The sequence below is a fragment of the Neoarius graeffei genome, chromosome 2, assembly GCF_027579695.1.
Source record: "Neoarius graeffei isolate fNeoGra1 chromosome 2, fNeoGra1.pri, whole genome shotgun sequence".
Lineage (NCBI taxonomy): Eukaryota > Metazoa > Chordata > Actinopteri > Siluriformes > Ariidae > Neoarius > Neoarius graeffei.
In genome coordinates, this window is record NC_083570.1 from 17,625,858 (window position 1) to 17,747,753 (window position 121,896).

At 42.2% G+C, this 121,896-nt stretch overlaps 1 protein-coding gene across 2 annotated transcripts; it reads left to right on the plus strand.

Moving 5' to 3' along the window:
• The first annotated feature begins 40,148 nt into the window (after positions 1–40,148).
• On the plus strand, positions 40,149–111,473 carry kcnk2b (potassium channel, subfamily K, member 2b). Of its 2 annotated transcripts, XM_060906895.1 has the most exons (7): positions 40,149–40,342; positions 47,290–47,600; positions 62,244–62,361; positions 85,257–85,417; positions 94,421–94,622; positions 103,252–103,391; positions 110,928–111,473. In XM_060906895.1, coding segments are annotated over exons 1-7 (1,266 nt in total). In that variant the 5' UTR covers positions 40,149–40,341; the 3' UTR covers positions 111,261–111,473. The 2 variants fall into 2 exon arrangements, with proteins under 2 accessions (XP_060762878.1, XP_060762884.1); XM_060906901.1 differs by lacking the exon at positions 40,149–40,342 and having other exon boundaries at positions 47,379–47,600; positions 94,421–94,643.
• Positions 111,474–121,896: the final 10,423 nt, after the last annotated feature.

Consider the following 121,896-nt stretch of genomic DNA (forward strand, 5'->3'; position numbering starts at 1 on the left):
CTTAATTGACTGCGTGTCGGGAACCACTTGCTCCATCCTCACTTGGCGTTCTAAAAACGCCATATCACTTTCAAAATGGGTGCTGAGTATGTCAACTGCACAATTTGTTGTAGAGACATGAAAGTGTTTGCCTCTGGAATTTACGAAGTGAGGGAACACATGAAATCTCAAATGCATGTGAAGAATGCAAACCAGAAAAAGAGACAGCCGTCAATTAATTTCTTCACGCAAAAGCCAACAAAGGTTGTATCTGACACTATCTTAAAATCAGAAGTGGCATTTTGCAATTTCATTGCTCAACACAATGTCTCCCACACAGCAATGCTGATTGTGAGAGGGTGTTCTCCCAGGTGAGGAAGATCCACACTGACTGCAGAAAGAACATGAATGCAGATACTCTAACTGCACGCCTGCAGACCAAGATGAACAGTGACTTATGCTGCAAATTAGAGATAACCCATGAACATGTAAAGTTGGGTAGAAGTGCAATATGTTCATACAATCAGGAACATTGCTGAACAATATGCCAAGTGAACCCCAAATTATTGGATTATGTGAGAAAAGACACTAAATTTTGTTGAACTGATATAGACTGTTGTTTAATTGAGTGTTAACAGTACATATGGATGTACAGAAATAAACCAGTGCATATATTAGGTAAGATCTGATACATTTTTATTATGCATGAAATATTACTATGGATTTGGTATGGAAATTGAATTTCTTTACTAGGGAGTACAGGTGAGAGCCGTGAGGGATTGATATGTATGGTAAGTTATGAAGGAGTGAGAAAAATCAAGTCCATTCATCTTCAGTAATCTCTTTATCCAGGTCACAGATCCAGAACCTATCCGGGGAACGCTGGATTCCAGGCGAGAATTTACCCCAGACGAACCACGACACATAGTGCACACAAGCACACACATTCATCACATGCTCTGAAAGGCACACGATCTTACTTTTTTCTTTGCCGAGGATTTCCAAGAATCTCGTTTCAGCCTGAAAGGTTGATCAGGATGTTTGCCTTATCAGATTGTGTTATAGACCTGTGCAGTGTTCTGGTGTGTGTTTGGTTGTTCTGGCTCCTTTCAGGCTCGTGCCTGCAAGTTATTGGAGCTTGTCCTGCAGCAGCTGGCAGATAATAAGAACCAGGGCTGTGAGGTGAGTGTCTGTTCATCACAGAAGCCTGCGTCGTTCCAAGAAATTTGCTCTCATTTATACTGCCAAAAGGATGAGGTGTGTATCCAGGCATTCATCTCGAGTACTCATCAAGGACAGGGTCACTGAATTGGCACTGTCAGAGTCACATGGTACATCATTTAATGTTCATTCATTTTTTTTTAAATACAATTGTCATATTTGTATTGGGGTCATTCTGCGGAAAGACTTCGTTTACAGACCAAAAAAATCGCTAATTATTATTACATATTATTGTACTTAACCACTTATATATTCTTTTTTTTAAGAGCCACTGCCTGATGTGTAGGTCAGTCCACATCTCTTTCTTTTTTCATGATGAGATGACAAATAAATCAGACATGATCATGTTTACAGTCTCATATTTGGTGTATATACTAAATGAATGTTTGTTAGATTATGAAAACCTTAAAAGTGCAACATCCATACATGCATTACCACTTATCTTGTGATTACACACACACACACACACACACACACACACTTGTGGTCAGAAATTTACATACAGAGACCTGAATGTCATCTTGGATATGAATCTCATGGCAATATTTGGGCTTTCAGTAATTTCTTTGAACTGTTCTTTTTCTGTGGCAGAATGATTGTACAGCATACATCTTTAATTAAAAAAACCCCACTAGAATTTGGTGTACAAGTTTTAATTTTCTTTGGGTTTTCTGAAATCAACACAGGGTCAAAATTTACATACGCTCACTTAGATTATTAATTCAGAGGTGCTGAAACTTCCAAAATGTCTCTTATCTTGCCAAGGCCAAGGTCGCTTAAATTCCTGTTAGTGATCATGATTGACTACAGCTGGTAGCTTCTCTGTGCCTTCATAAAAAGGGTTTGTTTACAGCACTCATTGGATTGACCAACACACAATATAATGGGAAAGTCCAAGGAGCTCAGTGCAGATCTGAGAAAGAGGATCGCAGATATACACAACTCCGGAATGTCTCTTCGAGCCATTTCTAAACAACTGCAAATTCCAAGATCAGTTCAAACAATTGTATCCAAGTCATTGTGAGGTGTAGTCACTTTGCCAAGCCACTTTGCTTCAAGAAAACCCAAACTGTCACCCTCAGCTGAAAGGAAATTAGTTTGGATGGTCAGGAACAACCTGCGAACCACCATAGCACAGCCATGCCATGAACTGGAAGCTGATGGATCACTGTCTACAGTTCAGATCACCATGGACTAAGAGGTTGCTATCCAAGAAATAACCCCCTGCTCCAAAATTGACACCTTCAAGCTTAACTAAAGTTTGAAGCTGACCACATGGACAAAGAAAAAGCCTTCTGGAGGATAGCTGTGTGGTCAGATGAGACAAAGATTGAGTTGTTTGGCCACAATGACCACCATGTACAGAGGGACAACCAGCTGGTGGTGGTGGTAGGATCATCATGCTCTGGGGCTGTTTTGCTGCCAGTGGAACTGGTTCATTGCACAAGGTGGATGGAATAATGAAGAAGGAGGACTACCTCAGAATTCTTCAGCATAAACCATCAGAAACTTGAACACGACTTGGGACTTGGGAATTACAACAGGACAATGAACCCAAACACACATCAGAGCTGGTTGTGGAGGATAAAGCAGGCTAACATTAAGCTTAAAACAAGTCCTGACTTCAACCCTGTTGAAAATATCTGGACCATGCTTATAAGTCGAGTCCATGTCAAGAAAAAAAATTAACTGAACTCTACCAGTTCTACCATGAAGAGTCGTGAAATATCCAACCAGAATTCTGCCAGAAGCTTGTTCATGGTAAACAAAAATGTTTGGTCAAGGTGAATCTTATGAAGAGACATTTTACCCAAATATTAGGTGTGCTGTATGTATATTTTTGACTCCGTGTTGATTTCAGAAAACCCAAAGAAAATTAAAACTTGTACAACAAATTCTAGTGGTTTTTTTTAATTAAAGATGTATGCTGTACAATCATTCTGCCACAGAAAAAGGACAGTTCAAAGAAATTACTGAAAGCCCAAATATTGCCATGACATTCATATCCAGGATGACATTCATGTTACTGTATGTAAAGTTCTGAACACAACTGTACATACACAGTGAAAGAAACTCTTTGCAAATTAACAGACGATGCAGTCCTCTTTTCAAATCGCAATTGATTCGTTTTCCTGTAAACAGAACATCGTCAATGCGTCTGGTTGTGATGATCAGATCTGCTTGAAAGGTGGTTGAGTTCAGACAACATCATGCTGTGCAGCATAACGATGCATATTACATCATCTGCTCAGAAATGAGCATCAAAATTTTTTATCTATAATTAGCCTGGGTTTTGTTAACTAGACCCAGACCTTGACCCAAACCCAGAGTCCACCTGATTCCACACAAAATTCCGACAAATCCTCATGAGGTAGGATTAGAATTTGTTTGATTTCATTCGAAAGACTGTTCTTATCCACACACTTCTCTGCATCAAAAGATGGCTACAATCATGGATTGTCAGAAGGTCAGAGGTTATGGAACAGCTATCTGAGAACCCACATGTTTAAAAAACATTGGTTTTACCTCCTGGTAGATCATGCCATCCTGGAAAATAATACAGGAAAAAGAACATACTAATCTTCTATAGTATATTGAAAACATTCCTCTCCCCACACGCACACTCTCTTGGTAAAAGTACTGTAAATATACAGGCAATTTGTTCATTGTTCATTCCATGTTTATTTGTTTATTTTTTCCTTTCCTTGATGTCCTCTTCTGCTTTCATTTCAGGATGAAAACCCAAGTTCACGTCACTCTCAGCTTCTTCTAATTTGGTCATGGTCATTTCACTGACTTGCTAGTTCTTCCTGATTGCATGACAGCTAACATGGTGCTAACACAAAACTGCCCTCTTCTCTTCTTAGGTAATCTTATAAGATGAGTGTGAGAGAGAGAGAGAGAGAGAGAGAGAGAGAGAAATGTTGGGCATGGGTGACACATGACATGGGGTATTGCTAGGATTTGAACTTCAAAATGCAATAAACAAAATAAAAAATTAATTCATTAATTCATTAAAAATAAATATGCAACTAGAAGGGCAATTTAGAGAGTGCATATCTCTGCCAAGCCACATATTATCAACATTAAAATCAAATCACTTGAACCGAGGACAATACTAAAGGTGTCCACCAAATTTCACCCAAACCTGTTCATTACTTTTTGAGTTACTTTGGGGAAAAGACAAAAAAAATCCTGGATCCGTGTACATATCTGGATCCTGGATCTACATATATATCTGGAATTGGATCAAAATGTAATCAATTGTTCCCTGGCCTATGGCTCACTTTTTCTCCAAATTTCATCCAAATACGTTCACTAATTTTTAAGTTACATTGGCAAAAGTAAAAAAAAAAATCCTGGATCCACATACATATCTGAATCCTGGATCTACATAAATATCTGGAATTGGATCAAAATCTTATACATTTTTCCTTGGCCCATGGCTCACCTTTCCACCAAATTTCATCCAAACCTGTTCACTACATTTTGAGTTACATTGGGGGGAAAAAAAAGACTCCTGGATCCGCATACATAATTGGATCCTGGATCTACATATATATCTGGATTTTGGTCAAAATCTAACCACTTATTCCTTGGCCCATGGCTCACCTTTCCACCAATTTTCATCCAAATCCATTCAACTAGTTTTTGAGTTACGTTGGGAAAAGACAAAAAAAAAAATCCTGGATTTGCATATAAATATGGATCCTGGATCTACATACATATCTGGACTTGGATCAAAATCTAAGCAATTGTTCCTTGGCCCATGGCTCACCTTTCCACCAAATTTCATCCAAATCTGTTCACTAGTTTTTGAGTTACATTGGGAACCAGCAAACAAACAAACAAACAAGCACAAAAAAAAGGAGGCAAAAACATCTCCTCCAACAAAGTTAGTAGAGGTAAAATGTTTTTTTTTACAAAACCAAATAATGAAGTGTCTAAATAAATAAGTAAATAAAATGGTAGATAAGAATGTAAACAAACAAACATACAAACAAATAAATGAATAAAAATGTGAAAATGGTAGACAGGAAGGAAAATGGTAACTGTTGATGTACCTCACTAAACAAGCAAGCCAAAACAGTAGATAGGAAAGTAATAAACAACTTAAATAAATAAATAAATAAATAAATAGAATAAAGAACGGTTAATGACAAACACCAAGAACAAAATAAGGAAAAAGATTGATTGATAGATAAAAATCTATATTTTATAAAAATGCTTACAAACAAATAATCAGTAAATAAATAACGCTCCATGGCTAAGCTTGTCAACCCCCCGCCGCCGCTTTTTACAGTGTATGAGGATGCTGAACCTCTAGCACAAGCCGCTGCTTCTGCAGTCAATACTCACCAGTTACATAACCATGAATCTGATTTCTCATGAGCTGGGCAGAAGACTCCACATTACTTTGAACTGTAATGCCATTAAGAGATGTTTGCTGATTATTTCCAATCATTCCTGATCATAATTAGTTAAATTAGATTCTTAATCTAGTCTAATATTAGAAACCTCATGTTTTTGTTCATTAGCAATGACCAGGCAGTCAAAGAGTAACCTATGAATAGAAATGAAATGTTTTTGACCAGTAACAGGCCAAAATAAAATCATTATTATCTTCACCAGTGCCAGAGCTGTTGGCTCAAACAATGATGAAATTGAACTCCCCCTGAAAATTGCTTATAGATGCAAATCCTGTTATATTTTCCTCTATAAACATTATTTTCATGGAAGACAATGTTGGTCTGTTTATGGCCTTGAAACTTGATGGGCTTACTGATAAACTCAGAGCAAATGAAATCTTGAAAATGAAGAAATTGTTATTGCATTAGTCCCGATTCTCAAGCTTCTTGATGGTCAGTTCTTGATGGTCCAAAAAGCACCAAGCAACCCTTAATGCCTCAGATTAAGTAATGTCAGGGTTTTTCCATTTTTCATATATATTATTTCATAATGACACATTTATTTCATAATGATAGACACATCCATTTTACAATGAGACCTTTGTTTTATCATGACATTTATATCACTATGACACATCTATTTCACAATCACACAATTTTATAAGGGGCGGCACGGTGGTGTAGTGGTTAGCACTGTCGCCTCACAGCAAGAAGGTCCAGGTTCGAGCCCTGTGGCCGGCGAGGGCCTGTCTGTGCAGAGTTTGCATGTTCTCCCTGTGTCCATGTGGGTTTCCTCCGGGTGTTCCGGTTTCCCCCACAGTCCAAAGACATGCAGGTTAGGTTAACTGGTGACTCTAATGTGAATGGTTGTCTGTGTCCAGGGGCGCAGATAGGATTTTTGAACTGGGGGGGACTGAGCTGTCAGCAAATGATTCCATTTTGTGTAAATGCATTTTATATATATATATATATATATATATATAAAATGTGTGTGTGTACTGAAGCTTCAATATACATTCGAATTGTGAGTTTTCTAACTGAATGAACATTGGTAGACAAAGGCCTACCTGGTCAACATTGCTCGGTTTTTGAAAAAACGCTGTAATTGTTTTTTGTTTTTTCATTGTTGACCCCACCAGGGATTGCCTGCAGGCCAGGAGGACAATGTTAACATCTTAAATCTCATAATTTCAGTTAACAGTTGCTGCTTACTAAAATAACATACATAAAAATAACAACATTAAAAGATATTCACCTTCAGCCTAGAATGCTGTTATTTTACATTTAGCCTACTTCAGGTAAGTCCAAATTCCTTCTTATTATTATCAGACTAGCTACTCCACATTACAAAACAAGTATTTGTCACATCTGGGAAAGGCAACAGGCATAGGATATTTACATCTTTTGGTTCTTGAAACAAATGCTATGATTTTTTTTCCCCTCTTCTCTGGCTTAATGTGGCAGAAAGATCACCAGCTCAGTCATTAGACAGTTGTTTATGATCACTATGGTTACCGCAACAGGCAAAGTCCCCAGCTCCCCTTAGGACCCCGGGGTCGAGATGGCGCGTTACATTTACATTGGAAGTCAGAACTTGGAGCTCCGAGCAACATAACCTCAGAACTGAGCGCTTCCCAGTTTAAAAACTGGGACATCATGGAACATGGAATTTGAAAAAAATGGCCAGTTAATGAAATGAAACCCCCAACGTTTATGCTGGGAGATGCTGGATTTCAATGCTTTTCCGACTTCAAACTTCCAACTTACGAGTACAACTGAACGCACCATTAGTCGTAGCAGAAACACCGCTGCTATCAAATGGATGAGCTGTGCAGTGTTATTAACCGAGAATTACGTGGAAAATGAACACCTTGCTTTCCCAACTCTGCAAGGATCTGCTCCAGCCTTTCCCCTTCTTGAATCGGTGTAATGTGGATTGATCACTGACAAGGCTACTGCTGCTGCCATTTCAACTTTGTGCTGCAGTGTAAGTTAGCCTAACTAATGGAACATTAATCCTCACTTTTTCTACCTATGTGTGGCGCCTTATGTAGGGACGGTGGGTGGGGGGACAGATGGGGATCACTATAAATCTGGGGGGGACATGTCCCCCCCATCCCCTGTGCTATCTGTGCCCTTGTCTGTGTCTATGCGTCAGCCCTGTGATGACCTGGCGACTTGTCCAGGGTGTACCCCGCCTTTTGCCCGTAGTCAGCTGGGATAGGCTCCAGCTTGCCTGCGACCCTGTAGAAGGATAAAGCGGCTAGAGATAATGAGATGAGACACAATTTTATAATGACATCTATTTTATCATGACACATTAATTTCATAATGACATCTTTTTTCATCATGACAGTAATTTCATTATGACATTTTTTATAATGACACATTAATTTCCTAATGACATCTATTTTGTAATGACACATCAATTTCATAATCGCACATTAATTTCATAATGACATCTATTTTGTAATGACACATCAATTTCATAATTGGAAATTGGGAAGAGCTTTTCCCAACTCCAAGAAATTAATATGTCATGATGAATATTAATATGTCATCATGACATATTAATTTCTTGGAGTTACTTGGAGTCCCTGGGAGAGGTACTGAGGGGTGCTTAGACTGGGGACTCCATTGTGCTACTGGGGGACTTCAATGCTCACGTGGGCGATAACAGTGACACCTGGAGGGGCGTGGTTGGGAGGAACGGCCTCCTCGATCTGAACCCGAGTGGTGTTTTGTTATTGGACTTCTGTGCTAGTCACAGTTTGTCCATAACGAACACCATGTTCGAGCATAGGGGTGTCCATAAGTGCACGTGGCACCAGGACACCTTTGGTCGGAGGTCGATGATAGACTTTGTTGTCGTTTCATCTGATCTCCGGCCCTATGTCTTGGACACTCGGGTGAAGAGAGGGGCTGAGCTGTCAACTGATCACCACCTTGTGGTGAGTTGGATCTGCTGGCGGAGGAGGAAGCCAGACAGACCTGGCAGGCCCAAACGTATGGTGAGGGTCTGCTGGGAACGTCTGGCCGAGCACTCTGTCAGGGGGGCCTTTAACTCCCACCTCCGGGAGAGCTTTTCCCAGCTTCTGAGGGAGGCGGGGGACATTGAGTCTGAGTGGACCATGTTCTCTACCTCCATTGTAGACGCAGCTGTTCGGAGCTGTGGCCGCAAGGTCTCCGGTGCCTGTCGTGGCGGCAATCCCCGAACCCGGTGGTGGACACCGGAAGTAAGGGATGCCGTGAAGCTGAAGAAGGAGTCCTATCGGGTCATGTTGACCTCCGGGACTCCTGAGGCAGCTGACGGGTATCGGCAGGCCAGGCGTGCCACAGCTCGGGCAGTTGCGGAGGCAAAAACTCGGAACTGGGAGGAGTTCGGGGAGGCCATGGAGAAGGACTATCAGTCGGCCTCGAAGAAATTCTGGCAAACCGTCCAGCGCCTCAGGAGAGGGAAGCAGTACTCTGCCAACACTGCTTGCAGTGCGGGCGGGGAGCTGTTGACCTCGACTGGGGACATTGTCGGGCGGTGGAAGGAATACTTTGAGGATCTCCTCAATCCACGGGCGATTGCTCTAAGACAACGAGGGAGGCTCAGCCTCTTCTAAAAATGACGAACATCGTGTAGGATGAATTGCGCTAGGCTTATGTTATAGCTGACCTTATAACATTGCTATTTCAGATCCAGAATCATAGAAATATATGTGCTCAACCCAACTACAGTGCGAAATCATTCCGTTATAACTTTCCCCAGTTCACCTAATGTGTGCGTGAGTTTTTCCCCCTCGTGACAACGCGATGCAGCCCAGCCTCAGTGGACTTCAATGGCATTTGGGAGCTATGCGCTTTTCAATATCAAAATGCAAGATGATTATTGGAAAAATACTGCGAAAACGCCCGCCCATGGAGTCCCACGGACTCCCAGACTCAATGGACTTCAATGGCATTTGGGAGCTATGCGCTTTTCAATATCAAAATGCAAGACGGTTATTGGACAAATACTGCGAAAACGCCCGCCCCAAGGACTCCCAGCCTCACAGTGGGAGGGACATGGCGAAGCTTTCCGCGAGGAGACTGGTAATCGGTGAAAGCGGCCAGATATTTTCTTTGATTGACAGCTCGTTTCAAATATAGACAGGCAGCTGTGAATTTCAGTTCAGTCCCATGCGGATTCGCAAGTGCTGTGGTGTATTGTAAGAGATCAGCTTACATTTCGATTTCATTCATTACATACGGTTTCTACCAGCTTTTTTAATTTGTACATATTTTAATTGTAAATAAAGTGTAAATATAGTGTTGTCAAGTTTGCTATCTTAAGCTAGCCACACACTATGCTGATTTTCAGCGTACCGAGCCAACTGAAGTCGCGAGTCAGGCGTAAAGACTAGTTTTTGATGTTACCGACTCATCTCACAGCCGATTCGAAAAACTAATTGGGAGCCAGACTGATCGGCGAGAGTCGCTAGCAATAGCCAATCATATCTTTCGCATATAACACGTGATATTTCGTGATCATGTGACTTCTATCTTTTCGAAAAATGAACGGACTGACAATAATGTCAAACTGAACCGTTGATCAAGGGAGATCCGCGCCCCGACATGCGGTGTGCGCGCGCACTCGGCGCATGCTCAGTTGCGTGAATGTGTCATGCACTGAAAATAAGAGATTTACAAGCCAGGAACGCCTCATGATGCAATACGCAAGAAAAGAAAGAAGATTTACTTCCATTTTACTTTGTATTTGAGTAAAGTGAATAAATAAATGGTCTGTGGAAAATACACTTAACCCTGGGAACTGCGTGCACAGGAGTTTATTTTGTGTTTACTCCCCCCGGCTGGCTACTTATTTGTCATGGTTGGCTAGTATGAGCCTTATGGAAAGCCCTGGGAATGCGGAAATGTCAAGTTCAATTTTAGATTTACGAACCCGAAAAAAATGTCGAAAAACCGGCATTAAAAAAATTTCACCCGCACAAACGGCACTCACCCGGCCGGTGGACCGGAAACAGAACATTTTTTAATAATGGCCCAAGATATTAACCTCTGCTTTCTTTCAGTCATGAGTTAGTCGGGGATATGTGCGTGCCCTGTCGGGAGTCGGCTCTGAAATGGGTCGGTTCGGTACTGCGTGGATCGGCGTAGTGTGCGGCTAGCTTTAGTTCCAGAAATTTCGTTTATTTGAGTGACTGAACTTGAACTTGAGGGGGCTAGTCAGCTAGCAAGAAAGCTGCGCATGGATGCCGAGCATTGTTGATTTAATTTTGGTGAAGCCATTTGCCAGTCTTCCTTTCGAGGAAAAAATTAAAATTAAAGAGCAGGGTAGACCAACGCCTCAAATTGACTTGGTGAAAAAGGTAGGGAATAATACTCGTTCCTTTCAGCTCTCCTGGTACGAGAAAGTGAATTGGCTAACAGCAAGTGACCCACATCAACAACAGTAAATAGGCTACTTTAGTAATATGTCATGGATGGACCAAAAATATAGAATCTATTTAAAATGTTTATGCTGAGTATATTATATTGGAATATATATTTTTCTGGATATTAATTAAACACCGCTACAATTTGGAAAACATTTTTAAACAAAAACACAGCCGAGAACATTTCACACTACAGACCTGGATTAAAAGTGAAGGGTTATCAAAATTGTCAATAAAACATTTCTCAGTCAAAATAAGTAAAATATAGGGAAAGTGTCATTGAATGAAATGTGTGGCACCCAGCTCTATGTTTGGCTCCCCAAGGTCAGTGCTTGTGCCTATTCCAGAACACTCTGCTGTTACTGCTGAGGTTCCTGACAAAGAGCTGCTTTCAATAATGATCAATTTTTAAACAACATGCCACAATTTTAAAATATAAAATGTTAAAATATACCCCCCAACACCACCATCATGTATATTGGACAGTAAGCTAATGGGCCAAAAGAACCTGTTATTTCACAGTTTGTGACCCTGCCAACAATCAGCCAGATCAGAGGCAAGAGTATGGGCAAAATTGATGTGTTTTTTCTTTTTTCTTTTAAAATCTGGAAATATCGTAACCGACCAGCCTCCCCTGTTTGAAAGACTACCAGCCGCCACTGCCTCAATCCCACCATCACGTCTTCCATTGAGGAAGTGGAGGCTGATGACTCAGAGGTGGACTCGTCCATTACCCAAGCCGAAGTCACTGAGGTGGTTTGCAAGCTCCTCGGTGGCAAGGCACCGGGGGTGGATGAGATCCGCCCTGAGTATCTCAAGTCTCTGGATGTTGTGGGGCTGTCTTGGTTGACACGCCTCTGCAACATCGCGTGGTGGTCGGGGACAGTGCCTCTGGAGTGGCAGACTGAGGTGGTGGTCCCTCTTTTTAAGAAAGAGGACCGGAGAGTGTGCTCCAATTATAGGGGAATCACACTTCTCAGCCTCCCAGGGAAGGTTTACTCCAGGGTACTGGAGAGGAAAATTCGACCAATAGTCGAACCTCGGATCCAGGAGGAACAATGCGGTTTTCGTTCTGGTCGCAGAACACTGGACCAGCTCTATACCTTTCATAGGGTGCTCGAGGGTTCATGGGAGTTTGCCCAACCAGTCCACGTGTGCTTTGTGGATCTGGAGAAGGCATTTGACCGTGTCCCTCGTGGTATTCTGTGGGGGGTGCTTCGGGAGTATGGGGTTCGGGGCTCTTTGCTAAGGGCTGTCCGGTCCCTGTACGAACGGAGCAGGAGTCTGGTTTGCATTGCCGACAGTAAGTCAGACCTGTTCCCAATGCATGTTGGACTCCGGCAGGGCTGCCCTTTGTCACTGGTTCTGTTCATAATTTTTATGGACAGAATTTCTAGGCACAGCCAGGGGCCTGAAGGAATCCTGTTTGGGAACCACAGGATTTTATCTCTGCTTTTTGCGGATGATGTTGTCCTGTTGGCTTTTTCAAACCAGGACCTTCAGCATGCACTGGGGTGGTTTGCAGTCAAGTGTGAAGCGGCTGGGATGAGAATCAGCACCTCCATGTCCGAGGCCATGGTTCTCGACTGGAAAAGGGTGGCTTGCCCTCACCAGGTTGGTGGAGAAGTCCTGCCTCAAGTGGAGGAGTTTAAGTATCTCGGGATCTTGTTCACAAGTGAGGGAAGGATGGAGCGTGAGATCGACAGGCGGATCGGTGCAGCCTCCACAGTGATGCAGTCACTTTACCGTTCCATCATGGTGAAGAAGGAGCTGAGCCAAAAGGCGAAGCTCTCAATTTACCGGTCGATCTATGTTCCAACTCTCACCTATGGTCATGAGCTTTGGGTAATGGCCGAAAGAACAAGATCGCGGATACAAGCGGCCAAAATGAGTTTCTTTCGCAGGGTGGCTGGGCACTCCCTTAGAGATAGGATGAAAAGCACAGTCACTCGGGAGGAGCTCGGCGTAGAGCCTTTGCTCCTCCACATCGAGAGGAATCAGCTGAGGTGGCTCGGGCATCTTTTTCAGATGCCTCCTGGATGCCTCCCTAGGGAGGTGTTCCAGGCATGCCCCCCGGGGAGGAGGCCCCGGGCAAGACCCAGGACACACTGGAGGGATTATGTCTCTCGGCTGGCCTGGGAACGCCTCGGTGTTCTTCCCGAGGAGCTGGGCGAGGTGTCTGGGGAAAGGGAAGTTTGGGTTTCCATGTTCAGACTGCTGCCTCCGCGACCCGGCCCTGGATAAAGCGGAAAAAGACGAGACGAGGTATTAATTTCATAATATCTTTTTTCATAATGACACATTCATTTTATAATGACATCTATTTTGTAATGACACATCTATTTCAAAATGACATCTATTTTCTAATGACACATCTATTTCATCATGACACATTAATTTCATAATAACATCTATTTTGTAATGACACATCTATTTCATAATGACATCTGTTTCACAATTAGGCTTTTATCATGACATCTATTTCATAATGACATGTATTTCATAGGAGTTTGCATGTTCTCCCCATGTCCGCGTGGGTTTCCTCCGGGTGCTCCGGTTTCCCCCACAGTCCAAAGACATGCAGGTTAGGTTAACTGGTGACTCTAAATTGACCGTAGGTGTGAATGTGAGTGTGAATGGTTGTCTGTGTCTATGTGTCAGCCCTGTGATGACCTGGCGACTTGTCCAGGGTGTACCCCGCCTTTCTCCCATAGTCAGCTGGGATAGGCTCCAGCTTGCCTGCGACCCTGTAGAAGGATAAAGCGGCTAGAGATAATGAGATGAGATGAGATGTATTTCATAATGACATCTATTCCACAATGACACATCTGCTTCACAATGAGACTTGTTTTATGATGACATATATTTGACAATGACACATTTCTTTCATACTTATCATTTTAATAAATGTCACTATCTTACATCTTAGTCTACAATTGAAGTTCTATATTGAAAATTATTTCAAAATGCCATTTATTTCATGATGCCATTTATTTTATAATGAATGTGTTTCATTATAAAATACACATCCCCTTGACAATCAGCCTTTTGTTTTACAATGACATCTCATCTCATTATCTCTAGCCGCTTTATCCTTCTACAGGGTCGCAGGCAAGCTGGAGCCTATCCCAGCTGACTACGGGCGAAAGGCGGGGTACACCCTGGACAAATCGCCAGGTCATCACAGGGCTGACACATAGACAACCATTCACACTCACTTTAGAGTCACCAGTTAACCTAACCTGCATGTCTTTGGACTGTGGGGGAAACCAGAGCACACCCACACGGGGAGAACATGCAAACTCCACACAGAAAGGCCCTCGCCGGCCCCGGGGCTCGAACCCAGGACCTTCTTGCTGTGAGGCAACAGTGCTAACCACTACACCACCGTGCCGCCCACAATGACATCTATTTCATAATTATATTTATTTCAGAATGACACATTTATTTCATAATGACACATCTACTTCACAATGAGACTTTTGTTTTATGATGACATTTATTTCACAAATAACAGATCTATTTCATAATGACATCTATGTTGTAATGACATTTCATCATGACATCTATTTTGTAATTACACAGCTATTTCATAATGACACACCTACTTCACATTGGGACTTGTTTTATTATGACATTTATTTCAAAATTACATCTATTCCACAATGACACATCTGCTTCACAAGATGATGACAATCTATTTCATCATGACACATCTACTTCACAATGACACATTAATTTCATACTAATCATTTTAATAAATATCACTATCTTACTTCTTAGTCTACAGTCAAGGTTTTATATATATATATATATATATATATATATATATATATATATATATATATATATATATATATATATATATATAAAATTTCAAATGACATTATTTCAGAATGAATGTATTTCATTATAAAATACACATCTACTTCACAATGACACATTAATTTCATACTAATCATTTTAATAAATATCACTATCTTACTTCTTAGTCTACAGTCAAGGTTATTTATATATATATATATATATATATATATATATATATATATATATATATATATATATATATATATATATAAAATTTCAAAATGACATTTATTTCAGAATGAATGTATTTCATTATAAAATACACATCTACTTCACAATCAGACTTTTGTTTAGTGATGACATCTATTTCGTAATGACATCTATTTCATCACGGCATCTATTTCACAGCTAGGCTTTTATTTTATACTGATGTTTATTTCACAATGACATCTATTTCATAATGTTCATAATCACATATCTATTTCACAATGACACATTTATTTCATACTTACCATTTTAATAAATGTCATTATCTCACATCTTAGTCTACAATCAAAGTTCTGTCTCATTTCACCTGAACACAGGACAATGTTTTCTAACTTTTTGCTTCCCCTTTATGTTGTGTTCCAAATCCCAATTTCAGAATGACTTTGGTTTCTAATGGATTTCATGCATTAAAAAAGGGTTCCACAGGTTGGTGGTTCTCAAAGTTGTGTCCAGGAACCCACAAGGGTCATGGGATTTTGTGGGGTGGGGGGTGGGGGGACTATTTATAACTTAAAAAAATAATTACTGTTACAGTAAATTGGTCCTTGGTTATAAAAAGATTGAGAAACACTGCTCTAAGACTTTAGGGAAAACGACAGTGAAAAAGATACACTATGGTGTTCACTTTTACCCACATCTTTGCGCTAATGAGCATTCATGAATTATTGAATAAGAAAATACTTATATAGCAGTGTATAAATCATACGTCCAAGGTTCTCCTGCTCCTACATTGGTGTCAATGCAGTTCTTTTAATGCAATTCAGAATTATGCCGGTCAAGGGGGAATGTCCTTGCTTTGATCTTCGGCACTCCTACCTAATGCTGATTAACTTTGCTGTGCAGAGTGTATTGGATTGTTATTGAAATGAATGTGTTGTCAGCGAGGACTGTGGTTCAGGCTAGAACGAGCTCTCAACGGTATGCAAAACCATGAAAACATGTCTCTACCTCCTTCATGGACAAATTGAGAGAGCTTTTCACCTCAGAAACAATCAATCCTTCCATTCAATTAATTGCATAGCATCACTATACACTAACCAACCAAGCATCCAAGCAGCTCCAGTCATGGAGATACAAGTCAAGAGCTTCAGTTCACATTTACGTTCACATCAGACATCAGACGCAAGAAATCTCAGTGATCTCAGTGACTTTAATCATGGCATGGCTATTGGTGTCTGATTTGAGCTGAAGAAAATTCAAATGAATGAATGAACCCTTTATTATCACTGTTTCCAGTGAAATTGACCATCAACCTGTCCTTTCAGAGGGGGAACAGGACAGGAAGACAGGGATAAAAGAAAAAGAAACACAGTAGTAACATGAGGAAATATGAGGAAAAAAAGAACACCCCCCACTATGCTCCTATCAGGAGTACAGTGTGGGAGCATTTAAAAACCTCCGCACAAGCACACAATAACACAAGTACACTTTAAAACATGGGACTTGAGGGGGGGAAAGGAGGGGGCAATCAGGGGTGGGGGGAGGGGGTAAGAGGGTAAGAGGGGAGGGGAGGAGGTAGAGGTAACCCAGCGCAAGCAAGCAGCCATCCGCTCCTGCCGCCATGAGGGCGCTGGTCACGCACCCGCTTGTCACACTGGGGGTGAAAAACGGCGACCGTGGAAAATTGGGGAAGGAATGCAAAGAATGCGAGAGTGTCTCCCAGCAGTGACCTTCTGGGGAAAATGTTGCTCCAGCAACGGCCTTGATCTAGGCCGGTGCTGTTCAGGGAGCCAAATGTTGATAAGATAGAGATTGTTTGGTCTTTCGAACAGACGCAGTCTTTACACATCCACACCACTCATCCATATCTGTCCATTTCGTCCATTCTGTTCAATTCAATTCAATTTGGTCTCCGAAATACTTGTTCCTTGCAAAGCTGAAAGCGTCTCCAAGACGGCAACCATGTTGTGGTTCAAGTTCTGCCACAGTCTGAGTGTCGACAGCTTTGCCCACCACTTCAATCATATCGGGCAGCTTTGTGGGGCTTTGAACAGCTGTCACCATTGTCTGATTTCCTCGATATACCAGGGCAATGCTTAATCCAATCAGCAAAAGTCCGGTAATCATGGTTCCGAATAGGTAGATATCTTCAATGTCCTCCACAGATGTTCCGGCAGGACAGGTGGGTTCCCCCGAACCCAGGCTTCTCGTCGAGAAAACTGTGTCAATTTCGTTAGGAGACCAGTTTATCAAATCCATGCTTTTTTAGTTTAGAAACTAAATGCGGAGAGAGTCTCTCAAAAAAAAGTATAGGCAGACGAGACGAAACAAAGAGCACAAGCAGGAAAAAAGGAGAGGAGAGCAGTGAAATGCGACCGCCTTCCGTGAGAGCACGGAAATCACCACTCTTTACACCCATGATGAGCAGAAAAGCATTTCAGAATGCACATGCTGAATCTTGTAGCATTTTCAGTTATTGTCAAAACATAAACGTAGCTTTATGTCCCCTCTGACTGTGACAGTGCTGACACTGGAGACTCCTTTCCTAAATGCTATACAAGCATCTCTTTAAAGAAAACTTCACCATATAAACAATTACATACAGTATATATTAAAAAAATCTGTCAAATGGGGCGCATCCATCATACAAGTCCCTGTATAAATTGTTACTATATAAATGATATTATAATATATAAAAAGGAGCACATTAATATAAATATACAGCTTTGATTTGCAGCTGCACTACTGTCAGAGCTGCAGTTCATTATTTAAAGAAAATTCTGACCAATCAGGATTGAGTGATTGCTGCTGTATAAGGGTTTGTATTTACTGGGACATACGGGAAATGGCAACTTGTAGTGGTTTAGTAGTGTCAGTGGTGCTGAACTGTGGTGTGTGTGTGTGTGTGTGCACACATTATATTGTACATGGTATATGTGTACCATGCATCACATATATAATATTGCCTGGCGTTGAGTGGTCTATCAGATATATTCCATTCAGCTAGCATGATAGTGAATGATTTGAAGACGACTAGCTGAATGGAATACTGTATATCTGATATACAGTGGATATAAAAAGTGTACACACCCTGTTAAAATGATAGGTTTTTCTGATGTAAAAAAAAAATGAGACCACGTTAAATAATTTCAAAACTTTTCCCACCTTTAATGTGACCAATGACCTGTACAATTCAATTGAAAAACAAAGAAATCTGTTTTGGGGGAAAAGCATAAAAAAATAAAAAAAGTACAATAAGCTAGTTGCATAAGTGTGCACACCCTTAAACTAATACTTTGTTGAAGCACCTTTTGATTTAATTACAGCATTCAGTCTTTTTGGGTTCACACCTGCCATCAATTAAAATGACTCTAATTAACCCCAAATAAAGTTCAGACATTTTCTCAGTTGCATCCTCCAGCAAAAGCCAGGGTTCACAGAGAGCTTACAAAGCATCAAAGGGATCTCATTGTTGAAAGGTATCAGTCAGGAGAAGGGTACAAAAAATTTCAATGGCATTAGATATACCATGGAGCACAGTGAAGACCGTCATCAAGAAGTGGAGAAAATATGGGACAACAGCAACATTACTGAGAACTGGACATCCCTCCAAAATTGATGAAAAGACAAGACGAAAACTGGTCAGGGAGGCTGCCAAGAGGCCTACAGCAACACTGAAGGAGCTGCAGGAATTTCTGGCAAGTACTGGTTGTGTATTTCATGTGACAACAATCTCCCGTATTCTCCATATGTTTGGACTATTGGGTAGGGTCAAAGAAAAACATTCAGGCCCGGCTAAATTTTGCAAAAATATACATCAACTCTCCCAAAAGCATGTGGGAAAATATGCTCTGGTCTGATGAAACCAAGGTTGAACTTTTTGGCCACAATTCCAAAAGGTATGTTTGGTGCAAAAACAACACTGCACATCACCAAAAGAACCCCATACCCACGGTGAAGCATGGTGGTGGCAGCATGATGTTGTGGGTGTTAGGACTTGGACTATCTGGGCCTCTAGGGGCCGCTATTATTTCCTTTTGTTGTCATGTTTGTTTTGACTGCTAGAGGCCGCTATTGTTTCTGTGTGTTGTGTTTTGTTTTGACAGCCATGTGCCTTTTGTTTTTCCATGTGCCTTGTGCCCCTCCTAGTCCTCATTATTGTCACCTGTGTTCTATTTAGTTTTGTGTATTTATACTCCCTCAGTTTAGCCTCTAGTCACGGAGTCTTTGTGCTGTGATGGTTATCATTAGCAACCTCTGTTCCGTGTTCCTTGCCTATGTCTTTGTGGTTTTTTGGTACTTTGCTTTCTTGTGGACTTTTTGGACTTTGTTTTTACCGGTTTGGATCTTCTGAGCGTTTGGTTTTTTGCCCCTTCTTTTTGATTTTTGGCTTTTGTTTTGGCTTTGAACTTTTTGGATTTTTATTTTTTTATTGTTTGCCCGTGTATCTTCTGAGCATTTGGATTATACTTTTGTTTTTGCCTTGGATTTTGAACATTGTAAATAAACTGTTTTTTCCACACTACTTTCACCTCACTCCTCTGTACTTGAGTCATTCCCCTGGTGGCCTAGTGGGGATTTGCTGGCTTACTACACCAGTGACCTGGGTTTGATTCCCAGCAAAACCCTAACAGTGGGGTTGTTTTTCTTCAGCTGGAACAGGGGCTTTAGTCAAGGTGGAGGGAATTATGAACAGTTCTAAATACCAGTCAATTTTGGTCCAAAACCTCCAGGTGTCTGCTAGAAAGCTGAAGATGAAGAATAATTTCATCTTTCAGCACGACAATGCTTTCACCCGTAGTCAGCTGGGATAGGTTCCAGCTTGCCTACAACCCTGTAGAACAGGATAAAGCGGCTAGAGATGATGAGATGAGATGAGCACGACAATGACCCCAAAAAAGTTTTGGACTGGCCCAGACAGAGCCCAGACCTAAATCCAATTGAAAATCTGTGGGGTGACCTGAAGAGGGCTGTACACAAGAGATGCCCTCACAATCTGACAGATTAGGAGCGCTTTTGCAAGGAAGAGTGGGCAAATATTGCGAAGTCTAGATGTGGCAGACTGATAGACTCCTACCCAAAAAGGCTGAATGCTGTAATTAAATCAAAAGGTGCTTCAACAAAGTATTAGTTTAAGGGTGTGCACATTTATGCAACCAGCTTATTGTATGCTTTTTTTAAAATGTTTTCCCACCTAACAGATTTGTTTGTTTTTCAATTGAATTGTACAGGTTATAGGTCACATTAAAGGTGGGAAAAGTTTTGAAATTATTTATCGTGGTCTCATTTTTTTACATCAGAAAAACCGATCATTTTAATGGGGTGTGTACACTTTTTATATCCACTGTACCACGAAAAAAGCCAGCCAATATTATTATTATTATACATACACATTCGATGGAACAATTATAGATTTTACAAAAAGTTAAGAACAGGGGGGTAACTTACCAATATTGAATGCTGATTCTGATCGAATGTAATTCAATGTTCTGTCAATCCACTGTACAAGTACTGTACAAAGCCAAAGTTCTAACAATAAAAATGGTAGAAGTCCAAAAAGTCTGAACAACAACCCAACTTATATACAAGCTATGTCCAGGTTGACAGTTCAAGTTCAAAGTTACTTTTGGTCATAGTTAATTGTTACATTGCAGTTGCTCAAAACAAAAGGGCTTTGCTGAGTGAAGTCCATGAGTGAAATCCTCTTGTAAAAGTCTCCGTCACTTTTCCTCACCTCCAAGTAGAACTTTGACAATAGTTCCGCTTTTGCTGTCTTTTCCAGTTTTTCGATGTCCGTTGGTATGCTATTCTCTTTTAAATATGCATGAAGAATATCCAGTGAAGTTTTGGTAGACTTTCGGGTGTTTAGCGTGTCTTTCTCTTTCAAAATGTATCTTCCGTTTTAAATCTTCCGCTTTTAATAGGGGTGTTCACACGGCAACTTTTACTCCGGTGTAGCACCGGGGCTGCCCCAGTAGAGCATTCACACGGTACAAAGTTATACCAGTGTAGCCCCTGAAAGCTGCTTAAACCGGTGCAAATCTAACCCTGCTCGGGAAGTGGTTGAAGAAATTTACTCCGGAGTAAATGCTAGTTTGCGGGGCAGCACTGATATAAAATGGGACGTCTGAACGCTACAGGGGTAGACTTGCTACGCGTGAGGAGAGTTGATTACATATGGGCATTGCATAATTTGAATCCTGGTATTTTATGCTTCCAAAATGGCGAATATCAACAACAACAGAACTGCGTGTCTTCCAGTGTTGCCAGATTGGGCGGTTTTAAGTGCATTTTGGCGGATTTGAACATATTTTGGGCTGGAAAATGTCAGCAGTATCTGGCAACACTGGTGTCTTCATCCACGTTGTTTTCCTGGCACTTGGTGATGCCATGACAACCGGGAAAAGGAAGTACATTTTCACGCATGCGCATATTTCATTTCCGCATTATTACTATCGTATAGCACAGTCGCAAAAACTGCCGTGTGAACGCAAGTGGGGCTGCACCGGTGCTAACACGCTTCTCTCTAGTAAGCAGGTTTGTGACATGTGAACGCTCCACAAAATTTACACTGGTGTAAGATATATCGCAACAAAATACATCGGTGCAGCATCGATGCAAATATGTGCCGTGTGAACACCCCTAATGAAGCAAATCTCGCAGCTATGTTTGTGTACAAACTGTTACAGTCACTCGTGAGTACGGAAGTTTTACATCTCCAATGTGTCTCTTTTCCAGTTTTTCGGTGTCCGTTGGTATGTTTTTCTCTTGTAAATATGTGTAAAGAATATATCATGAAGTTTTGGTTGGCTTTCAGGTGTTCAGCGCGTCTTTAGTTTCAGTTTTTAGTTTATTTATTTAGTGCTTAAACCTAGCACTGGATTAGCCTCGTCTTCTTTCTTTCCCGGCCAGCAAAGAAATGATTGTGCACATGTGCAGCAGAAAAGTTTTGTCATTGGATCTTCACATCAGCTCCGATGTGTGATGTCGTGTTGTCTTGACAATGTGCAATATTATAACAATATTACAGGCTCATTCTCCATTGGGGAGAGTGGCGTAATACATAGAGGATAATCGATATAACAATATTGCATGCCATCAATAAACCCACTAGAAGGGAATAGAATACATGTTTTTATTCCATGGAAAAAGTGTACTGTATGTATAATAATTACATTTATGGACAAAATTCCCAGCATGACAAGATGGAATCATGAATAGAGGGGAAAAAAGGAGAAAGGCATAAAAGAGTTTTTCCAGAAACACACAGTGATGCGAGTGAACTTATCCCTAAGACATGATGAAAAGAATGAGAACTGAGTGGGTGCAGACTTATTTGTATTATTGTGAGATGAGATAAAATATCCTTGCATTTTGGCAGAGACTGTTTGCTCTGAGGCTGAATAAAATGTCCTGTTTCTCACATCACTTGCTGTGAAATAAGTGTGAGACAGAAGGAACCCAGAATAGCGTGTATGTATGTGTATGTGTGTAGTGGCTGTTTGTGTGTGGCCAGGTTGAAAGGGAAAACGCACAGCAGCTGCTGCATATGACAGTAAAAGACCTCATGTGTGTGTGTGTGCGTGTTTTGGACAGCTGGCACACCGCCTTAAATTTACCTCCCGGTTACACCCACACACAAACCACCATGTGACTACACCATAAGTCATAGGTTTATTTACACAATGGCTTCTGCTGAATTCTCGATTCTGATTGGTCAGAATGTGCTGATCAAATTTTCTTCTGACAATATAGTGGTTGCAATGTGCTCATTCAAATATGCTATCGTTTCTACTGTGAAAACAAACACTACACTGTAAAAAAAATCCGTTGTTTTTATGGAAAAATACTGGCAGCTGTGGTTGCCAGAATAATCCTGTTAAAAATACAGTGAAATGTAAACAACATTACAGAATAACTTGTACATTTCACTGGGATTCCATGTACAATTAATGATAACTAAATGGTATTCAATGTACAATACAATACAATACAATACAATACAATACAATAATGATAACAAACAGGTATTCAATGTACAATAATCAATACATAACTGTTAATTTTACAGATATTTATTGTACAATTAAAAAGCATCTAGGAATGAATTGCAAGTGTTCTCGATTATTGGTTTTTGTGGCTCCAAAATGATGGTTACAAGCAATGATCTACTAGACAGATATTTTATTTGTTTTAGAGTTTTACAAAATGTGCCGGAGAGCCTCTACTGACATTTTTTTTAATTTTTTTAATAGGGCAATGATGTAATTTTAACTATCACATTCTGTTTTAGTATTACAGTTTGTCTGTGTTTTAAACTACAACAATTTGTAAATTCTACAAAAATCAATTCAACATATTCTTACTGTTAAATTAACAGTGGTATTTGGTTAGGAGTTTTACAGTATATTGATGTAAATTACACACTGCTTCATTGTTTTTGCATTTACAGTTTTTTCATGTCATAATTTTACATAAATTCACTGTTAATTCTACGGACATTTTTTATAGTGTGGAGTCTTTCTCTTTTTTTAATTTTCTCTTCGCACAACCACTCAATTGATGTCTGTCCATTTTTCATTTCTACCGCGGTTTTTTAAAAATTGATACATTTCACCGTAGGTGGACTGACTCAACTGACAGGTTGAGGAAAGGGGGGTTAATGGTCACATAGGCTACTCTTGCTCAGAATTATGATTATTGTTGTTCTTATGAAATTAGTGTTCATAATGAATTATATATGACTATTTAACAATGTCAAGTGTATAACCATTTTAAGTGTACAAACATTCATGAAAAATATTTTTAAAGTTTCTGTCATGTGGTGCCCCCCCCACTGGCTGTGAGTGGTTAGTGCCCCTGGGCACTGTGCCGCAGGCCCATATAGTTAATCCGGCCTTGTCTATGGCTACATCCACACGGCAACGAGAATTTTTTTTTTTAAATATCCCGTCCACATGGGCAATGGATCAGTAAAATTTCAGGTACATATGACAACGCAACGCTTGCTGAAAATGATGCAATACACATGCCACACCACTACTTGCGCTGTAAGACGGTCCCATCGGAGACACCAGAAAATAGAAGAAGTAGACACATGCATAAACCCCTTCTTCTGTAGCATTAGCCACATACAGTTTTGATTATTAATCAGTAGCGCAAAACGAAAGACGCGGAAAGAGGAATGAATGGGGATAGACGGAAGCCGGTACGCCAACATTCTGATATCCTCCAGAATTCTTTAATGGTCCGGAATAAATTGAATGCTACATGTTGATGGATTACTTTGTTCTTCTACGCCCTTTTTGAGGAATGTATTGTCGGACTTAAACCAACATCTGAAGAGGTGAGATCGCTCCTTTTTTTTCCCTATGTTTACTGGCGGGATTGTTTTTGTTTTTGTAAAGTGCACGGGCGGTGCGCGGTTTGGTACTGCTTCCGCAGTGTTTGGACTAAATACTCTGCCCTAAGGGCTATTCTCTCTCTCTCCCTCTCTCTCTCTCTCTCTCTCTCTCTCTCTCTCTAACTTTGCACCATTACACAATAAATATTCACAGTGAAAATATTTTGTAAGCGTGTTTCATGAACCAAGTTATAGGATTTGTTGACAACTCGCATCGAGTTTGTTACACTTCTACCGGGCGTGAAGCACTGACAGTCATGTGGTTGTGACGTCATCATAAACAAATCTGTTCTACTCATCCAGACGACTTCGTAACGGCGCCGTTGCCAGATTTTTTCACTCTGGAACCCGTTCTCAAAAGATTTCATTTTGGGGCACCCAAATCGCCGGTGCCGTGTGGACGCCAGGCCGAAATGATAAACAATTTTATCAGATTCGCCTGAATCTGTTGCCGTGTGGACAGGGCCTGTGTGTCAGCCCTGTGATGACCTGGCGACTTGTCCAGGGTGTACCCTGCCTTTCGCCCGTAGTCAGCTGGGATAGGCTCCAGCTTGCCTGCGACCCTGTAGAACAGGATAAAGCAGCTAGAGATAATGAGATTGTTAGGACTGGGACTGTTTTGGCCTCTAGAGGCCACTGTTATTTCCATCTTGTCATGTTTGTTTTGGCCTCTAGAGGCCGCCACTGTGTTTTTGTGTTTGTCTTCATTGCCTGTTTCCTGCCCCGCCCTGTTCCTTAATTAGTGTGTGTATAAATACCCCTCTGTTTGTTCCCTTGTCACGGAGTCTTTTTCCTATGCTATGCCTGTTAGTGCTAGTTCCCTCTGTTCCATGTTCCTTGCCTGTGTCTTTGTGGTTTTTGTACTTTGCTTTTTTTTTGGACCTTTTTGAATTTTGTTTTTACCATTTTTGAGATCTTCTGAGCATTCAGCATTTTGCCTTTCCTTTTGTTTTTGGACTTTGCGCCTTTGGATATTTTTATTTTTGTTATCTTCTGAGCTTTTGGATTTTCTTTTTGTTTTTTTCCATCGGATTGTAAATATTGTACATAGTGTAAATAAACTGTTTTTTGATACTCTACTTTCGCCTCATGCCTCTGCACTTGAGTCATCCCCCTGGTGGCCTAGTGGGGGTTTGCTGGATTATCTCACCAGTGACCCGGGTTCGAATCCCAGCAAAACCCTAACAGAAAGACTCCGTCATGACCGACTCAGCAGAGGCTTCTTCATCTGTCTACCTGGCCAACCTTCAGGGAATGATGGCTGCGTTAACATGCCTCGGATCCACCATGGACACTCATGGACGGACTCTCGCAAGCCAACGTGAGACCCTTGCTTGCCACGAGGTACTGCTTCAGCAGATTGGGAAAACTCTGGCACAGCTGACTTCTCTGCCCCCATCTCCTCTGCCTGATTCTGCTCCAGTGCCTCCTGCCATGCTGCCTTCTTCACCTCGTGAACCCAGCCTTCCTGCACCACAGAGGTATGACGGCAAGCATAGTGAGTGTCGAGAGTTCCTTACCCAGTGCCAACTCACCTTTGAGCTTCAGCCTACCACCTACGCTACAGATCGCCGCAAGATTGCCTTTGTGATAACCTTGTTAGCTGGTAAGGCACGGGCCTGGGCCACTGCTATCTGGCAGAGACAGGGACCCGAGTGCTCTGATTTCCAGCTGTTTACTGAGGAGATGCTTTGTGTCTTTAATCAAGCAGACATCAGTAAAGACGCAGCCAGAAAGCTCATGTCCATCCGGCAAGGGGGAAGCGTTGCAGACTATGCCATCTCGTTCCGGACGCTCGCAGCAGTAAGTGGATGGAACGAGACTGCCCTGGTGTCAGCCTTCCACCATGGTCTGTCTGACCCCATCAAAGATGGTCTGGCTTCTATCGGATGCCGTAGTGACCTCAAAACACTGATCTCACATTTTACTCGTCTGGACAACAGGATGAGAGAACGCCGCCAAGTCCTGAGCCTCCCCGGCCTCCCTGCCTCTACCTGGAGCCCGTCTACCTCCTCCAGTGACTGTCCAGAACCCATGCAAGTGGGTCGTACTCGCCTCTCTGCATCTGAGAGGGAGCGCAGAAGGAGGGACAAGTGCTGCATCTACTGTGGCAAGCCTGGTCACTTCCGAGCATCATGTCCCGAACTCTCGGGAAAAGGACCGCCCCGTCCAGCCGAGGGAGGGTTGTGACGGGGCCTACCCTCTCTCCTGAACTTCCTGGCCAAGGAGTTTACATCCCGGTCTCCATCTCCTGGGGTGAGTCCGTCCACTCTTGTCAAGCCTTATTAGACTCCGGGGCGGCTGGAAACTTTATGGATGTTCACTTCGCCCAAAGTATCAATGTCCCGACTGCACCTCTTGAAGTCCCACTGTCTGTGTCTGCCCTGGATGGCCAAGCCTTAGGTGACGGAAGAGTCACCCAAGTAACTTCTCCAGTCTTCCTCCAGTCTCAAGGTCACAAGGAAGAAATATCCCTGCACCTGATTCCTTCACCAGAGTTCCCAGTGATTCTAGGCCTTCCTTGGCTTACCCGCCACAACCCTCGCATAGACTGGGTAACAAGCCAGGTTGTGGAATGGGGCCCTGCATGCCATGCCTCTTGTCTGCTCTCTAGCTCTCCTGTGTCTCCTGCCGAGCCCCCTGATCTCACCGAGCTATCTCAAGTTCCCACAGAGTACTGGGATTTGAAGGAGGTATTCAACAAAAGCAGGGCCGCCGTTCTTCCTCCGCACCGGGCCTACGACTGTGCCATCGACTTGCTCCCTGGGACTACCCCTCCTCGTGGCAGACTGTTTTCCCTCTCTCAGCCAGAATGCAAGGCCATGGAGGAATACCTCAAAGACGCCCTGGTCTCTGGGTTCATTCCACCCGCCACCTCACCTGCTGGTGCCGGCTTCTTCTTTGTCGGCAAGAAGGATGGGGGGCTCCGACCATGTATTGACTACAGGGGCCTGAACAAGATCACTGTGCGCAACCGATATCCCCTTCCGCTGATGTCCACAGCATTCGACCTGCTCCAAGGGGCCACCGTCTTCACCAAGTTGGACCTACGGAACGCATACCACCTCATCTGTATCTGACAGGGAGACGAGTGGAAGACTGCCTTTAACACCCCGTCTGGGCACTACGAATACCAGGTGATGCCCTTCGGACTCACCAATGCACCAGCTGTTTTTCAGGCCCTAATCAACGACGTCTTGAGGGACATGATTAACCTGTATGTTTTTGTCTACCTCGACGACATCCTTATCTTTTCCAAGACCGTGCAGGAGCACCGCCACCATGTCCGCCAGGTTCTCCAGAAGCTGCTACAGAACAATCTGTTTGCCAAGGCCCAGAAATGCGAATTTCATGTTCCCGAGGTCTCCTTTCTGGGTTTTATTGTATGGACAGGCCAACTCCAAATGGACCCAGCCAAGACCCTGGCTGTCCGGGACTGGCCCACTCCCAAGTCCGTCAAAGAGGTTCAGCGGTTCTTAGGATTTGCTAACTTCTACCGCAAGTTTATCAGGAACTTTAGTTCTGTAGCAGCACCCATGTCGGACCTCACCAAAGGGACAGGTGGATCTTATGTCTGGTCTCCTCAGGTGGAAAAGGCGTTCAAAGACCTCAAGCACCGCTTCTGCACAGCACCCATTCTGGTCCTCCCGGACACCTCCCAACCATTCATCGTGGAGGTGGACACCTCGGACAGTGGTGTCGGCGCGGTGCTCTCTCAACGTTCGGAAGGAAAGCTGCACCCCTGCGCATACTTCTCCCACCGCCTGAGTCCTGCGGAGTCCTGGTACGATGTGGTGGATCGAGAACTGCTAGCGGTCAAACTGGTCCTTGAGGAGTGGAGGCACTGGCTGGAGGGAGCGCAACATCCATTCCTGGTTTAGACGGACCACAAGAACCTGGAGTACCTCCAGCAAGCCAAGAGACTGAACCCATGACAGGCTAGGTGGGCCCTGTTTTTCAGTTGGTTTGACTTCACCCTATCGTACCGCCCCAGCTCCAAGAACACCAAACCTGATGCACTGTCCAGGCTGTTCTCTGCCACTAACAGGGAGAGTGAAGTCGGGCCTATTATCCCTGTGTCCTGGATTGTGGCCCCTGTCCGCTGGGGTATTGAGGAGGCCGTCCGACGAGCCCAACGCCAGGACCCCGGTCCTGGGACGGGGCCACCGGGCCTCTTGTACGTCCCACATCAAGCCCGGGCCAAGGTTCTCCAGTGGGGTCACTCGTCCCCTCTCACCGCCCACCCAGGAGCTTGAAGGACCCTGGACTTTTTGAGAAGGCACTTCTGGTGGCCTAGCATGGAGAAGGAAGTGAGGTCATTCGTCCTTTCCTGCGAAGTGTGCACCAGAAGCAAGAACCCACGACAGCACCCCCAGGGTCTCCTGCATCCTCTGACCATTCCCCGGCGTCCCTGGCCCCACGTGGCAGTCGACTTCATCACGGGTCTCCCTGAGTCACAAGGTAACACTGTCATATTGGTCATAGTTGACAGATTCTCCAAGGCCTGCTGCTTTTTACCACTGTGCAAGCTCCCTTCTGCTCTTGAAACTGCTAAACTATTATTCACTCATGTCTTCTGAGTCTTTGGTATCCCGCAGGACATCGTCTCAGACTGAGGGCCCCAGTTCTCCTCCCGAGTGTGGCACGGGTTCTGCAAGGTCATCGGAGCCACTGCCAGCCTCTCCTCTGGGTTTCACCCACAGTCCAATGGCCAGACGGAGAGGCTCAACCAGGACCTGGAAACCACCCTGCGAGGCCTGGCTATGGATAACCCGACATCGTGGAGCACCTGGCTGCCATGGGCAGAGTACGCCCACAACACCCTGCAGTCATCGGCCACCAAGCTGTAGCCATTCCAGTGCCAATTCAGGTTCCAGCTACCTCTGTTCCCAGACCAGGAGGAGGACGCGGGGGTGCCCTCGGTCAACCAATATGTGAGATGGTGTCACAAGACCTGGAGCAAGGTCAGGAAGACCCTCATCCAGACCTCTAGAACCAACCAGACTCAGGCCAACCGCCATAGAAGACCTGCCCACGCTTTCCGCCCTGGGCAGCAGGTTTGGCTGTCCACTAAGGACCTTCCGCTGTGGGTGGAGAACCGCAAGCTTGCTCCTCGCTACATTGGCCCCTTCAAGGTGGTGCGCAGGGTGAACCCTGTCGCCTACCGGCTCCAGTTGCCCCGGACTCTGAGGATCAACCCCACAGTCCATGTTTCCCTGTTGCAGCCCGTACTGACATCCATGTATGCCCCTGCCCCAGGAACCCCCCCCCACATCTTCCAGGGTCAGACTGTGTTCACCGTGCATTGCCTGCTTGACTCCCGCCGGGTCCGTGGCGGGCTTCAATATCTAGTAGATTGGGAGGGCTATGGCCCTGAGGAACGCTGTTGGGTCCCCGCCCAGGACATTCTAGATAAAGGACTATGCCGGGACTTCCATTCGGCCCATCCGGATCGCCCTGGGAACGTCAGGAGACGCTCCTGGGGGGGGGGGTCCTGTTAGGACTGGGACTGTTTTGGCCTCTAGAGGCCGCTGTTATTTCCATCTTGTCATGTTTGTTTTGGCCTCTAGAGGCCGCCACTGTGTTTTTGTGTTTGTCTTCATTGCCTGTTTCCTGCCTCGCCCTGTTCCTTAATTAGTGTGTGTATAAATACCCCTCTGTTTGTTCCCTTGTCACGGAGTCTTTTTCCTATGCTATGCCTGTTAGTGCTAGTTCCCTCTGTTCCATGTTCCTTGCCTGTGTCTTTGTGGTTTTTGTACTTTGCTTTTTTTTTGGACCTTTTTGAATTTTGTTTTTACCATTTTTGAGATCTTCTGAGCATTCAGCATTTTGCCTTTCCTTTTGTTTTTGGACTTTGCACCTTTGGATATTTTTATTTTTGTTATCTTCTGAGCTTTTGGATTTTCTTTTTGTTTTTTTCCATCGGATTGTAAATATTGTACATAGTGTAAATAAACTGTTTTTTGATACTTTACTTTCGCCTCACGCCTCTGCACTTGAGTCATCCCCCTGGTGGCCTAGTGGGGGTTTGCTGGATTATTACACCAGCGACCCAGGTTCGGATCCCAGCAAAACCCTAACAGAGATGAGATACAAATGTGTTGTAATGATCACAGCCATGATTGGGGATGTTCTCGAATCTTCTTTTGGCTGCTCCAGATTAGGGGTCGCCACAGCAGATCTTTCGTCTCTTCTGCATCCTTCTCTACCACTTTCATGTCCTCTCTCACCATCTCCTCTTTAGCTTTCCTCGTTTTCGTTTGCCTGGCCAGACACGCAGCTTGTGAACAGGCAAGGCAGGCAACTGCTTGGGGCCCCCTGGCCCAGAGGCCCCCCGAGAGTTGGGGCCTGAGGGGTTATTTATTTTGTTTTTTATTGTTCTTTACCATTATATTTTCACATTTGGAGTTTAAAAAACTTTGGTTTCATACATTTTTCGTTGGTGTCAGATTATTTATAACATATTGGTGATGAACACTGGTCAGAAGGGCCCCCTGGAAATGTTTGCTTGGAGCTACAACAGACTCTAGAATCATCTCTGTGCCTGGCAGCTCCATCCTCAACATTCTCCTTCCAACATCTCTTCTCAGGATGTGCCCATACCATCTCAGTCTTATCTCTCTTAGCTTAATTCTCAAGCTCTCCACATGTGCTGTCCCTCTGATGTGCTTGTTCCTTATCCTGTCCAACCTCCCATCGCAAACCTTAACATCCTCAACTCCACCACCTCCAACTTTGCCTCCTGTCTCTTCGTTAAGGGTACGGTCTCCAATTCATACATCACAGCTGGTCATTGGGGATGTTCTAGAATATTCTTCTTAAACTTTTCGTAGCCCCCTACAGGAACACACCTTCCTCTAAGGCCCTGGTCACACTGGGTTTAATTTGCGATGAAAAACTGATCGTGTGATACATGTTGAATGTTCTCTGAGCTTCATGAGTTGTTTTTTTGGTGCATCTTTGCCTTATCCCATACAGGGTCACAAGCTATCCCAGCTGACCATGAGCAAGAGGCAGGGTACACCCTGGACAAGTCGCCAGCTCATCACAGGGCTGACACACACATAGAGACACAAACAACCATTCACACTCACGGTCAATTTAGAGCCACCAATTAACCTAATTGGTGCATATCTTTGGGCTGTAGGAGGAAACCCACACAGACACAACATGCAAAATCCACAGAGAAAGGCCCTCGTTGGCCACTGGGTTCAATACCAGAACCGTCTTGTTGTGAGGTAACAGTGCTAACCACTACACCACCATGCCGCCCAAGACCAAAAGCAATGATTTGTAAACAATCTTTGACCTGTATTGCACTCAAAAAATTCAACAGCACACTATTTGATGTTTTACCTCATGAATTTTATTGTTTTTTCAAAATAAACATTTAAATTTGGATTGTTGCAGCTATTTCAAAAAAGTTGGGATGGTAAAGCATTTACCACTTGATAATGTTACCATTCCTTCTCACAATACTTAAAAGATGCTCATGGACTGAAGATACCAAGTGATGAAGTGTTTTAGGTGTTATTTTGTCCCATTCTTTCTGCAAACAGGTCTTAAGGTGTGCAACAGTATGGGGTCATCACTGTCATATTTTTCCATTTCTAAATTCTCCACATATTCTCTATTGGGGACAGAGTGGAGCAGCACCCTCTTCTTCCACAGCCATGCCTTTGTAATGTGTGCGGAATTTGGTGTTGCACTGTCTTGTTGAAATCTCCCCAGAAAAGATTTTGTCTTATAGGCAGCATATTGCAGACACAGGGAGAACATACAAACTCCACACAGAAAGACCCTCATCAGCCACTGGGTCCGAACCCAGAACCTTCTTACTGTGAGGCGATAGTGCTAACCACTATACCACCATGCCACCCTTCACCTTGTGAGTGGCCAAAAACATTGCATGTGTTGAAATTTGGTGGCGATGTTTTCAAACTAAGCAGCGAATACTCACAGATGGATTTGGGAAGACTTCCCAAGGCTCAAGAACCTTCTTCACGCTTCTTGAGATGTATGTGTCTTGAATCCATGTCTTGTGAGAGCCTCATCAACACAATGGCTCAGCATAGCCTAACCTTTGCCGAGGCTTAAAAAGTGCATTTACGTTCGGGGATCCTTTGGAGCACATTGTGCGCATGCTTGGGATGCAGTCATTACGGGAAACACCTGATGCTGATTCGAAAGCAATCAGCACACACATATAAGGATGCTGTTTTCATAGAGACTTTGCGAAGTATTCTGTCAGGTATGTGGTGGTAGATGGATGTAAATGCAGAAAAAGGGTTTATTAGCAGGTGAGATACTTACAAAAACAAAATGTGAGGCAAGGTCAGAGCAGGCTTGTAGTACTCGAGTCCAGGACTTGGACTCATGCCCTAATTTTAAGGACTCGTGACTCGACTTGGACTCGAGCACTGATGACTCGGACTTGGATTCAGACTCGTAAATTGGAGACGAGGACTCTGTTTTTTTCTTTATTTTTTGCAACATGCCATTATAATTTGGCATAAGGTTTTATATCTACATTTATTTTTTTTACTAACTTCATGCAAGAGTGTCACATCTGCACACCTTGGCGTGTACATCAGATAGACTCTTGGGTGTGTTCCGCACAGCACACGTGCCAAGCGGACTCTTGCACAGGTGCCATAAATGACTCGCACCTGCACAGGATTAAGGCGCAATCAGCGCATCTATATAAAAACTGTGAAAACACACTTACTTTGCGAAGTATTGAGTTGCATTGTTGATACATTACTGAGCCTTATTTCCTTGTTTGGTTTCCTGATTCCTAATTTCCTGTTTCTCGTCTTTGATTCTGCCGAGTCTACGATAGCCTATTTGTGCCTCGCTCAACCTATTGCCTGTTTTACGATTTTGCCTGCCGTTCTGGATTGTCTTCACTTGTATTAATAAATGCACCTTCTGCACTTACATTCGTCTCCCAACCATCTCTGATGGAATGCTTCACACTCCCTGACAAAGAGAACGCGCATTCACCTGTTCATACATCATGTTCAGGACCAAATTAATGTTAATGGTGCTAAAACAGCCACCATCAAATGGTGCGGTTGGAGTCTTGTTCTTGGACTTGATTCGGATCAATAGTGGACTCAACTCAGACTCGATTGAATTTTTTTTTAATGACTTGGACTTGACTCGGACTTGAACACTGGGGACTTGAGACTGGACTCGGACTAGAGGTTTAGTTACTCAACTTCAACACTGGGTCAGAGTAACAAAACACAAAGGAAAGCAAAGCAGAAAGCAGAGGATTTAACCAGCATCATAAACATGGCCAGAAACAAATGTGATAGCGATAACAATAATACTTTGCAAAGTCTCTGTGAAAACAGCGTCCTTATTTGCGCATACTGATTGAGCTCAAATGGGCATCGCGTGTTTCCCATAATGACTGGGTGACCAGCACGCATACAACATGCTCTGTGAGTGGGCGTGGCTGCTCGAGCTGCGCTAGATTCAAGTGCGCGAAGCCATGACAGTCAAGTATTTGCCTGCTGTGTGATCACAACTATTAGCTCACCTTTATATTACCAAGCATCGCTGCCAAAATGCTTCCTTTTCATCGATAACCCATCGCAAAGCATCACGAGCTGTAGCATAGCTTCAACAAACAAATAAACATAACCTAAATATTGCATAGCATTGCTGCTTCACAGCCCCAGAGTTCAATCCTGAGCCTGGATTTCTCTCTATTACCCCTTTTTCCACCAACAGGGAAGTTGTTTGAAGTGTTCGGAGCATTTTGACTAAAAATAAATTGCTTCGGAACCTGAAAAGTTGGCTCCAAAATACAGCTGTTTTTCAGCGTCAGTGGATGTGTCATTAATTTGTAGAGGAAGCAGAACACAGCAATAGAGAATGCAATGGAAAATCTTCAATCTTGTGACTACTGTTTACTCCTGTTGTGAATTGTGCAACGCCCTCCGTTCATGTCGCATCTTTGATTACAATGGTCCCACTCAAAACTGGTGAAAACGTGGGCTGGTTTGCTAGCTGGCACCAAGCTTTAAAGAATCCTGAATGGAACTGGTTCAAGAACCAGTTGAAAAGGGGTACGTGTGGAGTTTCGTGCATTCTCCCTGTGTCTTCCTCAGGGTTCTCAGGTTTCCTTCCACCTCGCAAAAACAGGATTTTACTTGGATTGGCTTTGCTAATTTGGTCATCGGTGTGAAAATGTATGTATGTATCGTATCCTGTGATTGATTTGATTGGCGTTCCATACAGGGTGTGTTCCCAAAATCCACCATGACCCTGAACAAGCGCTTACTGAAGATAAATGAATAATTGGCTACACATTTCAACCACAACGTGGAAGACAAGACAGCGTCGGTGATACACAATAGCCCAATGGGAATTGAATAACATTTTGAACTCTTGGAGCTACTTTGCCACTGTATCTAAGTAAAAATATATAATCAATGATCATATAATCACCCTGAAAATAATGTTTTCTAGAGAGTCGTCTTATTCCCTAGCAATCCACAACGAATTCCATTCTTCATGCTTTTTATCCACTTCATGTTGTGGAACATCCACGAAACAACTGAGTTCTTGTTCTCACTTCCACTCACCAACCACTTTAACAGGAGCTTGTTCTTGATTCTAAGATCCCTGTTCTTGGCTGCAGGAGTGGAACCCAATGTGATCTTCTGCTGTTGCATGCTGAGATGCTTTTCTGCTCATCAAGGATGTAAAGAGTGATTATATGAGTTACTATATCCTTCCTGGCAGCTCAAACTGCTCAATCTGGCCATTTTCCTCTGACCTCTGTTATCAACCAGGCGTTTGTTTCCACCCACAGAACTGTCGCTCACTCAACTCAATGTTTGTTTGTTTGTTTGTTTGTTTGTTTTTTCGCACCATTCTATGGAAATTCTAGAGACTGCTGTGTGTGAAAACCCCAAGAGATCAGCAGTTTCTGAAATACTCAAACCAGTCCATCTGGCTCAAACCAACACCCATGCCACAGTGAAAGAAAGTCACACTTTGAGATCACAATTTTTCCCATTCTGATGTTTCAGTTTCATAAAATCGGTGAAATTTAGTTCCCTCTGAAATTCAGTCGTTTTCATAGAAGAATTTCTGTAATATCTCAGAAGTTATTTCATTTGAAGAAATTAAAGCAAATAATGTGCATGAATTGCTTGCTTCACGCAGTTCAAGCAGACAGAGGAAGTCTGTGTGCATATGCGCAAGTTTAACTTCTTTTTCTTCTTCTTTTGGGTTTTATGGCAGCTGGCATCCACAGCGTTGCATTACTGCCATCTACAGGTTTACCTTTGGCCATGCACTGACAGTTACATCATTCTGTCACTAAACGAACAGCTAATCACACCGAGGTGTTCGCTGACTGTCGATATTTATTAGTTTGGTCCTGCATTTCCTTTCCTTTGCAAAATAACATCTATTCTTCTTGCTTTCCGTTACTGTAGTCAGTCTTTCACAGTTCGTTCTCACACTCACGTCCTCCATTGTTCTCTCCTGTTTCAAATTTGTATCCCACAATGCCTTGCACGAACGGAGAAAGCCCACCACGTGATACATGACGTAGTATCTTGTTTTGCATCATGGTGAAGCAGGAAAAAATAGCGGAGAATTTAGGGCCATGTGGCCCTAAATTAATTAATTATTCTATTTTTAAAAAAAAACTAATAAAATTGGAAGTCTGTGATTCGAATTCAGTAGCTTTCGGTCCACCAAACAAAAATAATTGGGTGTCAGGGAAAATTCTTTTTACGACCTACACTTGAAAAATCTGAAAGTCAGTACAGCTTTAACTGAAGCTTTTGATTTGTATCTGCATGATTTTATGCATTGTGCTGCTGTCAAAGGATTGGCTGATTAGATAAATGCATAAAACAGCAGGTGTATTGGTAAGGTCTACCTAATAAAGTGGCTTGTGAGTGTATGTTATAGCAGCTATAAACAGCAGTTCCCTTGCCAGCCTCTCTTTTTTCCCTCTTTCTTGAAGTTAATAAGATAAAAATACACACTTAAAAAAAAAAGAAATAGGACACTCCTCTGTCCTGAAGTCCTGACTGTTACAAAGTGCTAACACTGGATACTCCTTCTTTATTAACCTCCTAGGGCTTAGTGGTCACATGCGTGGACAGCACTTTTTAGAAATTCGGAACAAGAATCCACATATGTGGACATACTTTTTCTCTAAAAGTACATCTTATCAAAAGATGATGCTTAGTTTTTATTCTAATCAGGTTCTAATAAGCCCAAATAGCAAAGAGAAATAAAAAATGCATGTAAAAAACCAGCTTGGGCCTTAGGAGTTTAAATGTGAAATAAAAGCATGAATATGACAATGATTCGTAAATAATGTTTTTCAAATCATCGTCTTCACCGGGTGGCACGGTGGTGTAGTGGTTAGCACTGTCGCCTCACAACAAGAAGGTCCGGGTTTGAGCCCTGTGGCCGGCGAGGGCCTTTCTGTGCGGAGTTTGCATGTTGTCCGCGTGGGTTTCCTCCGGGTGCTCTGGTTTCCCCCACAGTCCAAAGACATGCAGGTTAGGTTAACTGGTGACTCTAAATTGACCATGAGTGTGAATGGTTGTCTATGTGTCAGCCCTGTGCTGACCTGGCGACTTGTCCAGGGTGTACCCTGCCTTTTGCCCGTAGTCAGCTGGGATAGGCTTCAGCTTGCCTGCGACCCTGTAGAACAGGATAAAGCGGCTACAGATAATGAGATGAGATGAGATCTTCTTCACCTTAGGTTATGTATAGCATCCATCACACAAGTCCTACACTGTAAAAAATGTCTGTAGAATTAACAGTGAATTTATGTAAAATCATGACATAAAAAACTGTAAATACAAAAACAATGAAGCAGTGTGTAATTTACATCAATATACTGTAAAACTCCTAACCAAATACCACTGTTAATTTAACAGTAAGAATATGTTGAATTGATCATATTTTTTTGTAGAATTTACAAATTGTTGTAGTTTAAACACAGACAAACTGTAATACTAAAACAGAATGTGATAGTTAAAATTACATCATTGCCCTGTTAAAAAAAAATTAAAAAAATGTCAGTAGAGGCTCTCTGTCAGTCAACTAAGGTGCCATACCATGAATCTGGGGACCTGGGTTCGATTACAACCCGAGGTCATTTTCTGATCCCTCTCTCCAGCTCATTTCCTGTCTCTACACTGTCCTATCTAATAAAGGTGAAAAAAGTCTAAAAAAAAAAAATCTGTCTAGTAGCTCATTGCTTGTAACCATCATTGTTTATTGTACAATGAATATCTGTAAAATGAACAGTTATGTATTGATTATTGTACATTGAATACCTGTAAAATTTACATTTAGTTATCATTAATTGTACATGGAATCCCAGTGAAATGTACAAGTTATTCTGTAATGTTGTTTACATTTCACTGTATTTTTAACAGGATTATTCTGGCAACCACAGCTGCCAGTATTTTTCCGTAAAAACAACGGATTTTTTTTTACAGTGTAAATTGACCGTAGATGTGAATGGTTGTCTGTGTCTATGGCCAGTGCCGTATTAAGCCAATGCGGTGCCCCTGGGCACTATACCTCAAGTACCCCCCCCAACCACCCTCACCCTGCGTGCACGCGTTCAGTAACCTCCTGCACACACTCACAAACCTTGCCCTTTGCTGTCAAAAATAGTAGCATATACATAAACAATAGTACACATAAACAAGGTCATTCTTCCTCATTGAAAATTTATTAAGTAGGCTACATCAGCCCATAAAATTCAGTAGAGAGGTGTTCTACTGGCGTCGGCTGCGCTGGGTTGACATCCATAACACCCTCGTCTTCCTTCTCGTCACCATGGTGTGAACTGATCTCTACCTGGCTTAAAGTGGCTTCGCACATATCCTCCTCCCCGGGGTCTCCCTTGCTCCCATCTTCCTCAAGGGGATCCTCGTCGTCGCCGACCCCTCGGCTAACACTGGCTGTGGTTGTAGCATCTCTCCGGCTAGTGCTAGCAGGGCCATCTCCCTCACTAGCATCGCTGATTTCACTAGCTTCGGCTTCAGCGCTGGTAGTGACAGCAGTTGTTGATGTTTTTATAAAAAAACGATCTAACACCGGAACATTTTTAATTGCAGCTACACCAGTTAACCTAACCTGCATGTCTTTGGGGGAAACCCACACGGACAGAACATGCAAACTCCGCACAGAAAGGCCCTCATCGGCAGACGTGCAGCTTGTGAACAGGCAAGGCAGGCAACTGCTTGGGGCCCCCTGGCCCAGGGGGCCCCCGAGAGTCGGGGCCCGAGGGCTTATCTCATCTCATCTCATTATCTCTAGCCGCTTTATCTTTCTACAGGGTCGCAGGCAAGCTGGAGCCTATCCCAGCTGACTACGGGCGAAAGGCGGGGTACACCCTGGACAAATCGCCAGGTCATCACAGGGCTGACACATAGACACAGAGAACCTACAGAGAACCTACAGAACCTACAGAGAACCTACAGTTCTCACCCATCCACCTTAAGGTTGTGCATTCTGAGATGCTTTTCTGCTTCCCATGGCTGTAAAGTGTCTTCTGAATAAGCATAAAGCTTTGTCATTACTATGGTTATTACCTGCTTTAGATGATAAAATGCCAGATTTTGCACTTTGTACAAAATCTTTAATATCAGTTAAACCTTTGGGTTCAGAATTAAATTTATTGCTCAATAACCCAGCACTGGATTCACTTTCATAAAGATCCACCTCACATTAGGACCACACTTTGGGGAAAAATCATCACCAGAACATCTCATCTCATCATCTCTAGCCGCTTTATCCTGTTCTACAGGGTCGCAGGCAAGCTGGAGCCTATCCCAGCTGACTACGGGCGAAAGGCGGGGTACACCCTGGACAAGTCACCAGGTCATCACATAGACAACCATTCACACTCACAGTCAATTTAGAGTCACCAGTTAACCTAACCTGCATGTCTTTGGACTGTGGGGGAAACCGGAGCACCCAGAGGAAACCCACGCGGACACAGGGAGAACATGCAAACTCCGCACAGAAAGGCCCTCGCCGGCCCCGGGGCTCGAACCCAGGACCTTCTTGCTGTGAGGCGACACCACCGTGCCGCCCGAGGGCTTATTTATTTTGTTTTTTTATTGTTCTTTACCATTGTATTTTCACATTTGGAATTTAAAAAACTTTGGTTTCATACATTTTTCGTTGGTGTCAGATTATTTATAACATATTGGTGATAAACACTGGTCAAAAGGGCCCCCTGGAAATTTTTGCCTGGGGCCACAACAGACTCTAGAATCGCCTCTGCTCATCGGCCACGGGGCTCGAACCCGGACCTTCTTGCTGTGAGGTGACAGCGTTAACCACTTACGCCACCCTCTCTCGATGGAATTTTCACACAAAATTAATTGTGTGCCTTTTGGGTAACATGAAGGCTAAGGGGGAACGTGGACGCGTGCGTGCGTACGTGCGTTCGCACGAGCGCCTCCTCCCTTGGCCTCGCGCGTCTGTTCCGAATCAGTTCTGCACCTTCACTACTTCAGATAGCCGAAGCGCTCGCGTGCCACAACAGCAACAAGAGCCGGTCCTTATCCGGTTGGCACGAGATGCCCGGAACACGACCTGGTGCGCGTCTTTAACAGAAGAAGAAGAAGGAGGAGGAGGAGGAGGGGATGTGTTTTCTCCTGGACACTGGGTTCTGGGTAATAACGGTTCAGAGAGAACAGAAACCAGCGCGCGCTTCAGACAGACCGGATTCAGAAGACGGCGCGTGCGACAGTCACGAGCTGAACGGAAATAGAACCGGAAAAGGGAGAAGTGGTCCTCTGAGCGTCGCAAACACCGCACTGGAAAGTCTGCTGATGAAGGAAAGCAAACGTCTGGGACTGGGAATTAAAGAAGTAAGCAGCTATAGTAGAATTTATTTGTTTGTTTTTGTTTGTTTGTTTGGTGTTAATTCTGAGGTTTGTTTGTTTTTTAAAGAGAGAGAGAGAGATTTAAAAGGAACCATTTTAGTCAGAATCACCTCACAGTTCCATCCATGATGTGGATATTATGTAATAATTTGAAAAATGTAGATATATTTAAAAAAAAAATTATTTATTTTTCCACCATGATGTAATTTTCAATTTGAATCATTATAGACTGAAAATGAGGGAGTCATTATTCCTGTACAGGACTAACAAGCTCCAGCCAAAAGTAACAGGTTACTGTAGATATAGATATAGATATAGATGTATTTATTTATTTATTTATTTATTAAATCTGTAGGCTGTGTGCAAAATAATGATTTGATGTTAATTTCATGCTGGACAGCGAGAGAGAGAGAGAGAGAGAGATTGTATACTGTATTCTTCACCAGTGTTCCTCTGTGTCTGAAACTGAAAATGAACCATTAAAGGTTCTTCTGTTCCCCATGTCTGAAAAAAAAAAAAGCCTTAAAGAAACCTGGAAAAGATCATTTTCCAATATGAGCTCAAAGTAAACCATTCAAAGAAGGTAAGAACAACCCAGATTTTTTTTTTTTTCAAAAACATTTCTGCCTAAATTTGGGATCTCAATCCTACAGGATTTACCGGTACAAACGGTGTCATGACAGCAACGCAATCTTTTCTTTTGTTTAACCGTATCAGTCGAACTATGAAAGCACATTTTTCTGTGCTGATATTATTGAGCATTCTTGATGAGAAGATGGGCGGCACGGTGGTGTAGTGGTTAGCGCTGTCGCCTCACAGCAAGAAGGTTCGGGTTCGAGCATTTTCCAGGTGCTCCGGTTTCCCCCACAGTCCAACGACATGCAGGTTAGATTAACTGGTGACTCTAAATTGACCGTGAGTGTGAATGGTTGTCTATGTCTATGTGTCAGCCCTGTGATGACCTGGCGACTTGTCCAGGGTGTACCCCGCCTTTCGCCCATAGTCAGCTGGGATAGGCTCCAGCTTGCCTGCGACCCTGTAGAACAGGATAAAGCGGCTAGAGATAATGAGATGAGATGAGAAAAACTACCACCTTGCACCACTAATATTAGCATTGCTGCATTTAATACTTCGTACAACCTCCTTTGCCATGAAACAGCACTGAGTATCTCCGAAACATTTTATAAGGTTGGAGATCTAGAGCAGGGCATCTGAGACCGTTCCTCTTTACACAATCTTTCCAGATCATCCAGGGTCCTCCGTCCTCTCTTGCGGTCTCTACTCTTCAGGTTTTCACAGGGGACTGACATGGTCAGGGCAGAAGCTTGATTCTGTGCTCAGTGAACCATTTTTGTGTTGATTTGGACATCGGATCATTGTCCTGCTGGAAGATCCAATGATGACCCAGTTTTAGTTTCCTGGCAGAAGCAGCCAGATTCTGATTTAAAATGTCCTGGGATTTCATGGAGTCCATCCATGATGCCATGGACCCGAACAAGGTTTCCAGGGTCTTTAGAGGAAAAACAGCCCCAAAACAAACATCACAGAACTTCCACCATATTTTTACACTTGGGATTGAGCTCTTTTCGTTATAGCCATCCTTCTTTTTTTTTTTTACACCAGACCGATCGCGAGTGTTTATTGCCAAAAAGCTTGGTTTTTGTTCCATCAGACCATAGAACATGGTGCTTACGTTTGTATTTAACTGACAGAAAAGGCTTTTTTTCTGGCAAACCTTGCAAATAATCTGTTGGCATGGAGGTGGCATCTGATGGTGGTTTTGGAGACTTGGAAACACCAAGATTTTACTTTTTCTTGTAATTCACCAACACTGATCCTTTTGCCTTTCTTACCCTCCTCCTGACTGTACATGGGGGCAAAATAAACTTGGCTCCTCTTCCAGGTGAGTTTATACCAGTTCCAGTTGGTGTCCACCTTTTTTTAAAATTATTATTGCCCTAACAGTAGAAATGGACATTTTCATTTGAGTAGCTTTTTTTTTTTTTATAATCGTTCCCATGTTGATGTTGAGGGAATTTAGCCTCTGTGTCAAATCATATTTGTTCCCCAGTTAATCCAGGAAGCCATGGATCAAAAGTTACAGCTTGAAAGTTCCTACACACTCAAAAAGATGTACAATTTAAACGTCCATCTTCAGTTACCGTACATTGTGTTCACTCCAATTTCCAGGGGTGCCAATAACAGTGGCACATGTGTTTTTGTTATTATACTTGGTCATTTATTTATTGAGGAAAATGATCCAATATTACATATCTGTGGGTGGCAAAAGTATGTGAACCTTTGCTTTCAGTATCTGGTGTGACCCCCTTGTGCAGCACTAACTGCAACTAAACGTTTGTGGTAACTGTTGATCAGTCCTGCACACCGGCTTGGAGGAATTTTAGTCTATTCATCTGTACAGAACAGCTTCAACTCTGGGATGTTGGTGGGTTTCCTCACATGAACTGCTCGCTTCAGGTCCTTCCACAACATTTTGATTGGATTAAGGTCAGGCTTTGACTTGGCCATTCTAAAACATTAACTTTATTCTTCTATAACCATCCTTTGGTCAAACAATTTGTGTGCTTAGGGTCGTTGTCTTGCTGCATGACCCACCTTCTCTTGATATTGAGTTCATGGACAGATGTCCTGACATTTTCCGTTAGAATTTGCTGGTATAATTCAGAATTCATTGTTCCATCAATGATGGCAAGCTGTCCTGGCCCAGATGCAGCAAAACAGGCCCAAACCATGATACTACCACCACCATGTTTCACAGATGGGATAAGGTTCTTATGCTGGAACGCAGTGTTTTCCTTTCTCCAAACATAACGCTTCTCATTTAAATCAAAAAGTTCTATTTTGGTCTCATCCGTCCACAAAACATTTTTCCAATAGCCTTCTGGCTTGTCCATGTGACCTTTAGCAAACTGCAGATGAGCAGCAATGTTCTTTTTGGAGAGCAGTGGCTTTTGCCTTGCAACCCTGCCATGCACACCATTGTTGTTCAGTGTTCTCCTGATGGTGGACTCATGAACATTAGCCAATGTGAGAGAGGCCTTCAGTTGCTTAGAAGTTACCCTGGGGTCCTTTGTGACCTCGCTGACTATTACACGCCTTGCTCTTGGAGTGATCTTTGTTGGTCGACCACTCCTGGGGAGGGTAACAATGGTCTTGAATTTCCTCCATTTGTACACAATCTGTCTGACTGTGGATTGGTGGAGTCCAAACTCTTTAGAGATGGTTTTGTAACCTTTTCCAGCCTGATGAGCATCAACAATGCTTTTTCTGAGGTCCTCAGAAATCTCCTTTGTTCGTGCCATGATACACTTCCACAAACATGTGTTGTGAAGATCAGACTTTGATAGATCCCTGTTCTTTAAATAAAACAGGGTGCCCACTCACACCTGATTGGCATCCCATTGATTGAAAACACCTGACTCTAATTTCTGAACTGCTAATCCTAGACGTTCACATACTTTTGCCACTCACAGATATGTAATATTGGATCATTTTCCTCAATAAATAAATGACCAAGTATAATATTTTTGTCTCATTTGTTTAACTGGGTTCTCTTTATCTACTTTTAGGACTTGTGTGAAAATCTGATGATGTTTCAGGTCATATTTATGCAGAAACATAGAAAATTCTAAAGGGTTCACAAACTTTCAAGCACCACTGTATGTTTAATCTGTTTTATCGGATTACAGAGATATTTTGGCAGTGCATAGTTTGTATTCTGTTTCGTTTGACAGTATTTACCATCATCATTTGAGAAATAAGTGCAGATTATTTCATTTCACAGGTGCAACAGTGTACACGAGGATAACATTGCATAAGATCACTTGGCATCACACATTAGTATCAGAGTGTTTTTTTAATCTTTATGAATACTGGTATGCATCCCGAGTGAAAACAGTGGCGTCGTGTTGTGCTGAATGTACATTTCAAATTATTTGTCGTGAAAGCACCTAATTTGAATAATAATTTGATGAATCAAAGATGTGTTTTGCGCCAGCATCCAGAGCAGAAATGCCACAAGGAAAAAAGAATCACAATATTACCAGACTTTTTTCCCCCCAACTAATATTTCAAAGAAAGCTAAAACTAATGACACTGATACTAAGGCTAACAATATGCGTGCACACAAGCAACAGAGCCTTTATCTTGCACAATAAAAATTAATGACATTATCATAATTGCATTCACTTGGCAGCCTCAACCATTTAAACATCTGTACATGAGCCTGTAAAAAAAAAAAATCTGTCCTGAAATGCTCTCACAGTCTCAGAGGAGTTCAGCACTGCAGAATTTAACTTTCTACTTCATTTAACACCACTTCAGCTCAGTGTGTCAGAATAGGTATAACACTCGTCTTTATTATAGGGCTGGATTCGGACTAAATGACCTGGTTTGTGCTGTAAACAGTGAAATTGGCTCAGCATCTTAATTCCTATCAGGGTTCATGAACGTACGGATATTTGGCTTGACATGGCGTGTCATGGAAACATTTTTGGAAAGAGTCAGCAGTTTTACACCAGTGTAGGAGTTTATACTTTGTCATTTCTCAGTAACACTGAGAAACAATAACGTAAGTATTGTTAATGCTACAGGAACTAAGTAGCTATCAATGGATAAAAAGCACAATGCCTCATTTATTCATTATTTTCCTATAACAGCATCTCCCAGAATGCTTCATTCCTTACTTAAGAGTGGAAGAAACTATTCACAGATTTATTACCTCGCCCGGGACTGAGTCAGCGGGGTGACGTATTTTAATCAGTGCCGTTTGTGTGTGTGTCTGTTAACAATCTAGTGTCTAGATGGCCACACTGATTGACTTCAAATTTTCAGGGTAGGCGGGCAATGCTCCGTAGATTACCTGATTAAATTTTGGAGGTAATCGGGTCAAGGTCACCCGAAAGGTCAACCTTTCGGTCAAAACAACACATTTTCCATTATAACTCAAAAATGGTTGCCGATAGACAGATGTTGACTATTATGAGCATATAGGAACTCCCATATGGCCTTTCATTTGGCACCATGATCTTTGACCTTGAGTGACCCTGAAAGGTCAAACTCAAGGTCATGGATTTTCAGAGGGCTGTAGCCTGAAAACGGTTGATGGTAGACAGATATTTACCATTATCAACTTATAAGAAGTGCTATATGGGCTTTCATTTGGCACCATGATCTTTGACCTTGAGTGACTGTGAAAGGTCTAGGGCTGTCACGATTACCGGTGTACACGGTTACTGCGCTAAAATATGTTGACGGTGACCATAACCTTCTGAGTGTCAAAACCGCGATAGCTTCCATTTTCGCGAGACTTTGAACTTTCGTGCGAGTTTTCCCGCCGACGCCACTCAAGTTCACTCACTCACTGTCCGAAGTTCAAGCATGGCGGAAGGAGGAGACTGTGGTGGTCATCAAGATGAAGACATCTATCCGCCTTCCAAGCGGATAAAATCGGAAGTGTGGAAATATTTTGGATATTTCAAAAATTCGGAGGGACAACTTGTTGATGACGGTGCTCCTGCATGTAGAGTGTGCAGAAAAAAGGTGTCAGCGAAAGGCAGCAATACATCAAATCTAATGACTCATCTGCGAGACCATCATCAGCATCTGTACAGCAAGTGCAAGGTAGGTTAACGTGTATGTTTTAGCTGAAATGCGCAAAGTAACTTTTGACTTTTGACGAGGGAAGATGAAACAATTATTTCCAACTGTCAATAATGTTAGACCTTGATGATAATCTTTATTGTCGAAAGACGGCCACTGCTAGCAGTTTTAAAATGCATCTAGCACTAGCTGTGGTTAGCGTTATTCTGAGGTAAACATCACCATTCTAAGCTAAGTTACACAGCTAAACTTTCATTCGCCACAAGACGGTGAAAATGGATCAGTGAAACACACAAAGTAACGTATGACTTCGGGTCGAGGGAAAATACAACAGTTGTATCCGACTGTCAATAATGTTAAACTTTGATAATGATCTTTATTGCGAAGTGCGCCCACTGCTAGCATTTTAAAATGTGACTAGCTGTGGTGTTTTGCGCTATTCTGAGGTAAACTCCATTCTAACCTAAGTTAAACAGCTAAACTGTCATTCACCACAAGACGGTAGAAATGGGTCAGTGAAACACACGAAGTAGCTTCCAGGTCAGGATCCACTTGTCCACAGTCCAAACTTGAAAACCTGAACCACGCCCACTCAACCTGAGCCACGCCCACTCAAATAACCGTGATAATACCGTACACCGCGATAATTTTGGTCACAATAACCGTCATGTTAAATTTTCATACCGTGACACCCCTAGAAAGGTCAAACTGAAGGCCATGGGTTTTAAGAGGGCTATAACTTTAAACTGGTTCATGATAGCCAGATGTTTACTGTTATCAACATATAAGAAGTCCCATATGGGCTTTCAGTTGCCACCATGATCTTTGACCTTGAATGACTTTGAAAGATTAAACTCAAGGTCATGGATTTTCAGAGGGCTGTAGCCTGAAAACGGTTGATGGTAGACAGATATTTACCATTATCAACTTGTAGGAAGTGCCATATGGGCTTTCATTTGGCACCATGATCTTTGACCTTGAAAGGTTCAAGGGGCTATAACTTTAAAATGGTTCATGATAGCCAGATGTTTACCATTATCAACATATAAGAAATCCCATATGGGCTTTCAGTTGCCACCATGACCTTTGACCTTGAATGACTTTGAAAGGTCAAACTCAAGGTCATGGATTTTCATAGGGCTATAACCTGACAGCTGACGATTGAGAAATATTACCATTATCAACATATAGGTATAAAATAAGTGCTGCCGGGCGAGGTTTGTTTTGCCTGGCAACACTTGTTTAAAGCTCTTATGGAAAGATGAATCCATCCAATCATCCATTCACTTCTGCCTTTCTTTCAAAATCAGTGGCCGCTCCTGACCTTCTGGACCCCAAAGCTGCTGCCCACAACTCCAAGCCCCGCCTGTCTTTCTCGGCCAAGCCGGTGGTGTTGAACACTCAGGATGACTTCGAGCCACGCGTCAGTGTCATGCGCTGGAAAACTGTGCTGACTGTCTTCCTGCTGGTCGTCCTCTACCTTATCATGGGCGCCACAGTGTTCAAGGCTCTGGAGCAGCCGAACGAGAACTTGCAGAAACTCGCCATCCTAAACCAGAAGCTTCAGTTTCTCATCGATCACCCCTGCGTCAACTCCACTGAGCTGGAAGACTTAGTGAAGGTGAGGAAAGCAACTCACACTTCACACAATGCAAATGTAGCCATGATTATTACTATCAGTGTGCTTTGGAGCGTCCCAGGGAATAAAATCTTCACACACACACACATTCACACACAGATGTAGTCTGCCTGTGGTGTAATCATACTGTTTTATCTATCTATATATTTTTTCTCATTAACTGAAAAATCAAGGTCAAACACTGGAGAAAGCAAAAGTGTTCGAATCTTCAGGTCGATTTCAGGACCATGGACAGCAGCCAGGCCAGTTTTTGAAGGAAACTAGTTGTCAAGTTGTGCTCGCTGTGTGTTTTCGACCTGATATTAACATTTTAATCAGGAATCAGGATTATTTTTCCCTTACAGCTTATGGTTTCCATTGTGTTGACATCTGTTCCTGTCTGTCTTCCTCTATTGGCTTCCTCCAAGTTGCTTGATTAGTTGAACAACATCGATTTATGTGGGGATGAGAATTTCCAATCTGAAAATGACTCCAATTAAAATGCAGTTTTGGCTGGAAAATAGCCATAACAAGTGTACATATACTGTAAGTGTCATATCTGTCAGGTCATTCCTCGGATTCATAGACACTCCTTCTCTTGTCATAGTTGTTTCCTGTTCACAGCCTGTATAAAGGTGAGTGTTGTCAGTGCAAAGCCTTATTTATTTCTGTATATGCCTCATTGTGTTTCTGACCTTTGCTTAGTTTGGGCTATTCTTTGGATTTTCTCTGTTGGTTTTGATGTTTTTGTTTATGTCCTTGGTTTGAATTGTTTGACTTTTGATTCTGGATTGTGAACTAATCTCCAGGACATGGACTCTCACATAATCGCCAAGTCTGGTAGGTCTGGTAGGTTAACATTTATGGAATATTGTGTTTAATTACAGTATATACACCATATCGATGGTGGATGTTATGTTGGCGCCATGGGGTGTCTTGATACGTCATCTCTTTTTTTCCACCTGGGTTTACTTCTGAGTCTCTGTTTTTCTCCAACCTCTCAAAAACATATTGGTAAGTTGATCGATTATGCTAAATTGCCGAATAAGCGTGTATGATTGGACTGATTGGTGTCCAATCCATGGTGTATTCCTGCTTTGCCCCCAGATCCACCACATTCCTGAGGATAAAACACCATCAGCTAGCCTACAACTCTACTTTCTTTGCATTTTTCCTCTTTATCTTTTCTCTTTCTCTGTCTGAAGGACATATATGCTAACTCCAACCCTTTATCTATCATGGGCAGCCAGTCCATTTCTAATTAGAGATTAATGTTGATCATTGCCTTCAGCTCTGTCAGAGGCTATTATTGACTCCTCATGTGTTCTTCAGTCCCCAGAGCATCCATCTGTCAAGGTTTGAGATTAAATCTTGGTGTCTCAATGCTGTCCACTTACATAAGAAAAACCTTGCTGTCAAACATACAATAAAAATATCAGAGTTCATTTCCAAGGTGCTTTCCAGGCATCTTCTGGAAACAAAGAACCACACACCACCATTTGTGAATACTTTCATTCAGCATTAAAAAGACATAAAGATGAAAAGAATACGCAGCAAATCTCTCATCCTCTGATTGCTTTATTTTGACTTCCTCTCGAGCCAGGCTTTTCAGCACCACACTGTGACACAAAGGGGAATAAAAAGGGCAGAGTTAGCAGGGGACAAGAATGAGCAATGACTCACTTTACATCACAGTCATATTATGTTCCTCTAAAAACACATGCGCTATATTAGAGACAAAAATTACCTCATTTAAAGTTTTCATGTGAAGCAAACACAAGCGAGGCTGCAGTGTTGGATACTCAGGTGAATGTACAGGTGTCACAAAAGGCTTGTTTGTTTGTTTTTTCAGAAGGATTAAGCTTAGACTGAAATTACTCAGGCTTTTCTTTGAAGAATCAAAGCTAATATTCACACATATGAACACATCAACATATGAGATGATATTGCTTTCAAAAAAGAAAAAAAAACCTTAACAGCTCCAGGGTTGAGGTTATACTACAACCCCGATTCCAAAAAAGTTGGGACAAAGTACAAATTGTAAATAAAAACGGAATGCAATAATTTACAAATCTCAAAAACTGATATTGTATTCACAATAGAACATAGACAGCATATCAAATGTCGAAAGTGAGACATTTTGAAATTTCATGCCAAATATTGGCTCATTTGAAATTTCATGACAGCAACACATCTCAAAAAAGTTGGGACAGGGGCAATAAGAGGCTGGAAAAGTTAAAGGTACAAAAAAGGAACAGCTGGAGGACCAAATTGCAACTCATTAGGTCAATTGGCAATAGGTCATTAACATGACTGGGTATAAAAAGAGCATCTTGGAGTGGCAGCAGCTCTCAGAAGTAAAGCTGGGAAGAGGATCACCAATCCCCCTAATTCTGTGCCGACAAATAGTGGAGCAATATCAGAAAGGAGTTCGACAGTGTAAAATTGCAAAGAGTTTAAACGTATCATCATCTACAGTGCATAATATCATCAAAAGATTCAGAGAATCTGGAAGAATCTCTGTGCGTAAGGGTCAAGGCCGGAAAACCATACTGGGTGCCCGTGATCTTCGGGCCCTTAGACGGCACTGCATCACATACAGGCATGCTTCTGTATTGGAAATCACAAAATGGGCTCAGGAATATTTCCAGAGAACATTATCTGTGAACACAATTCACCGTGCATCTGCCGTTGCCAGCTAAAACTCTATAGTTCAAAGAAGAAGCCGTATCTAAACATGATCCAGAAGCGCAAACGTCTTCTCTGGGCCAAGGCTCATTTAAAATGAACTGTGGCAAAGTGGAAAACTGTTCTGTGGTCAGACAAATCAAAATTTGAAGTTCTTTATGGAAATCAGGGACGCCGTGTCATTCAGACTAAAGAGGAGAAGGACGACCCAAGTTGTTATCAGCGCTCAGTTCAGAAGCCTGCATCTCTGATGGTATGGGGTTGCATTAGTGCGTGTGGCATGGGCAGCTTACACATCTGGAAAGACACCATCAATGCTGAAAGGTATATCCAGGTTCTAGAGCAACATATGTTCCCATCCAGACGACGTCTCTTTCAGTGAAGACCTTGCATTTTCCAACATGACAATGCCAAACCACATACTGCATCAATTACAGCATCATGGCTGCGTAGACGAAGGGTCCGGGTACTGAACTGGCCAGTCTGCAGTCCAGATCTTTCATCCATAGAAAACATTTGGCGCATCATAAAACGGAAGATACGACAAAAAAGACCTAAGACAGTTGAGCAACTAGAATCCTACATTAGACAAGAATGGGTTAACATTCCTATCCCTAAACTTGAGCAACTTGTCTCCTCAGTCCCCAGACGTTTACAGACTGTTGTAAAGAGAAAAGGGGATGTCTCACAGTGGTAAACATAGCCTTGTCCCAACTTTTTTGAGATGTGTTGTTGTCATGAAATTTAAAATCACCTAATTTTTCTCTTTAAATGATACATTTTCTCAGTTTGAACATTTGATATGTCATCTATGTTCTATTCTGAATAAAATATGGAATTTTGAAACTTCCACATCATTGCATTCCGTTTTTATTTACAATTTGTACTTTGTCCCAACTTTTTTGGAATCAGGGTTGTACAACTAAGATTCATCTATGATGAGCACAAAAGAATTCATTAATATAGACCCTGATTGATGTGCTGATGGCCATGATAATTGCATCATGGAGCATTAAATCAACTTTTTTTTTCTTTTTTTTTACGCATCATTGACAATTTTATGTTATGAAGTCCGCTCAGCCATCACAACCACAGACTGCGAAAAAGCCGACCTCTGGCTACATGTTCGGAGGAGGTTATGGAGGTTATGTACACACTCTAATTAAATTATTTCTGGAAACAGGCTTTAAGATCTACACTCACTCTTCACTTGACTAGAAGCCCCTGCTCATGTGAGATGATGCAATTGCACAGGCTCACCCAAACTGCTCAGTTGAAACTTGGAAAAATGTCTCCAGGTCTCATCCTTCACAGTTGTCCAATTTTGGTGTCCACTACAGCCTCAGATTCTTGTTCTTGGCTGAAATGAGTGGAACCCAATGTGGTCTTCTATTGTTCTCACGCATCCACCTTAAGGTTGTGCATTCTGAGATGCTTTTCTGCTTCCCATGGCTGTAAAGTGTCTTCTGAATAAGCATAAAGCTTTGTCATTACTATGGTTATTACCTGCTTTAGATGATAAAATGCCAGATTTTGCACTTTGTACAAAATCTTTAATATCAGTTAAACCTTTGGGTTCAGAATTAAATTTATTGCTCAATAACCCAGCACTGGATTCACTTTCATAAAGATCCACCTCACATTAGGACCACACTTTGGGGAAAAATCATCACCAGAACATCTCATCTCATCTCATTATCTCTAGCCGCTTTATCCTGTTCTACAGGGTCGCAGGCAAGCTGGAGCCTATCCCAGCTGACTATGGGCGAAAGGCGGGGTACACCCTGGACAAGTCGCCAGGTCATCACAGGGCCGACACATAGACACAGACAACCATTCACACTCATATTCACACCTACAGTCAATTTAGAGTCACCAGTTAACCTAACCTGCATGTCTTTGGACTGTGGGGGAAACCGGAGCACCCAGAGGAAACCCACACGGACACGGGGAGAACATGCAAACTCCCCACAAAAAGACCCTCGCCGGCCACAGGGCTCGAACCCGGACCTTCTTGCTGTGAGGCGACAACGCTAACCACTACACCACCGTGCCGCCCCTCACCAGAACATTCTGATGAATTATTAATGATATTAGAGACCTCAAATAATATCCGCCACTCACATAGTCCCACATGTCCATACAATATGTACAGTATAGTATTTGCGGGTCTTGGCATGTTCACAGACACGTTCAGAACTGGCCTGAGTAAACTTCATTTAATTTCATTCCATTCAAATTTACCTGTATAGCGCTTTTAGTAATATTGTCACAAACCACTAAGCATGGGTTCTGGGCTATAAACTGTTTTTGTTGGGGAGTGAAAATATTTAGGGTCCATAGTGAAGATGCATGATCCAAGCAGAAAGTTTTTAAATAGGTGGCTGTCATGCGGATAAAGAAAAGACGTGATATCAAGTATCATCTTGAAATCCCATGGGAATCATGCCTACAATTATCTTGTCTTTCCCATGGTAGTGCTCCTTTTCGAAGAAAAATGGCTGTGCTGTTTTTGCACGGTGGGAGTAATTAAAATTGCAGAGATGGTGAAGAAAGCGCAAGCCCTGCTGCAATGGAACAGTAATCTTCCTCCAGCACTGAGAGAGAGAGAGAGAGAGAGAGAGAGAGAGAGATATTGTATATTAATTTACTAATCTTTATTTTCTTCAGCTTGGTTAACCTAGTGCTGTAGCCTTGAGGAGAGTGAAAGAAAGACAGAGAGAATCAGAATGTTAATTTATTAATATTTGGCAGAGATCAGCATCATATCTGACTGAATGTTGCACATTTTATGAGGAATTATGTATGAAGGAATGGGGAAATGCGAGGGGGAAAAAAGTCAGCAAATTTAATCAGAATCAAATCAAACAAAACAATGAATTAAATACGAACATAGCATCCAAAGCCTCAAGCAAACTCTCAAAGTAAAATGAATAATATCCGAAGCCAGTCTTCACCTTTAAAGTAAATTCCTCAGACCAAGTTCTCTCTCCAGTTTATTTCAGGTCATATTGACACTCTAGTCTTGTCTCCTCCCTCGTCCTGTCTTTGGTCTGTTACCTAATGGGGACACCTGTTCTTGTTTAGTTTATCTCTTTGCAAAGTCTTGCCATCTGTTCTTGCTTGTTCATGTCTGCCTGTGATTTGACCAATGCTATGGAGTGTCAGACACCATGAGTTGACCTAGTGCTTAGTGTGTCCACCTCTTGACCGGGAGATTGCAAGTTCTACTCATGGTCAGGTCATATCCAAGACCATCATAAAAATGGTACCTATTGCCATCTGGCAAAGCATGCTGCCATACAGATGCAAGTAGGGAAGTCAAACTCTCACGGTTAACAGAGGACTAGCCCCCCACTGTAACCCTAGCTGTATCGGCGAGAGGCTGAAGGCTATGGAAACGGAGATCGACGCCGCACCCATATACCTCAAAGAACTGGTTAGTACTGGGACCGGAGACTGCCTGGGAAGACCAGATCCTGGCGTGGAAGGGACTTTGACTTAACTTGATGGAATGTCAAGCCAAGTTTCAAGTCAAGTTTATTTGTATAGCGCTTTTAACAATGGACATTGTCGCAAAGCAGCTTTACAGAAAATTAAAGGCTTTAAACATGAGCTAATTTTATTCCTGATTTATCCCCGATGATCAAGCCTGTGGCAATGGTGGCAAGGAAAAACTCCCTCAGGAAGAAACCTTGAGAGGAACCAGACTCAAAAGGGAACCCATCCTCATTTGGGTGATAATAGATAGCGTGATTATAAATAACTCGCTTCTATAACTGTATCCTATAGAGTCACAAAGTATAACTGTGAAACCAGGAAAATCATTATAGTTTTAACATGAAGTCTGTTTTGTTAAAGTTATAAACTGTTCATTGATGGAAACTTGAGTGCAAAACTGACAACTGCAGTCCTAAAGTTAGCAAGTCAACTGCAGTCCTCAGACATACAGTAAATGTATTACTGTAAGTGTCCAGAGCCATCTTCCAAGTGCAACTTTTGGCTGTCCATATGGGGCCATCCTCCACAGGGGCAATGTGATGAGACTCCAGCGAGCAGTAGGGCATCAGGCAGGTCCGAGGAGCAGAAGAGGTCAGCATCACTGGTGTATCAGGATCGACATGTAACTCAGAGAGGGACAGATGGAAGAGATGGGGGACCCAGGTTGTTATGTATTCCCGTTGTCACCTTATGGTTAAGAACAGTATACATTTTACACGGAGTGCAATCAGGGACCCCGGCAAGACTAAATACAACAACATAACTAAAAGGGAGAGCCAGAAGGTAACCCAGACATGAGGGAGCCCTGGGACATAAAGCAGCCAGCCACTACACTGTCAACAAACCTGAGTGAGTGAGTGACAGTGGGGGACAACAGCATCCGTACATCCCAGTTTACCAAAATACTCTATGCCTGAGGACCCTCCAGATCTATTCCTTTGTCAAATAAAAACTATTAACAAAAGGCTCAACTAAACAGATGTTTTCAGCCTAGACTTAAACACTGAGACTGTGTCTGAGTCCTGAACACTATTTGGAAGGCTGTTCCACAACTGTGAGTGTGATGATGATTCTTGGCTTCTTGCACATAATCCAAGAATAAGAAAAATCTGAACTTGCATGTTCAAGTCTTGCCCATGTCAAATGCACATTAAAATGATCTATAGGGCTATTCATTTTTGGATTAGTTCGGATTAAATCTATTCAATTCAACTGACCAATAACTATGAGACTGCAGTACTAATAATGGTAGGCTGTGATTTCCAAAACTGCAATGAAATTTGTTTCCTGCAACTTCATTATTTACCAAGTTCCACTCACTAGCTTGCTCCACCCTATCACATCACAGCTACCAACGATTGTATCAGGGATGGCGAAGACTAGCACGTTTCCTCTGAGACACATGATGCATCTTTTCGATACGCTGTTCATACTACTGTCAGCGCTGTCTATCTTCTTTCACATCCATGAGCTCAGAGATACCCATGATTGGTTAATCACTCTGATTGACAGGGGACAGAGTAATACCATCCCTCCCACTCACCCATCTTGAACTCCTGGGAATCCATGTGCACGTAAAAACATGACTTTTCCATTATTATAGTAATACTGTACATCCATAAGCTGTTGTATTATTGTAATTTATTATGATAATTTTCATTGTTTTTGTATTTTGGTTTTCATTTTTATTTTAAGCATCTTCAGACTTTCCAATGGGTATACTGTATATGTCAAATTTGTTAAGTGTTTTAAATTTCGCTGCCGAGGATCAGCACGCCTAGGCTACTGCCTTTGCCTGCCACTCGGCTCACAATGCACCTGACCCCAATGCCTGTCCTTGTGGGTGGTGAGCCCACATGGCAGTGGCTCCATGTAATTTCTTCAGGCTGCACCAGGCCGGGCTTCATGGGCCAAGGCCCGGCCACCAGACGCTTGCCGGCGAGCTCCCTTCCCAGGTCTGGCTCCAGGATATCATCTGGCCTGGGAGCACCTTGGGATCCCCAAGGAGGAACTGGAAAGCATTGCTGAGGAGAAGGACACCTGGAATACCCTGCTTAGCCTGCTGCCACTGTGACCCAACTTCGGATAAGTGGAAGAAAATGGATGGATGGATGGATGGATGGATGTTTTAAGTTTAAAGTAAAAAATTTTACTCTAATTCTGTTCTAAGAGTCTAATACACCAATCAGCCATAAAATTAAAACTCCTGACAGGTGAAGTGAATAACATTGATTATCTCATTACAGTGGCACCTGTCAAGGGGTGGGATATATTAGGCAGCAAGAAAATGGTTAGTTCTTGAAGTTGATATGTTGGAAGCAGGAAAAATGGACAAGCATAAGGACCTGAGCGACTTTGACAAGGGCCAAATTGTGATGGCTAGATGACTAGGTCTGAGCATCTCCAAAACGGCACATCTTGTGGGGTGTTCCTGGTGTGCAGTGGTCAGTGCCTACCAAAAGCGGTCCAAGGAAGGACAACTGGTGAACCGGCAACAAGGTCACAGGTGTCAAAGGCTCATCAACATGGAGTGAAGGCTAACCCGTCTGGTCCAATCTCACAGAATAGCTACTGCAGAACAAATTGCTGAAAAAAGGTCTGATGAATCACATTTTCTTTTATGTCATATGGATGGCTGGGTGTGTGCATCACTTACCTTGGGAAGAGTAAGACCTGGCACCAGGATGTACTATGGGAAGGCGGCAAGCTGGCAGAGGCAGTGTGCTGCTCTGGGCACTGTTCTGCAGGGAAACCTTGGGTCCTGGCATTCATCTGGATGTTCCTTTGACACGTACCACCTACCTACCTAAACACTGTTGCAGACCAAGTGCACCTCTTCATGGGAACAGTATTCCATAATTGCGGTGGCTTCTTCCACCAGGGTAATGCCCCTGACACACTGCGAAAATTGTTCAGGAATGGTTTGAGGAACATGCCAAAGAGTTCAAGGTGTTGACTTGACCTCCAAATTCCACAGATCTTAATCTGATCAAGCATCTGTGGGATGTGCTGGACAAACAAGTCTGATCTATGGAGGCCCCATCTCGCAACTTACAGGACTTCAAGGAGCTGTTGATAACATCTTGGTGCCAGATACCAGAGCACACCTTCAGAGGTCTTGTGGAGTCCATGCTTGATGGGTCAGAGCTGTTTTAGTGGCACAAGAGGGACTGACACAATATTAGACAGGTGGTTTTAAATATTATGGCTGATCGGTGTACATATTGTATAATAAAATTAGATACTGTAGTAATAATTTAAAAAAATGGACAGCAGAGAGAGAGAGAGAAAGAGAGAGAGATTGATTAAAAAATGAAGGGTGTGTGTAAGCAAGGGCATATTTTGAAATGCAGAGGTCATATCAATATAAGGATTTTTTTTTAAAAAAGTATGAAATCAGCCATGCAGAGAAAATCAATATTGCTCTCTTTTTTTTCTTTCTCTCCGCTCTCCTTCCATGTTTTTTCAGTCTCATTCACCATGATGTCATAGAATGCACTGGCTATAACCCTGACACTTACATGCTATTGATTGTACGTCTGTGTGTGTTATAGGTCAGTAAAAAAAAAAACCCGAGGCTATACATGGCACTCACCTTCACAGGTTATGGTGTTTTCTAAGCATGTACCAGTATGGGACTAGGGACTGGAGGTGGGGACCCTGAGCAGATCGGCAGTCTATCGCAGGGCAGTTTTATTCTTATTAGCTCATCCAGCCGACAGGCGATAAGCTTCCCATCATGTGCTGTCTGTCGTCTGTCCGTCATTGTCCACATTTTATGAAAATCACTTCTTCTGTCTCAATTCTTCACCGATTTTTATTCTTTTTGGCAGGAAGGTAGGTCTGCCTGGGGTGCATATAGCTTCTACCCAAATTTGCTTAATTGCAATTAATAAGGAAGATATGGAGCAATTAATCAATCCCTAATGAGGAGGTTCCACACAAATTGCTTCTTCTCCCTCAATTCTTCACCGATTTTGATTCTTTCTGGCATGAATGTAGGGGTACCTAGGGTGCATATAACTTCTACACAGATTTGCTTAATTGCAATTATTAATGAAGTTATGGACTTAATGAGCAGTTCAACAAAAATCGCTTCTTCCCGGCCAATTCCTTGCCGTTTTGGATTCTTTCTGGCAAATAGGTAGGTATTCCTAGGGTGTATATAGCTTGTATATAGTGTATATAGCTCGCAACATTTATTGCTCAAGGTGGCCCACTTTAGATTGTTTCTTCTGGACTAGACAGGGCCGGAGTGAGCTACGCCATCATCGATGATCTCGTTGTATTATTCCACCCTTATAGTAAATGAAATTAAATAAAAGTGCTTGGAAAAAGGATGATAATAACTCAGTGGACACTGATACTGCTGAGAAAAATGGAAACGCCTTCTGTACAGATTCTCATAATGCAGTTACTTAGCTTAATTAAATTTAACTTACTAAACCTAATTAAAGTAAATTATATTGACATATATACATCATGGAATAACAGCTCACTGGACAATGAAATATATGGCTGGCTTTTCTTCACCAAGGAAAGAATTCTGCGATCATCTACTTGAATTAACCTCCATGGTCTTCCAGGCCTTTTGGTGTTGCTGGACCAAATTGTTGATTTGGCCATTCCTAATGTTTCAGCCATGTCTCTGATTGGCCGGTTTTGTTTTTTGTGGACTGCATATTGGGTAAATCCACCTCAAATTACAAAATTTTAGAAAATGTTCCTGACTGACCACCTCTGATTTGTTTCATACTTTCACAAACTAATGTTATTATTCCTCGTAAACACTGTACAAAATTTCAGCCTTATATCTTTATTAGTTTTTGAGATATTGGGGCTTTAAAAAATGGGGCGTGACACTGATTTTACTGTAAAAATGAGTGGTATGGAAAAAGATGCTAAGTTCAACAAGTCATTACTTTTGAACTATTCATGCTAGATGCATGAAATTTTCAGGAGTTGTTCTTAGGTACTAGATGTCTTTAACTACTATAAAAGAAGATCCACGGTTGCATATTTGTCAGTTTATAGCTTGCTGAAAACTGTAAAAAAAAAATCAATTGTGCTTTGGAGCAGTTTTGGCCCTCTGTATTTCCACATTGTAGCAAATCAGATCTTTCAAATTTTGGTATTTATTTCTCATGTTGTAGTACTATTTTGCTGACTAAGTATTTTTCTAGAAGAATTAAAATTTTCTGATTTATGAGTCATTAAAAATGAAAAAAATCATGTCATGCCTATATTTCAAATGCATATTGCTCATGTATGACAAGGTCTACCATAAAAAAGAATTATACCACTGGAAAGAGCATGTCTTCTTTAATATATTCACAAAATATGAAGTTGGTATCTTGAATCAAACTATATTTATTAAGGTATCAAATACACCATGTTTCACCACAAAGAGAAATGTAAAATATAGAGCCACTGGACTTAAAATACAATCGCAAAATTGTATCAGAGAACTAATATTTGTATTTTATGTCTAAATATTCAGCTTATCTTTATTCTGCAGGTTTTACCATACCCAGTTCTACAATTTAAACAAACTACAGTGTCAGTAGAAGCAAAACTTCAAACAAATCCTGTCTACTTGAACAGTTCAAACAATGTATTGATTTGCTTTTCAACATCAGATGGAAGTTTATATTGCCTGCCAGTTGATGTAAGTGGAGCATCAATAATCTTCAAGATATGTACAAGAAGGACCCAACAGATATCCTCCCTTCTGGGCCAACTCTAAGTCTTCGAGGGACCATGAGGATGCATGAATATTACTTGCACATCTTGTTCCACCATTGTTGGTCATAAAAACACACAACATATTTACCAGGAACTGTATCTGCAAGAGAGACTGTTGATTTCACAGACATTTGATTCATTACTTGTGGACAATTCCTGCTAATAATAGCCTAATATTGAAAATCTATATGAATTTTTCAATTTCCAGGTTTTATGTATTACTTGGAGCATATATCATATGCCTTGAAATGGCGTTTCCATCTGTAGCAAAACATGGTGTATTTGATACCTTAATAAATATAGTTTGGTTCAAGATACCAACTTCTTATTTTGTGAATATTTTTAAAGAAGACATGCTCTTTCTAGTAGTATAATTCTTTTTTTATGGTAGACCTTGTCATATATGAGAAATATGCATCTGAAACATAGGCGAGAAATGATTTTTTTTTTCATTTTGAATGCCTCATAAATCAGAAAATGTAATTTCTTTTAGAAAAATACTTAGTCACCAAAATAGTACTACAACATGAGATATAAATACCAAAATTTGAAGGATCTGATATGCTTAAGTGTGGAAATACAGAGGGCCAAAACTGCTCCAAAGCACAAACAATTGTTTGTTTGTTTGTTTGTTTGTTTGTTTGTTTGTTTGTTTGTTTGTTTTTTACAGTCTTCAGCAAGCTATAAACTGACAAATATGCAACCGTGGATCTTCTTTTATAGTAGTTAAAGACATCTTGTACCTAAGAACAACTCCTGAAAATTTCATGTATCTAGCATGAACAGTTCAAAAGTAATGACTTGTTGAACTTGGCATCTTTTTCCATACCACTCATTTTTACAGTAAAATCAGTGTCACACCCCATTTTTTAAAGCCCCAATATCTCAAAAACTAATAAAGATATAAGGCTGAAATTTTGTATGGTGTTTACTGGGAATAATAACATTAGTTTGTGAAAGTATGGAACAAATCGGAGATGGTCAGTCATGAGGCCTCCTGACCTTATTGAGAGTTCCCATGAACAGTGACCAAATAGAAATTCAGCACTTGGAAGCAACTCTGGACCAAAAAGGAAATGGGCCTGCTCAAAATGGTTTCTCAAGCAGTTGGACAAATTACTTTTGAGGCTGTGAAAATGCAGGGATATATGAAAAAATGGCCAGAATTCCTTTTCTTTTAAAAGTCTTGAATAAAGGCTGAAAGTCTACACTTCAATTACATCTCGATGCCTTCATTTCAAATCCACTGAAACAAAGAAAATGGTGTGTGAGTGTGTTTACCATGCTTTTCTGCCTGGCGGCGATCAATGTGTTCCCTTACGAAAAGATCCATTTTTCTAGGACAAATTATCCAAAGCTTGCGTGTGCATGAGGTTTATGTGTGTGTAGCAAGTCCATACCCAGGCTCTGCAGTTCTAGGAAATATTCATGAAAGAACGAGAAAGTACCAGAAAACTGGAGAGAGATGATTGTTCCCTGTAATCATTTATAATAACGCAAAATATATAAATGTAGCTCATGGAGACACAAACACACTGAGTTATTAATGAACATCTGTTGTGGGAAAATGAAGCAGGCTGGACTTTCCATTCCACCTCCAAAACAAGATAAGATATGTGTGTGTTGGTGATGGTGGTGGTGGTGGTGTGTGTGTGTGTATAATATAATTGTCACGGAGTAATTTCCTGATAATGTCCATGATAGGCAGGTGAAATGATTCTTGGTTAAATATACAGTATGTTATGGGTAAGCTGTCAGGCTTGGCAAAAAAAAAAAAAAAAACGGTAAGTGAAATTGATCAATAAGGTGCAAAACTCTAACAAAAAACAACAACTTGGTAGGAGTTAGCGTTTTTTACCTTACCCGTAATGGAGTCAATGGGGCGAGGTATTATAATCAGTTTGTTTGTTTGTTTGTGTGTCTGTCTGTTAACAATCTAGCATCTACGTGGTTGTACTGATTCACTTCCGATTTTCAGGGTACGTCGGCAATAGTCCGGGGATTACCTGATTAAATTTTGGGGGTGATCGGGTAAAGGTCACCTGAAAGATCAAAATCTTTTTTTCGATAACTTTCTTCAAATTCATTATTTTGACTTCAAACCAAAATGTGCATCTTTTAATTCTGCTTCAAACCACATGCTGCATGATGGGGTAGCTTGGACAGTCTCCATAGCTGTTGGGGGTTAAAGGTCGTGGGGGGTCAAGGTCATCGGTCAAAATAACATTTTCCATTAGAACTCAAAAACAGTTGCCGATAGACAGATGTTTACTATTATGAGCGTATAGGAACTCCCATATGGCCTTTCATGGATTTTCAAATGGCTATAACTTTAAAATGGTTCATGATAGCCAGATGTTTACCATTATCCACAAATAAGAAGTCGCATATGGGCTTTCAGTTGCCACCATGACCTTTGACCTTGAATGACTTTGAAAGGTCAAACTCAAGGTCATGGATTTTCATAGGGCTATAACCTGACAGCTGACGGATTCGACAGATTTGACATCCTGAATCTTCCGTCAACTATCACACCACTCCATAATACAACATTTATACAAAAATATTCAGAAAACACCCCTTAGACCCAAGCATGTCCTGGCAGATTTATGGTGAGAGGAATTTTCTATAAAAGTGTCACTTTTCCCCAGATCATTCTGAATATACAGTATATATGAAGACCGTCTGTTGTTTGTTGTCTGTTGTTTGCAGCAAGTGATGTCAGCCATCCGCACGGGTGTGAACCCTTCTGGAAATTCGTCCAATGTGACAAGTTTATGGGATCTGAGCAGCTCCTTCTTCTTTGCCGGGACTGTTATCACCACTATAGGTATTACACACACTGCCACACTATCGATGATACATTAGCAAGTCTTCCTTTGAATACTTCCTTTTCTGAGAATATAAAGGCAGGTTCATTGAAACATTTGTACTATGGGTGTGGCCATTTTGAGTGGGTGAGCTATTAAGAACATAGAAACAAATTAACCCGGGCACATCTTTCCTAATTAACTCACGCATCACTCCATATTAAGGGCGGCACGGTGGTGTAGTGGTTAGCGCTGTCGCCTCACAGCAAGAAGGTCCTGGGTTCGAGCCCCGGGGCCGGCGAGGGCCTTTCTGTGCGGAGTTTGCATGTTCTCCCCGTGTCCGCGTGGGTTTCCTCCGGGTGCTCCGGTTTCCCCCACAGTCCAAAGACATGCAGGTTAGGTTAACTGGTGACTCTAAATTGACCGTAGGTGTGAATGTGAGTGTGAATGGTTGTCTGTGTCTATGTGTCAGCCCTGTGATGACCTGGCGACTTGTCCAGGGTGTACCCCGCCTTTCGCCCGTAGTCAGCTGGGATAGGCTCCAGCTTGCCTGCGACCCTGTAGAAGGATAAAGCGGCTAGAGATAATGAGATGAGATCACTCCATATTAAGCCTAGTTACCTCCGCCAACTTTGTTTGCACCTTCATTTGTTTGTTTGTTCCCAACATAACTCAAAAAGTAGTGAACGGATTTGGATGATATTTGGTGGACAGTTTTAGTATTATCCTCGGTTTAAGTGATTTTGATTTTGATGTTGATACCATGTGGCTTGGTGGAGATATGCACTCGACCATGCACCGTTCTAGATTTTCTCGATAAACAAATGGAGCAAGTTGTAGCCTCTCAACTTCATACTTTCCTTGCTCGTAATGATTTCTATGAACCCTTTCAGTCAGGCTTTCGCAATCTGCATAGCACTGAATCTGCTTTCTTAAGAGTTGTTAATGACCTCCTGCTCTCCACTGATGTTGGTCATCTCAATGTCCTTGTTCCCTTGGACCTCACGGCTGCCTTTGACACTGTACATCATGAGATACTCATTTCCAGACTATCTTCTTTTGGTATTACTGGCTTAGCTTTAGCCTGGTTTCAGTCATATCTAGCAAACAGGCAACAGCTCATCTCTATTGATGTTCATAAATCATCCACTGTTACTGTTGCTCAAGGTGTGCCTCAGGGTTCTGTCCTTGGTCCCCTTCTTATATATTTCTCTTATAGACCAGATTATTCGTAACCATGGCCTTAACTTTCATTGTTATGCTGATGACATTCAAATCTACATCACTAGCACCCCTTCCATAGCCTCTGTTCAGCTGCTGAGGACTTGCATCACTGACCTTAAGCAATGGTTGTATAAGGACTGCCTTAAACTTAATGCTAGCAAAACGGAGGTTCTATTAGTAGGTAACAAAAGACAGGTTCTGAACTTCTCCAGTTTCACTATTGATGTTGATGGTGTGTCTATTAATCCTTCCCAAGTTATAAAAACCTTGGAGTTCTCTTTGACTCCACCCTTACGTTTGAACCCAATTTTAAACTAGTTACTAAGAATGCGTTTATTTTTTCTCGTCTTGACTATTGCAATTCTCTCTTTTATGGTCTCCCTGCCACATTGCTCAATTGCCTGCAGTACATCCAAAACTCAGCAGCTAGAGTCCTCACACTCACCAAGCACACTGCTCACATTACTCCTGTTTTACAGCAACTGCATTGGTTGCCAGTTATTTCTTGGATTAAATACAAAATCTTGCTTTTAACCTATAAAGCTCTTCATGGTTTCGCCCCTTCCTATCTCTGTGAGCTAATTCATTTGTACTGTCCCTCCCGCTCCCTCAGATCTTCTGTCTGTGGACTTCTGACTGTCCCACATTTTAAACTGGCATCTATGGGTGGGCCCTGCGATGACCTGGCGACTTGTCCAGGGTGTACCCCGCCTTTTACCCATAGTCAGCTGGGATAGGTTCCAGCTTGCCTGCCACCCTGTAGAACAGGATAAAGCAGCTAGAGATAATGAGACGAGATGAGATCTATGGGTGGCAGATCATTCAGTGTTGCTGCTCCTAAACTTTGGAACTCGTTACCACAATCGCTTCGTGACTGTTCCACTCTCTCTTCCTTCAAAGCTAATTTGAAAACTTTTCTCTTTACCTCACACTACTCTTCCTAGTGTGGCTTTTGTTTCCATATCCATGGTACCTGGTATGCAGTTGCTTTCTGTCTCAACTGGACTATCCATTTTTTTTATCCTCCATATCCATGGTACCTGGTTGCAGTTGCTTTCTGTCTCGACTGGACTATAATATGTCTGTTTTTTTAGTATTATAAAAAAATGATTAAAAATTATTTTAAAAAATTCCATTCATCATTGGACTCTGCAGGTTTAATCTACCGCGTCCAGTGCTATTCTATTTAATCTTTACTGCAAGAAACACATGGGGCCATGCTGTTTTAGAAAAGCAATCAACAATGGGCGGTGTGACGTAGCTCAATGTGAAGCAGAGTTACAATTTCTCCTCCAAAGTTGATTATTTTCTTACAACTGCATGTCCTAAAGTGTGTTTTACTCCTTTTATACAGCCCCGTTTCCAGAAAAGTTGAGATGTTTTCCAGAATGCAATAAAAACAAGTATTGCCAGGCAAAACAAACCTCTCCTGGCAGCACTTATTTTATACCTATATGTTGATAATGGTAATATTTATCAATCATCAGCTGTCAGATTATAGTCCTGTGAAAGTCCATGACCTTGAGTTTGACCTTTCAAGGTCACTCAAGGTCAAAGATCGTGGTGCCAAATGAAAGCCCATATGGCACTTCCTATAAGTTGATAATGGTAAATATCTGTCTACCATCAACTGTTTTCAAGTTACAGCCCTCTGAAAATCTGTGACCTTGAGTTTGACCGTTCAAGGTCACTCAAGGTCAAAGATCATGGTGCCAAATGAAAGGCCATATGAGAGTTCCTATATGCTCATAATAGTAAACATCTGTCTATTGGCAACCGTTTTTGAGTTGGAATGAAAAATGTTATTTTGACCAAAAGGTTGACCTTCCCGGTGACCTTGACCTTCACCTTGAGCCAATTACCACCAAAATTTAATCAGGTAATCTACAGACGATTGCCAACCTACCCTGAAAATTTGAAGTCAATCGGTGCAACAGTCTAGACGCTAGATTGTTAACAGACAGACACACAAACAAACAGACAAACAAACCACACTGATTACAACACCTTGTCCCACTGACTCCATCGTGGGCGAGGTAACAAAAATATCTCATCTCATCTCATTATCTCTAGCCGCTTTATCCTGTTCTACAGGGTTGCAGGCAAGCTGGAGCCTATCCCAGCTGACTACGGGCGAAAGGCGGGGTACACCCTGGACAAGTCGCCAGGCCATCACAGGGCTGACACATAGACACAGACAACCATTCACACTCACATTCACACCTACGGTCAATTTAGAGTCACCAGTTAACCTAACCTGCATGTCTTTGGACTGTGGGGGAAACCGGAGCAAACCCACACAGACACGGGGAGAACATGCAAACTCCGCACAGAAAGGCCCTCGCCGGCCATGGGGCTCGAACCCGGACATTCTTGCTGTGAGGCGACAGTGCTAACCACTACACCACCGTGCCGCCGTAACAAAAATATGTGATTTATTAATTCATGTGAATCTTTATTTAACTGACCAAAGTACAAAGAAAAGATGTTCAATAGTTTGACTGGCCAACTTAATTGCATTTTGTAAATATAAACTAAGTTAAAATTTGATGCCTGCAACACACTCAAAAAAAAAAGCTGGGACAGAGGCAAAATAAGAGTGAAAAGTTCATTAGATATTCAAGTAACACCATTGTCGAAGATTCCACAACAAGCAGGTTAATTGGTAACATGATTGGGTCTAAAAGGAGCATGCACCAAAAGCTCAGTCTTTGCAAGCAAGGATGGGGTGTGGCTCACCCCTTTGAGCCAAAATTTATGACAGAATTGTTTGTCAATTCAAAAAGAAAATTTTTCAATGCAAGACATCCATCCATCCATTATCTGTAGCTGCTTATCCTGTCTTACAGAGTCGCAGGCAAGCTGAAGCCTATCCCATCTGACTAGGGGCGGGAGGCGGGGTACACCCTGGACAAGTCGCCAGGTCATCACAGGGCTAACACATAGACAACCATTCACGCTCACATTCACACCTACAGTCAATTTAGAGCCACCAATTAGCCTAACCTGCATGCCTTTGGACTGTGGGGGAAACCGGAGCACCCGGAGGAAACCCACGCAGACAGCATGCAAACTCCACACAGAAAGGCCCTCGCCAGCTGCTGGGCTCAAACCCAGGACCTTCTTGCTGTGAGGCAACAGTGCTAACCACTACACCACCGTGCCGCCCAATGCAAGATTTGAGGTCTTTCAAAATCTACAGAACATAATATTGTGAAAAGATTCAGGGAATTCGGAGACATCTCAGTGCGCAAAGGGCGAGGTCGGAAACCACTGTTGAATGTGCGTGATCTTCGAGCCCTCAGGCGGCACCACCTGATGCTAATGTGACAAATATAGCCACATGGGCTTGGGAGTACTTCGGAAAACCGTTGTCACTTAACGCAGTCCGCTGCTGCATCCAGAAATACAACCTGGAACTGTATTACACAAGGAGGAAGCCATTCATCAATTCTATGCAGAAGCACCGCCGATTTCTCTGGGCCTGAAATCATCTCAGATGGACCGAAAGACAGCGGAAATGTGTGCTGTGGTCATATAAGTCCACATTTCAGCTTGTTTTTGGGAAAACCACATGTTGAGTTCTCAGTGCCAAAGGTGACCGCGATGGTATGGGGGGCATCAGTGCCCACGGCACGGGTGAGTTGCACGTGTGAAGATACCATTGATATATTGGGGCATATACTGGGATTTTAGAGAGACATATGTTGCCATCAAGGCGATGTCTCTTCCCGGGAAGTCCATACTTATTTGAGCAGGACAATGCCAAGCCTCATTCTGCACAGGCTACAATAGTGTGGCTTTGCAGACACAGAGTGCATGTGCTTGACTGGCCTGCTGCCAGTCCAGATCTGTCTCCTATTGAGAATGTATCGTGCATCATGAAGAGGAGAATCAGAGAACGGCAACCACGGACTGTTGAGCAGCTAAAGTCTTGTATCAAGCAAGAATGGACAAAAATTTCAATTGCCAAACTGCAACAATTCATATCCTCAGATCCCAGATGATTAAAAAGTGTCATTAAAAGGAAAGGTGATGTAACACAGTGGTAATAATGCTTCTGTCCCAACTTTTTTTGAGCGTGTTGCAGGCATCAAATTCGAACTTCATTTATATTTACAAAAAAAAAACAATTAAGTTGGTCAGTAAAACTATTGGAAATCTTTTGTTTATACTTTTATCAGTTAAATAAAGGTTCACGTGAATTAACAAATCACATCGTTTTTGTTTTTATTGCGCATTGAAAAAATCCCAACTTTTCTAGAAATGCGTTTGTATCACAGCAGCTTGCAAACAATGAAATGTTTTTTTGTGAATTAAAGAACATCATTATGAGAGTTTGCTTCACAAATGTACGAGGTGTTACGTAGATTTGTCTCACGACTGCGACTTTTTATCTTAATATTGCTCAGCTGCAGCTAAACAGTCATCACGAAAGCATGCTATAAACTCACAGTTTGATCAATAAATCTGGGCACAGTCTCACACATGGCGAAAGCATGCTACACAAGTTGTCGCCTAGTTACATTACATATTGTTGAATGTTCATGAAACAAGTTCGCTCCTTACATTAGAGCAGCTATAAACAGTCATTCCGTCACAAGACCTTTCTATGCTTTCTTTCTCTTGAAGTTAACAAAACAAAAATTATTTTATTAGTAAAATGTTACGAACGTGAACGAAGGGCATGTCAGAAAACGTACTGATTGTTACAAAGTTCTGACTCGGGAGAATCGTTCCATAAATGTGAAATAAACGTTTACCATATCAAAGATTATATGTTTTTTTTTTTGTTGTTGTTAAATAGCACATATTATTATTATTATTATTATTATTATTATTATTATTATTATTATTGTTAATAGGATATAATCAACACCTTGTGACCAATCAGAATCCAGACTGGTATCAAAGAAGCGAAAACTGATCAGTGTCAGAAATATGAATAATATTCCAGTCATTTTTTGTTTGTTTGTTTTTTCACCGAGTGTCCTTAAATAGATCTGTTATCAGTCAGAATGAGGACGAGTAGGAAAATTGGGAAGCAATTATTCACTTACTGAGAGATAAGATAGGCCTGTAAATCATTGCGACAAACAACGAGACGGATCCAAACACAAGACGGATAGAATCTGTGCGAGTGTGAGTGAGAGCAAGAGAAATATTTGCATATGCCAAAGACAGCTGTTCTGTGAGCTGCAGAGTTTTATCCCACGATCCTCCATCATTCTCTCTTACATTCGGTTAATTTGGACGATGCGTACAGTGTGACTAATTTTCTTCAGACTTGTTACTTTTGCTTCAGAGAGACACGGTAATTGCAATCAGCCGATCGGTACAGAGACGAGTGAATGCTCGAGTTAAGTGGTGGAGAGGGAAGTTGAAGGCGTAGTGATTGGTGCACATGAAATGCTAATTGGAAGCAAGCTGTCTCGAAGTCAGTGAAATCTGCTCCGTTCAAGGAACTAAACAGAGCGAGACACAGATGGAGAGACATAACGGACCTCGAGATTCATTCCTTCATTAAATTGTGTTTTTTTCCTCCCATTTCTACTCTTCTCGATCCTAAGTGTGAATGATACAAACCTTATATGTTATTACAGTATGAAATATGTACACTGGAGAAAACAATACTCAGTCAATTTTCTCGTAACATTTATGACAACATTATTATATATTGACTCAACTGAACCGATATTGTACATACATACACTCACCGGAGACTTTAAAAGGAACTTGTTCTTGGTTCTAAGATTCCTGTTCTTGGCTGCAGGACTGGAACCCAGTGTGGTCCACTGTCTGCTGTTGCATGCTGAGATGCTTTTCTGCTCACCACGGTTGTAAAGAGTGATTATATGAGTTACTATATCCTTTGTAGCAGCTCAAACTGCTCAATCTGTCCATTTTCCTCTGACCTCTCTTATCAACAAGGCGTTTGTTTCCACCCACAGAACCAGTGTTGTAGTCGAGTCACTAAACTTCGAGTCCGCAGTGTTCAAGTCTGAGTCATTGAAGAAAATTTCGAGTCTAGTCTGAGTCGAGTCCACTACTGATCAGAGTTGAGGCCAATACAAGCCCCGCCCACTATCAACAGGGCAAATAACATGACAGAGGGTTAACACTAGCTAGTTCTTTGGTCATCAAGCAAGCCCCGCTATCAACAGAGCAATGAACATAGTGTGTCACTTCCTTCTCTGAGTGGAGTCTTACCAAATGACGATTGAAGTTTGAGGTCGTCCCCGTCGTCTCCTCAATAGTTCTTTTACATTATGGAACACATACTGTCAAGTCAAGTCAAGTTTATTTGTATAGCGCTTTTAACAATAAACATTGTCGCAAAGCAGCTTTGCAGAATTTGAACAACTTAAAACATGAGCTAATTTTATCCCTAATCTATCCCCAATGAGCAAGCCTGTGGCAACGGTGGCAAGGAAAAACTCCCTCAGACGACATGAGGAAGAAACCTCGAGAGGAACCAGACTCAAAAGGGAACCCATCCTCATTTGGGCAACAACAGACAGCCTGACTATAATATTAACAGTTTTAACATGAGGACAGTTTCGTTGATGTTATAACTCTTCACTGATGGAAACTTGAGTGCAAAACTGATTCATGATAACTGCAGTCCTAAAGTTAGCAAGACAACTGTAGTCCTCAGCCATAAAAGCATTACTGTAAGAGTCAAGAGCATCCTCCAGGTATAACCCTCAACTATCCTCATGGGGCTGTCCTTCACAGGAGCGATGCGATAAAACTCCGACCAGACACAGGGCACCATGATGGATCAAGCAGGTCCGAGGGGCAGAAAAGGCCAGCATCTCAATCCCAGGACCAACATGTAACTCAGAGGGACAGATTGGGGGGGGAAGAGAGAGAGAAAGAAAACACATGTTGTTAGGTATGCCCTAAAAATGACAAGTATTAAATCTGTGTGGTAGGCTCGCAGAGACGAGAGTCTTGACATCAGGCATAACACACAACAATGGCATGTTAATATGGTAAAAGATATATCATGACCTGCTCTGGCTGGATGCTTGATTGGGTGATGGGAGCACACTCCTCAGCAATGATGAGATGCAGATGGGACCCTTAGGGCTGGCCAAGACAATTCAGTTACATTTCACCGGGTCTGGGACATGCGACAGAAGTCTGACGGCCGATTCCCTGCAGGCTACGATAGCCAGTCGAGGTCTCCACCAAAAGATTTCCTGTTGACTCCATGTAACTCAGAGGGACAGATTTGGGGTGGGGGAGGGGGGAGGGAAAGAAAACCCAGGTTGTTAGGTATGCCCAATGTCACCTGAATAAGTAGGAGCAGTATACATATTGCACCGAGTACAAGCAGGGACTCCGGCAACTAACTAAGACAGCATAACTAAAAGGAGAGAGCCAGAAGGTAACACAGGCATGAGGGAGCCCCGGGACATAAAGCAGCCAGCCACTACACCGTCAACAAACTCGAGTGAGCAAGTGAGTGGGGACTGACAGCATCCATACATCCCAGTTTATCAAAACACTCTATGTCTGAGGACCCTCTAGATCTACACCTTTACCTCATAAACACCATTAACAAAAGGCTTGACTAAACAGATATGTTTTCAGCCTAGACTTAAACACTGAGACTGTGTCTGATTCCCGAACATTACTTGGAAGGCTGTTCCATAACTGTGGGGCTTTGTAAGAAAAGGCTCTGCCCCCTGATGTAGCCTTCACTATACGAGGTACCAGCAGATAGCCTGCACCTTTTGATCTAAGTAGGCGTGGCGGGTCATAGAGGAGCAGAAGTTCACCCAGGTACTGTGGTGCGAGACCATTTAGTGCTTTAAAGGTCAATAGTAGTATTTTATAATCAATACGAAATTTGATTGGGAGCCAATGCAGTGTGGATAAGACAGGCGTGATGTGGTCATATTTTCTAGTTCTAGTAAGGACTCTTGCTGCTGCATTTTGAACTAACTGGAGCTTATTTATGCACTTATTGGAACATCCAGACAGTAAGGCATTACAATAATCCAACCTGGAGGTAACGAAAGCATGGACTAGTTTTTCTGCGTCATGCAATGACATTAAATTTCTTATCTTTGCAATATTTCTGAGATGAAAGAAAGCTATCCGGGTGATGTTATCAATGTGAGTTTTGAATGAAAGACTGGGGTCAATAATCACTCCGAGGTCTTTTACTGCTGCACGTGAAGAAACAGAAAGGCCATCCAGAGGCACTGTGTAATCAGAAAACTTACTTCTAGCTGTATGTGGTCCTAGCACAAGTACTTCAGTCTTGTCAGAGTTAAGCAGAAGGAAATTAATAAGCATCCAGTGTCTAATGTCCTTAACACATTCCTCAATTCTATTAAGCTGGTGTCTCTCATCAGGTTTTGCAGAGACATACAACTGTGTGTCATCAGCATAACAGTGGAAACTAATACAATGTTTACGAATAATATCGCCCAGAGGTAACATATATAGAGAAAAAAGCAGTGGACCCAAGACAGAACCTTGTGGAACACCAAACTTTTCCTCGGTACGTCTAGAAATATCACCATTTATATCAACATACTCAGGGGTGATAGTGTTCCGGCGCGCTGCGCCGGATTTCCGGCGCGCCGTGGCTGGGGAAAAAAAAAAATCTAGTTCGCCCATTGTCCTGTGTCATTCTGAGATGCGCAGATAGACAGTAAAGGGAATTCTCCCTTTACTGTCTATCTGCGCATCTCAGAATGACACAGGACAATGGGCGAACTAGATTTTTTTTTTTTTCCCCCAGCCACGGCGCGCCGGAAATCCGGCGCGGCGCGCCGGAACGCTATCACCCCTGCATACTGATAACGATCAGTTAGATAAGACCTGAGCCAGGAGAGGGCCAGTCCCTTAACTCCCACAACATTTTCTAGTCTATCCAGAAGAATGGAATGATCAATGGTATCAAATGCAGCACTAAGGTCAAGCAACACAAGTAGCAAGACACAGCCCTGATCAGACGCCAACAGTAGGTCGTTTACTACTTTAACCACTGCTGTCTCTGTGCTATGATGAGGTCTAAATCCTGACTGATACATTTCATGGATGTTATTCCTATGTAAATATGAGCATAACTGCTGTGCCACAGCTTTTTCAAGGATCTTGGAGATAAAGGGGAGGTTTGATATTGGCCGATAATTGGACAGCTGACAGGGATCAAGGTCAGGTTTTTTAATCAGGGGTTTGATAACTGCTAGTTTAAAGGATTTGGGTACATAGCCAATCATAAGAAAATAATTTATTATTTTTAGAAGCGGTTCAGTTACTCCAGGTATTATCTGTTTGAATAGACGTGTAGGTAAGGGATCTAGTACGCAAGTTGAGGCTTTTGATGTAGAGATTAATGAAAGTAATTCAGTTTCTTTTAGGGGAGTAAAACATTCTAACTGATGACCTTAAATTAGTAGTTTGAATTTTTTGTCGGATATTCTCAATTTTGTCATTAAAAAAATTCATGAAGTCGTTGCTACTACATACTGCAGGTGTGCATGTGTCGATAGTGGACTTATTCCTGGTTAATTTTGCTACAGTATTAAATAGGAATCTAGGATTATTTTTGTTATCTTCTATTAGGGAGGAGAGATATGTTGATCTCGCAGCACTAAGAGCTTTTCTGTACTTCAGGAAGCTCTCCTTCCAAGCTAATTTGAACACTACCAATTTTGTTTGACGCCATTTACGTTCCAATTTTCGAGTGGTCTGTTTTAATGTGCGAGTGTCATCATTATACCAGGGTGCTAATTTTTTGTCTCTGACCATTTTCCTTTTTAGAGGAGCTACATTATCTAAAGTATGGCGGAATGTTGACTCTAAGCATTCAGTTGCCTGATCAAGTTCTGCAGGGGCTGACAGTGACCCAATCAAAGTTGACAGCTCTGGGAGATCATTTATAAAGCTCTGTGCAGTAGTTGACGTGAAAGTACGTTTAATACAGTAGCGTGGTGAGGTGCATATATTATTACTCAGACATAGTTTGAATGAGATGAGATAATGATCTGAGATAACTTCAGACTGTGGAAGTATGACTATATTGTCTATGTTTAATCTGAATGTTAGTATTAGATCAAGGGTGTGACCACCATTATGGGTCGGTCCTATGACATTCTGCTTAATCCCGACTGAATCTAAGATGGACACAAATGCTATTTTTAAAGGGTCTTCTGGGTTATCGAAGTGAATATTAAAATCTCTGACAACTAAAGCTTTGTCTAAGGAAATAACCAGATCTGAGATAAAATCTGCAAATTCAGAAAGAAACTCAGAATATGGCCCCGGGGGCCTGTAAATAATAAGCAATGGAATTAACTGGGTAGACTTATTTTTCAAGGCTACATACATTATATGAGTATGAAGAACTTCAAATGTATTAAATTTATAACCAGGTTTGTGTGTTACACCTAGATAATCGTTATAAATAACCGCGACGCCTCCTCCTCTGCCAGTTAGACGAGGCTGGTGTATATAACTGTATCCAGGAGGACTCGCTTCATTTAATGCTATATATTCATTTGGTTTAATCCATGTTTCAGTTAAACAAAGTACATTAAACTCCTGATCAGTAATGAGTTCATTAACCATTAGCGCTTTAGATGTAAGAGATCTAATATTTAATAGCCCCACCTTTAGATCAAAGGTGCTGGCAGCAGCTGTACAGTCAGTATGATCTAATTTTATATTGATTAGGTTACTGGAACAAACTCTCTGAAAATTTCTACCTTTTTGTTGAGCTCAGGGAACAGACACAGTCTCGATGTAGTGGACCCTGAGTGACGACTCTGTGCAGCTAGCAGACAGTCAGTTTAGCCTGTTCGTCTGCTCCCTGGCCTTGGCTCTGGATTGTCAGAAATTAACTAGGCCTGTTCTGAGACTATGACCTATGCTGCAGGAAATGAGAGCAGCACCTTCCCGAGTGGGATGGATACCGTCCTGCCCTAACAGGCCAGCAGTGCCCTCAAAATTAGCCCAATTATCTATAAAGCCCACACTGTTTTCAGAGCACCACCTGGACAGCCAGCAGTTCAGCGACCATAACCTGCTGTAAGCTACATCGCCACACCACATTGGGATGGGGCCAGAGCATGCTACAGCATCGGGCATCGCCTTTGCTAATTTAAACACCTCTACAAAGTTACTCTTAGTAACCTCAGACTGACGAAGGCGTATATCATTAGCTCCTGCATGGATAACTATCTTTGAGAACCTGTGCTTGCCTAGGACCCTAAGATTACCTGCTATGTCCGGCACCCTGGCTCCCGGTATACACCTGACTAAAGCTGCTGGTGCCCCTAAAGGCTGAGCTAATTTCACGTGCCATATGATAGAGTCCCCTATAACCAGAGCTCTTTCAGGTTTCTCAGTGGGTGCATCACTAAGGAGAGCAAACCTGTTCGGCACGTGATGCGGAGAGGAGTGGTGCTCCCGTGGGCGAGCCTCAGCGGTAGCTTTGGCTCTACGCTTATGCCGCCGAGTCGTCACCCATTCGCTCCGCTGTAAGGGCTCTAATGCCGGAGTTGGGGGATTACTAACTCCACCTAGGGCATCCAGACTTTCCCCTGCAGAAACTACACTGTTCTCACGCTAACCTGCTCTAAAGCCTGGACACGCGCTTCTAGCACTGTATTCTTCTCCGTCAGAGAGCTAACTAATCTGCACTTATCACAAATAAAGCTAATAAAGCTATTGCTAGTGACGGAGGAAGCATGACTAAACATCCTGCACTGAGCACACTGAACAGGCTGAAGGTGTGCCATGATGAAAAGATTCACGTACCTTAAACGAAGATCTGTTGATATTAAAGCAGATCTGATGTGGATGGCCTCCGCTTGTGGTCTTTACACAGGAGGAGAGAAAAAGAAAGCTTCCGGTCTCTGCGTTCTTCCGAAAAAAGAAAGAGAAAAACCGGAAAAAGGAAAGCGAAAGTGAAAAGTATAAAAATGAAGAGGATACTGGAAATTTATTTGTAGAAAAAAAAGTTAAAAAAGGATTAGTAATTAACGCCGGCACTCGCGGGAAAAAAGGACTCGGCGCGAACAACTCAGGAAGCAGGTTGTACTGTAGCAGTGCATTTTTTCCCACTGCACGAGAAGTCTGTATAAGCAAAGCGGACAATCCTAGCGGCGTTCTCTCCAGGCATTTTAGCGCCGTTAACGTTCGTTTGTTCCTGAACATGACGTATGAACAGGTGAATGTGCATTCTCTTGCACGAAATGAGTATAAAAATTAATCTAAGTATCTTATGCCAAATTATTATGGCATGTTACAAAAAATAACGAAAAAATCAGAGTCCTCGAGTCCAAATGCAGTTAATGCACGAGTCATCAGTGCTCAAGTCCAAGTCGAGTCACAAGTCCTTAAAATGAGGGCACGAGTCGGACTCAAGTACTACAAGCCTGCGCAGAACTGTCGCTCACTCTCTCGATGTTTTTTTGTTTTTAGCACCATTCTGTGTAGAGACTCTTGTGTGTGAAAGCCCCAAGGAGATCAGCAGTTTCTGAAATACTCAAACCAGTCCATCTGGCTCATGCCACAGTGAAAGAAAGTCACACTTCACTGTGAGATCACAATTTTTCCCATTCTGATGTTTGAACATTGTAAACATTAACCGAAGCTCGTGATTTGACTCATCGTGCTGCTGTCAAGGGATCGGCTGATTTTTTTCCCATTCTGATGTTTGAACACTGGCGGCTCGTTAATAGGGGCAATTTGGGCGACGCACTCCCAAACAGGGAGGGAGATTTTTTTTTTTATCTACTCCTACTACCACGGCAACAGTAATGTCATTGTCCAATCAGGCTAAGGTCGCGCCTGGTGTAGCCACGCCCTTTTGGGGCGATTTCTGTCAGGTTCAGATTTGCCCCAAAATCTCCCATTGACACTAATGGTACGTACGTTTTTTTTTCGAAAATCATGCTCCCAATGCATTTTCTATTAGGTTTTATGTGCTCGCACAAGCAGCGTGCTTACGTCATATGCCTGTTGCGCCGCGCAAGTGTTGCCAGATTGGGCGGTTTTAAGTGCTTTTTGGCGGGCTTTGAACATAATTTTGGGCTGGAAAATGCAACTTGCGCGGGAAATGTGTGAACATTCTATGAAGAAGATGGTGAGTGTTGAGTGCAACAATACGGTAGCGTCTCTGAAAGAAGTTCCCTTTAGTCGTCGTACCAATGAGGAGAAAACGGCAATCAAACAGCTAGGACCTCCTAGACCAAATTTAAACATCAAGCAAGTGTCTACGAAGGGGGAGAAGACCTACTCAAGAGGTTTTAACAAGAACTGGTACCACCGGAAAACTTGGCTAGCTGGCTGTGATGTAGTCAATGCTCTTTTTTGCTACCCTTGCATTCTCTTCCACCCTGGAAGTAGCACAGCAGACGGTACAGTGATATCTGATATTTGAATTTACTAGGCAAAAGGTTTTGTGTGTGTGTGTGTGTGTGTGTGTGTGTGTGTGTGTTACCAATGGCAGTTGTTTTACCAATGGCAGTTTAACATTGCCATGTTTTTGTTTTACCAATGGCAGTTTAACATTGCCATGCTTGGAATATTTCAGTAGCCTCAAGTTCTCTCTGACTTGGTGTAAATTAAGCATATTTTCAGTTTTTATATATTGTACAGTATATGTGTTCATTGGAGCCAGCAGCACCTTACCTTTTTTCCAACTTGTTAAGCCAAGTTGCACTGACTACAAAACCTTGTGTAACCTTGTGTGTATATAGCTAAATAACTAAAGCCTTTTGTGTTCATTGACATGCTTGTAATACTTTAAATTTCCTTTTAAGGCATGGCTTTCTGGAGGAATTCTTGGGAAAAAAAACTGCAGAATTTATTTAGAATTATTATTTGTTGTTAAAATGGTGCAATTCCATATAAAAAAACACATAATTAAGCTGCACATGTTTGTTTGATGGTTATGCTTTTCTTCATCTTTTTCAAAACTTAAATAAACACTTGTTTTGGATTTATATCCTGCCACTTTAATTGCATTCTTTAGAATGAAGAAATTAGAATATGTTTATAATTAAGAATTTGTGTCTACTTATTATAGAATACTGGAAAAATATGAGAAAATAAATGAGTAATGTAATATTAATTGATTGTGATGCCAAATGTTTTGCTTTGAAGGCTTCACAATGAATCTTCCTTAGTTTTAGCCTGGCAAGCCAGACTAAATGTGAATATTTGCCACTCGTAGGCAAAAATATTTTTGGCCGCTAGGCGGGTGGGTCTAGTTTACTAGGCTACCTTAGTTTGCCACCTTTAACTTGTTCAGTGTTGCCACCTAGTGGAGAGAAGAGATATTGTCTATATTGATATCTGAATTTACCAGGCAAAAACAAGTTCGGCCAATTGATTTGCTACCTAGGTCAATTTACTTCAGTCCTGTGGACATTTATGGTCCATGTAGACATAACGGGGGAAAATTGCCCCCCCTGAAAAAAAATTCAGGAGCTGCCACTGTGTTTGAACATTGTAAACATTAACCGAAGCTCGTGATTTGACGCATCGTGCTGCTGTCAAGGGATCGGCTGATTAGAAAACCGCATCAAACAGCAAGTGCAGGTATGGGTGTTCCTAATAAAGTGGCCAGTGTGTGTGTGTGTGAAGAATTAAAATAGCAACATGGTATAAAACTCCTTAAGAACATTGAAAAAGCTTTATCTTACTTCGTCTTTCCCATTTGCTCAGCAGGGACAGATTGTAATACGAATGTACTCCTGAAGGACTGTAGTGAAACTGTTCACATGGACTTCTCGAACAGTGTCCCTTCACTGAAAAAAATGATATCTTAGTGTAAGACTTTGAGTGGATGGGTGGAGCACAGAAGTATGGCAGGCTAGAACTGAGTTGCAAAATCTCTATATTGTGACGCTTTTCAGTCGAACACAACCTCCCAGACACGCACGCACACACATCAGTCATCTGGTTGGGGACAGAGCTCCCTTCCTCTGCTCTGTCTCTCCTTATATAGGGCGCAGTCACTGGGGAAGACACACAAACACAGGTTAACTGACATCAGGTGCAGTGATTCTGCCACTTACTTTCCCTGACTCCGCTCTCCGGTCACAGACCGACGCTTGACCATGCCCCCGCTGCCACATACCCCCACCGCCCGACTCAGACCGGGCGCCCGTCCGGCCCGCGGCCGACTCCCCCCCACCCTTGAAGGGAGAGGAAGTCCGCTACGACCATCTGTGCCCCCGGCCTGTGGATCACCTTGAAGTTAAAGGGCTGGAGTGCCAGATACCAACGGGTGATCTGCGTGTTGGCATCCTTCATGCGGTGGAGCCACTGGAGGGGCGCGTGGTCCGAACAGAGGGTGAAAGGGCGTCCCAGCAGGTAGTAGCGGAGGGCAAGGACCGCCCACTTGATGACTAGGCACTCTATCGTGCTGTAGTGCCCCTCACGCACCGACAGCTTTCTGCTGATGTACAGCACGGGGCGATCCTCCCTCTCCACCTCCTGGGACAGATCAGCCCCCAGCCCTCTGTCCGACACGTCTGTCTGCAACATAAAGGGGAGAGAAAAGTCAGGGGAGTGTAACAGTGGCCCCCCACACAGTGCAGCCTTCACCTCAGAGAAAGCCCACTGGCATTGCTCCGTCCACTGGACCAGATCTGGTGCCCCCTTTTTAGTGAGATCAGTCAGCGGGCTGGTGACATCCGAATAATTAGGTATAAACCTACGATAGTAGCCAGCCAGCCCCAGGAACTGTCTCACCCCCTTTTTGGTCTTGGGCCTCGGACAGGCCACAATCGCTGCTGTCTTATTAATTTGGGGACACACCTGCCCATTGCCCAAGTGGAAGCCCAGATACTGTACTTCCACCCGCCCAATCGCACACTTCTTCAGGTTGGCTGTGAGACCCGCTTGACTCAGCGACCCAAGGACGGCCCTCAGGTGTTGCAGATGCCACGGCCAGTCATTACTATAGATTATGAGGTCATCTAAGTATGCAGCCGCATAGGTGGCGTGGGGGCGGAGGACCCTGTCCATAAGCCGCTGGAATGTAGCGGGCACCCCAAACAGCCCAAAAGGAAGTGTGACAAATTGGTGTAAGCCAAACGGTGTGGAAAAGGCCGTTTTTTCTCGGGATAGTGGAGTCAAGGGGATCTGTCAATAACCCTTTGTCAAATCCAGTGTCGAATAAAAGCGAGCCATGCCTAGTCGATCCAGCAACTCATCAATACGAGGCATTGGGTACGCATCGAATTTAGACACCGCGTTGACTTTTCTATAGTCGACACAGAACCGGACCGACCCGTCGGCCTTGGGAACCAAGACCACCGGGCTGCTCCAGTCACTGTGGGACTCCTCGACGATGCCCATTTCGAGCATGGCCTCGAGTTCTTCCTGAACCACCTTTTTCTTGTGTTCAGGTAGCCTGTAAGGGCGGCTGCGCACTACCACCCCTGGGGGCGTCTCAATGTGGTGTTCTGTGAGGCGGGTGCAGCCAGGCAGAGGCGAGAACATGTCCAAAAATTCGGTCTGCAACTGGGCAACCTCCGTGAGTTGGGTGAGGGAGAGGTGGTCTCCACAGGTGACCGGAGAGGTAAGCGATGTCAATGTTCCCTTTTGAACCTCCGGCCCCAGCTCCGCCTTCTCCGGAACCAATGACACCAATGCCACGGGGACCTCCTCGTTCCAGAGTTTGAGCAGATTGAGGTGGTAAATCTGTAGCGCCCCACCCCTGTCCATTCGCCTCACCTCATAGTCAGCATCCCCGACTCGCCGTGTGACCTCAAAGGGTCCTTGCCACTTGGCGATCAATTTGGAGCTCGACGTGGGCAACAGTACGAGTACTTTATCTCCCAGTGCGAACTCCCTAAGGAGTGTACTCCTGTCGTACAGGCAGATTTGCCGTTCTTGGGCCTGCCGCAAATTCTCCTGGGTTAGGTGTGTGAGTGTGTGGAGTTTTGCGCGCAGGTCGATAACATATTGAATTTCATTTTTGCTTGGTGAAGGTCCCTCCTCCCAATTTTCCCGCAGTACATCTAGGATGCCGCGCGGCTTACGCCCATATAATAATTCAAACGGCGAGAACCCTGTGGAGGCTTGTGGGACCTCTCGCACTGCGAATAACAGGGGTTCGAGCCATTTATCCCAATTGCGTGCATCCTCGCGTACAGACTTTTTGATTATATTCTTGAGGGTGCGATTGAACCGTTCGACTAAACCATCGGTTTGTGGGTGATAAACGCTGGTGCAGATCAGCTTAATTCCCAGTAACCGATACAGTTCGTGCAGTGTGCGTGACATAAACGAAGTGCCTTGATCAGTCAGAATCTCTTTGGGGATTCCGACTCAGGAGATGACGTGGAAGAATGCTTCCGCAATACTACGTGCTGAGATATTACAAAGAGGCACTGCTTCCGGGTATCGCGTTGCATAGTCCACCAGAACTAAAATAAAGCAATATCCTCGTGTTGACCGATCTAATGGCCCGACGAGATCCATCCCAATTCTTTTGAACGGGGTCTCGATTAATGGCAGAGGGCGCAAAGGCACTTTTGGAATGGCCGCTGGATTTACTAACTGGCATTCGCGGCATGCCGTACACCACTTACGGACATCGCTGCGAATCCCTGGCCAGTAGAACCGGGCCATTATTCGGGCTAGTGTCTTATCCTGCCCCAAGTGTCCAGCCATGGGATTAAAGTGAGCTGCCTGGAATACCAATTCCCGGTGGGCTCTTTTGGATCAAAAGTTGTGTAATCAGCTCCTTAGTCTGAGTGTCCTGTGTCACTCGGTATAATCTATCCTTCATAATGGAAAAATAGGGGAAGGATGGGGTGGCGTTTGGCTGGAGCGTTTGACCATCAATTACTCTCACTTGGTCAAATGCATGCCGCAGAGTCTTGTCTCGCAACTGCTCTAATGGGAAATCCGTGAGGGATTCCCCGAGAGAGGGAGGAGGAGCCTGCTGCTCCTCACTCTGACGCGGAGATGGCGTAGACGGCTCTGTGACAGCTGCTCCCGCCAATGCCGCACCGGGACCTCCCCCCGCTAAACTATGGCAGGCCCCACTCTTCACTAAATGAATCATTAATTCCCAAAATCCCAGCCAATCAGTCCCCAAAATTAGCGAGTGGGTAAGGCAAGGATTAACCGCTGCCTTTACACTAAATTTTTCCCCTCGAAATAGAATGTGGACCGACACTAAAGGGTAGTTGTGAACATCCCTGTGCACACACACACACACACACACACACACACACACACACACACACCTTCACCAATTGTGCTCCCCCATGCCTCCTCTTGCACCAGGCTTTGGTGGATTGAGGTCTGATTACAGCCGGAGTCCACCAAAGCCTGATATGTATCCCCTTGGACACTCACCGGTATGCGATACGCTCCGGCCCGATCGAGGGCGGTTTTTGGCACGTCGGGGATCCGGACCACCGCGTCCATTTCCATTGCCAAGCACTGATGTTGGAGGTGCCCCGGCTCCCTGCAGCACTAGCAAACCCGCCCGGGCTCTCTCTCTGCACTGGGGCTCACTCACCTGAGGGGGGGGGGGGGGAGACAGACACGGAAGCAGGAAATGGGAGGGCACTGCGGGTGCGGCGGGCCAGCTGGGGTGGAGCCGGCCCCTGCCTCTGCGGTGGGGGAACGGGGTGAGGACGAGACACAGAAGGGGAGAGAGAGAGAGAGGAGAAGAGGAGATCTGCAATCCTGCCGTGGGAACAGCTGCCAAATGATCCTCCGCCAACTCGATTGCCTGATCCAGTGACACCGAGCAATGGCACTGGACCCACTCCGCGGTCCCTTTGGGAAGTCGGGCGATGAACTGCTCCAGTGCCACCAGATCGACCAGGGCTCGAAATTCATATTTTTTTTTACCAGCCAGTCGGACTAGTTACCTTCCAAAGTAACTAGCCAAACAGAAAATCAACTCGCCAAAATTTGTTCATGTATGAATTTTACTTCTGTCAAAAATAACACAAAAGAGAGTAGTTACCATTGTTCATGATTAATGTGCATTTATTTCAAGACCCGAGTATTTTGATTTTTTTTTTGCATACTTTACAAACTGGCATTTGCTGTTCCATGTCCTCCTCACGATATCCAAAAAAATGCCAGATGACTGACCCCTTACTAGTTCTTTTAGGAACCAAATCATCCGCTTCCATTTTTAATTTGTCGCTGAAATTGACAGAGCTTACACGGTAGCCTCTGCAGCACCAGCGATTGCACGAACTGAGTCAGCGCTGTAAATCAGAAATAGGAAATCTTCCCGCAAGCAGTGTTGCCAGATGCTGCTGACATTTTCCAGACCAAAATATGTTCAAAACCCGCCAAAATGCACATAAAACCTCCCAATTGGGAGGGAAACCGCCCAATCTGGCAACACTGCCCGGAAGTTCCTTTCAGCACCGAGATGTCGCCCGGGATTGGTTGGTGAGTGTGTGACGTTATTGTTTTTTTTACCCTTAGGCAGCCTCTCACGTTACTGCCTGAGGGACAGGGAGAAAACCACCGAAAAAGGTTTTAAACAAACACGAAACAAACACAAGTCAGCAGATGACCATAAAATACTCGATAGTTACGATATAATAATTTTATGTATCTCACACAATTTTTGGAGATATATCGTACAGCCCTAGTCTGAATCTTTGCTTCATATATATTTTTTATTTTCAACTATCCAGCCGGGCTGCCTAGTGACAGGAATTACCCGCCAAATGACAAATTAAGTTGCCTCGGGCAACCAGACCACCGCGAATTTCGAGCCCTGTTGACATTTCCCTTGGCGTCGTAGTTGTCAGCCCTCAGCCACCGCCGGCAGGCGTCCCGGAGTTGCTGGCCAAACGCGAACGGGCGGCTGACCTCCTCTAGGCGTAGAGCGCGGAAGCGCTGGCGTTGTTGTTCTGGGGTGCACCCCACACGCTGGAGGATGGCCCGGTGCAGGTCCATGTAGACCAGCCGGCTGTCGGCAGGGAGCTGTAGTGCGGCCAGCTGCGCTTTGCCTGTTAACAGGGGGAGGAGGCGCACCGCGATCTGTTCCACCGGCCAGCCCCAGGCCTCTGCTGCTTGCTCGAAGAGCGCTAGGAAGGCCTCGGGGTCGTCATGTGGGCCCATCTTCGTTAGGGTGAGGTGGGGAGGGCCCGCGGCGGTGGGGGTGGTGGATCCTGCCGACGTGAGGAGGTGCCGGAACGCCTGACGATCTTCCTGTTGTGCCAGCACCAGGGCCTCGAACCTTTGCACTTGCTCCTTTCGGAGGGCAACCAGCGCCTGGTGCTGGCTCTGTTGGGGCGTGGATCAGGTCCGCGAAGGGGGAGGACTCCATGGGGCTGTTCTCCTCTGTGCTCCTTCCCGGGTTTCAGCACCACTGTAAGACTTTGAGCGGGTGGGTGGAGCACAGAAGTACGGCAGGCCAGAACTGAGTTGCAAAAACTCTTTACTGTGACACTTTTCAGTCGACCACAACCTCCCAGACACACACATCAGTCGTCTGGTTGGGGAGAGAGGTCCCTTCCTCTGCTTTCTCTCTCCTTATATAGGGCGCAGTCACTGGGAAAGACACACAAACACAGATTAACTGACATCAGGTGCAGTGATTCTGCCACTTACCTTCCCTGACTCCGCCCTCCGTTCACAGACCGACGCTTGACCACGCCCCCGCTGCCACACTTATCAAGTGAAAATATCTTGAAAATAGTTGAAACAATCTAGCATTTCTTATTAGAAGAAAACAAGACACCAATTTTGAGATTATTAAACCTAGTTCTAGATTGCAACCAACTTATTCTAAGATGTCTTACCAAGTGTAATTATCTTACTGCACTGGCAGATTATTTCACTTGATTATAGTCTAAATGTTCTCAAATTTATTATGTTTTTCCTTATTAGGATGGGTTTTTGCAGTGTTCATTTGGTGCCTATTCTCAGCTCTGTTATCTGAAAAAGGCTCTTCTCGACTCTCCCAGGCTATTAGTCCTGACATCTTACCCACACACATCTTTCCACTCCTCACCCCATCTCACATTTGATCTGATCCGGCTTTCATTTCTGCTCCATTAGCTGTGCTTTTTTTTCTTCCCCCTGTCATCCATTCAAATTTTCTCAGATTTCTCCTTTCATGCTTTATCAGCCTGTCTTACTCATTACTCACCCACTTAACCTCACCAATCGACAATTGAGCATTTTGAAAAAAAAAAAAGATAGGTGAGGACATGTATTAATACAGCACTTACTTTTTTCTTTTTAAATCTTTCCTGAATGATAGTCAGTCTTAATCCCATAACGCAATAATAGTGACGAAAATTATGTTCAGTTCGCTGTCTGTGAAATGTATCGAGAAGAAAAAGTAGGGGATATGAAGTTCTGGGTATTCGGATCTATGCTTCACGGGTGCTTAAGATGAATTCAGATCGCCTAGTGCTTTCTTTCTTTGGCAGGAGTGCTGAAATATATAGAAACACATACACACACACTATCCATATGCTTTAACATTAATACTGATTATAAACCGTCATGTCCTGCATCTTCTACCTTTAATTAATCCAAGACAAGATTTCAAATCTCATTATGGTTTTTATGGTGTTTTTGAAAATGATGTTTATGACAGGCTTAAAGAAACTACTCTATCCCGCATGCTTTAAATGACACACAGTATATGTACTGGCACTTGGATTTTGCACTCTGTTTCAGCATCCTGTTTCTCCCGCAGGATTCGGGAACATTTCCCCTCAAACGGAAGGAGGCCGGATATTCTGCATAGTGTATGCTCTGCTTGGAATCCCTCTGTTCGGATTCCTGCTCGCAGGAGTGGGCGACCAGCTGGGGACCATATTCGGAAAGGGCATCGCTAAAGTGGAGAAGATGATTGTGGTGAGTGAATAATAAAAAAAGAGAGAGTTAAAAAAAAACAAGAGTATTGCGAGATCCATCCATCCAATATATTCCATCTACACTCACTGGTCACTTGAACAGGAACCTGTTCTTGATTCTAAGATTCCTGTTCTTGGCTGTAGGACTGGAACCCAATGTGTTCTTCTGCTGTTGCATGCTGAGATGCTTTTCTGCTCACCATGGCTGTAAAGAGTGATTATACAAGTTACTATATCCTTCCTGGCAACTCGAACTGCTCAATCTGGCCATTTTCCTCTGACCTCTCTTCTCAACAAGGCGTTTGTTCCACTCACAGAACCAGCATTGTAGTCAAGTCACTAAACCTCAAGTCTGAGTCCAGTCTCGAGTCCCCAGTGTTCAAGTCCAAGTCATTAAAGAAAATTTTGACTCGAGTCCACTACTGATCCGAGTCAAGTCCAACACAAGCCCTGCTATCAACAGAGCAATGAACATAGCGCATCACTTCCTTCTCTGGGTAGAGTTTCGCCAAACGACGATTGAAGTTCGAGGTCGTCCCCGTTGTCTCCTCGATAGTTCTTCTACATTATGGAACACATACTGTAGCAGTGCATTTTTTCCCACTGCACAAGAAGTCTGTATAAGCAAAGCGGACAATCCTAGCGGCGTTCTCTCCAGGCATTTTAGCGCCATTAACGTTCGTTTGTTCCTGAACATGACGTACGAACAGGTGGATGTGCATTCTCTTGGACAAAATTAGTATAAAAATTAATGTAAATATAAATATCTTATGGCAAATTATTATGGCATGTTACAAAAAAATAAAGAAAAAATCCAAGTCCTCGTCTCCAGTCCGAATGCAGTTAATACGCAAGTCCGAGTCATCAGTGCTCAAGTTCAAGTCAAGTCACGAGTCCTTAAAATTAGGGCACGAGTCAGACTCAAGTACTACAAGTCTGGCGAGAACCTGTAGTACAACCCCAATTCCAAAAAAGTTGGAATTATTGTTTTGAAAAAAAAAAAACAACTGATATGTTGTCTTTGTACTATTTTCAGTAAAATATTGCATCTCCATGATTTGCATTTTTTAAAATATACAGTATTGTACAAAAGTCTTCGGCACCCTATGGGGTTTTTTTCATACAAACTTTGCTACAGATTTTTATTTTATGACGTCAAAACATTACAAAAACATTTTAGAGTTCCAAACGTTTGTTTTTTTTTCTCCAGCACAAAATTAAATGTTACAGAAAAAAGAAAATGTTCATATCTGAGCAGCATATTACATAAGAGAACACTTTTCAGACTAAAAAAGAAAGCATAATGAAGGCTACTAGGTTTTGGTGCAAAATTAAGAAGCAAGTGTGACAGTCAAAGTGTCCTCTGACCTCTCTTATCAACTGAGCGTTTGTTTCTACCCACAGAAGTGTCGCTCACTCGTTCGATGTTTTTTGTTTTTCGTACCATTGCGTGTAAACTCTAGAGACTGTTGTGTGTGAAAACCCCAGGAGATCAGCAGTTTCTGAAATTGCTGGGTTTCAGTCATGTGACTTTTCTTAGTGGAAGGTTTTACTGGACGTGAAATAGCTGGTGGTCTAATCGGCTGCCGTAGTGCAAACAACTAGCAATAACTTATCAGAGTACACTCGTAATCTAGAAGCCACTGCTCACTTTAGATATATTCAGAAGATTGCTATGTGCAATGGAATACAGTCTGGGAAAGAAGGATTTGTCATACGATCTCGAAAACTACCCTTCAGTCGAGTTCCCCGACTCGAATCTCGAATTACCTGGTGTTGCAGACATCCTTCTACACCGCAAAACACATGAAAGCATGGAAGAGTATGGAGGCTTACAACTTTTTTCTACGCGGCTGGGTAAAGGACCTCGCTATCAAGTCACTGCCGAATGAATCCTATATTGCTTTTGCCGTTCGTTTGCCTTAAGCTTTTCGTTCGCGTCTTTCTAACGAAGCGCTGCAAGTTGAAGTGCAACAACAAGTTGAAGAACAAACAACAGTCAGCTTGATTCTCACTTGTGTTGGCTCTTATCTCTCAGGTAAATCATTCACAAAGATCATCAGAAACCCCTTTCAAGACCTGGATCTTAGTTAAACAAATCGGAGAAGTGATCACGGCGCATTGCAACTGTATGACTGGGGAAGAATTTTGTCACGACCTTCATGCATATGAACTTTATGAGGAGTGAGGAGGAAACAAAGAAACAGCTGGGGACTTTAGCACTTCGTGACTAAAAAAATATACCGTAAAATAATGACACATAGCAAGAAAAGTACTTGGAAAACACTAAGGACATAGCTGAGAGGGATATACAAACCTTTCACCAGGTGATCACTGCAAACTCGAGCATGCTTCGATTTCAGTGAGAGGTTCAAAAGCCACCTTTCTCGACGTCTTTTTGTGAAATCCTGTGTTCGTTCACCCTTTTTTTATTAGTTCACGGGAAACCCTGAAGAAACTTTTATCAGTTTCATGGTTTGATCAATTCGAACAACCTAAAACAGCACAATCCATTTTTCATGCGAGCAATGCACCTTCTCCGTACAAACGTTTCGTCAACTGAGCTTTGGTAGACCACCAGCTAAAGTTTTGAATAACTAATGAGGCGGATGTGACATCACATGAAGCCCAGCGATACTCAAACCAGTCCATCTGGCTCAAACCAACACCCATGCCACAGTGAAAGAAAGTCATACTTTGAGATCACAATTTTTCCCATTCTGATGTTTGAACATTGTGAACATTAAGTGAACCTCTTGATCTGTATCTGTGTGATTGTATGTGTTGTGATGTTGTCAAGGGATCAGCTGATTAGATAACTGCATAAAACAGCAAGTGGATGGATGGTTGTTCGTAATAAAGTGGCCAGCAAGTGTAGTGTACTGTACTGGACTATTAGCTGTTTAGAAGCATAACACTCACTAAATTCAATCTGTGTTCAGGAATCTGAAAAAAGGTTTAAAGTAAAAATAAAATAAATACACGTGACACACTGGGTGCATTATGTGATAATGTGCTTTGGGTTATTGCGATTAATTTATTAGTCTTGGGCCAGTTCACACATTCAACACACAGAGAATCGAGCTCCACTTTGCTGACTCACAGTTTCTCTGACAAGCCATTTCACCCACTGTGTATATGTATTGCTTTTTTTTTCCTCTGAAATTTGGCATCATTACTGTGGCCTGAAATGTCGAGTCAGCTGCTTGTAGGCTGTGTTGGATCATTTGTCCTGAGAGAAGTGCTCACTTTCAGACATAATTCATGCTGTACTTTCGCTGACTATCCTCACAGGACCATCAAATAGCATTGTGTTCACTTTATCACAGCTCTGTTTATGTGCGTCACGGCTTGATCTGGGAATTTTGCCTCGACATCTGCTCCCTCTGAATTGACATTAGAGCAGCTTGCAAATATTATACGCTTTTCTTTGTGGAGTTTCTCGCAGTGGGAAGGGTGGAAAAAAGCAGCGAGTGAGTGAAAGATGTGAAGAGCAGGTGGATGGTGCACCTCTTTGTGAGGTGCTGCCAATGTTGGATGCCATTTTGGTGTGGCCCAGAGATCTTCCGGGGGGATGCCAGGATGGTAGATCTCGGCCAGTATGAGGGAGTCCGTCATTGTGAAAGTCCTTTGGGGGCCAGAAAACAGGCAGGCAGCAACAAACCAGGATGATCCGTACTCAGAAACATGGAAACAATCAAACCAGAAAAAATACAACATATAAAATATAACCGCAAGTGGCGATGAAGGGCCCGAGCATCTCCGGTATACTAAATCTGGCATGAATCCAACAAACTGCCAAGGAGGAGAAGATCAAAATGTAGCACGTACCAAAATGCACAAAACCCAAAATAACTCACTTCCTGTTGAACATTACAATTTTGTTTGTCTTTTGTTACCCCACACACCTACCAAATTTGACACGGATAGGTGAAAATATATACTGGACAAAGCCTCAATGACATATGGAGGTGCTATGGAATTCCTCGGACACACCCGGGGCCAAGCTTCTATCCCTGAGTAGCAGTGGCCAGGACTGATGTGTGTACCAAATTTCATGAGTTTTCCACCCATGAGAACCACCTGAAAAATGGCCAAGTCTTGAAGAAAAGAATAAGAAGAGGAATCCTTAGGAAAACAATAGGGCCTTGCACCTGGGTCCAGCGCCCTCTGGTGGACACCGGAGGCCACACACCTTCAGTGCTCAGTCCCTAATAAACACATCAGTCAAGATCTATGTTGAGAACACATGGACATACATCAATGGCAGGGGCGGAGACAAGACTAGAATCGAAACAAAATCACATGACGTGAACTTAAAACACAAATGCCACCTTGTCATGCTTGGAAATGCAGCATACGCCAAGGAAAGGAATTCCTGACGAGGGCTTTCTGTAAGGAGATATTGATTTAAAATTGATGGAAGGAGTCTCCAGTAACACTCAAAAGTTTTTTGGCATGGGAAAGTTTTCAGGAATTTTCAGGATTTTTTTATTTACTTCGAAGCACATTTTTAAAGTCAGTGAAAGTCTGACATCTCTAAAAGTAGATGGTAGATGGTTATAGATGATAAAGCCAAGCTAACATTCTTACCATATGTAATATTTATATCCTTGTCTTTTTGGCTCACTCCCTGGAATAAGAATTTGCCAGAAGACCTTCAACAAGCTTTGACTTGTTTCATCACTATATAAAAGTACCTAAGGCTCATGGAATAGAGAAAACACTCTGCAATATTAATGCATATCAAGCCAAAAAGAAATACACCAGTTGATAAAAAAACATGTTCTAGAAAGATGCTTGGAAAGTTGGGTTATACCAAAAGATGAAAAAGAGGGGACAGGGCAGTATGAATCATCCATCCATTATCTGTAGCCACTTATCCTGTCCTACAGGGTCGCAGGCAAGCTGGAGCCTATCCCAGCTGACTATGGGCGAAAGGCGGGGTACAGCCTGGACAAGTCACCAGGTCATCACAGGGCTGACACATAGACACAGACAACCATTCACACTCACATTCACACCTACGGTCAATTTAGAGTCACCAGTTAACCTAACCTGCATGTCTTTGGACTGTGGGGGAAACCGGAGCACCCAGAGGAAACCCACGCGGACATGGGGAGAACATGCAAACTCCGCACAGAAAGGCCCTCGTCGGCCACTGGGCTCGAACCCGGAACCTTCTTGCTGTGAGGCGATAGTGCTAACCACTACACCACTGCACCGCCCCCAGTATGAATCAATCAGTGTATTTTTGTATCCATAGACTATCTACAGTCATGGCCAAAAGTTTTGTGACTGACCCAAATTTTGGTTTTCACAAAGTTTGCTGCTTCGGTGTTTTTAGATCTTTGTAGGACTTTGAGCGTGTGGGTGGAGCACAGAAGTACGGCAGGCCAGAACTGAGTTGCAAAAACTCTTTATTGTGACACATTTCAGTTGAACACAACCTCCCAGCCACACAGACACACGCACACACACATCAGTCATCTGGTTGGGGAGAGAGCTCCCTTCCTCTGCTCTCTCTCTCTCCTTATATAGGGCGCGGTCACTGGGGAAGACACAAACACAGGTTAACTGACATCAGGTGCAGGGATTCTGCCACTTACCTTCCCTGATTCCGCCCTCCGATCACAGACCGACACTTGACCATGCCCCCGCTGCCACAATCTTCTTTTTCAAATGTTTCTATGGTATACTGAAGTACAATTCTAAGCATTTCATAAGTTTCAAAGGCTTTTATTGACAAATACATAAAGTTTATGCAGAGTCAATATTTACAGCGTTGACCCTTCTTTTTCAAGACTCGTGCAATTCATCCTGGCATGCTGGATTCTTCTCCAGAAAATCATTTTTCCAGACGTCCCAAACAGTCCAAAGGGGGCTTCATCAGAGAAAATAACTTTACCCCAGTCCTCTGCAGTCTGCAAAAAGTCCTGCAAAAAGTTATTTTCTCTGATGAAGCCCCCTTCAGACTGTTTGGGACATCTGGAAAAATGACTGTCCAGAGAAGAAAAGGTGAGCGCTACCACAAGTCTTGTATCATGCCAACAGTAAAGCATCCTGAGACTATTCATTTGTGGGGTTACTTCTCATCATAGGGAGTGAGCTCACTCACAATTTTGCCTAAGAACACTGCCATGAACAAAGAATGGTATCAAAACATCCTCCAAGAGCAACTTCTCCCAACGATCCAGGAGCAATGTATATTTATATGTGACATGGTGCGCCATCATGCTGGAAAGAGCATTCCCATGTACCAAACCTTCCTATAATATATATATATATATATATATATATATATATATATATATATATATATATATATATATATATATAAAACCATCCATCCATCCATCCATGGATTCATTCAATCCATCCCGCCATCTATGCATTATACACTGTCAAACCTCACTATAGACATTAACTATATATTATTCATCCATCCCTCCATAAATTCATGTGTCCATCCATCAGTCTGACACTCTATCTCTCCCTTCAAACATCCATCCATCCATTTATCCATTGTGTCAATCCTTTCAATAAATCTTAACTATATATTATTTATCCATCCCTCTGTCCATAACTCATGTGTCCATCCATCCATCCCACCCTCTGTCTATCCCTTCAAACATCTATCCATCCAGAAGTCCATTTCTGTTCATCCATTATACATTCTCATGTGCCAACCCTTCAGATAAACATCTACACTACTGTTCAAAAGTTTGGGACACTTTGAAATTTCCTTATTTTTGAAAGAAAAGCACTGTTCTTTTCAATGAAGATCACTTTAAACTAATCAGAAATCCACTCTATACATTGCTAATGTGGTAAATGACTATTCTAGCTGCAAATGTCTGGTTTTTGGTGCAATATCTACATAGGTGTATAGAGGCCCATTTCCAGCAACTCTCACTCCAGTGTTCTAATGGTACAATGTGTTTGCTCATTGCCTCAGAAGGCTAATGGAGGATTAGAAAACCCTTGTACAATCATGTTAGCACAGCTGAAAACAGTTGAGCTCTTTAGAGAAGCTATAAAACTGACCTTCCTTTGAGCAGATTGAGTTTCTGGAGCATCACATTTGTGGGGTCGATTAAATGCTCAAAATGGCCAGAAAAATGTCTTGACTATATTTTCTATTAATTTTACAACTTATGGTGGTAAATAAAGTTGTGACTTTTCATGGAAAACACAAAATTGTCTGGGTGACCCCAAACTTTTGAACGGTAGTGTAAGTACATATCTGTGAAGGTTCTCAGTCATCCAGGTCATCGTAACCCGTAGGTGCTAAAGAAGGCAACTGGACTTGATTGAAATCCTTGAAGATGTTTCACCTCTCATCTGAAAGGCTTCTTCAGTTCTCTCTGACTAGCGGGGAGTTCCAGATATTTCTCCTCTAGTGGACCAAAAGCAACCCTAAAGAGAATCATTGAGGTCACATGGGTCGTTGACCCTCTCAGTCATCCTGTAGGTGTTAGGGTCACTGGAGGCCGGGTGTGAACAGCAGCCTAGAGAGTCATTAGGGTGATCTGTGGGTCATTGGTTCTCTCTGCCATCATGTGAGTCACTGAAGTCAGCTGAGTTTTGGTGTGGATGTGTATTCAGTTTCCTGGGAAGTGTGCCAAGGACTGCATTGTAGGTGGCTGATAAGTGGTGTCTCAGACCACCTCCTCTGTTCAGTGATGGTCGATCCAGGTTGATGAAGATGGCTTCTTTTACTCCTCTTTCAAACCACTGGTCTTCTCTGGCTAAAATGCATACATTGCAGTCCTGAAACGAGTGTCCTTTGTTATGGAGATGAAGATAGACTGCAGTGTTCTGGCCTGAGGAACTGGCTCTCCTGTGTTCAGCTATGTGCTTGTGAAGCAGTTGTTTCGTTTCCCCAATATACAGGTCTATGCATTCCTCACTGCATTGAACTGCATACACTACATTGTCCTGTTTGTGTCTGGGTATTCTGTCCTTAGGGTGGACCAATTTCTGCCTCAGAGTGTTACTGTGTCTGAAGTATACAGGGATGTTGTGTTTGTAGAAGATCCTCCTGAATTTCTCAGATAGTCCAGAAATGTAAGGAATGACAATGTTCTTGCATTTGTTACGGTTTTCTTCCCTGTCCGTTATGTTTCTTTTTCCAGTCTTGCTGAAAGCCCAGTTGGGATGCCCACTTTTCTGAAGTACTTCCTTGATGCGTTTTTGCTCCTTCTCTTTTTCCTCTACCACTGTAGGAATGTTCTGAGCCCTGTGATGTAAGGTCCTAATGACCCCCAATTTGTGTTCCAGTGGGTGGTGAGAGTCAAACAGTAGGTACTGGTCTGTGTGTGGGGGTTTCCAGTAGTCCTCGATGCTAAGGCTTCTGTCTCGTTTGATGTGTACACTGCAGTCCAAAAAGGCTAGGTTGTTTCCTCTGACAGGGTCACAAGCCTGCGACCCTGTAGAAGAATAAAGTGGCTAGAGATAATGAGATGAGATGAGATGTTTCCCCTGACATCTTCCCAAGTGAGGAATACAATATACATCAAGATGTGCTGTTATTGGAAAAGTTTCCACTTCTGGGTGGTAACAGTAACTCCGCTTCGTGTCAGGCCATGCCACACCATTCCGTCAGGGATTTTTTTTCCCTCCCCCTTAACACCAGGCCCTGTCCTCTTTTATTCCTCAATATTATTTCCTGTAATAAAAATAAGTCAGGCTTTACAGATAAGATAAAGTGAATTTAATTAAACAGAACTGTCTGTTTTCTGGAAAGCCTTCTACGGTAGATAAAAATACTTCTTGAATTTCCATTATTCAGCACTGAAGAGAATTCAATCTTTCAGTCAATTAAGTGGATCCTCTATCTTCTGAACCTAATAAACATTCAAACACACAATAAAGCAAAGCACAAAGGACTGGAATCCATTTGAGGGAGCTGACTTTCACTGTGATCTCAGACCATCGATTTTACACACCAGACTCAGCTAATGGAATGCAGGTTAATTATCATATTTCTCCCTCACTACAGAAGTGGAATGTGAGTCAGACGAAGATCCGTGTGATCTCTACGGTGCTCTTCATCCTCTTTGGCTGCCTCCTTTTCGTCACGTTGCCAGCCATCATCTTCAAGCACATTGAAGGCTGGAGCGCCCTAGAGGCCATTTACTTCGTCGTCATCACCTTGACTACCATCGGCTTTGGCGATTTCGTTGCAGGGGAGGGCGAACGCCGTCACCACCAGGACAGCAATGGTAAATAACAACACATTTATTACTTTATATATTACATTTTTCATTTACTAGGAGACTGAAAATAGTCAATAAACATTGTGGCCATGCAGAAACCGGGGAGTTCAGTGAGTATTTATATAGCACATTGTTGATCATTATAGGTTGTTTTCAGTCACATGACTTTTGCTTGCAAGTTTATAAATGGCCCTTTTCCACTACCCTTTTTCAGCTCACTTCAGCTCGCTTCAGCTCACTTCAGCCCGACACGGCTCGCGTTTCGACTACCAAAAAACAGCACGACTCAGCTCGCTTCAGCCCTGCTTAGCCCCTAAAACTCGCACCGTTTTGGAGTGGGGCTGAAGCGAGCCAAAGCAAGCCGAGTGAGGCTGGGGGCGTGAGCAGACACTCCCCTGTGCACTGATCGGTGAGGAGGAGTGTCCTCACATGCCCACACACGCCCCGCGAGCACGCTGGGATCTGTAAACACCGTAAACCCGGAAGAAGGAGAATTACGAATTACGAGAATTTCTGAAGCCTTATGCGCCTCGCCTCATCTATACGCTCTTGCCAGTATCTGTTGGCGTTGTCGGTGACAACAAGCCACAGAACCAAGACCAGCAACACTAACGACTCCATGTCCTCCATGTTTATTGTTTACTATTCGGGTTGTGAGACTACCGCTTAAAAGATCACTGATGTCACTGTTTGCGCTGCTTAATGACATCACGTGACGTCCACCCACTTTCGCTAACTCCACCCAATGTGTCCACCCACTTCCAGCCAGCACGGTTCAGCACGGTTGTAGTCGAAATGCAACTCCAATAGCCTCACTCAGCTCGACTCAGCACGGCACGGCTCAGCCCGACTCACCCGCGTTTGTAGTGGAAAAGCGGCATTACAGTGAATGAAGTGGTGGTCAGGCAAACCAATTTCTGCAAAGAGCTAGCGAAACCGTCTCCAACAACCCCGATTCCAAAAAAGTTGGGACAAAGTACAAATTATAAATAAAAACGGAAAGCAATAATTTTCAAATCTCAAAAACTCATATTGTATTCACAATAGAACATAGACAACATATCAAATGTCGAAAGTGAGACATTTTGAAATTTCATGCCAAATATTGGCTCATTTGAAATTTCATGACAGCAACACATCTCAAAAAAGTTGGGACAGGGGCAATAAGAAGCTGGAAAAGTTAAAGGTACAGAAAAGGAACAGCTGGAGGACCAAACTGCAACTCATTAGGTCAATTGGCAATAGGTCATTAACATGACTGGGTATAAAAAGAGCATCTTGGAGTGTCAGCGGCTCTCAGAAGAAAAGATGGGAAGAGGATCACCAATCCCCCTAATTCTGCGCCGACAAATAGTGGAGCAATATCAGAAAGGAGTTCGACAGTGTAAAATTGCAAAGAGTTTGAACATATCATCATCTACAGTGCATAATATCATCAAAAGATTCAGAGAATCTGGAAGAATCTCTGTGCGTAAGGGTCAAGGCCGGAAAACCATACTGGGTGCCCGTGATCTTCGGGCCCTTAGACGGCGCTGCATCACATACAGGCATGCTTCTGTATTGGAAATCACAAAATGGGCTCAGGAATATTTCCAGAGAACATTATCTGTGAACACAATTCACCGTGCCATCCACCGTTGCCAGCTAAAACTCTATAGTTCAAAGAAGAAGCCGTATCTAAACAAGATCCAGAAGCGCAGACATCTTCTCTGGGCCAAGGCTCATTTACAATGGACTGCGGCAAAGTGGAAAACTGTTCTGTGGTCAGACGAATCAAAATTTGAAGTTCTTTATGGAAATCAGGGACGCCGTGTCATTCGGACTAAAGAGGAGAAGGACGACCCAAGTTGTTATCAGCGCTCAGTTCAGAAGCCTGCATCTCTGATGGTATGGGGTTGCATTAGTGCGTGTGGCATGGGCAGCTTACACATCTGGAAAGACACCATCAATGCTGAAAGGTATATCCAGGTTCTAGAGCAACATATGCTCCCATCCAGACGACGTCTCTTTCAGGGAAGAACTTGCCTTTTCCAACATGACAATGCCAAACCACATACTGCATCAATTACAACATCATGGATGCATAGAAGAAGGGTCCGGGTACTGAACTGGCCAGCCTGCAGTCCAGATCTTTCACCCATAGAAAACATTTGGCGCATCATAAAACGGAAGATACGACAAAAAAAACCTAAGACAGTTGAGCAACTAGAATCCTACATTAGACAAGAATGGGTTAACATTCCTATCCCTAAACTTGAGCAACTTGTCTCCTCAGTCCCCAAACGTTTACAGACTGTTGTAAAGAGAAAAGGGGATGTCTCACAGTGGTAAACATGGCCTTGTCCCAACTTTTTTGAGATGTGTTGTGGTCATGAAATTTAAAAATCACCTAATTTTTCTCTTTAAATGATACATTTTCTCAGTTTAAACATTTGATATGTCATCTATGTTCTATTCTGAATAAAATATGGAATTTTGAAACTTCCGCATCATTGCATTCCGTTTTTATTTACAATTTGTACTTTGTCCCAACTTTTTTCGAATCAGGGTTGTATTTTTGCAGTTTAGAGGCCAATGCACAGTTTAAGATACCTTCAGAAAGTTGCTCTTTGCAATGGGATAGATCCTGACACATTATCAAAGAAGGATTTTTCCTACAAGTTGGAAAATTATCCATCCATTGAGTTCCCAACATGTCAGACTACCTGGTGCTGCAGACATCATTCTACATGGACAAACAGATGAAAACCTGGAAGAGCATTGAGACTTTTTTTTTTTAAATATGTGGCTGGGTTAAAGATATAGACACTACAAAATAAATCCTATATTACAGGGGTTCTCAGCCTTTTCTACTTTAAGGCCCACCTATTTATACTTGTAACGAGTCAGGGCCTATTATAAAAGATCCCCAATTATTTTGGCTCATCTATTCTATTAGAATCTAATAATCTATTGTAAAGTGTATTAATGGAAGACAACATCACTCCCTGTTACAGATGGGAGCCCAGGAATTAAATAAATGTGATAAAAACAAATTGTTTTTAATTGCAGGTATTGTATTTAAAACTGTATGGATGTGCCAGAAGGCAAACCATGCATGCAGGGCATTCTCAGTCAAAAGCGATTAATGATCCAAAAGTGGAGTCTGGTCCATTAACACAAGAACTTATTACCATGTTTGTGTTCAGCAAACAAGCAAGTTATTAAGACCAAGAAGTATACTTAAAGTAGTTCTAGAATTTTAGAACCCACTATTGATGAAAATGTAGTATAAGGGTATATATTCAATGTATGCAAATTAAAAATAAAAAATTTCCCCATCAAAGGGGTGTATTTGAGCGACAAAACCGAGCTTTTGGGAAGCATTTCCTGGAAATCCCAGTCGGGAGTCACGTGACCGATGACGTAGTAAATTGACCAGGATGGCAGCATCCAGTATAAACACAAGCGAAATGAGTGAATCAGACAGCGATTATTCAGACGAAATTGCATCTGAAGACAAAAGTGAATCATGTTCCAGTCGAGGTGAGTCAATGCACATTTTTTTCTACTAAATCAGAGGTCTGGGCCGAAATGTGCGTCGTGATCGGCAGTATATTTGGGGCGAACCGATGGCGTTCAAGTGGCCTTTCCAACAACACGGAAATGACTGCAGCTGTCAAAGTCTGCTTTGTGTGCGTTCGGAGCTTGGGGAGAAGAAAAATGCGGGCCTGAATGGGGACAGTCATGGCTGTATCGTAGAAGTGCAAAGCAGGAACTCGTCCAGGGATCGTCTAGTTCTTGTTTAGTTAAAGAACCCTTTAATTGTCCTAAAGGTTCGGGAAGCTCGTTCATAGCACGCCTCAAGATTCTCCCATGGACTATAAAAACCACTTTTCCTTTTACACTCACCAGCATAAATATGTGCACTAGCCTTCAACTAGTACCAGTCTGCCCTCGTCCGCTTTACTTGCCGGTTCCACTCAGCGAGATCGTATCCATTATTCTTATCAGGATCAGGGAACTGATGCAGAGATACTCCGTCTTTGTTGGTTTTAGAACAGCTGTACGCGACACACTTTTTTACCATTCTTTAAATTCGTTTCTTAAGACAAGGATTTTTTAAGATGTTACCTGGCCAGCGGGAGTTTTCCCGGTGGGCCGGTGGTTCAGTGTGGGCCGGTGGAGAAAAAAAAAAAGCAGTTTTTCTTTAAGAAACTGTTAACATTGCTTATCATATTAAAGGCCAGCGCGCAACTGTAATAAGCAATGTTAACTGTAATAAGCAATGTTAACAGTTTCTTAAAGAAACTGTTAACATTGCTTATCATATTAAAGGCCAGCGCGCAACTGTAATAAGCAATGTTAACAGTTTCTTAAAGAAACTGTTAACATTGCTTATCATATTAAAGGCCAGCGCGCAACTGTTTTTTTTTTTTCTCCGCCGGCCCACACTGAACCACCGGCCCACCGGGAAAACTCCCGCTACTCCCGATGGCCAGTCCGTGTGTGCCTTGACAGTTTCGGCGATAAACTTCCGCCTTCTTCAAAACAGTCACCAGATGTCGAGTGGTGACGTGCCTTATCAGCTGATGTTACTCTAAGGAGGCGTGAACGTCCCGCCCAATTTGACAGGTAGTTCACGCCTCCTGCTGGAGGAGTGAACTACCTGTCAAATTGGGCGGGACGTTCACGCCTCCTTAGAGTAACATCAGCTGATAAGGCACGTCACCACTCGACATCTGGTGACTGTTTTGAAGAAGGCGGAAGTTTATCGCCGAAACTGTCAAGGTAACATCTTTAAAAAATCCTTGTCTTAAGAAACGAATTTAAAGAATAGTTTCAATAGGTAGACATAATGAACTTTCACTACACACTTTTTTACCATCGTATACAGTGGAAATAATCCGTAGATCCGCGAATTGTCACTCACAGTCACAGTACGTACAGGCAGTGAGCTGTCTAGCTTGTCAATTTACTACGTCATCGGTCACGTGATCGCGGCACGATGTTTTGCTCGTGGGCTATCGCAGAAAATCCTCTATAAAATCATAACGGATAAACATTTTTTAGTGATTTTTTTTTTGTAATATACTACAAATATTAGTATTCATCGTTACATGCAAAGGCGATTTTCAAATTCTAGAACTACTTTAAAAGAAGTGGATATAGAAACCACTCAACGGGATTAGATCCTTACACACTAACAAAGAAGGATTTTTCCTCATCTCATTCATCTCATTATCTCTAGCCGCTTTATCCTGTTCAACAGGGTCGCAGGCAAGCTGGCGCCTATCCCAGCTGACTACGGGCGAAAGGCGGGGTACACCCTGGACAAGTCGCCAGGTCATCACAGGGCTGACACATGGACACAGACAACCATTCACACTCACATTCACACCTACGGTCAATTTAGAGTCACCAGTTAACCTAACCTGCATGTCTTTGGACTGTGGGGGAAACCGGAGCACCCGGAGGAAACCCACGCGGACACGGGGAGAACATGCAAACTCCACACAGAAAGGCCCTCGCCGGCCACGGGGCTCGAACCCGGACCTTCTTGCTGTGAGGTGACAGCGCTAACCACTACACTACCGTGCCGCCCCTAGGATTTTTCCTACGAAAGAAAAATTTGCCACCTAAATTTGATATTAGTAGAATAAATTTTGTTCCTATTGTAGCTGCAACTAAATACAAAGACAATAGCTGTGCGTCGTATTAATTAACTTAATGTGAAGATAATTAACAGATAATCAACAGATTTAAGGGTTTTTGTAAGGTTGTGTTTTAGTCTTTTGTATTTGTAATTATTTGTATCTGTACATGCATGACCCCACCAGCTCTACTGATCAACTTATTGTGTTTAAATAAAGTCATTCATTCAGTATGAGTTGGAAAATTATCCATCCGTTGATTTCCCCGACGTCTCAAACTACTACTGCTGCTGCAGCCATCGTTCTACATGGACACACAGATAAAAACCTGGAAGAGCATGGAGGAGTGCAACTTTTTATATGTGGCTAGGTTAAAGATCTGGGGATCAGGACACTACAGGATAAATCCTGTATCGTAAACAAACCACAGCTGCTCGATTCTCAATCCTCCCTGCTCTTCTCTTCCAGCAGGCATCACAGATCCATATAATTTACCCACAAACGTATTTATTTATTTATTTATTTATTTATTCAGCCCACTGCTCTCTCTCTCTCTCTCTCTCTCACACACACACACAGGTGAAATGTAGAGGAGGAATGTGACAAAATAAAGGCTTGTTCTTCTTAATTTACTCACAAATGTATTTAGTCCACTTGAAAAGTGTTCGGCAAGACAGCTACCAGATTTGGGACCCTACGACATCCTGAACTACTTAGTATTTGGCTTCAAACTTGAAAAAGTAATTGCGGCCCACTAGATGGCGCTTCACGGCCAATGGCCCAGTGGTTGAGAAATACTGCTGTATCATTTATCTCCGGGTCAGTAGGCATTTTTGTGCTTTTTGTACATGTCTTTGTGATGGTTGCTAGCACACAAGTTTTTTCAAATGACTCCTGGCTTAGTGCTGTGTCCATTGCCTTCGATCTCAGCTCATACAGCTCACTATTCAGTCTCTTGAACTCCTCTTCCATACATGTGAGAATGTTGTTTGTAAGATCTGTCTCACATGTTCCATCATGCCCTGCACTGTCAGACTCCTCCTGGATTCCTTGTAGTTCTGGCATTTCGATTCTCATTAGTTTATGAAACTCAAGCACAGCCTCAGCACCCTCAGAACGTTTGCGCTTTTCTTTCTCATGATTTTGCTCATCTTTGCGTTCTTTCCTCTCCTCTGATTGCTCTTTCACTTTATCATGTCCCAAGTTTAGCGTAGGAGCCCAATCTCCCTCATCATTATCATCATCATCATCGTCCTTGTAAAGATTGCTAGGACATCCTGATAAATAAAGTGAAAAGATACATGTTAGTTTACAATATGGCGACCATTATCCAAAAGTAAACAAAAACACATCTGAGGACTTTAAATATCTCCTGAACTTCAAAATATCGCAAAATAATGGAAAATGGTGAGAAAAGTGATTTGTGAAGTGATAACTTTCACGAAGTGATAACTGCAAACTGGAGCGTTCTTCGACTCGGCTCCCTTTGATCACAGCGAAAGGTTCAAAAGCCACCTTTCTCATCATCTTTTGGTAAAATCCTTTGCTGTTTCACCCTTTATCACTTCACAGGGAACCCGGAAGAAACTTTTATCAGTTTCGCAATTTGTTCGATTCGAACAGCCGAAAACGATGCGTTTTAATGACTAGCAAGGCACTCCAGCGATAGTAACACTTTGTGAACAGTGAACTTGGCTGAGCACCACTTCATGTCTTGCATGTGTTGTAGTCAAGTCACTAAACCTCGAGTTCGAGTCCAGTCTTGAGTCCCCAGTGTTCAAGGCCGAGTCAAGTCAAAGTCATTAAAGAAAATTTCGAGTTAAGTCCGAATCTAGTCCACTACTGATCCGAGTTGAGTCCAACATGGCAAATAACATGAGAGAGGGTTAACACTAGCTAGTTCATCACTCAGCAAGCAAGCCCTGCTATCAACAGAGCAATGAACATAGCATGTCACTTCCTTCTCTGGGTGGAGTCTTACCAAATGGTGATGGAAGTTCGAGGTTGTCCCCGTCGTCTCCTCGATAGTTCTTCTACATATGGAACACATAGCAGTGCATTTTTTCCCACTGCACGAGAAGTCTGTATAAGCAAAGCGGACAATCCTAGGGGCGTTCTCTCCAGGCATTTTAGCGCCATTAACGTTAGTTTGTTCCTGAACATGACGTATGAGCAGGTGAATGTGCATTCTCTTGCATAAAATTAGTACAAAAATTAATGTAGATATAAATATAAATATCTTATGCCAAGTTTTTATGGCATGCTACAAAAATAAAGAAAAAATCCGAGTCCTCGTCTCCAATTTACGAGTCCTAATGCAGTTAGTCATCAGCGCTCAAGTCTTAGTCAAGTCATGAGTCCTTAAAATGAGGGCACGAGTCCTGGACTCGAGTACTACAAGCCTGGGTGGATGTGACATCACGTGCAACCCAGCAATAGGATCAACTGGTCTCTACAAAAAGCCCCAGTACTGATTTTCATTATACCACAGCGCTGTTGAATGGTTAAATCTGATTGGCGAGAAAGTGTTGATTAATTTTCTTTTAAACAGCAGCTATGATTGTAGTTCTGTAATTCATCTTTTGTCTTATTAACTTCCAGAAAAATATATTTAGCACTGCTATAATGGAAATCATAAGTCTTGCAGACATTTTATGACGATAAGTGGATAAAAAGTGTGCTGTTTCATACTTGATATAATAAAAAAATTTAATCCTTTGAAGGTTGCCATGGTTTAAGACCATATTACAATATGAAATTGACTTATTGAAAGAAAATTTTTATTTCCTTTTTTAGTACCCTTCTGTAAACACTGTGCATATCCATCTACAGCTGCGCACTCTGCCATCCCCTCTCAATACTGATCTACAGTAAATTCAGTGACTTGATCCAAATCAGAGTATGGATGAAGGCAAAATCCTGCACCTTTAATAAACTGCAAGCTTGCTCTGTCTATTTCTTCCTGTTTCTGTCCTGTTCAGGCGGCTCTGAGATGGAGTACCTGGACTATTATAAGCCGGTGGTATGGTTTTGGATTCTGGTGGGACTGGCGTACTTTGCCGCGGTGCTCAGCATGATCGGAGACTGGTTCCGGGCCATCTCAAAGAAAACGAAAGAGGAGGTAAAGCTCAGTGGAAACAGTAAAAGTAAACTGAAAGAAGTATGAATTGAATAAAAGAGTCATAGGCAGTGTGAATCAAATTCATGAGTCACTGACAGGTTTCCTCCGGGTGCTCCGGTTTCCTCCCACAGTTCAAAGATATATAGATTAGGTCAACTGGCTACTCTAAATTACCCGTAGATGTGAATGTGAGTGTAAATGGTTGTTCATTAATCTCTGTGTTACTCCTATGATAGATCGGTGACCTGCCCAGTGTGATACCTGTCTCTCGCCCAAAATCAGCTGGGTTTAGCTCCAGCTTCCCAGTGACCCTGAAGGATGAGCAGTATAGATATTGGATGGATGGATGCACATTGCAGTGTGAATTGAATAAATAAGTCACAGATAATGTGAACCAAATAAATTAGTCATGAACAGAGAGTGAGAATCAAATAAATGAGTTGCAGGCAGTGTGAATAGAATATGAGTCATGGGTGGTGTGAGTTATATAAAGGAGGCACAGGCAATATAAATCAAATTAAACAGTCATGGAGAGTGTGAATTAAATAATTGAGTCACAGGAGGTGTGTATTGAATTAATGAGTTGCAAGATAATGTGACTTAAATAAGTGAGTTGCAGGCAGTATGATTCAAATAAGTGAGTCGGAGTGATGTGAATCAAATAAATGAGTCACAGAAAATGTGAATCAACGAAATGAGTCACGGGCAGTGTAAATTGAATAAATGTGTCACGGGTTGTGTGAATCAAATAAATGTGTCATGGGCAGTGTAAATTGAATAAATGAGTCACCGGCTGCGTGAATCAAATAAATGAGTCACGGGCACTGTGAATTGAATAAATGACTCACGAGTTGTGTGAATCAAATAAAAGTCACGGGCAATGTGAATTGAACAAATGAGTCACAGGCAGTGTGAGTCAAATAAATTGAGTCATGGGCAGTGTGAATCGAATAAATGAGTCACTGGCTGTGTGAATCAAATAAATGAGTCACGGGCTGTGTGAAACAAATAAATGAGTCACAGGCTGCGTGAATCGAATAAATGAGTCACGGGCTGCTTGAATCGAATAAATGAGTCACAGGCTGTGTGAATCAAACAAATAAGTCACGGGCTGCGTGAATTGAATAAATGAGTCATGGGCTGTGGGAATTGAATAAATGAGTCACAGGCTGCATGAATCGAATAAATGAGTCACCGGCAGTGTGAATCAAATAAATGAGTCATGAGCTGTGTGACTCAAATAAGTGAGTAAAGGGTAGTGTGAATTGAATAAACAAGTCACAGTCTATGTGAATCAAATAAATGAGTCAAGGGCAGTGTGCATTGAATAAATGAGTCACGGGCAGTGTGACTTGAATAAATGAGTCACAGGCAGTCTGAATCAAATAAATGAGTCACCAGCAGTGTGAATCGAATAAATGAGTCACGGGTAGTGTAAATTTAATAAATGAGTCACGAGCTGTGTGAATCCAATAAACGAGTCACCGGCAGTATGACTCAAATAAATGTGCCATGAGCTGTGTGACTCAGATAAATGAGTAAAGGGCAGTGTGAACTGAATAAATGAGTCACAGGCTATGTGAATTGAATAAATGAGTCACAGGCTGTGTGAATTGAATAAATGAGTCACGGGCAGTGTGAATCAAATAAATTAGTCACGGGCAGTGTGAATTGAATAAATTAGTCATGGCCAGTGTACACTCAATAAATGAGTCACAAGCTGTGTGAATCCAATAAATGAGTCACCGGCAGTATGAATCAAATAATTGAGTCATGAGCTGTGTGAATCAAATAAATGAGTGAAGGGCAGTGTGAATTGAATAAATGAGTCACAGGCTGTGTGAATCAAATAAATTAGTCACGGGCAGTGTGAATTGAATAAATTAGTCATGGGCAGTGTACATTGAATAAATGAGTCACGAGCTGTGTGAATCCAATAAACAAGTCACCGGCAGTGTGAATCAAATAATTGAGTCATGAGCTGTGTGAATCAAATAAATGAATGAAGGGCAGTGTGAATTGAATAAATGAGTCACACGCTGTGTGAATCAAATAAATGAGTCACTGGCAGTGTACATTGAATAAATGAGTCACGAGCTGTGTGAATCCAATAAACGAGTCACCGGCAGTGTGAATCAAATAATTGAGTCATGAGCTGTGTGAATCAAATAAATGAGTGAAGGGCAGTGTGAATTGAATAAATGAGTCACATGCTGTGTGAATCAAATAAATGAGTCACTGGCAGTGTGAATTGAATAAATGAGTCACGGGCAGTGTGAATCGAATAAATGAGTCATGAGCTGTGTGAATTGAATAAATGAGTCACAGGCAGTGTGAATCGAATAAATGAGTCACAGGCAGTGTGAATCCAATAAACGAGTCACCGGCAGTGTGAATCAAATAATTGAGTCATGAGCTGTGTGAATCAAATAAATGAGTGAAGGGCAGTGTGAATTGAATAAATTAGTCACTGGCAGTGTGAATCGAATAAGTGAGTCAGGAGCTGTGTGAATTGAATAAGTGAGTCACTGGCAGTGTGAATCGAATAAATGAGTCACGGGCAGTGTGAATCTAATAAATGAGTCACGAGCTGTGTGAATCGAATAAATGAGTCATGAACTGTATGAATTGAATAAGTGAGTCAAGGGCAGTGTGAATTGAATAAATGAGTCATAAGCAGTGTGAATTATTTAAATGATTAATGCACAATGTGAGTAGAAAAGCCTAAAATGCACAATGCATAAAGATTATGTCTCTACTTAGAAAATAACTGATTTTTGACATTTTTGTAAAATGTGTTTGAAGGAGTCTTCCACAACACTCAATGCCAAATGTACACTGCTTCTGGGTTCTGCGTGAAGCATGAAGGTAAATGAAGTAAACCGATGAAAACCAATGTCACGGCTTTCAAATGTCCTTCAAGCAGTGTTACAGTGCAGATTAAAAAAAAATGTTTTCTGTTATATGAGATATGGAGAAATAGTGTCTGATTCCATTGTGTCCGAAACAAAAAGTCACGTGTTATTAGGGGTTAAATTTTTAATTGATCATGTTGCCAAGGTACCAGGTCATATCATAGGAAGTGCAGATCAACAAAATATGATTCTGATGTAGGAGGTGTGGAGTAATAAAAGTTTAAAAAAAAAACAGAAGCTAGCCAGTCGTGATGGATCATTTGGGATTAAAGCTGTTAGCTGCTCAAATAGCCAAGTAACCCCCAGTTGTCATCACACCTGTTGTTGGTTTCCTAGCAACCACCTTTTCCTCTTGTTTTTTAAAGATTTATTATATGCGATAAGAGAGTGAGACTCACGTGGACTGTCGAGAAGGTAGACCACATGGTCATGCACATAGACATGCACACACATGGCAGACATAAGTAGAGCTCTTTTCAGTTTCACATTATTATCATTCATTGTGGCTTAAGTATTTTAAATTGTGCACACTTGTGTAGTCTGAGGTGGAAAGAAAGAAAGAAAGAAAGAAAGAAAGAAAGAAAGAAAGAAAGAAAGAAAGAAAGAAAGATTTGTGATCCCACTTCATTAGTGCAGAAAGCATCGAAAGTATTCACTTCATGTACGAGTCCAAAGCTTCCTTTTATTTATTTATACTGATTATATTCTGTAGTCTCAAGCCCACACGATCAGTTCACTTCAAAAGGGTTGTATTTCTGTACTTAACCTTTTCCTTTAACTTTCTGTCTCTCTCCAGTTTTAGTGCGTGTCCATCCTTTTTTTTTGTCCACTTAATGCCATTGCAGTTGTCTGCTTTTAGCATTTATTCACTCACTCATTAATTTGTTCCCTGTGATTTGGTACTGTGCGCAGTCCATTATAACAGACTGTTATAGTAATCAGTGAAAGTGTAATGATGCAAATCAGTTACCGAATTCCTACTCATATTTACCACTGTTGAATTCTCAAATCTGAGTGGTCAGAAGGTGGTGATTAATCTTCTGTAACTGCATCAGTTCCAGGTGTAGTTCAGTTCACAGGTTTAGATTAATGCACTCGTTCTAATACTTTGTTTCTATAGTAACCACTTAACAGCACAGGGACTTGTATGGTGGATGGTATATGGTATCTTGCAAAAGTATTCATCCCCCTTAGTGTTTGTCCTGTTTTGTCACATTACAAGCTGGAATTAAAATGGATTTTTGGGTTGTTAGCACCATTTGATTTACACAACATGCCTACCACTTTAAAGGTGCACATTGTTGTTTTATTATGACACAAACAATAATTGAGATGAAAAAACAGAAATCTGAAGTGTGCATAGGTATTCACCCCCCAAAGTCAATACTTTGTTGAGTCACCTTTTGCTACAATTACAGCTGCAAGTCTCTTGGGGTATGTCTTTATTAGCTTAGCATGTCTAACCACTGGGATTTTTGCCCATTCCTCAAGGCAAAACTCTTCCAACTCCTTCAAGTTAGATGGATTGCGTTGGTGTACAGCAATCTTCAAGTTATGCCACAGATGCTCAGGTGGATTGAGGTCTGGGCTTTGATAAGACCATTCCAAGACATTTAAATGTTTCCCTTTAAACCACTCCAGTGTAGCTTTAGCAGTATGTTTAGGGTCATTGTCCTGCTGGAATGTGAACCTTCATCCCAATCTCAAACCTCTGGCTGACTCAACCAGGTTTTCCTCCAGAATTACCCTGTATTTAGTGCCATCCATATTTCTTCAGTCCTGACCAGCTTTTCTGTCCCTGCAGGTGAAAAATATCCCCACAGCATGATGCTGCCACCACCATGCTTCACTGTAGGAATGGTGTTCTCAGGGTGTTGGGTTTGTACCACACATGGCATTTCCCATGATGGCCAGAAAGATCAATTTTAGTCTCATTTGACCAGAGAATCTTCTTCCATGTGTTTAGGGAGTCTGCCACATGCTGTTGGGCAAACTCCCAACATGTTTTCTTCAGCAATTACTTTTTTCTAGCCACTCTTCCATAAAACCCCGCTCTATGGCGTGTATGGACAGATACTCCCATCTCCACTGTGGATCTTTACAGCTCCTTCAGTATTATCTATGGTGTCTTTGTTGCATCTCTGATTAATGCCCTCCTTGTCCGGTCTATGAGTTTTGGTGGGCGTGGCCTTCTCTTGTCAGGTTTGTAGAGGTGCCATATTCTTTCCATTTTGCTATAATGGATTTAATGGTGCTCCGTAGGATATTCAAAGTTTGGGATATTTATTATAACACAACCCTGATCCATACTTCTTCACAACTTTGTCTCTGACCTGTTTGGAGGCTCCTTGGTTTTCATGTTGCTTGCTTAGTAGTGTTGCAGAGTCAGGGTCCTTCCAGAACAGGCTGATTTATACAGACATCATGTGACACTTTGATTGCACAGAGGTGGATCTTAATCAACTAATTATGTGAATTATGAAGTGAATTGGTTGAATCAGCTCTTATTTAGGGGTTTCATACAAAAGGGGGTGAATACCTATGCACACTCCAGATTTCTGTTTTTTCATCTTAATTATTGTCCGTGTCACAATAAAACAACAATTTGCACCTTTAAAGTGGTAGGCATGTTGTGTAAATCAAATGGTGCTAACCCTCCAAAAATCCATTTTAACTCCAGCTTGTAATGCGACAAGACAGGACAAACACCAAGGGGGATGAATACTTTTGCAAGACCCTACATAATCAAAGGATAATAATAATAATAATAATAATAATAATAATAGGAGGGTCATTCCATGCCAAATCAACAAATATCTGACAAATTTATGCTCGACCATCTCAGATTTCAATGAAATTCGGAGGGCTCAGAGATACTATTAAAAGAAGTTAAGCCCCAAAATTTGAGCTTCCTATCTCCAACGGTTTCAGAGATACAGGCATTTGAATTTTTCGATTTTTTTGCATTTTGCTCAAAACATACATATTTCAAAGTGTAATATAATCTGAAATTTGCTCCAAACTATACTGAGAGAGTGTATTTAACTTACAATTTCTGTTGTATGTTAGTTTATGGCAGTCAGAATCTTTCTTTAGTCCAATTCCTATAGAACAGGGAGGAAGTTCAGCCATTTCTAGATGTCTAAGAACAAACTCATTTATACTGATCTCAAATTGAAAGCAACTACAATTAAATTCCCTAGTCAACTATTCAAAATATCCAATCCTTGCAAAGAAACACATTCAGTTAATAACATTGGTAAATTTCCTCAGTGCTCTGTATTACAATGTATTTAATATAATCCAAGCAATATAATGTTATCTGAACAAGTATGCAGTTTACAGACTCTAAAACTATAAGATATGAGCCACCTGTTCTGGTATCAAAGGTCACCTATTGTGCTGTGTTGATATTGATAAGGCTGGCTGTTGACTGGTACACAATAGCTGGTCATTGATTGCTAATGTTACACAGTCTTCGATTAAAATCAATTTACAAATAATTAATACTGAGCATTAATTGAAATTTTATTTAAAATTGAGGAAGAAACATGTCTCCTAACCTACTTGAGCCTTATTGAAGCATTTATTAACCCTCAAATATCAGTTATATGAAAATATATCAAAAATTTGAATTTGGTGAAAATGGATTTTTTAAACCCCTGTAGTTTAAAAATACTTGAGAGACACAGAACAAAAATTTGGAAATATAAAATATGGGTCTTGGGGATTACTGAAAAAAATTTACAAGTTCCTAACTGCTATCCCACATTGGATTTCTTGCTACTGAAAATGGCATGTTTTAGAAATCGGCGAATTTCAAAACCCTATTACAGACAAACTAGGAATAGTGGAGACTTGGTAAAACTGAAATTGGTAGATATTTCTGTGTAGATTTGAATAACATTCTTAGTTTAAGCATTACTGCCACAGGCAAGCTTCCAGAATGAGTTAAAAATGCAAAAAATGCAAATTTGTCTTTTTAATTTCCTTGTTAAAATCACCATCTAATATACAATGACCATTGAAATTCTGAGTTGAAGCTTGTAGTACAAGACACTGAGTCTCTCTGTGCAAAATTTTAGGTTTCTATCTTGCATAATAAAGATTATATTACACTTTGAAATATGCATGTTTTGAGCAAAAAACAAAAAAATCGAAAAATTCAAATGCCTGTATCTCTGAAACCGTTGGTGATTGGAAGCTCAAGTTTTAGGGATTAACTTCTTTTAATAGTATCTCTGAGCCCTCCAAATTTCATTGAAATCTGAGATGGTCGAGCATAACCTCTTGTTGATTTGGCATGGAATGACCCAGGAGTCTCCAGGCTCTCAGCAAGTTTTCCGACATGGGGAAATCTTCAGGAGTTGACACTTTGCATTTTCTTGGTAATATGAGAAGCTGCATTTCTTTGTCTGATTAACTTCAAAGAGACTGTTGAGGAGATTAGTGTTTACAGCTACGATACAGTAACGGATTCTAGAAACTTATTCCACAGTGTAACTAGAAATGGTTAAAAAGCAAACTTATGTTATTCCTTACAAATGAAATACATGACTACTTCATGAAATATTGTTCATGCTTTCCTGGCTAGATATAAATATTTCTGTCTCTCACTCAGGTGGGCGAGTTTCGAGCACACGCCGCCGAGTGGACGGCCAACGTTTCAGCCGAATTCAAAGAGACCCGTCGCCGCCTCAGCGTTGACATTTACGACAAGTTCCAGCGTGCTGCTTCCATCAAGCGCAAACTCTCGGCTGAGCTTGGCCTTAACAATGCGCCAATCGGCCAGGAGATGACACCAGGCAAGCGGGCACTCTCTGTCAACTTGGGAGATGACAGAGAGACGTATCCAGCCTTCACACTAGCACGCAATGGTAGCCTGTTCCTCAACGGCCTCAGCCCAGAGTACGCCGACCGGCGTGACATCGCCGTAATAGAACATCTGAAATGAGAACTGGGGGAGAGAGAAAGACAGATGGAAAGAACTATAAAAGGGGAATGGAGGAAAAGCTGAGAGACCCGAGTGAAGAAGGAAAGGAGTGAGGGTGCCATGTTTCACAGGATTACAGGATAAGAACTTCTGCACTCTTACCTGATCGATATATCTTCATCCCTGACTTTTTGCTAATGCAGAAACTGATGCTTGACTGTTCACAGGATTAATCCTCCTGCACATGTACCCTTGACTCCAGCCCTCTGTATGAGGAGCTCACCAACGAGCACACAAGCCTCCGACCAATGAAGATGTTCTTCACTACACCACTGTGTATCATCAGCGATGAACTAGCTGTGTCTTTTCTACTCACTCCTGTTAAAAAAGTAGACTTTTTATATTCTTTCTTCAAAAAAAACTGATGAGAAAACTTTCTGGAATGTGTCTCCATGGTTCTCAAAGACCAAACTGGTTTTTGTTAATGCCGCGAGCTGTTTTAGCCATTTCAAGCAAAGAATGTCCATGTCCAACGTCTTTTAGCACTGCAGTTCATTTTAGTGCCTTAATGACTACAGAACTCTTCAAAACTGCATGTGTTGATCTGTTTCTGGAATCTGCTGGAACCTAAAAGCAACCCACATGGGGTTTGAGACCTGAACAGGTAGGCAACCCGAGGGCTGCTGAGGTCTGCTGTTGCTATGGTGATCTGGGAAGAGGACACGAGCCTTTTGGCAAAAAAAAAAAAAAAAGACACACAAGGATTACCATGGTTACTGCAGCCAAGTGTAGTCTGACTCGCACACACTTCCCACTTCTTCACACAGACTACAATTACAAATCAGAGACGTGACTCGAGAGCAACACAGCAGCATTTCTGATGCAGATTGCTGTCGCCATCCCTCGCTACAGCTCATACACTTGAAAACATGTAATGAAATGAACACGGTGTTACATTTGCACATTTTAAAAAATCCCCACAATTCAAGTGGTATGAAGAAGGTTTGAGCGAAAGGTGACATTTGTGTAAAATGAATTACAAGCCCTATACACTAAAATATAAGCCTGGTCATATCAATGTGTGTGATAGTAAGAGCAATATTTATTTCCTGTCCATGGTCTTCGCTCTTGCAATTAGCTTGCTATCTATTACTTTTTCTGGCTAAACCAACAAAATTTGCTTCGACACAAAACAATCCTCAGCTAATTATCTCACCGAGAAGCTCAAATCGTCAGAAAAGTAATGGCTAAGAAAGAAAATGAGATGCAAGCTCTTAAAAACAGGGGCGGACAAGTGATTAGGTAGCCCACTGGGAAATTAAAATCTGTTCAGTCCGATGTTTTACTCAGTGGAAAAACACAAAACCTAAACCAAACAATGGTGAGTGGAATATAATAATGTATAACAAGCTTGCTCACTAGCTAAGTGTATTAGCATCCCATTCCTAAGGGAAACAAACAAAACTAGAACAGCACTCAGTAGAGTGCATAAATGCACCAAGCCATATATCCGGATTTGCGTCAAAATCGAATCAATTGCTCCTTGGCCCATGGCTCACCGTTCCTCCAAATTTCACCCAAATCCATTCAATACTTTTTGAGTTACATTGGGAACAGACAAAAAAAATGCTGAATCCGTATACATATTTGGATCCTGGATCCACATACATATCCGGATTTGTGTCAAAATCTATTCAATTGTTCCTTGACCCATGGCTCACCTTTCCACCAAATTTCATCAAAATCCATCCACTAATTTTTGAGTTACACTGGGAAAAGTTAATAAAAATCCTGGATCCACATACATATCCGGAGTTGCATCAAAATCGAATGAATTGTTCCTTGGCCCATGACTCACCTTTCCTCCAAATTTCATCTAAATCTGTTCACAACTTTTTGAGTTACGTTGGGAACAGACAAAAAAAAAAATGGTGGATCCACATACATATTTCGATCCTGGAGCCACATACAGTGGTATGCAAAAGTCTGGGCACCCCTAGTCAAAATTGCTGTTTCTGTGAACAGTTAAGCACGTTGAAGATGAAATGATCTCCAAAAGGCATAAAGTTAAAGATGATTCATTCCCTTTATATTTTAAGCAAAAACAATTTTTTATTTTCATCTTTTACATTTTCAAAATGACAAAAAAGGAAAAGGGCCCGAAGCAAAAGTTTGGCACCCTGCATGGTTAGTACCTAGTAACACCCCCTTTGGCAAGTATCACAGCTTGTAAACACTTTTTGTAGCCAGCTAATAATCTTTCAGTTCTTACCTGGGGGATTTTTACACATTCGTCCTTGCAAAAGTCTTCCAGTTCTACAAGTTTCCTGGGCTGTCTTGCATGCACTGCTCTTTTGAGATCTATCCACAGATTTTCAATGATCTTTAGGTCAGAGGACTGTGAGGGCCAGGGCAAAACCTTCAGCTTGTGCCTCTTGAGGTATTCCATTGTAGATTTTGAAGTGTGTTTTGGATCATTGTCTTATTGTAGGACCCAACTTTTTTACAGATGGTGTGATGTTTGCTTTCAGAATTTCCTGGTATTTATTCGAATCCATGCTTCCCTTGACCAATGAAATGTGCCCTGTGCCACTGGTTGCAACACAACCCCAAAGCATGATCGATCCACACCCATGCTTCAGAGTTGGAGAGGTATTCTTTTCCTGGAATTTGGCACCGTTTTTTCTCCAAACATACCTTTGCACATTGTGGCCAAAAAGTTCTATTTGATTTCATCAGTCCACAGGACTTGTTTCCAAAATGCATCAGGCTTATTTAGATGTTCATTTGCAAACTTCAGACGCTGAATTTTGTGGCTAGGATGCAGGAAAGGTTTTCTTCTGATGACTCTTCCATGAAGGCCATATTTGTTCAGGTGTTGCTGCATAGTAGAACAGTGCACCATCACTCCAGGGTCTGCTCAATCTTTCTGAAGGTCTTTTGCAGTCAAACAGGATTTTTTATTTGCCTTTCTAGCAGTCCAACAAGCAGTTCTTTCAGAAAGTTTTCTTCATCTTCCAGACCTCACCTTGATCTCTACTGTTTCTGTTAACTGCCATTTCTTAATAACATTACAATCTGAGGAAACAGCTACCTGAAAACACTTTGCTATGTTCTTGTAGCCTTCTCCTGCTTTGTGAGTATCAATTATTTTATTATTCAGAATGCGAGGGAGTTGCTTAGAGGAGCCCATGGCTGTTGATTTTAGGGACAAGTTTGAGGAGTCAGAGAATTTATACAGCTTTGAAATCTGCATCATCTGACCTTTCCTAACGAAGAATTTGAACAAGCCACAGCTCAAGAAGCTAATTAAGGTCTGGAACCTTGGTAAAAGTTACCTGAGAACTCAAATGTATTGGGGTGGCCAAACTTTCGCATGGTGTTCCTTTTCTTTTTTCACTCTCCAATTGTACAAAACAAAAATAAATACACACATCTTGCAGAAAATGCTGAAAAGAAATGTGTCGTCTTTACCTTTATGCCTTTTGGTGATCAGTTCATCTTCTGCTCACTTAACTATTCACAGTAACAGACATTTTCAGTAAGGGTGCCCAAACTTTTGCATGCCAATGTACATATCCGGATTTGTGTTAAAATCTACTCAATTGTTCGTTAGCCCATGGCTCAGCTTTCCACCAAATTTCATCAAACTCCATTCACTACTTTTTGAGTTACATTGGGAAAAATACAAATAAGCGGGGGTGAAAAACACAACCTCCTCCAACAAAGTTGGCAGAGGTAATTATGACTGTGTAACCATAGTTTATGACTTGAATAAAAAGTAAACCAGTGACTTTTTTATGGAAGTCACAGATTATGGATACACAGTCATCTAATTTGGGGGAGGGGTCTTATTTGAATCTAGCTAACACCATTGTAGTCTTATGCTAGTTGGACAGTTTGCAGCAACAATGAATTTAAAAAAAAAAAAAGAGCAACCTGGACATGAAATGTGCTTGTTCGAGGCACCCGGGCTTCTGATTTGTCCACCCCTGCTTAAACATATTCACTTTTAATTCAAAGACAGACCTAATAATGTTGAATGGTTATGAACACATGGTATGTACACGTCCTAAACTGTATTTGATGCATGTTATCTGAAGCGGCATGTTTTAAGGTAAAAAAAAAAAAGCCAAACATATGCAACATAAAGGGCAAGCAGCAATAGAGATGGTATTGTATTTTACTTGAAGTATCTTATCTTTTTTTTTCTAATCAGCATTAGCATCAGCACCAATGAGTGGAATGTCCAGTGCATAGAAGTGCATGAGCATCAAGAAATTGGAGTTGGAATATTCGAAATGATATTTTAGGGTGGTTTCGTTTACCAATTCAAAATCAGCTAGATATCAGTGGTAGTTTCTGGGCATTACATTTCAAAAGAAACCTTGAAAAATACTCAAGTAGTTTTGATCTAGAATGATTCAAATCCAGCCTCTTTTTATTTTTTAAAGGAAATATCACATACAGTTCAAATGATTCAATCACTTACTTTTCTATGCTGGAGATTAAACAGTTTTATGAATGGTAGAGTTTGGGATTAGTTTAAGGCTTGTTTTTTTAAGTAATAGTTTTCTTTTTTTCTCAGTTTACTTTTAACGTCTTCATTATTTTGCATTATTTTCAGACAGTATATGGTTTTTAAATGTTGAAAATCAGGTGAAACAGTGAGATGTTTCTGAAGTGGTGCAACATATAGATTAAATATCTGTCATATAATATATGTTATTCTATCCACATTCACTGGATATGAGCAATCGTGCACTCTGATTGGCTACTCTACTCTACTACTAGGATATCAGCTCATATACCGTGAGTAGAGAAAAACAAAATGGTGGCACGTGTCGCTGAACCAACCGAGGATGAAATAAAAACTTGACTCGAAAACAAAACCCCAGAAGAAGAAGACCCCAAAAGACCGTAAGACCGTACCTTTTTTTAAAAAAGAATTATTATTATAGCATTTTTCACAAATTGCTCCTGTCATTTCGCCAGTTTGTTTGCATTCTAAGCGGAAATTATTTTGTCGGACGTTTTGTATAAAGTTTTTCTTTATCGAATTTGCCAAAAATAAAAATGCAAATGCTCCATTTCTCGAAATCCAGTGAATGTGGATAGAATAAAACAGTTATTCCACTCAATCTTGTCGTACACGGCTTATAGGTCATTCACGACTCGACTTCATGGAATAACCATTAAATATATAAACCTGAGTCGGGACAGAACTCAAATCAGTATGAGGCAGTTCAAGAAAAATGGTGCACATTTAACTTTATGGATGTAAGGGATCAATTCAGCGAAACCGCATTAAGCATATCCTGAATGCACAGAGCATGCATCCTGACTCACAGAATTTACACTGCTGCTCATGGGAAAATCACTCATCTGCGTTTGAAGTGATGGTTTTGACAACAACCTCTCAGGTCACGGAGACGAAACGGAGTAAAAGCAAAGAGAGCGATGCTGCAGCCTAGATAAGACCTTCTGTTATATAACATCTGCTGCCTGCAGGGGATTGAGGGCGTGTATGAAAAATTCAGCTTCTGCTCACAGAGACCGGTCTGGAAGTGTGGTTCAGTCTACAGCTTTAACATGATCAGTTCTGCCTTCTGATTGGTTCGAAGGCGTTGATGAATTCAGCTCACAGTTTTCTATTAATATTAATGTTATCGTTTGACAGATGACACACGAACAGATTTTTGTGTTTTCATTGGTGTAAATGTATTATTTATGCTCATGTTTCAGCGCTTTGTAACAGCTTTAACGTTACCCTTTTCCCTCATGGGAAAGTCTGCAGGACAGAGGCGCTTTTATTATCAAGAGAGAAAACAGATAGACTGATCAAGGAACGACTGTGATAACAAGAACCTGCCTTGTTGACGTTCTACAACACCAAGCATAACTATATACGGATGTCGTTCTTTAATAACTGATAATGGTAATATTTGGCAAATTGCTTTGGTATAAAAGGAACAGGTTGGGAATAGTAACTCTGCTTCATCACCCCACCCGGTCATTGATTCTTGGACGGCAAAGGATTTCTCAAGACTTATTGCATGGTGCAGTGGTTAGCACTGTCGCCTCACAGCAAGAAGGTTCTGGTGTTGAATCTCACGGCTCATGGGGGACTTTCTGTGTGGAGTTTGCATGTTGTCTGCGTGGGTTTCCTTCGACAGTTCAATAGACATGCAGACAGTGCTGTGTTCAAGTCATTAAAAAAAATTTCGAGTCGAGTCCACTATTGATCTGAGTCGAGTCCGAGAACAAGACTCCACCCGTACCATTTGACGGTGGCTGTTTCAGCACCGTTAACATTAGTTTGTTCCTGAATATGATGTATGAACAGGTGAATGTGCATTCTCTTTGTCAGGGAGTGCGAAGTATTCTGTCACAGATGGTTGGGAGATGGATGTAAGTGCAGAAGGTGTGTTTATTAATGCAAGTGAAGATGGTAAACAATCCAGAACGGCAGGCAAAATCGTAAAACGGTGAAACAGGCAGTAGGTCGAGCGAGGCACAAACAGGCTATCGTAGACTCGGCAGAATCAAAGACGAGAAACAGGAAATCAGGGATCAGGAAATCAAACAAGGAAATAAGGCTTGGTAATGTGTCAGCAATGCAGCTCAATACTTCGCAAAGTAAGTGCATTTTCACACCCTGTGTCTGAAATCGCTCACTCGTTCATTAATCTCTATCTTACTCCTTATATAGGGAATTACTATATAGAGGACTATATACAACCCCGATTCCAAAAAAGTTGGGACAAAGTACAAATTGTAAATAAAAACGGAATGCAATGATGTGGAAGTTTCAAAATTCCATATTTTATTCAGAATAGAACATAGACGACATATCAAATGTTTAAACTGAGAAAATGTATCATTTAAAGAGAAAAATTAGGTGATTTTAAATTTCATGACAACAACACATCTCAAAAAAGTTGGGACAAGGCCATGTTTACCACTGTGAGACATCCCCTTTTCTCTTTACAACAGTCTGTAAACGTCTGGGGACTGAGGAGACAAGTTGCTCAAGTTTAGGGATAGGAATGTTAACCCATTCTTGTCTAATGTAGGATTCCAGTTGCTCAACTGTCTTAGGTCTTTTTTGTCATATCTTCTGTTTTATGATGCGCCAAATGTTTTCTATGGATGAAAGATCTGGACTGCAGGCTGGCCAGTTCAGTACCCGGACCCTTCTTCTACGCAGCCATGATGCTGTAATTGATGCAGTATGTGGTTTGGCATTGTCGTGTTGGAAAATGCAAGGTCTTCCCTGTAAGAGATGTCATCTGGATGGGAGCATATGTTGCTCTAGAACCTGGATATACCTTTCAGCATTGATGGTGTCTTTCCAGGTGTGTAAGCTGCCCATGCCACACGCACTAATGCAACCCCATACCATCAGAGATGCAGGCTTCTGAACTGAGCGCTGATAACAACTTGGGTCGTCCTTCTCCTCTTTAGTCCGAATGACACGGCGTCCTTGATTTCCATAAAGAACTTCAAATTTTGAGTCGTCTAACCACAGAACAGTTTTCCACTTTGCCACAGTCCATTTTAAATGAGCCTTGGCCTAGAGAATACGTCTGCGCTTCTGGATCATGTTTAGATACGCCTTCTTCTTTGAACTATAGAGTTTTAGCTGGCAACGGCAGATGCACGGTGAATTGTGTTCACAGATAATGTTCTCTGGAAATATTCCTGAGCCCATTTTGTGATTTCCAATACAGAAGCATGCCTGTATGTGATGCAGTGCCGTCTAAGGGCCCGAAGATCACGGGCACCCAGTATGGTTTTCCGGCCTTGACCCTTACGCACAGAGATTCTTCCAGATTCTCTGAATCTTTTGATGATATTATGCACTGTAGATGATGATACGTTTAAACTCTTTGCAATTTTACACTGTCGAACTCCTTTCTGATATTGCTCCACTATTTGTTGGCGCAGAATTAGGGGGATTGGTGATCCTCTTCCCATCTTTACTTCTGAGAGCCGCTGCCACTCCAAGATGCTCTTTTTATACCCAGTCATGTTAATGACTTATTGCCAGTTGACCTAATGAGTTGCAATTTGATCCTCCAGCTGTTCCTTTTTTGTACCTTTAACTTTTCCAGCCTCTTATTGCCCCATCCCAACTTTGAGATGTGTTGCTGTCATGAAATTTCAAATGAGCCAATATTTGGCATGAAATTTCGAAATGTCTCACTTTCGACATTTGATATGTTGTCTATGTTCTATTGTGAATACAATATCAGTTTTTGAGATTTGTAAATTATTGCATTCCATTTTTATTTACAATTTGTACTTTGTCCCAACTTTTTTGGAATCGGGGTTGTAGTAAGCTCATTGGTAAAATGAAAAAACGCTTTCAGACACTAGTCCGTCACGCTGGCATTTACGTCATTGCTGTCGCACAATTAAAACGTGCCAGATCAGCCGGCTGGTGGGTTTTCAAAATAATAAATACAAGCATGTATTTTTGTGATAAATACGTGGGAGCATATTTCCCACATTAATAAATACAAAGTACCTGCATCTTTCATTTTTTTTAATCAAGACTGAATACTTTCTTCTTTGCTGCTGCCTTTTATCAAATCAAATATGAGATTTTTAATTTGATTTCTTTCAGTGCGACCGCATGATGGGATATATTGCTTTGGTTAGTGACCATCGTTGTACACTACTTTTCATCATGCATTGTGGGATACTTTGAGTGCACTATATATGGTGTAAATAATCCTCACTAAGGTTTCGGACAGCACTACAAAATGGTGTCCTCACTATATAGTGAGTAGGGCGCGATTTCGGACACTGGGACAGTTTTTATATAGGTGCACTGATTGCACCCTTAATCCTGTGCAGGTGCAAGTCGTTTATGGCGCACATGCGAGTGTCTATCTGATGCACGCGCCAAGGCACGCAGGTGTGACACTCTTGCACGAAATTAGTACAGAAATTAAACGTTGATATTTATATCTTATGCCAAATTATTATGGCATGTTATGAAAAATAAAGAAAAAATCCAAGCCCTCGTCTCCAATTTACGAGTCCGAATGCAGTTAATGCACAAGTCCGAGTCATCAGCACTCAAGTCCAAGTCAAGTCACGAGTCCTTAAAATTAGGGCACGAGTCAGACTCGAGTACTACAAGCCTGCATGCAAGTTGGGTAAAAATACCCAGCCACTGAAGTTGCACAAGCAAGTACAAGGGATGGGTAGGGATCAGCTCGAGAAAGGCCAAGGATTTGCATAAAAGCACCCAGATAGCTTTAAATAGTGCTGAGGCTGAGTTACTGCTTTAATTACAAATCTTTTTCATCTTTCCAATAAGAAACTTGTCATTTGTCACATTTCCTTCACATTACTGGGAAAACTGAATTGTTCAGGTCTTGTCCCATCCTTTTGAGTGATATCGTCATTATTAGTCCCAGAAGCTTTACTTGACTTGTCAAGACATTGTGGGTATGTTCGTATCCATACCCTTGTTTTGCCAATCTATTATAATGAATGTACGTCAAGTTTTGGGGATCATTCACGCATGGCACGTATTGTCTTTTTTTTTTTTTAAATGCTAAAACACTCACTTCTGGCAGATTTTTCTCTGTGTGGAGTTTCTTTATATTGGAGATCAGTGAAGTAATGAAGTCAAGCTGCATGTTTAATGTCTATTGACAGTGTCTGCAGATCAAATTTCTTTATATGATTCACCTCGAACAGAGAAACAGAACTCAAATGGACTCAATGAACTCAGCTTGTACTTCAAACTCACACACAACCTTTTTCCAATTACCTGACACAATCAATAAAGATTTTATATATATATATTAAATTGTTTGTGCTTTATTTAATCGGTGCTGTTCTGCACCACTCTGGATCTTTTCCAAGATACAGGACATAACTGCTGCACTTAAAGGAGAGATATTTAATGTATTTCGGTATCCAGTCATGTTGACTTCATGCTCTTTGATTTGTCCAACAATCTATTTATTTTCAATGACACAAATTGAAAGAAACAAAAAGGAGTCCAGTTAAATAATAATGGCTGGCGTTGAGTGGTCTATCAGATATATTCGATTCAGCTAGCATGATATTGAATGAGTTGAAGATGAGTAGCTGAATGGAATATAACTGATAGACCACGAAAAAGCTAGCTAGCTTACCCGCGACTCGGCACTGTTAGTAGTGTTAGCAAATGCTAATAAAGCAGTCAAGCCAGTGCTATCGAGAGCAAGTAGCACAGACTAATGACCGAGAAACTAAGATTTCTGTTTTCAGACTCTTCTTTCACGCTGCACGCTCGCTACATTATTTTTCACTCAGACTTAAGTATTCATTTCTCTGTGTACTTTACTCAGTTACTTTTAAAATCAACAGAATGGCAGCCAACATTCTCTCAAAATCTTCCATATTTAACGAAGCAAACCTGGCGGCCATGCTTGTTTGCAAATTCTCACTCACTAGCGTGGAAGTTTTATGTCTCCGACGTGTCTCTTTTCCAGTATTTTTTATGTCTGTTGATGTGTTTTTCTCTTGTAAATATGCGAGAAGAATATCTAATGAAGTTTTGGTTGCCTTTCAGGTGTTCAATGCGTCTTTCTCTTTCCCAGCAAACAAATATATGGTTCTGCGCCTGCGCAGCTGAAAACTCTCATTG

Excerpts from the sequence above, each read along its gene's own strand:
- kcnk2b (XM_060906895.1), top strand. Across the intron at positions 85,418-94,420 it reads AAGTGGAGAAGATGATTGTG|AAGTGGAATGTGAGTCAGAC; the intron begins GTGAGTGAATAA and ends CCCTCACTACAG. Across the intron at positions 103,392-110,927 it reads CAAAGAAAACGAAAGAGGAG|GTGGGCGAGTTTCGAGCACA; the intron begins GTAAAGCTCAGT and ends TCTCTCACTCAG.